The sequence below is a fragment of the Salminus brasiliensis genome, chromosome 10 (genome assembly GCF_030463535.1).
Source record: "Salminus brasiliensis chromosome 10, fSalBra1.hap2, whole genome shotgun sequence".
NCBI classification, from domain to species: Eukaryota; Metazoa; Chordata; class Actinopteri; order Characiformes; family Bryconidae; genus Salminus; species Salminus brasiliensis.
In genome coordinates this window covers 21,313,201-21,434,737 of record NC_132887.1, presented here as the reverse complement: position 1 = coordinate 21,434,737, position 121,537 = coordinate 21,313,201, and the positions used below count along the sequence as shown (strand labels likewise).

At 41.1% G+C, this 121,537-nt stretch overlaps 6 protein-coding genes and 1 long non-coding RNA gene across 10 annotated transcripts; 4 read left to right on the top strand and 3 right to left on the bottom strand.

The window, feature by feature from the left end:
* Positions 1–3,193: 3,193 nt before the first annotated feature.
* Positions 3,194–63,322, top strand: evla (Enah/Vasp-like a). Of its 4 annotated transcripts, XM_072689677.1 has the most exons (14): positions 10,853–11,073; positions 35,360–35,528; positions 37,130–37,310; positions 49,696–49,753; positions 52,155–52,216; positions 54,217–55,062; positions 56,279–56,502; positions 58,410–58,513; positions 59,398–59,434; positions 59,536–59,572; positions 60,662–60,722; positions 61,437–61,497; positions 62,217–62,274; positions 62,380–63,322. In XM_072689677.1, exons 1-14 carry the CDS (start codon positions 11,051–11,053, stop codon positions 62,415–62,417), a joined length of 1,959 nt encoding a protein of 652 aa, XP_072545778.1. In that variant the 5' UTR covers positions 10,853–11,050; the 3' UTR covers positions 62,418–63,322. The 4 variants fall into 4 exon arrangements, with proteins under 4 accessions (XP_072545777.1, XP_072545778.1, XP_072545775.1 ...); XM_072689676.1 differs by lacking the exons at positions 10,853–11,073; positions 54,217–55,062 and adding an exon at positions 3,194–3,642; XM_072689674.1 differs by lacking the exon at positions 54,217–55,062 and having other exon boundaries at positions 10,857–11,073.
* LOC140564824 (uncharacterized) lies at positions 44,324–45,672 on the bottom strand. The gene is made up of 3 exons (XR_011980546.1): positions 45,522–45,672; positions 45,372–45,410; positions 44,324–44,412 (listed from the first exon to the last, which is right to left on the bottom strand). It is a non-coding gene; the product is annotated as an uncharacterized lncRNA (long non-coding RNA).
* Positions 63,323–65,231: 1,909 nt separating the features above from the next.
* On the bottom strand, positions 65,232–73,174 carry degs2 (delta(4)-desaturase, sphingolipid 2). Its single transcript, XM_072690470.1, has 3 exons — positions 72,901–73,174; positions 67,546–68,288; positions 65,232–65,846 (listed from the first exon to the last, which is right to left on the bottom strand). Exons 1-3 carry the CDS (start codon positions 72,980–72,982, stop codon positions 65,703–65,705), a joined length of 969 nt encoding a protein of 322 aa, XP_072546571.1. The 5' UTR covers positions 72,983–73,174; the 3' UTR covers positions 65,232–65,702.
* A 1,034-nt stretch (positions 73,175–74,208) lies between these two features.
* On the top strand, positions 74,209–78,239 carry yy1a (YY1 transcription factor a). Its single transcript, XM_072689672.1, has 5 exons — positions 74,209–74,820; positions 76,337–76,499; positions 76,702–76,762; positions 76,864–77,022; positions 77,406–78,239. The coding sequence occupies exons 1-5, from the start codon at positions 74,310–74,312 to the stop codon at positions 77,586–77,588; spliced, it is 1,077 nt and encodes a 358-aa protein (XP_072545773.1). The 5' UTR covers positions 74,209–74,309; the 3' UTR covers positions 77,589–78,239.
* A 1,152-nt stretch (positions 78,240–79,391) lies between these two features.
* Positions 79,392–88,656, bottom strand: tpp1 (tripeptidyl peptidase I). The gene is made up of 13 exons (XM_072689700.1): positions 88,574–88,656; positions 88,287–88,358; positions 87,978–88,117; positions 87,731–87,881; positions 86,457–86,578; positions 85,724–85,902; positions 84,520–84,718; positions 83,119–83,307; positions 82,862–82,934; positions 82,381–82,501; positions 81,083–81,241; positions 80,827–80,952; positions 79,392–80,550 (listed from the first exon to the last, which is right to left on the bottom strand). Exons 1-13 carry the CDS (start codon positions 88,576–88,578, stop codon positions 80,410–80,412), a joined length of 1,677 nt encoding a protein of 558 aa, XP_072545801.1. The 5' UTR covers positions 88,579–88,656; the 3' UTR covers positions 79,392–80,409.
* A 3,785-nt stretch (positions 88,657–92,441) lies between these two features.
* On the top strand, positions 92,442–98,226 carry LOC140564814 (G-protein coupled receptor family C group 6 member A-like). Its single transcript, XM_072690469.1, has 6 exons — positions 92,442–92,620; positions 93,240–93,537; positions 93,992–94,792; positions 96,813–97,007; positions 97,118–97,238; positions 97,331–98,226. The coding sequence occupies exons 1-6, from the start codon at positions 92,442–92,444 to the stop codon at positions 98,224–98,226; spliced, it is 2,490 nt and encodes an 829-aa protein (XP_072546570.1).
* A 4,907-nt stretch (positions 98,227–103,133) lies between these two features.
* On the top strand, positions 103,134–116,834 carry gdf7 (growth differentiation factor 7). The gene is made up of 2 exons (XM_072689671.1): positions 103,134–103,380; positions 107,872–116,834. Exons 1-2 carry the CDS (start codon positions 103,134–103,136, stop codon positions 108,888–108,890), a joined length of 1,266 nt encoding a protein of 421 aa, XP_072545772.1. The 3' UTR covers positions 108,891–116,834.
* Positions 116,835–121,537: the final 4,703 nt, after the last annotated feature.

The window sequence follows — 121,537 nt, the reverse complement described above, 5'->3', positions numbered from 1 at the left end:
AATAGGTTTACCAGAGATGCTAATTAAGCCAACATGCTAATGCTAGTAATTAGAACTGGGTTTCCCAAAAGCATTTTTGCTCATAGATTATTTGTAAATGGTTGTACGAGCATCAAACTGACCACTCTCTCTAACAAGTAAAATGATTTTAACATGAACCGGCTTTGAGCAAATGAGGCCTAGCGTGACCTCATTTGCGAGATGCTCATTGGCGGCTGTTTTGTTCCGTTTAGCATTAGCAACATTGGATTTCTTGCCTATTTCTAACTATTCCTTTAAATCAAAAAGCCTAAAGCCAACAAGGAATTCCATTTTCCCATAATGCTTTAAGAACTGCAGTAAGGGTCTAAAGGTGATGTTTTGGTGAGCATAAAATCCGATAAGTAACTTCTCAAAATCCAAGCCTGAGTTCCGTCCCCGGCCAATGAACATAACAACTCATCGTCTTCATCTTCTTATCTGCTTAGTCCAGTTCACAGTCAACAGGGCGAGACAAAGAAGCCCAGAAAAGATCCCCAGCCACTTCCACCAGCTCTTCTTGGAGGATCCCAGCCCCTCCTAGGCCAGCCAGGAGATGTTAATGCTTCCAGTGGATCCAGGGTCTTCCTCAGGGTGTCCTCCTTTTAGTTGGACCTTACATTGAAAAACATCAATGCAGGGAAAAAAAAGTAGCAAGAATTTCTTGTTTTCAGAAAAGTAGTTAATTAGGAGAGAAGGGGGTGGTTACAGATTTCTTCTTAAAGCTACCAGCCATAAAAAGGTTGGTTCAAATCCACCGGAAATGGTCCGGAAGTGCTAATTGTATTTATTTATTTTTTGTAAGATTTATTTATAACCTCTGAGGTGAATGTAGCTCTAGAAATAGAAGTCTCTGGGAAACAGTACAACCTCTGTGTTATCTAAAGTTACACTGATCAATCATTACATTAAACCACTGACAGGTGAATGGGGTGGATATATTAGCAAAGGTGTCAAAAGTATTTACATTCATTACTCAGGTAGGAGTGTAGATACTAGGGCTTAAAAAGTATCAACTTCAGCTTTTTACTCAAGTAAAAGTGTGAAAGTACTGGTTTCAAAACTACTTGAAGTATAAAAGTAAAAGTAATGTAGAAATGTAGGCTACATAGGGTGTCAGAATGGTATATGTTTATACTTCTCATCCAGCCACAATCAAATTCACTCTTTCTGGATGGTGCGATTTATCTGGACAGGTTTTTTTTTTTAGAACGATGACAAGCCAGAATAAAAACAACAGGAAATGATACAGGAGTAAGAAGTAGAAAGTACAGATAACTGCATGAAAATGTAAGGAGTAGAAGTAAAAAGACCTTAAGTAAGGTAACAAAGTAATTGTACTTCATTACTTGACACCTCTGTATATCAGGCAGCCAATAAACAGTCAGTTCTTGAAGTTGACGCATTGGACGTATAAGAATCTAAGAAAATTTGCCGAGCCAAATTGTAAAGGCTGGACGACTGAGTCAGAACATCTCCAAAACATCCGGCAAGACTTGTGGGATGTTACCGGAATGCAGTGATCAGTACCAACCAAAAGTGCTCCAAAGCTCTTGGAGGCCCCACCCTCTAAAGTATGCCTCCACAGCTTAGAGCTTGAGTTTTGCACACGATGGGGACCTAGTACACAGCACTGAGTGGATGTTTTTAATGTTATGGCTAACTGATGCATGTCCAAAGATTTGAAGAGACACCTGTTCATTCAATAGCAGACCATATACACTATATGTTGCAACATTGCTGTGAAGATTTGATTGCATCCAGCTAAGACAGCATTAGTGGTTAGGTACTGATGATTGGATGTTGAATGATTAGTTCCGGATTACGAATGCCACCTCAGCTCATGCCACTCTAGACTACAAGAACATACATACATGGACATTAATGGGTAACCCAAGAGAAGATTATGTAGGTTAATAATGTAAATTGTGGCTAGTGTATAATTAATACTTGTACATATTAATTATATTTGAGGGGAAAAGGCATCTACTTTTTCATTGTATTTATTCTGTGTGCCATGTCATTATATTTAACTAGTTTAGTTTAGTTTAACTAGAAGCAGCTTACACGTTTTAGCTCCTATGCTGATAGATACTGGATATAGTCTGTAATTCAGCTGTAAATCCTTCTGCAGAGTCACTATTCAGCTGAAGTGACAACATTTATATTTGAGAATGGTGTTAGCTAGTTGCTGAAATATGAGCACGGTGGGTTAAGAAGAAGGCTGGTGTGGGTCAGGAGAAGTAACTACATTGCCCAGATCAGACTGTCAGAAAAGGGGTACTGGACAGGTACAGTTGTGTTCCCCTGAGTATAAACATCTCCTCAAAAGTATAAACCTCCTATAAGCATATGACATGTGTACACTCATACGTGGATGCCATCCTCTAGTCATCCTCTTCATCAGTGGCCATTTTTTGCTGGATGGAGATTTTTTATTGATGGATCTGTATAAAGCCTGGTTTCTGGTTTTGTGTAGCATCAAAAAAGGGTTCCACCGCTGTTACACGTTGTAGCTATATAATAGGTATATTGGAAAACCTCAGTTTTGATCCAGGTGTGAGGATCTATCTTCTCGCAATCAGCAAAGGTACATTTGGAGAAAAAAAGAGCTGCATTTCAAGAAAAGAACGCCTTTCCAACTGTGATGCATGTGGATGGATCTACCATGTGTTGGGGCTGTGTTGCTGCCAGTGGAGAAACAAATGGATTACTAGCAAATCCTGGACACAATCCATAATCTTAGAGGCTGGCTTCTCCAACAGGATAATCATCCAGAACACGCCTCAAAATCCCTTATGAAGTACATGGCATTCTGCAAAGAGTGAGGAAAAAATATGATCAGTCTTACAAAAAGCAAACTACATAAGTAATGACTCTCTAAGATGCCATACGTTTGCACAGGCCACATTAATGGCCACCCTTTTCATGTTCATGTTGCTGAAAATATTTGTGCTTTAGGCTACATGTTGTGCATAAGCTCTAAGGGGGATGCCAAAACTATTGCATAAGACCCAAGAACATTTCATTCGCCATGGGTGTGCCCAGGACCCCATTCCTAATCCGCTCATTAAAAAGGCCTGCTCCTGCCTCCACTAGTCGTGCAGTTGCAGTACTCGCCGCTGGCCAGCAGAGGGCAGTGTTTCACACACAGTATTTAGATAACGCTCCCTTCACACCGCTCACATCACGAGGGAGGAAAAATGGCATCTCCAGAGCGCGCTCGCCCCTCGCAAAAACCCCGAACGATGTTCGTCTGATCATGGAAGCGATTTTAGCCTCACTTGAGCAGAAATCGCCGCATGTGAACGTCCGTCATCCGGCCGAGCGTCTGAGAGAGCTGCGCTGCCTCCCGTCCGCGGACTGGTACCGCATCGCTTCATGAGTATTATCCTGCCATCGGAACCCTTTTCTCTCCGACCTGAAAGCCTTTATGCTTCTCCACGACTAAAAAAACGGGCTTGGCCGAGAGAGCAGATGCGCCGCTGATTCTCCGGACACAGACAGACACACACAGAGAGAGAGAGAGAGAGAGAGAGAGAGAGAGAGAGAGAGAGAGAGAGAGAGCATCGCCTGGGCTTCGTGAATTCATTCATTCGTGGTGGAAAAAAACGGTGAGATGAGGTAAGCATGAGCCGAAACGTGACATTACAAAACGGGAGGTGAAAACAGTGGCAGCTGGAGGAGGTTTATTAATGAAAATGTGCCCTCTTAGCCTCGGGACTCCTCTCCTCCCGGATTTCACTGCTGTTTAGTGCGCATTACTCTCACTATTACTGCTGCTAATGTAGCCGCGCGCTCCCCCTCTCTCTGTCTCTGGGCCTGTGAACTCGCCCAGTCTGCTCGTCACCTGTCCTCTGTTGTGCTGACGGTAGAGATGCTCAGGGAAATCGGGGTGTGAGCGAGATTCGCGGCACAAAGATGCTAATCTGTGGCTCAGGAGCGTGTCCTCCGTCCTCGCTTTGCTGAAAGCTGGTGTGATGTTTGAACCCGTCTGAGCCGTGTTTTTATCAGTCAGGGGATGGAGTCAGAGAGAGGAGCCGCTCAGCCTGGCCGGCGCAGCACAGCGCAGCGCAGCGCTCCCTGACTGGGATTTGGACACAGGATTGAGCTCAGATGTTATGACTGGAATGGCTGGACCTAAATGACGCAGCCTTCCTGACATAACCCTGACCGAGGCTTCAGATGTTCAACACATGCGGATGGTCCGCTGGTTCAGGCCTGGCCAGGCTCACAGTGGCTGAACACCATTAGACACATTCGGGGTGGGAATCGGTACAGGCCGAACGATTCACGATACTTCAGCCACCAAACGATTCCGTTAGCGGTGATGTGTGATAAGTGCGGTGGCGATAACAGTGTTGGTAATTATGAGTAGTCTTGGTCTTGTATTTTTTTTGGAGATTTATTTTTGAAATTTGTTTTATTTTATTTTGTGCCTTTTCTGTGTGAACTGAAGCATCGGTTCTGAACCGAATGTAAGGTGAATCAGTGTTAATCTGAATAGTGAACACGTCTGATTTTGGAGTCTAAGCATCAAAGCAGAAATCACATTCATTTGATCTCTCCTGGTCTCAGTCTTGACGTTTAGTCTTTGTCTTGGTCTTTGTCTTTTCTCTGTCTGAGACTCTTTTGGTCTTTCTTGGTCTTGTCTCATCTGCTTTTGGTCTTGACTTGGGCATGTCTACTCCTTGTCTTTGTCTTTACTCTGTCTCACCCTCTTTTGTTCTTCTCTTGGTCATCCTCTCCTGGACTGGACTTGACCTGGTCTCATCCACTCCTGGTCTTGGTCTTGACCAGGTCTCATTCACTCCTGGTCTTGGTCTTGACCAGGTCTCATCCGCTCCTGGTCTAGGTCTTGACCTGGTCTCATCCGCTCCTGGTCTTGGTCTTGACCTGGTCTTATTCACTCCTGGCCTTGGTCTTGACCTGGTTTCATCCGCTCCTGGTCTTGGTCTTGACCTGGTCTTATTCACTCCTGGCCTTGGTCTTGACCTGGTTTCATCTTGCTCCTGGTCTTGGTCTTGACTTGCTCTCACTCACTCATGGGCTTACCTGCTCCTGGTCTTACTCTGTCTTACGCACTTTTGGTCTTTCTTGGTCTTAAATCTGCCTCATCCGCTCCTGGTCTTGACTTGGTCTTATCCACTCCTGGTCTTGGTCTTGACTTGGGCTTGTCTGCTCCTGGTCTTTGTCTTACACCCTTTTGGTCTTTCCTGGTCTTGACCTGGTCTCATCCACTCCTGGTCTTGGTCTTGACCAGGTCTCATCCGCTCCTGGTCTAGGTCTTGACCTGGTCTCATCCGCTCCTGGTCTTGGTCTTGACCTGGTCTCATTCACTCCTGGCCTTGGTCTTGACCTGGTTTCATCTTGCTCCTGGTCTTGGTCTTGACTTGCTCTCACTCACTCATGGGCTTACCTGCTCCTGGTCTTACTCTGTCTTACGCACTTTTGGTCTTTCTTGGTCTTAAATCTGCCTCATCCGCTCCTGGTCTTGACTTGGTCTTATCCACTCCTGGTCTTGGTCTTGACTTGGGCTTGTCTGCTCCTGGTCTTTGTCTTACACCCTTTTGGTCTTTCCTGGTCTTGACCTGGTCTCATCCACTCCTGGTCTTGGTCTTGACCAGGTCTCATCCGCTCCTGGTCTAGGTCTTGACCTGGTCTCATCCGCTCCTGGTCTTGGTCTTGACCTGGTCTCATTCACTCCTGGCCTTGGTCTTGACCTGGTTTCATCTTGCTCCTGGTCTTGGTCTTGACTTGCTCTCACTCACTCATGGGCTTACCTGCTCCTGATCTTACTCTGTCTTACGCACTTTTGGTCTTTCTTGGTCTTAAATCTGCCTCATCCACTCCTGGTCTTGGTCTTGACCTGGTCTCATCCGCTCCTGGTCTTGGTCTTGACCAGGTCTCATCCGCTCCTGGTCTTGGTCTTGACCTGGTCTCATCCACTCCTGGTCTTGGTCTTGACTCAGCTCGCCCACTCCTAATTTTGGTTCTACCAGAACATCTTGTGGCTGTCCCCTGGGCTCAATGAACAGGCATTATTCATAGCCCTCCTCACTCATCCTTAAAGTACTCAACACTCGATTGGACATTCCTAGTTGAGATGTAAACACAGCCATCAGGGCTCTCAGCATGTCATGGGAATGAAACATCTTGGCCAGCTGCACTAAATGTTTGGAAATTCAGAAATGACTAAATGCAAGCTACAGCATAAATAGAGGCACACACAGTGTGTTAAGAATCGGTGAAGAGGCTGATATGCCACATCATAATTTAACACGCTGGGCTTATATGTTGAATCAACCGTGTGTGTGTGATCAGATGGCTTTTTAAGATCTTTGATACTGTAAATCCTGAATGAAATAATGAGCTACACACATCAAGCGTGTATGGCCCCACATATTTCCTTCAAACACTCTCGCTTTTCATACAGTAGCTTTGCCTTACGCGTGCTTGGCGTCTTTATAGGCTTCACTCGTGGCCAAGAGGAAGTCTTAAATAGCCGTGCCAGCTGACGTAGCAAGAAGACGTAAGAGCAAGTTGGATGGAATAATTTACAAAACCCAGGGCACTTCCCAGTATGGGGTATGGGTTATTTTTAGCGTCAGCAGTAGAGCGCTCAATCATGTTCAGATGAACCTGTGCATTCGTTGCTTTGTGGGCCATAAGCACTCAGCCAGCCTACGAACGCTCTTCCTTGTGTTGTCTGAGCTTGTGAAGTCAGTGAAGAACACTTCTTGTAATTGTATTTTTGTAATTTGTGTATGTGTGAGTCTGTGTTCTCACATCAGAAGGTGTGTGTGTGTGTGTGTGTCACAGGTGTAGGGAAAGGTCTCCTGAGGTCTGAGCCGGAAACTCCACAAGAGCCTGTAAAGTCACTAAAGGCTTTACCACACGCTCACATGGTAAGCATGTGCAAAGCTGATCAGACTGCTGTCTGGATGTCCAGCAACACCTCGACCTCAAGCAGGCATTAGTCCTGTAACCTGTGTTTCTTAGAAGTCTGATGTTTTCCTGTCCATTCTGAGGGATGAGAGCTGTTCCTGAAGCTTGCACCATGACACGATAATGCACAGACCAGAACCAATAAATATTCACAAGATGTGTGTATTTGCTTGTATGAACACCCTAGATGATTACAATAAATGCAAGTAGCCATCAGTGCAGTGAATAATCACAATATCTTTACTGTGTAGTTGTAGACAGCTTGAGAGCTAGTAAGGAGACCCAGGTTTAGTTCCAGATATCTCTTATGCTAAAAGTATTGAGACACCTGCTCATTTATTGTTTCTTCTGAAATCAAGGCTATTAAATAAGAGTGTATACTGCTTTTGTTGGACTAACTGTCTATTCTGTATCTGTAAAGGCTTTCTATTATTGCTGTAAGGATTTAATTACATTCAGTGACAAGACCATTAATGAGGTCAGGATGTTGAACGAGCACCGCCCCACCTCAGTCCCCAACTCGTCCCAAAAGTAATGAATGGAGCACCCCTCTAGCCCATAGGCATTAGGCATGGTGCCAATAAGTTCATGCATATTTGGTCCAGAGAGTATTGTCTATTCCATTGGCAATACTTCTCTACAGGGACTAGACAAGCTGTGGGTGTGGGTGCATTTGCACATCTTGTGTAGGCAATGGATACTACTTTAACTAAAAGGGTTAACTAAAAGGACCACTGCTATTACAATGCATAGTTAGGTTGAGTAAAGGCCTGTTCACACCAAGTATAATTTTTCATACAGGAAAAAAACCTATGCTATTTATTTAATATAGTGGAACATTCAAAGTGATTTGCATTTGGACTAGAAACTCCATAACTCTTATAGATTTCCACTCGTTCTTTTTCTCAGCTCCCCATCCGCTTCTGTCCTCTTTAATTTCAGACTTTCTTAATAACTGACTAGGATGCACCTAGACTACATAAAGTTCTCACCGTCTTCCCCAGCCTTTCAGCTCTGCTCCTTCATATATTTTCTTTAACCATTTTAACCATCATTAAACATTTTTAGCAAACATGTTCCTGCTGGTCATATAAGCTTTTGTGTTCTGCCACGAACAGGATAAACTATTCTGCTGCCGTCTTGATGCTCATTTGTTTGGTCTGCAACAACGAGAACGGAGCTCTGATTGGTCCCTTGATTTTAATTCATAAAACACAGAAATCAATCAAAATTATGCATTCGTTTTTGAAACCTGACTGTACTTAAGTCCGTACAAATCAGACTCATTGTGAACAGGCCTTAAGCTGAACCGGAGTGTTTCACATCAACCCTTTCTAAATGACTTTGTTTGCATGGGAATCTTTGAATAATATAGAAATGAATGGAATTCTTAGATGTTTACTGTACTATTACTCTACTGTCTAGATGATTCAGTCTCTACGTGAATAACAGTGCAAGCTATTCTTATGTTATTACCTTAACTGCTTGAAAGAGTGTTCAGTGTGATGCCCTCTCAGCCATTGCTAAGACCATTGAACAGTACTGTATATCATTGCTGTCCAATGAAGACCATGTATCACCAAAGTGGTGATGACTTAAACGTCCTTAACTTTGAATGGAAATCAGTGTAAAATAAGAGTTTTTTAGAAGTCATTCAGGGCATTTCTATTGGTCCATTCATCCAGAATTATTTAAACAGTGTACAGAGTAGCTACAAGGTTCCAATCATGGAAAAACTAAACACGGACAAACATGGAGATACATGGTTTTTATTAGACAGCAGTGATATGAACCAGAGAACTGTCAGGTCTATCAAGGCAGCTTTTGGTTTGTTGCAGTGGTCCTGAAATACTGTAACATACCTGATTCAGCTGATCAGCGAAAGAAACTATCCCCTTCTGGGCTGGAGTGCACTCTTGAAATAAAGGTGGCCCAAAGGGTTCTTTGAGAAATGCCATAGAAGAACCACTTTTACATCATGTAGATTGGTGAGTGTGAAAAAACGGTTTGAAGGAATTTCACATAATTAGGGGGTTTAATAAGAGGGTTCTGTAACACGTTAAAGGTTCTTCACACTTACTCCTCTCATTTCCAAAAACGGTTCTCTATGATTCTCTCAGAAGTGGCTCTTTTATGGTATCACACAAAGAAAACCCTTTTTGGCCAATATCTGTTTAAAGTGTGGGTGTGTAACAAAATAAAATACTGCACAGATTGGGAAACACCGCTATAGGTGTAAGTGCTCATTCGTTTGCTTCTGCAGCCTGTGAGTTTAAGAGTAAAGTCATCTACTTCCTGATTGGATCGTCTTTCCGGTTGCCTCATTTGACTGAGCCACACACCTGTCACGGTTCATTCTGCTAGATCTGACTCAACCAGTTGGCTGATTATATAGATCAGGACAGTCCAGCTCTGATCCTGGACGACTGAAGTTTAGCATCGTTCAGTGGCTCTAACACACTTAACCTGGTGTTTATAGGACCCATACCCTCATCAACATATCCTTGCCTTTTAAAATGAAATGATGTGAAAATTAAAGTAACTTTAACATTTCTAAACATCCTTCATCCTAATCCAATCCCAGTCTTTATCTTTCCCAGGCCTGTTTTCAATTCAACATGGTAGTAAAATGTCACTTCTGAATGAAGAGACACTGATATTGATCTTGACTCAGATGCGACTAGTACAAAGTCTTGGTCTTGTCTTGAACTCAGTATGTCCTCGTATTGGTTTAGTCTTGGACTCGACTAGTACAAAACATCTGTCTTGTTTAGGGCCCAATACTACAACACCTTAATCTTAACTTGGGCTCAACTGCAACAAAGTCTTGATCTTGTGTTAGACTCAAAAGATACTAAGTCTTGCTCTTGTCTTAAACTCTTTATTACTACAAAGACTTGGTATTGACTTGTGCTCAAATACAACAAAGTCTTGCTCTTTTCTTCTGCACAGTTACTACAAAGTCTTGGTCTTGTTACAGATTCAGTTACTAAGTCTTGGTCTGATATCCAGTCTTAGATTTAGTTACTACAAAATCTTGGTCTGATATCCAGTCTTAGATTCAGTTACTGGAAAGTCTTGGTCTTGTCTGAGATTCAGTTATCACAAAGTCTTGGTCTTGTCTTGGATTCAGTTCTTAGAAAGTCTTGGTCTTGTCTTGGATTCAGGTATTAGAAAATCTTGGTCTTGTCTTGGATTCAGTTCTTGGAAAGTCTTGGTTTCAGTTACTGCAAAGTCTGGGTCTTGTCTCAGATTTGATTTCTACAAGGTCTTGCTTTTGTGTTAGACTTATCTACTACAAACTCTTGGTCTTGTTATACACTCGATTACTATAAAGTCTTGCTCTTGTCCCTGCTCTTGTCTTGTCTCAAAGTCTCCTGATCTGGGTCTTGACCTGTTCTGGCCTCTAACAGTCTCTACTGAAACACTAGCATGTAGTATTTTTAGAAAGCTATGAGCAGTGATTGATTGTTGATACAGTGCTCTTTGTAAAAAGCCCACAAAGTGGAAAAGCCAGATTTGGAAATTCAGTGTTTTGGACTGTTAAGTCACTTGGTGTGTAAGAGTGCTTACTAGAGCTGCCAGGAACATGACTTTTTCAGCAAAACCTCAGGAATCTTGTCTCTCACATTTTGCTTCAAGCCAGCTGCATTTTGCAAGCTTAAGTGTGTGTGCAGAAGTTAAAAGGATCATGCGGTAGCTCGGCGTAAGCAATATTCCAGCCTCCTCCCAGGCAAAGACCGCCCTCCAATCCTTTGAGTGGATAAGAATGGTTGTGAGAGGGACAAGGTGACTGGGCTGGAGCTGTCACATGCTTATGTCTCTCCCTCTCTCTCTCCCTCTCTCTCTCACTCGCTCTCATTCCCTCCCTCTCTCATATCTCCCTCCTCTCCTCCTTTCTGACACTCCTCTGTAAGCATGAGTGTGCTCCATGTTGTTGCTGGCTGAGTCTGGAAGATGAGGTGTAAAATATGCACTCTCTGCTTTCTCTGTGATCCACCCTCTTGCTCCCGCTCTCCTTCGTTTTTCATCCGCCGCTGAGGGGATCCAGTTTCACCGTCCTGCCTCCCGTGGACCTCCAGCTATGTATTCTTTTGACGACTATGGGTAAGAGTCTCCTGTGCCCTCTAGCTCGCGCTCTTGTTCTCCTGTGGGACGTCTCTTGGCTGATCCCTGTAGCAGCTCCTTGTTTTTAATGGAGAGCTATTGCGACTGCTTCTTCACGGTACCGCTAGCTCACACACTCACACACACACACATATACACACACTCGTTTAGTGAGCGTGTTAGCTGAGCACGCTGATTTGTCCCACCAGCTGTTCTCTCGGAGGAATGAGCTGATTAATCTTCACTCACTGAGCCACAACGCAAACAAGGCTCTCGCCTTCTCAGAAAAGTTCCCACCACTTTATTGGGGTCTTGAGGACGGCATGGAGGACGGCTCTGTGAAGGTTCTGTAGTGGACTGAACCTGTCAGATTGCAAGAGCCTGCATGTAGACCCACACTGAAGTTCATCTATCATACGTACATATACCACTTATTAGTTTCATAGTAGTTATTACTAGTTATTAGTGCTGTACATGAAAATCACACTTTCCAACTTTCATCACTGATATCCAGTGAAAGCAACAGTGGCTGCATGTTCCCACCGATAACTGTAGTTATCGTGTATATCACATTTACAGTCACTGGTTCTGTTCAGTGACTGTGATTATTGCATATTACTGTTTCTCATACAGCTCATGAATTCCTGCTGCAGTGGAGGCTCTCGAAAGCATCCAGAAGTTCCCTTTGCTAACCGCTTACTGATGTCTCCGTAGGCCTCTCAGGAGCACTGTCCAGCTTAGACCCTGAAGGTATCACCTTAAAAGCCATTTCATAAAAGCTGAGCATTTTAGAAAAGCATGAGTGTGCTATTAGCACATTATTGACTATTTCACTTCCAATCCGATCCAGTGACTTGGGATTGGGGGTCAATCCAGGCATTTTAGGGGATTGGGTATCAGCTTTTAAGGTTCTGATCCACTTCCGATCCTTAGGTTTACTGTAGCAGAGTGACATCGGACGTCCTCTGTGTGACATTAATGTACATACTCCTCAACTGCTGCAGACAGACTTTCAGTTTTTTAGAAAACTTTAGACAGAGCTCATTTCTGATGAGATTTTAGATGATAAGTGTTGTGATGTTACCACTTATCAGCCAAAGCTAAAGTTAACTTGTAATTCTAACTCTCCAGTCCACCTTAAATAGTGCCACAGTTACAGTGTGTATATTTCAACTGCAGAACATAACTAATGCATCATTTAAGGTGAAACGGAAAGTTTGGGGAAGAGAAAAAATGTAGGTTACAGTTAGCTTAGAGCGTCACTGTAAAAATGACCCAGCAAATCGATATCGGCCGATAGTCACAAGTAAAAAACTTGATCCCTATTATTAACACATTAATAATCTATTACTTTAACAGTACTGGTATTCAGAGGTAAAGATGTAGGTAAAATGGTTGTCGCTGTTTATTAGCTAGCTATCTCTGTTAGATTAGGCCTAGGTTACAGGTTGGGTTCATGACAAAAATAAAGATAACATGCATATGATGTGGGTTAATGCTACATATTTTTGGACTTTTACGCTACGGGACCATTCACTTCTTTCTCTGCCATGATAAATATATGCACCTTTATTAGGCTCTGTGCCAGTAGGTTGATGTTGATCTGCCCTGGAGAGTCCTATTCTATTGGCAGTGTGTGCACATCTGCACAGTTAATATAGAAGAAATGCACAGCGGCCTTCTATCCAGCAGCAAATATCAGATCAGCCTGTCCTTATTTCTATGGAGATTTCCACACATTCCCAGTGTCTAGTTCTTTTCTTACTCTTTATAAATGCCTTGTGAAGAATTACATGTTCAGAACCCAAACTGTGGTAAAAAAAAAACTTCAGTGCAGTAATAAACTGATGAGTATTAGCAGTGTTATCTGTCAAAATGTTGGAAAGTGAAGAGCCTCAGCACTCAGTCTCAGTTGGGAGACTTTACAGGAAATGGAAATATGTTGTTGGAGCGGGCAGAATTAGGAAAGTCTCCAGGTTATCCGCGCCAGCTGCAGCCATGTGGCAGGAACGGGGTTGAGTCAGGACGGTGCAGCCTCATTTGTTTTCCCAGTCAAGTCTGTAGATCAGCTTTATGGTGTAAGTGTCAGTTGTGCTAAGTAGGCCTTAAATATACTCTGGACATCTCTGAATAAGACTCATCCATTGTGATTCGCTGCTGACAGTAAACTACACTCAAGGTAAATTTTGTCCTGAAAAGCAGTGTTGTCAAAACACTGAGGGTTCAGCTATCCCTGACCTTGGAAAGCTTTGCTGAATCTACACTTTTGATACAGAGCCCCCTCTCCATTCCTGCTGGCCTGTCTCTCAGGACCATTTGGGTTACATACGCTTTCGCTGATGGGGCGGTTGCCTTTAAGGATAAGGATTTGTGACTGTGACCAACACCAGCTATTCTTACTACAGCGTGGGGGGGCATGTGTCCACTTTTCTCCTCGCCATGGAAACTGCTTCCCAACTTAACACCTGGGCTGCATGTGCTCGGTCCTCATTAGGGAGCCACCAAGTGCTTGCTTCTTTAGCCTGTGTAGGGTTTAATGTTCCATGCTGGGAATAACAGGCCTATATTAACCCCTTAAACAGCCTATGGACCGCCGGTTGTAATAGAGACTCCCTATTACAGTCAGTGGAGCATAATGTTATAGTAGTGTTACTTAGGCTTTTTTTTTATTTATTTATTTATTTATTTATTTATTTATTTATTGGATCAATCACAACTAAAGAGGATGCTGACTGTTTAACTGTTGACCATGTACGACTAATATATAGCCTTGTATATGTGTGTGTGTGTGTGTGTGTGTATACATAGCTCAAACTGCTTCTGGCTGCATCTCTCATCAGTCGTCAGTAGTGTGTGTGCTTCTTCATGAGAGTTCTAATTAGGTGGATGACTCCTCCGCTCTCTCTCTCTCTCTCTCTCTCTCTCTCTCTCTCTCCCTCTCTCTCTCACAGAGTAACTCACAGCAGGCCAGAGACAAAAGGAATGATTCACACCAAATCACCCTGTGTTAGGCCTCTATTATAGAGCGCAGTTTTTTATTCCACTGACTTGATATCACTGACTCCACACTGGCCGTCAGCTCTCCTGCTGCTCTGTTTGTAGTGTTTAAGAGGCAAGTAACTGACAGATCAGTCTGAAGGTGGCAGTTCAACTCAATTCATTTTGATGGATCATCATTTCTCTTTGAAATTCTCAGGCTGTTTTCCCTCATAATTTAGTCACTGTGAATCCCCACCTACTAGCTAAGACTTCATCTACTACCATGTGCTTCCTCCGAGTCCATGAAGTCAGCCTTCGCACCGCATCTTTCTGAACTGGCACTAATGCAATGTCAAAAGGAGAGTTGCACATGCTTGGAGGAGTTGGACACTAACTGCCAGTTGTGTTAACAGGTGCTCATACTAGCTAGGATTGCACTGAATAATGGGGGCATCATTGGCATACTCCCCCACCCAGACAGAGCAAGGACAATTGTGCTGTCTTGGCCGTAGGATTAGAGAACCAGTGATCTCCAGATGATGGAGCTACTATGCTGTGCTACTTGGAAGCCCCCACAGGACACATTCAGTGTTTTTTACTGTATTGGAATCCTAATAGGTTCAGATTTCTCCCATTTTTGATGCATTGAATAATTTCCCAAAGAACTGCTGCAAGGTAAAAGATCTCAAATGTTAGTGGCTATATGTCAAAGGCAGGTTTACTTCATGGTAATCCCATTTAGACCACTGACTTGCTGAGAATCACGTCACTAATCAGAATGTTCTGTCCACTCATCGTTCACATTATTAGTGCCACTGACAGGTAGTGTCATAATGTGTCACTGCTGTGGTCCCCCACCGAACAATATCGAGCAAGGAGAGCTTGTGGAGTCAGAAAGTGAGCGCAGACAAGGGTTAGAGGATGTGCACTGTTCATGCACATCCTAGTGCTAGTGCTTTTTCAGATGTGCAATTGCTGTTCACGTTCATGTCAAGTTGTGTGTGATGTTTAATGATTTTTGTGGTAAATATATAATTCAATATTTTTTTTATTGAAATTTCTAAGCAAGCATTTCAGTCCCTTTCATTGCTGTACACACATGTTATGTGTAATCTCTTCATGTAGTAATGTTTTCAAGTATATTTTTCACATTAATATTGTATGTTTAGAATAATTCACCTTAAAACTAGGGCTGTGTGTTAGCAAGAATCTGGCGTGACAGTACATATCACGATACAGGATACAGGAGCACTTCAGGAGCAATTCAGTATTTTGCGATACTGTAAGCAAGGTTGATGGATGGATGATATTTACATTTACATTTACATTTAAGGCATTTAGCAGACGCTCTTATCCAGAGCGACTTACATAAGTGCTTTGCTATTTACTCAAGAAAAACCTCAGCTAGGTTGAATAGACTAAAAATTCAAAGTCAAGTCAAGAAACCTTGGGAGGAACCAAGACTCACTATAACACAAGTCAGTAAGGAGACCCTAATACTCTACTATTCACCCAATTACTCTCGGAAGAGGTGGGTCTTCAGTCTGGGTTTGAAGACAGCCAGCGTTGGAGCTCATTCCACCACTTTGGTGTCAGGACGGAAAAAAGTCTGGACGCTCGTCTTCTGTGGATTTTGAGGGATGGCGGGTCGAGCCGAGCCGTACTTGAAACTCGAAGGTCTCTTGGTGCGGATTGGCTTTTGACCATTGCCATCAAGTACGATATGACCTCAAATAGAAGTAGGTAAGATTGGAGTTTCAAAATGTCGGTTTCGATTGTACAAATGTTACATTTTCTCCCCAAATTTCTTCTAAAAAACAGCAATACTTATATATATATATATATATATATATATATATATAGAGAGAGAGAGAGAGAGAGAGAAAGGTGCCCTCTTGGATTTTATGCAAAGAAACATTAGAAAAACAAGTTGCCTATATAGTCTCCCTATTTACACGTACCCGGATATTTTTTCTAGCGTAGTCTTTTCCTTTTGGCCTCCCGCCTACAAAAACACGGCAGAATAGGTCTGTGACAACTCTCTCCAAGGTTTTTGAACGCTGTCCAGGGTGGACATGTTTGAGAAATATTTCTTAGTCTCTTAATTCTAATTCAGTGATGGGGAACTAAGAGCCACAGTTCAGCACAGTTCGAGGTTGTCCCTGCTCTACATTTATGGCATTCGGTTGACACTCCAGCGCTAGGTATGGTGTTACATGTACAGTCATGTAGGAATGTTGGCGAATATAGCGTTCGTAGTCTTGCCCAAGGACGCTTCCTGGTGGTGTAGCATGGTGTATTTGCCAGGCTAGGGATTCAAACCTTAGACTACAATGGGGAAGGTGATGTTACTCGCTACACTACACCAAACACCCACCACCGTCTTCAGTGTTTTCATGTGGACGGGCAAAACACAGCTTTTTGAGCATGCTTATTGCCGACTAATGACTGCGTGACTTTACTCTTTTATTACAGTGCGCTCAGATAAAAGCTACAAAAACTGCACTTCTCTATTCAAAAACACCAGCGTCACCATGGCAACATAAAAAAGTCATCTTTTTCCAGGTTAACCAGTGTGTGAGATTGAATTATGGAGGCCTGCTGTTTGAACAAATCTTTGTAGTTGTCAGAAAATGTGCTTGAGCTTTGCGCTGTATTTACATGTTTTGCCAGTTACGATGGCTTTTTGAGGGACTTGACGTCAAACTTTGCAAGGTATAGCGCCCCCTCTTGAGCTGGCATCCTCATGTGTGCGGTTAAGTGACGCTTTTTTCATTCTCGTGTGAATGGAGAGATTAGACGTTTGACTTTTAAAAAAATAGCCTTTTAAAAGTTTTCCAGCAAGTCAGGTTGAAGCTCAGCACTGGGTTATGATCCAGCCCAGTTTGAGGGGTTTAATATGGTGTAACCACAACACAGCGTGTTAGATTTCACTGCTATCAGGAGTCTCTTCTTGAATATTCCAGCTCTGATGTTGAATGCCATGGGCGTTCGTGTTACTGTGTTCCTTCTGAATAATTCTGTAATTATGCAAGAATCTTTGGAGCTGGACTTGCTGCTACATCCAAACTACGGCTGGTTCTAAATAGAACAGCTGGAAGTCAGTTCCGTCCCAACCAGTGTAATTTCTCAGTGTATTTTGGGCTATATATCTACATATGTTGGACTTTGTTGATACATATTTTTTAAGCAATTATCTGCTGACATGATTCTCATCTCATTATGTATCCCTATCATTTACATATACAGGACATATCAAATGAAGATGAAAGAAAACCTTGTCTTTGACATCTAAAACTACCTTTTGGTCCAGTGATGACATTTTAGGGTTGTTGGAGAAGCTTTATGCATCTTGTGGTCTAAACTTGGACTAAACTTGCTAGGACAGCTTGACCTGGCCATGTTTACAGTTGTTTTCCTTGTAATTGATTCTGCAAACAGTGGAACAGCTGATTTCTACGTGTTCTGGGATCTTTTTAAAACCCTTCCTCACTCATATGCGTCTCAGGGAGCTCTTTGGATCTTGCCAATGTTGATACCTCGCACTTTAACAGTCAAGAGCAAGCCAAACTAAGGCTTGTGTCCCAGTTAAGTACTACACACTAATCTTACAAGTTGTTGACTATATGCTAATCTTAATAGTGTGGGTTTGGCAGGTTGCACAAAAAGAAATTAACATACCCCATTTGAGGTGATGAAGTGTTGCTATGCCAACATATGTCACTTTGGCTTCTCCTGGCACTGTTGCAAGTAGCTCCTCCAGTTGTGAATAGCTCCTTCCTCTTGGTTTCGTGCTGCATTGTGAGATAATAGTGTCCATCATAACCCCACCTGAAAACTGACCGGTTCCAGAGTGTACATTGTGGATATTTGAGTATACTCAACTTTTATCTGTACTACATAGTCAAAAACTAATTAACATTACTAATTAGTTGACAATTGGGACACACCCTAAATGAAAAAAAACAGCATGGCCAGCTTATGCTGGTTGTCCTACAAGCATATTCAACAAGACCAAGCAAAACAACCAATATGACCAAGCCTGATCATGTTGGTCAGCCAGCAAGATCACGCTAGTTGGCCAGTATGACCAGCAAGACCACGCTGGTCTACCAGCATTACCATCCATGACCAAAATCAGATGCAACATAAACCATGCTGGTCAAGAGCTGGTTAACCAGCTGGCTTACCAGCATAGGGTACGTATAGGTCTAGAGGAGCAGCTTTTTATCCACTGGACCATTAAAGACCAGCGTAGACCACTCGAAACCAGCTACCATTGCTTAAAAACAACATTCAGCCAACATTGCATACCAATATTTGATGATGACAATGTATTTAATTTACCCAGGAAGAGCAGCAGCAAGCTGAACTTGCTGAGTGAGACAAGCCCCTGTTTAGGCTTTACCAGCTTATTGCAAACTGACAAAAACAGCTCAGCTGTTTGAAAAGCGAGGCGTTTGCTGACCATTGTATGTGATGCGTACATCCATAGAGGCTTGACCGTGTCAGTGTGTCAATACATGGTTGGGAGTGGGCTGCCCCCCCCCCCCCCCTTCATTCTCTGTCTCTCTTTATCACAGCTGGGTAGGGGGATGGGCCTGTGATGAGGTAATCCCCCTTAGGGTCGGACACAGGGCATGTCCACTAACAGGCCGTCCCCTCACAGGAGCAACCCGATCTCATGACACCTCTGTGTAATTCAGTAGAGCTGCTCACTCATCACTGACCTGCTCCAAATCGTTCCTCACTGCGTCCCGTAGCACATTCACTGAGCTTGCGGGAATGTATAGCTTGATGTAGGTCTGGGTTTTTGAGTGGAGTAAAGGGATTATGACGTACTGAACGTGAGTGAGTGTGTGTGTGTGTGTGTGTGTGTTATCCTGACATTATTTCTGCCTAGATTATAGAAACATACACAGCTGGTGCTGAGGAGCACAGACCAGCGTTGCGGATGCTATAGGTACGGATGCTGTGAAATGGACGCCCGCTTTCATTCTCTTCAGTTCTACCTGCCACAGAGTTATAGTGACTCTGGACTGAACTTACATGCAGCACTTAAAAGAAGGTCAGTGTGTGCCTGAGTTCCTTTGTAACTTGTCGTATGTTTAATAGTTGGTGTGTTTTAATACAAATCCACCGTTTTTGTAATATAGCTAGCCTTGAATTTAGGCTTCCAGGTCTGGCACTGTCAATTATATTAGTAATCAAATAGTCTTTGATCAAATATTAATGGATAATCCAGGCTTTATTCTGTTCTGGCACCAAAGTGATATTAAAAAGCATACTTTTTAATATGCCAATATACTTTAGAAACTTCAAACACATGTAATTTGACCAAGGGTGCTCAAACTTGTGCATATGACTATACATATATACAGTATATGACTATGTGAATAATGTGACAGTCCTTCTAGGTATGCACCGATGTGGCCAATGTGTGTCAATAGCAGTATTCCACATTTTTCATGTACGTGATGTTGGGCAGTATCGACTTTTTTCATACCTTCATACCATCTCAAAATATTACTGCAGTATACGGTATTAGCGAGGCCGGGAGTAGTAATGTAAGTGTGCAAGGAGGGCAGATGGTTCTAGTTTATGTGGCTTCCGTACCATCTCATTCTGATGTTTTCAACCGTAACACGAATAAATACAAGGTTCAGTTTGTTCACAGGGTCACAGACTAAGTGAACACAGTATAACTGACTATTATAAATGATAAACTGCTCTGAATTAGGAGACAGAAGCTTAGCCTTAGCTTAGTTAGCTTGATAACATTCTGTACACCACAGTACATGTTTGATTCTGGCCGGCAGAAACCTCACTTTAGACGAGAATGACTTCGACCAAGTGGAAAGGACAGTTTCCTGTGGTGTTGGTTTTGTAGCCCACTTGGTTATAACGTCTCACAGCATCATTACTGCTCATAAATGATGGCTATTGAAATGTCATGCATGTTCTTTGTGAGATCTTCAGAAGGCCCATGTTTAATTTAGGCTGTCACAGACGCAGTCACAGAACTGCTCAGGGCGAATGCTCTTGGATCAGTGCTTCTGTTGGAAAAATGAGGAGAGTGGCCCATGTTACCTCCAGCAACAGAACGTAAGACACATGTCTTCTACCAGTACAACAGAGTCATTATGTAATCTCACTTAGAGCAGATGGGTCACCCTTAAGAGCCACAGTTCTGTGTTCAGTTGATGTAAACGCAAAAATGGGTCTCCCAGTGATCTGTTGGAGCATACAATCGTTTTCCAGTAATACCCGTGTTTACACACAGGTTTACAGCCTATGCAGGCTTTTCTGTTTACTACACTTTCACTGAATAATGTATCAGCAATGTATCTGCATCTGATTTTAAGCAGCTGTATTTCCCAAATGAGTAAATCACACTCTCAAGCACTTTATTAGGATCCACTAATACTGGTCAGGTCCTGCTTTTGCTCTCAAAACAGCCTTGGTTCTTAGTGGCATGGATTCCACAAGATGCTGGATACATTCCTTTGAGATTTGGGCCCTTGTTGACATGACTGCATCACGCAGTTCCTGTAGGATTGCTCTGAACTCATTGTCATGTTCATGAAATCAGGTTGAGATTTTGCTCTGTGACATGGTGCATTATCATGCTGGACGTATCCATTGGAAGATGGGTAAATTGTGGTTATGAAGGGATACACATGGTCAGCAACAATACTCATACAATCTGTGGTATTCAAGCACCGATTGGTTGGTATTAACCAATCTGAGTCCAAAGTGTGGCATTTCCCCACCTCCACCAGCCTCCACAAGGCATGTTGGGTCAATGGCTTCAAGCTGTCGGTGCCAATTTCTGACTTTACCATCTGTGGGCCTCAGACATTGAGATTCTTTAGCCCAGGATACATTTTTCCAGTCCAGTTTTGGTGAGCCTGTGTCCACTGCAGCCTCAGCTTTCTGTTCTTGGCTGACAGAAGTGGAATCTGACATAGTTACTGTAGCCTTTCTCTCAGCCTCAACCGGTCTGGCCATTCTGGCCATTGACCCTTACTAATCAGCATAGCATTTCTGTCTTCAGAACTGCCTCAGAACGTCTTGTCATTAGTAAACACAGTCTTGGTGAAACTGCACCTGGAACAGCACTGGAAAGAACCGTTAATTCCACAGGGAACACTTTTAATAAATCTAGTATTAGCAAATGTAGTGAGCCTTTTCCATGGATAAGCACGTAAGCACAGTGATTGTGTGGAAAGCCATTAAGGCAGTGCAGTAGTGATGCTCTTTGGTATTGTGGCATTAGAGTTGTGCTACTAACATTAGTGATGTTGTGTTAGAGGATTTTTATCGGGAGGGGGGGGGGGTTAAGTCACTGCACAATGATGTTAAGTGCTCCTCTGTAGTGGCATGCTGTGTTTTAGTGAGTGGTCACAAAGGGACCGTCTGGAAGAATGAGCTACACACTGGTATGACCCCCAAAGTTTTGTTTTTAAAGAGAGAGACCTGGAATGACATCTTTAAGCTGCTGCTGACTAAGATTTCCGTTGGTTTTATGATATTAATGCACAATCAAGCAGAAACCTGTGAAAAGTCAATCCATCCACACGGTGATGGAAGGACTAAAGCAGCACTAAAGTAACTAAAATAAGAAATTATACACATTTACAGTTAAACAATATAGTATATACACAATACATGGACAAACGTATTAGGACACCTTCTCATTAATTGTTTTTTTCTAAACTCAAGGATATAAAAAAAATAGTTATCCTGCTTTTGGTGGAGTAACTGTCCAGGGAAGGCTTTCTACTAGACTTTTAAGGAGCATTGCTGTGAGGATTTGATTGCATTTAACGCATTAAAAATAGCTTCATGTTTAATTTGTCCTATTGAGTCCTACAATATTGGCAGTAGTAGTAGCTAAATGCATTCATTAGACGGTATGTCCACAAACATTTGGACATATAGTGTATACAGATATAATTATCTGTGATAATCTAATATACACTAAAGATGAGGTAGAGATTAGGCTGTATAACACTGGAGTAGACTGTCCCTTTCAAATGCCCTCTATAGAGAAATGCAGTTAAAGTCAAGTCAAGTCAAATTTATTTGTATAGCGCTTTTTACAACTGTTGTCATCACAAAGCAGCTTTACATAATTAGTACTTAATAAAGAACAGAGACAGAGAAGAAAGAAGGAATAACATGAAGCGTCAAAGACCCCCGTGAGCAAGCCAACGGCGACAGTGGCAAGGAAAAACTCCCTCAGAGCTGGAGGAAGAAACCTTGGGAGGAACCAAGACTCACAAGGGGGACCCATCCTCCTCTGGCCAGACTCTTTTAAACTGTAGTTAAAGGCTTCTTATTCAAAGAAGCTCCTCATTCAGTCCGAGAAAAGAAAAACCAGAGTGGTTGCCATCATTAATACCACACTATAAACTACACGGATTGGATCTTTTATGTCCTCCCTCTCCAATAGATGTTGCTAAAATAGGCCGCAGTGGTATTTTGATTGTTCCTGCAGAGCTATTTGAGTTGGTTAAAGCTTGTTAGCCTGGGGGACTTTTAGCTAATCAATAAATCAATGGACCAATAGCCTTGCATACCGCCATCTCAGTATAATTACTGCAGCCGTATACAGAATACCCTTTTAGCTTGACGTCATCACTGTCATTCCTTGGCCAAGGGGAGCTTCTCGAAGGCAATTAAAATGTTCCCTCATGGCTTGTATTAGCATCAGTTTTCAATTAGGCTCTCTCTGTGTACGTGTGAAGATCTGTTGTGATGCAGGGCTGGATAGGTCCCGGTTATTTTGAAAGTGAAGACTGGAAGAAGTTACCAGTCTTTCAGGAAATCGGCCTGTAATCCACTTCCAGTTCCAGCTCTGAGTCCTCCTCTCACAGCTACCCAAACATTAGCTTAGCTCTTCTCGCCCCAAAATGATTTCTGGCCTACAAGCTACCAGCAGTCTCCTTCTCTACTGCTGTCTAATAACAGGGAATTTACCATACTTTATCTTTTACAGAAATCCAGAGGAGTCTGTTGGCCTTGCTGTTGTCAAGAGGTAAAAATAGCACTGACCATAATTTCAAGCCTGCCTGTGTTTACCCTCTGAGCAGCATATGCCAGAGAGATTATTTTTCTTCAGGATTCCTCAGCATGTATGTTTTGTTGTGAAGTGGGTAAAGGGGTGTGTGCACACATTCAATCCTCCTCAATTAGACTAAGGCCAAATATGTCACATGGATTTGTTGATAGGATGTGAAACAATATATTGGATGAAAGTAGCTCTCTAGAAGTCGTCTTTGGAAGCGGCCTCTAAAATGTCCCAGTGATTGGCAATATGGACAGTACAGCTCAGGGACCCTGTTAATCAAGTCCCATAATTATAATTAGCAGTTAATTTTCTTGCCTTTTGCATCCTAATCACTATGTTAACATGGATGAGGTAATGTATAACTCTTCTTAATCTGAGATACTTAATCTTACTGTATATATCAATAGCTGATGTTTAAGATTTAAGTGATTTTGAGCCTGACATGATTGTTGGTGAGTGTTTTCAGCACTAGATTTTACTAAGAATGGTGGAATAAAGAAAAACATCTAGTGAATGGCAGTTCTGCGGCCTTGTTGATGAGAGAGGTCAACAGAGAATGGCTGGACTGGTTGAAGCTGTCGTAAAGGCTAAGGTAACTGTTGAACTGTGGTGAGCAGAAAAGCAGATTGCACAACACGTCGAAAATGGGCTTTAACAGCAGAAGACCACATTGGGTTTTACTTCTGTCAGCTAAGAACAGAAAGCTGAGGCTGCATTGGGCACAGACCTGGAAAAAAAACATAGCCAGGTCGGAAGAACCGAGTGAAGAGTGGTAGAGTCAGAATTTGCCACCAACAGCATGAGTCCATGGACCCAACATGCCTTGTGTTTGGAGTCCAGGCTGGTGGAGGTGGTGGAATGGTGTGGGGAATGTGTTCTTGGCACACTTTGGGTCTGAAAATACCAAGCAACCATCGCTTGAATGCCACAGACTGGTGCCACAGAACTGTTGCTGACGATGCGCATCCCTTCTTGACCACTTCCTGTACGCTAATGCATCATGTCATCATCAACAGTACAGTGAGTTCAGTGTTCTTCAGGGTCGTTTCCGGTCACTGGCAGTAATTTTGCCACACAATCATGTCAACATGGACCAGAATCTTAACGAAATGTTTTCCACGTCTTGCTGAGAGCAAAATATGACCCTACCCACTATTAGTGTAGTGTCCTTCACAGGCTACACACCTGACATAAATCACATTAGTCACCAGGTTTTCTACTCATAAAGCTGTTTGTCATTACAAAAGACCTGCCCACTCCTATAGCAGATATTTTGCAACGTAGCTGTGTGCAGTGGTCAAACAGTGTAGTAGCCTCAGTCCGGGCTATTCGGGCATGTTCCGCTGACCTGGCCACTCCACACAGTTGGCTTGGCAACAATAGCCACGACTGCGACATTGCCTAGCAACACTGACCTCACCTGCCCCTCCTCTGGCGGTTTCTATGGCAACACTGACACGTTCCTATGGATCTACCAGTTTGGGCCTAATGGAGATTGTATGACTCTTAACTAGGCTTAAAGCAGCACCCCCCTGAGCCAAGAGCATCTCTAGATAAACAGGACAAGACAAAGTCATCCCGGACAAATACACACACACACACACAATCTACACAGCAAAGAGCACTCAACTAATGCAGTAAAAGCTAGAAGGCCTGGGTGGGGAAAGGCCTGGACTACTGTGGAATGAGTGAAAGCATTAGATTAGACTGGACAATAATGGAGTATCCCTTTAAGGTGAGACTGCTTAGAGAGGAAAATGCTGACCCTTTCCCTTTCAGATGCTCTCTATAAACGTGTGCAGTTAAACTCCTTAGTGGGTAATATTGTAGGCCATGGTATGAACTATACAGATTAGAGCTTTTATGCCTTTTATGCCTTTATGTCTTCAGTAGATGTTATTAGAATAGGCTGTAATATTGTGTGGAAGGAGTGAATTAGGATTTATGCACTTGTTGGTCATATCAGACAATTAGTGTTTTATCCTAATAATGAATACCAGGAGCCATCAGAATAGAGAAAAATGGGATCTTGAGTGTGGCGTGATTGTTGGTACCAGACAGGCTGGTTTGTTTGTTTCTAGAACTGCTGATCTCATGAGATTTTCAACACAGTAGTCCTTGAATGGAGCAAAAAAGACACTGTATCCTCTCTGGATGTTTTTCAAAAGAAACAAAAGTTTCATCCAAGACTTCAAAATCTGTATAAAGTAGTTGCCAAATTTATTTTATGAAATATTAATTTTATATTAATAAATGTGGTTAATATATGGATGACAACTGTTTTCTCAACTTACCCTGCCAGCTGGATCAACTTACCCCAATCATGGCAAAATATGGCCTTATCCAGTATTAGTGTCCTTCACAGGGCAACACACCTGACATAAATCATTTAAAATTTTTGTCATTTTTATTTTGTCAAACTTACTGCCAGTCAGCCCACCCGTCCGTAGCCCCCCTAGCACTGGCAATGCTCCTGACACTCGGAGGGTAAGGACTTAACACACACTCTCCTTCGCTCCTCTGCTACAACAGTAAGCTAGCCACCAGTGTGGCATTCCTGGCCAGCCAACAGGCTTGGAGGAAAGCACTGGGTCCATAGCTCCACATCGCTTTAAGAAAGATGAGGGGAGAGAGAGCCCCGCCTACCCACCTGGAGAGAGCCAGTTGTTCTCTGTCAGACTCTCTGTCGGCCACTGGAACCTGCAACCCTTCGGACCATGGTGGTAGCACGCTAGACCGCTGAGACTGTATGAGAGTTTTGGTTTGAGCAAAGGTTCTGATTTTGTAAATAAAAACAGATTCGGTCCAGATTCAGATTCTTAGTGCTGATATAAACAACTAAATATGGGCCTGAGTGGTGGACAGAAGCCTCTATTATTATTCTTCAATGTCTACAAACTGTGAGGAGATATGGATTTCAAATAGTTGCCGTAGTCTCGGCTGGTTATAAAACACCAAAAAACTCTGGGTAAAATGGAAAAGATTCCTTGTATATTAGACTAGCAATGTTCAGCTGGTTCAGATTTGCTCCATCTTCAGAAACTGTATAAATCTCATTTTATAGTAATATTAGTGATGAGGGTCTGTTTTGACCCTGATGGTGGATGTAGCTGGTTGATGTCTTTTGGAAACCCTTCAGTGTGTTTAAGTGCACCTTATTTATCCTCTTAGATGACTGACTTTCTGTATTTGTCTTGGGCATTCGGTGGCGACTGCAAAGCAGCTGAGGTCATGTCTTAAGCTGTGCTTTTCCTGTGCTGCTGGTATTTATAGCCAGCTATAACTAGACATGCTAGTAGTTGTCTTACAGCTCAACAGAGCTCTTGTATCTGTTTATTCCATAAAAACTGCTGTATATGTGTATATGTGCTTTCAGTTATCAGACTTGAAGAGCAGGAGCAGGCAGTGGAAGCAGCCTCAGCTGTAACCATCTGTAAGCGCACAGAGTTTCTGGAAGCAAGGAGCCGTCAGGCTGCGCAATGCGATGATTGAGAGTTGTCAGCGGAGAGGAGGTGGTGTGTAAACACTTTATTTCAGAGCGCCCCGCGGGAGGAATTGAAACCTGAAGGGTTGAGAGGAAGCCCGACACGCTGCCTCCCTTACCTCAGACTGGCTCCACAAATAGGCTTCGTCGTAAGGCGAGGAGATGGATGGCAAAATGAAGAACTGAGAGTTTCGATGGATAGATAATGTTGACATTACCAAACCAAAATCTGTGTTTATGTCACATGATTACCAAAAATGGTACAAATGGTTTCTAATGTAGAGCAAAGTAGTTGAGATCATGTGAGCTGGTTTGAAGAACAAAGCTTGGATCCAGATTTCCTCTGGACAGTCCCTAGTCCCATCTCCAGCTCAACTGATTTAACATCACTAAGCACTGATTTTATACCTGTCAATAATACTAGACTCCTATGAGAAGAGCTTTGGAGATGTCTTAATGAACACAGTGATGTAAAACCATTACTTTTTATATTAATGTTTTTATATGAGTTCCAATATATCTGTTTTACTGAGTAAATGAACACTTACTGCCCAGACTATCAGCTTTTTCATTCCAGTTATTGTGCCTAAAACCTTTGCACAGTACTCTATGTTATATACATGTACATTTTGTGATTGATAGGAAAAGTGCATATATGTACACTACATGCCCATTTATCTACTGTATGTGTGCTGAGTTGCACCCACTGCTGACACAGAGCTTGTCTAGTCCCTGTAAACAAGTTTGGCTCTCTGGAGCAGATAAACATAACCCTATTAGCACCATACCCAATGCCAGGCATGGGTTAGAGGGGTATAAAGCCCCCAGCATTCATCCAGTGGAGCAGTGGAACTATGTTCTCTGGAATGACGGTGCTCCATCTAGTACTTTTGGGATGAGTTATGGAGTTGCAAATGAGGTGTGGTGGGGATTATATACGCCATCCAGCTGAACGCAATCCAATCCTCCCAAATTTTGTAGAATTACTTCCCTGGACGGTAGTGACAGTGACAGTAGTGACAGGAGTAGAATAAACTTTTTTAAATACCCTTGATTTCGAGAGAAACAGTGAATGAGCAGGTGTCCCAATACTTTTGTCCATATAGTAATGTTCCATATTTTAAAAACAACCCAATTCAGTTGTCACATGTGCCACATGTAATATTCCATTTATACTAATATATGTCATATTTTAGACATTCATGTATTGCCATACAGTGTATCAGATGGGTCCGTATGGGTAGACTTTGTAAACCTGTAATTTGCATTCATTGTTTAAAAATAATTTGTCGCACATTCAGTTCATACTTACTGTCTCACTTTCTTGGTTTACAGATTGCAAGTATATATTATGGTAAGAGTATTAATCTTGTCCTTCATAATACAGAGCATCATTTTAAAATGATCACTGTCTCTGGTGGTGTTGTGATGTGATGCTAGTTGCACTATATTGCATAACCCTACTTAAGCTTGATGATTACACTTGTGTACAATGAAGGCAGATGCAGCACCCTAGTGGCATGTCCTGTCACTTGTAATTGTATTCAGCATAGGGGGTGGCGTGGCTGCAGTCCACACAGCACACCCTCCAGCGCTGTACCAGTTAGTTTATACCTCCCATTAACCTGTGTTTCTTGTCCACATCTTATGCAGACACATGTTGGCTGGAGTCAGTTTACACTTTTCACTAAAATGTGTCTCCAGTGTGACCAAATGAGAATTACTTTCTCACACAAAAATCATCAATACATACATCGTTTCCTTACTGGGAATGTTCTGAAGTAGCAGATCTATGGACCACTACAGTAAATATCTAAGTACTCATTGGAATATGCTGTTCAAAGGTGCCATAGATTACATTTATAAAATGTTGGGACTTTCTTTGACGTATAACTAGTAAATATGCAGCTTTGGTTGGGGCAGAAAATGCTTAGATGTTGTTTAACAAGCCTGTTATTTTACCTCATAATGACACACGCCGGTTTTACCTTCTACAGAGGGCTTTGGAAAAGATACTTTAAGCTTTTATTTGCAGGTGTACGCCACCGGTAAAGCTTGCAGTAGCTACATCGTATAGTATAGTTTTAAAACTTAAATAAAAACACTGTAAATATAAAATCTTACAGGATAGTGTTGCTGTCCTCTTGTGGTGTTCTCACAGTGCAGTGTGCTGTTAGCAAGCAAAAGAGATTGTAGGCTAGTGTTTAGCCTTGCCCTAAGGTTTCCCCAGGTTTGGCTTTCCTGAGTCTTACTAGTAAATAAATAAGCCGGTACCTTCCCTCTGTCATATGTGGTGGATTCCTGTTTGGTAGTCAGATCATGTAGCCCAGTTTAGCAGATAGCAGGTAGCAGATAATATGAAGAAGAGATGGTAAATCTGCCATTGCCCAATGGGTTAGCTTTTAGCCTAGTATGGATTTCCATTTGCTTCCCCAACTTTCGCTTTGTCATGTTGCAAGATTGAGCTCATCTTCTGCAGACACTGGCCAAGGAAAAGCTGCTGTTAGAAGGACTGGTTCACATGTCAACCTATATTCCATAACTAGCAGAGTCTGGTGGTGATGTGCTGCTCTCCAGTATCAACAACGTCATATTCTTCTGAAGGCACTTGCACATACCATGTACCAAACTTACCATTATTCAACCATGCCAAGGAATATACACTTGGACATTCCAGGGCCCCTTTTAGATGGCAATCCCTTCCATTTTCTATAATCCACCAAAAAATATATATAAATAGCTCTGGATTGCCCCACAAACTTCATCCATGAAATTATGGATATCTAATCTTCAAAACAGTTTGAATGGAATATCTTACTCTACTGAACCTAAGAACACAAGGTAGTGAACAATTGGGAAAAGGGAGAAATTATATGGCTTGTAAATGATGACATTACCGTCCCCCAAGTCTCTGTTTATATGAATGGCAATAAAAACAATTTGGGCTCATTGTGGTTTAGCAGATGTTCGTGAGTTCGAATCCCGGCTCATGCTGTTTCACAATCAACAGCCGGAACCAGTGTTGCCAAGTCCTCAGTAAGTAACTCCTCATCACTCATATTTGTTATGCTGGCTAGAAGTGTCTGTTGGCTGGTGTATCAGAGCCGGGAGTCCTTCGAGCGCGTACATTGGCTGCTTAGTGATGCTGCATTGGTGCCAGTTTGAAAAAAAGCAGTGGCTGACTTGTATTGGAGGAGGCATGTGCCTGTCCTTACCATCCTAGTATTGAGAGCATTGCAAGTGATATAGACAGTGAAGGAAAATTGGGTAATAAAAATAAAATGCTCAAACTTCCCACATCGAGGCCTGCTAACTGTCGAATCTGCACGCAAGGTGGTATTGCCTAGAATTACATTTCCCTTATGGTGTTCACGTAGAGTTCCTTCTGTCTGGAAACCACGAATCTCCACGAAAACAGGTTTCTCGGAAGAGCACCTCCTGTCTCAGAAGCACTTTTAGATTCTTCTGAAATGTACTCTAAACATATGTGCTCTTCAGTGTGGTTTGCAAACCCACAGGTTAGATCTGATTGGTTGTATATTTGATCAGACTGGTGAGATTTACCTGTAAAAAACAACACTCAAACTCACATATTTGCCCGAAAAACATCATTTATACACCACGTTCTCTAGTGATGTATGTGGCTTTATTGCATTCATTTTTAAAGTGCCAGCCTAACACTTTCACATACTTAACATATTTCCTGTAGACTCCTGTGGGCTTCCTGTTTCTATGTTGGTGGAGTGTTTTTTCTATTGTAGTCCAGCTTCTATTCAACCGCTGGACTGCCAGGGAGTATTGTCTGTGTAGGCCCCCGCGGCGCTGAGGTTTAGAGCTTGCTCATGTTTTTTTGGATACAATGTCACTTAAAGGGTAAGTCTGTCATGTTTATTTCGTGAGTGTCCTTCTGAATTTCCCAACAGTGATGCAGTGTATCAGATTTGTTGCACTCCTGGAAATGGAATGATGCTGGGCGTGATACAGTCTGAATGCTGAAATGACGAGGTTGAGCTCGGGTGGCCCTGTTGGAGACGGGTGTGGTAGTGGGTTTGTGGCGGGAAAAGGCAGGGTGGATGTTTTGCCCTGCTTAACTTAGAACATCATAGCAGCAGCTGTACATCGTGAGAAGTGCTTTCGCTGTTGTCATCTTTCATCTCTTCTTGGACATCTGGATGATAATAATATCCGGACTTCACACACCTTAGAAGTGGGTGCAAGCTGTTGAAAGGACTGAAAACATGAAATTGTAGCTGCCCAAGTGCGAATACAGCTTATGTACGATGAATGTAGCATATTATTACAGTTGTGTCTCTTTTTAACAAGATTGTATTCAAGCGGACCATTTCTACTGGCTGCTTTGCTTTGGAATATTCTCAGAAGGGCAGCTGGTGTTTGCCAGTGGTTTGAAAATGTAAAGTTAAAAGATGATGATATAACAGCAGAGATATGTTTTTATAGAGCCTGAGCGATATATATGATTGGTCAGTTATATTGTCCATTGGATTTGGGGTATCAGTATTGGGGATAGGGATGCACAGATACTGCTTTTTCAGTTCCGATACCATAAACATAAACTTTTCTTATTGGTCGATTAACACATAGATATATACATACTAAATTGCTATTTATTTGTCACAAAAATAAACAATGGATTCAAACTTGTTAAAATATATTAAAATACATAAAATGTATTGGCCAAAACTGAAAATAAGTAGCATCACTTTGTCAAACACACAAACAATATATAATAGTAATAAATAATAATAGTAATAATATCGGGACTGATATCTGATCCTAATATCAGATCAGTGCATCTCTAATTAGGGATATGAACTGACTTTTCAGGGTCTTGTTTGTGTTTAAAGGCCTGGAGTAAAGACTTCCTCACACAGCCTTCACTTTCTATTGTCAGAAACCACCAGCCGATTCAGTTTGTTTTGGGAAAAGAAAAACATCACTGCTATTATAGGGTGGTCGCCTGTTTTTTGAAAGGTTGTAAAAATCTTGCAGACCATGACAGAAAACAGAGAAATAGGGACTTGATATGAACTGATTTGTACAAGGATGTAGCATGGTGGAGCAATATTCATATATTTACTCCTTAACAGCCCTGTTATTTAGAACTGATCCTCTGACATTTATAAGAAAATGAGGGTTGGGCTATGCTTATCACTAATTAGAGAGAGTTCAGACTCACCAGTTTAGCCTGTATAGTCTATTACCATGATATAACAGGGTATAACATATTTTCTTTGTCACTTTGAATCCAATTCAATGATTAAAATATTCAGTCAGGACTAATTGCTATGTGAAATGTATTGCATGTTCTTATTTGTTTAAATGTGACGCTGAAAAAAGGTGTTTCTATTAAATAAGAAGGGTGGGTTAGTTATACCTATCCCTGGATGGACAAAATCAGCTTGTGGATTCTTCTGCCATGTACTGATATAATTAAATTGCCTGTATCGGTTATTTGTTTTGCTTTAGGCTCAGTGTACAGCAATGGCAGTAGCATGGAAATAACTCAATATCAGTGGATCTTGTTTAACGGTTTAAGCTGTATTTAAATGGGAGAGCTGCAGTCAAGGACCCTGCTTCAGTACTGGTTTAAATAAGACCTCGCTAAATTTGGAAGTGTGACATAATTTTAAAATGGTCCACATTCCTGGATTGTATTGTAAAAAATAATGCTTCACTGTTTACTCAGAAATTGTCCTCAGCTAGTTTGCTTCGGCTAGAATCCAAAAGATACCTCTAAGCTTAGACGCTACTAAATACAAAAGTCAGTATGGATACCTAGATACACGTTCGGATACGTTCGGACACCCAGGGGAAGTTCGTTCCACCACTTCAGTGCCAGGACAGAAAAAAAGCCTGGACGCTTGTCTTCCATGGATCTTAAAGGATGGCGGGTCAAGTCAAGCTGTACTTGAAGCTCGAAGGGCTCTTGGAACAGATCGGCTTTTAGTACAGAGGTGTGAAAGGAAGCTAACAAAGTATGCAGAGACTACAGTCTGTAATTACAGAACTACCCAGTGCTCCTATATGTTAAGTGGAGCTGATATAATGGGCTTCATGAGTTCATTCCAGACAGGGGATGTTTGTAATATGCTAAAATGTCTTTGTAGTTGTACAAACAGAGTGCAAGCAGCAGTTTCAGACTGGAACTACTGATCAACATATTCAAAATACTACCAGTAAGCGTGATAGTGTGTTAAAATATTATGGATAATTGAGAACTACACAGTCATACTGCACACAATATTATACGTATATTAACGCCCCCAGTTTGTAAAATACTCTGCCCACTTTATCAGCTCCTCTCATCATATGGAAGCAGTTCTATAATTACAGACTGTAGTTCATCTCTGCATACTTTGTTTGTCTCCTTTCACCCTGTTCTGCAACACTCAGGACCCCATAGGACCACCACAGAGCAGCTATTATTTGGGTGGTGGGTCATTCTCCGCACTGCAGTGACACTGACATGATGGTGGTGTGTCAGTGTCAGAGTGGAGTGTTTAGAGCTATTTAGAAATGACTGAACATTTCCAGTCAAATGGACTAGGTTACTCCTAGGTTGTAAGAGTGTGGAATGCAAGCCTGGTATGCATTTTTAAAAGGCAATTTATATATATAATAATATGATATCATCCAATATTATTGGTTTTCCTAGAAATCAGTTCATATCAAACCCTTATTTTTGAGTTTTCCGTCATGATCTGCGTGATTTACAGCCCTTCAAAACCAGATCTCCACCCTATAATGGCAGTGATGGGTTTTTGTCCCCAAAACAAACTGAATCAGCTGTTGGATTTTAACAATAGAAAGTGAAGGCTGTGTGAGGAAGCCCTCACTCCAGGCCTTTAAAAACAAACAGGATCCTCACCATTAACCCTCAAGTCTAGTCACGTGAAGTTTGTTGACATAGTGCTTTTAAGAACAGGCATCGTCACAGGGCCCAGGTCTCTAGACGACAGGGGCAATAAAAAAACACCAGTCAAAGCCTAGATCGTTCATTATTTGCTTCTGTAGTTCTTTAGCAATCATGTGAAGGACTGTAAGTGAGAAGGTCTCTGCGTTTCAGGCTTCGGACAGCTCTTGCAACACAGCCGGGCCTCACGCTGAAGTGAAAGTTCACTCAGGAGGCTAAGTTTAGTTTGTGTGCTAAAGGCTTTCCTGCTCTCTTTCTGCTAATTGAGCACCCTGTCAACATATGGACAAAACATGACTATTTAAAGAAGTCTACAGACTCATGGCTCTAATTAGTACGTAACTGTGGCCTCTTATCAGACTATCAACACAGCTGCAGTGCTGCTCAGCTCCCTGGCTGCTGCTTCGCATCGTACAGTATAATTAGCATAGATCACTGACACGCCTCTCGCTCAGTGTCTTTCAGTGCTGTAATTACATTACCATTACATTACCATTACATTACCACAGCAGGGGCGGGGGGCTCCTTCTGAAGGCTTTGCTGGACAGTTAGGAACTGTGTGCTTGTATGTTTTGCAGTGTGTGACGGCTCCTCCCTCTGGCTCACTGAATAAGACTGGACCAACTTGGAGGGAGGGCGCGCATATGTGTGTGTAGGTGTGTGTGTATGTTGTGGATCAGTGTTACTGAAACGTCACAGAACAAACATGCAAATAATTCAGATATGACAAAATAAACCATGTATTTGCATATTTAGTAGAAAGCACCTTTCTCGCAAATCCTGTCTACATTACCTTTAACTGTTAGCTATATACCTTCTCACTATTATCTGTAGTCGTTGTGAAGAAATTGCTTTGAATCGGCGGAGAAAAAAATGTATGTTGGTCTTTTCTATGGAGAGCTTTTTTTCTGCAGTTTACCTCTGCTGGATTGAAGTTGGCAGGACAAAATTTGCCCCATCTGACCTCAGATTGGACAAAGAACCACTACGAGATCCTTAATCCTTTCTCTCTCTCTCTCGTTAGTTCTTTCATTTTCTTAAGTTATCCTATCCTTTTCTTTCTGGGTTACCATTTTTTTATAATGTACATCTTCTTTTTTTCTGTCCCATATAAAGCTTTTCATTCATTCATTAGTGTTTTAGTCTTTTCTTTTTTATCACTTGATTCTTTCTTTCTTTCTTTCTTTCTTTCTTTCTTTCTTTCCATATGTCTTTATGTTATGTTTCATTTATTAATTAATTTATTTATTTCATTATATACATAATCTTTCTTTCTTTAATTACTTGAATGTTTTATCAGTTCAATGATTAATTGTTTTTCTTTCTTGATGTTCTTAGTCTTTATTTTTTTCTTTTGTTTTTTTTTCCTTATTTGTATGTCTTTCTTTTTTATTTCTTTTAGTCATTCATTAATTCATCCATTCATCCATTTATTTATCCACCCATCCATCCGACCAACCATCCATTAATTTATCCATCCTTCCATTTATCCATTCATCCATCCATCCATCCATCCATCCATCCATCCATCCATTCTTTCCCTTTTATTTCTTTTCTGTGTTTGTTTCATTTGTTAAGAAGAAAAAAGAAAACAAGATTTTTGGATTCATTCTTTTTTCATTGATTCATTTATTGAGTCTTCAGTTTGTCCATTTATTCGAAGATCCTCAAAAATCATTTTAAATGAATAAATACCATGTTTCTGTCCATCCGTGGGCTTTTTTTTGGTTCTAGGTCGCCACATTGACCACGTCATGACCCTCTGGACTGCCCAGCATAATTAACCTTTCACCTTTGCCCTTTCTCCCTACAGTGAACAGAGTATCTGCCAGGCTCGAGCCTCGGTGATGATCTACGATGACACCAGCAAGAAGTGGGTGCCCATCAAACCGGGCCAGCAGGGCTTCAGCCGCATCAACATCTACCACAACACAGCCAACAACACCTTCCGTGTGGTGGGAGTCAAACTGCAGGACCAGCAGGTGAGACCACCGACATACTTCACACCAGAGCACGACCCAACAGGAAAAGGAACCGTGATAACGCCTTCCCCCACAGAGTACTAGAGTCTATATCTCCAGTCTTTACTTCCTGCATTCAGAGAATTCAGGCTGAGTCAGAATGATCGTTCAGAGCTGCAGGTGAACAACAGCTGGCCTGGTTGCACTTCCCAAATGCAGCTGTTTGATTTTTCATTTCCTCAGATGATGCTGCGATATTTGATGTAGTTGTATACCCAATACCATCACTACCTGTATACACTGTACTGCCGTTCAATGTCTGAGGCATTGTTGAAATTATCAATCATGCGATCAGATGTGCAGCACAGAGGTGTAGCACAACGAAAAAACAGAAAAATTGACGGCTGATGGTTAATTTATGTTTCAACATTAAAATTACACAATTTTTTTTAACACTATTATTGCTGGAACCAGGACAAGCAAAATACAGTAATCAAAATTAATACAAAATCAATATGTGCTGGAACTGTCTCTTTACCTTCTCTCAAAACTCTTCCGTACAGTAAGGTGAACCTTTCTGTGTAGAAAAGTGTATTACAGTATAGTCTGAATGTGAGAGTCAATTACACATGAATAAAACAGGATTCACCAGCACAGTTCTTGCCAAAGCAAGTGAAGGACAAAATTGTGTTGATGTAAAATACATGTTATGGAGAAAAGTATTGGGACACCTGCTCATTTATTGCTTTTTGTAAAAATCAAGGGTATTAAGAGAGTTTATCATGCGTTTATTGGGCTAACTGTTTGTACTGTCCACAGAGGGCTATCTGCTAGATTTTTGATTAGTGCTGTGAGGAGTAAGTTGCATTTTTTGCATCCATCCCCTGACTTCTTAAATAGCCTTTTCTCTAAATTCTGTGGAGTGTTTGCTTGTCTTCATGGTTTATTTGTAGGAATTTAACCAGTGACTGGACCCTCCAGACAGGAGTCTTTATACTACAGTCATTTGAGACACTTTAATTGCACTCAGATTATCAGCATTTCATTAATTGTGATTAATTGTGAGAATACTTGCACCAATTGTCTGGACCTCTTGAATTAGGTCAGTAAGTGGGTGAATATTTATGGTGATACCTTATGCAGGAATCTGTTAGTATAAAAGCAATAAAAAGGGAAAACATGCAAGGGGTAAACACTTTTTATAGGCACTGTACTTTATTGACACCATTGGGCAGCTGCTAAAATCAAGTTAATAAACATATATAAGTAATTTTTTATTAGAATACACTAGGTTTTCATTTAGTTTTCATTTAGAGGAATAGTCTCTTATGGCAAATCACATTTCCTTAAACGTTCCAGATACCAGCATCCAAATACTGACGTCACAAAGTGGATGTTTGTAACGCTCTATTATGGACAGTCAGGGAGAAAAGAAGTCCAACCATGCCAATCGAGTATAAACTTAGGCTACAGTCAAAAAGTGATCTACATACTATTGCATTTATATGACAAGTTGACAGCATTTATGGTTTGACCTTTCCCATTTCTTCAGTATAAAAACTGAAGCTCAGTTCCACACTTCAGTCCAACTGTGTATCCTCATGTCACCTCTTTTTGCACAGGTTGTGATAAACTACTCCATAGTGAAGGGTCTGAAATATAACCAGGCCACACCGACCTTCCACCAGTGGCGCGATGCCAGGCAAGTGTATGGACTTAACTTCGCAAGCAAAGAGGAGGCCAGCACCTTCTCCACTGCCATGCTTTTCGCCCTCAACGTCCTCAGCTCACAAGACGGTGCTGGTAGGTGCTAAGTTTCCTCACACCACACTTCAGATAAATCAGTCGTACAGACTCGTAAAATAGTCATCAGTGATCATCAGTTCAGCTCAGGAGTTTTACTGTATACTTGCTGTAATTATTTCTTGGGTTGAATCTCTCTGTACTTGTACCTGAGTAAAAGTACCTAAAATAAACTAAAGAACTAAAGAAGTTTTTCATATCTGTAGTCACACAGGTCTCAGTATTAGAAAAAAAAATGTTGTACAAGATCTGTAGTTACTTAGAATACTTTGACTTTTGCTATAAAAGTAATTTTACAAGCAAGTAGCTTTGTACTTTACATCAAGTAAAAATACTTTACAGTAATAAACATTTAATAAAATAATAAAAAAAAATAATACCAAAATCACATCTACATTTACTCAAACATGGAAAGTGTTATACTTTGTCCAGCCTTGTTTATGCTGTGGTCCTTTAAGAGCCAAGTTTATTGGCTCTTTGTTGACCAATACCCAACTTTGATTGGTTAGCCTGGAGGGTGTGGCACCCAAACCTGAATGGGTGGGACAATGTTTGCATAAAATTTGCCACTTGATGAAATTAGCGTGGGGTTTTCATTGGTCTTTACTGTGCATAAAACAGTAGCCCAGCTTTTTTCTACTTGTGTATACTTGTGTAGCTAACTGCTGATTTCCTACAGCGCTACTTTCAGTGGGTTTCCCCATATTGACAAAAACACAAAACTGGAGTCAGTTGGAGTAATTAGAGCCATCTGGTAGTTGTTGAATTCAGTTAGTAAACACTTAAACACAAGTGAAGGGTTGTATTCTTTCCATATTTCCAGCTGTTGGCAGAATTCTGCCTCTGCCCATTGGGTTCTACTATAACTATGTTTTAAAGACATCAGTACTATATAGAATAGAATATCTAGAATATTCCCTCAAGACAAATCACATATCCTGATCATGGTGCATCTGCAGTGTATTAGAATGCTTATCTTCCCTACACGAGGATCCCACCTCTGCTTCTGTTTCTGAGTTAAGAGAAGTGCACAGCTACAGCAGACCTTTATTTCAGAAGCTGCCATACAGACTTGCATACTTTGAGCTTGCAGGTGGAGGCTTCTGCCTGAAGTCTGACTCTTACTTAAGAACAGCATGCAGGCTTCTCTGGTTTCAGCTTGCTGCTACTTATAAGCTTATGGGGGGGTCTGGTCACAACTCAGTTTTCCCCAACCTCTCCTCATTGGTGGCTAGTGTGGCTAAAATATCCATGGAGCCGACCAGTCTCAGAGCGCCAATCTTACGCGCTCTTGTGCTTTTTTTGGAGGGAGCTGGAGATGAGGGTGTTGGAAGTCTCAGCTCAGCGCAGCATGCAAAGAAACGAAGAGTTGATGTTTGCCTGGCTGCACTCACCTGGGTCCTGACCGTTATCACCTAACCCTTAGTTCCAGGGTTAGCAGACCTAACCCTGCCTGAACAATAAAAGATCCATTAGAAGCTTCCGACAAGGAGCGCTAGCCGCGGTGCTATGCTTGGACCGCAGTTCTCCCCTGGGCCAGTCCGACGGGTCAGCTCAGCGGTTATAAAACTCAGCAGTAAGTATTATGAGACAGGGTGGGGTGGGGTAGGGTGTTGCTTTCTAAATGAGAGCGAAAGAGAGAGGTTCAGCTGTGTGGTGTTAACAATGTGATGAAATGGCGGTGAGGTGCTATTGTGCCCTCAGTTGCGTGATGACGTTCTGGAAGCTGCTGAATGGATTCTGGCTCCGGGCCTGCTCGAGACTCGTGATGAGGGTGTTTGTCAGGGCTATTTCTGAACAGCTAGCAACACAGCGATGTCCCCTTCCACCTTGATTTGAGACATTCACGTGATGTAAACATGATGGTGGAAGTGATAGATAAGGCCTGCGGATTCTGCATGTTACCAATTTTCTGTGTAATGCGGAATTCCTTCCATTCATCCATTGTTATGAATAGACTGCTGGGTCGAAGCACCTCCAATAGAGCAGGTCTTGTGGGGTGTTCTTGGCATGCAGTGGTCAGGTACCTACCAAAAGTGAGGGAGACAGTAAACCGCTCACAGGGTCATGGGTTCCCAAGGCTCATTGCAGATGGTTATAATGTTATGATCTGTGCTGATCTGTGTAATGCAGTCATAAATGAAGCAGATGCCTAACAATGGTTCTTGTGGTTGATGGAGAAAAGCCATGTTGCAGCCTCAAGATATACAGACCATATTCATAGACTAGGTTCTGGGTCACTACTTTTTAATACACATGCATTGCCCACCACAGGCAGAAGGAACAGAGACTCTCAATCAGTTCTGCAGAGATTTATGAGCACACCCCATCCCCCGGGGATACATCAACTCCTTGCCTTTACCATGGCCCAGATGATTCATTGTGTGTGCCTGGGTCTTAAACCTGCGGTTACAGCTTGCTGGCCATTACCACTCTTTACCCTGTAGCAGCTTATCCCTGTGTTTAAAATACTCTGGCTTGCCTCTGCATCCTCCGACCATGCCAAGTCACATATCTGGCTTTTGTGAGGCATTCAGGGGCTCTTCTACTGTGCCTTGATATTCTCTGTGACACATTAATCTGTGCAAATATGCTTGGCAGAAATATGTTAGTCTGTTAATTTGGTATTTAGGAATGAAATCCGCAACATTACTCAGTTAGGCCTTGTTTATCCATACACTCACTATTTGTCAAATGAGAATAATGCCATGGGAATTAGTCAGCAGAGCTGAGAGTAATACATGGGAAATAGCTCAGTTCTGCTGGAAGGAATGCTAAACAGAATGCAGACTAGTTTGTATATTGGCTGTGTTGTATCCCTGTAAACTGTGTTATATAAATGCCCACATTATTTCTGAAATGCTTCAACAAATATTAACCCTAATAAAACCTAAGCATAAAAGTGTCCATCCAGGCTTATCTTCATTTATTCCCCCCCCAATTTTAGATCTAACCCACTCGATAGCACTCTCCCCATCACATATAATGCTGCCGACACTGGAAGGGTGAGGACTGACACATGCGTCCTTTGACACATGTGCAACCAGACACCACCTCTTTTTCGAACCGCCGCCGATGCAACGTCACCGGGCAGCCAGTGTGCTTGGAGGAACGTGCCGGGTACCCAGCTCTGAAGCAACGCCAGCACACTGAAGTAGTGTGGGGAGAGAGAGAGAGCCGTCTAACCACCCAGAGAGTGCGAGGCCAATTGCATCGAGAGAGCAAGGCCGCAGTTCGAAAAGAGGTGGCCGTGGATGTCATGACTTTACATGTGATGGGGGAGAGTACTAACGAGTGGATTGGGTAATTGGCTAAAATTGGTTCTATAAATACTTTAATACCTTAATTAAACTTATGTTACTAAATTAATAAATGCATTATAATTGGACTGAGGTAAAGACACTTTGGAATTTAGTTGGATGCAAGCATGTTTGGAAGGCTGCTGCTCATACTACTGCTAAATAATAATAACAACAACAATAATACTAATAAAAACAAATGTTATTTATAATAATTGTTATTATTAGCAGTGTTATTCATCATAATTACTATAAAAGCGCACTTTATGTATTTATACATTTTATTTTATTAATTTTTTAGACTTCAGATTAGCAGATTTGCACATTTTTAGGTAGTGATGTTCCACCATTAGGAAAATATTACTGAGCTAAGTTGCCCGTGCGCTCTCTGCTCTTAAAGGGAATGAGTGGAGTTGATTAGATTGGCTTTCGCACACCTAACAAACACCGTCTGATAATGCATTCACTCACCAACTCCAACTCATCCACAGTGGCGCTGCTCTGGGCCAGGTTAATGTTTCAGAGTGCCAGGATTTGGGACAGTCACTAATGCTTACTGCTTTCCATCACCACTGACAAAGAGTGAGCTGTATTTGTTTTGCATGACAGATGCTCTCTCACTTCTTTCGCTCTCGCGTTCCAGTGCCTCCTCCACCCTTCTGAGGATTTTGCAAGAACCAAAGCTTCTACAGTTGCAAGTTTCCAGTTTGTTGGCGTGATTTTATGTCATTTTCAGAAGTATTTCAAGAATTCGGAAAAACAAACGCAGGGAAGTGAAACTACTGATTTGCCACTGACTGAGGTGAAGGAGTGGGAGTAGTCTATTTTGTACATCTGCGGATCCCTGTTCCTCTTTCGGTTGTATTCAGAGTGCCAGAGGACAGGCAAGAGAGCTGCAGGTTGTGCTTTTCAGCCAGATCATCTCTTTCTCTCTCTCTGTCTCTTTCTCTCTCTCTCCAGTGCTTTACACTCACAGACAGACTCGCTGAGTGATTATGAAATCCGAATCTGAATCCAGGTCACAGTCGTCCTGCCCTGTTTGTGACAGATACATATAAAGATGATCTATGGGCTTCTTCTTCCCAGTGTGCCCAACGGAAATAACACCAAGAGGTTTTCTAATCTTACCATGGCCGCTGAAGTTTGGTGGGTGGTATTTTGACGTGTAATAATAACTCTTCTCACTGAAGAACCCCCCCCCCCCCCCATGACCCTCCTCAGAATAGCATTTTTCCAGTAACCAAAGGAACATGTAAAAATCTCCCATTTTCCATTTGTAGAAATCAGGAGGAATGGAATTAGAATGCTCTGGAGCAGCCGTACATGACTCTGAGGTCACCATGCCCAATACCAAGCATCAGCCGCATCGTGGACCAGTGGAACTGTGTTCTCTGTAGTCCATCATCAGTACCTGACCTTATTTATGCAGGTTTTACTGCACAGTAGAACAGGGCACCACCACTCCAGAGCTGCAGACCTCAAATTGACCTTCACTGATCTTCACTGCCATTTCTGAATTATGTCAGAAACTGAGGAAACATCCGCCTGAAAACACTTTGCTATCTTCTTATAGCCTTCTCCTGCTTTGTGAGCATCACTGATTTTAATATTCAGAGTATTGGGCAGCTGCTTAGAGGAAACCATATCTGCTGTTGAGACTGTTGAGACAAGATTGGATGATTCAGAGAATTCATTGGATTTTTCATGACCTATCCTTCCCTAATGAAGATTCTCAAAACTCAAAACCAAAAAATACACTAATTTTGCTTAAAATGTTAAAGAAAAATCTCTAACTTCATACCTCTTGGATATCAGTTCATCTTCCACTCACTTAACTATTCAAAGCCACTGACATTTTAACCAGGCCTGCCCAAACCTTTGCATGCAATTCTATGCTCTTTGTCAGAATGCAATCAGATACTCACAGCAATATTCCTAGACATCTAGAGGGAAGCCTTCCCAGACGAGTAGAGTGGTTACAGTTTCTAATAATACATGTCATGAGCCGGTGTCTACACACTTTTGGCCACATACTGTTAATGGACTCTAAATGCAGCTGATGTCTCTTATCGTGCCACTGTAGTAAGTTATGGTGTTGTTAGTTTGACTCTGCGACCAGATGATGTGAGATCATCTGCTGAATTCAGGAGCTCAGGTGGACAGATGCCTGCCAAGCCACACACACAGCTCACACACTGCCTCAACCCCCACACAAAACACACATCTACACACGTCATCAAGTAATGAGTATTTTTCAGCTGTGAAATATGTGTCTGAATTCTGTAGGCCGCTGACTGCGTCACGTTGGCCGTGACAGCAAAATATTGATGATGTTTTTAGTTAGTGTTGCTAATTTTAGAGAGGAACACTCTTTCGGCTATATTTGCAGCTCTGTAAGGTATTTTGTCTGCACTCTCGCTCATTAACTTGACAGTTACACGAAGAACTCAGTGATGCGGCCAAACTGCCAGAAGGTATTTTTTCACCTCATGAAAGTCGTGCTTGGCTTTTTTCCCCTCTCAGACCGTGAAGTCCTGGTGAACTGGAACAGGTGAAGATAGACATAAGGTCTAATAGCGAGCAGATCCAGCAAAAATAGCTACTGCTAGTGCTTTACAGTGTCTCTGGAATGTATTAGAGCTGCTATATTTACCAAATATTGTTCATTTATAGTTTTTTTTTTTTACAGTATTGGCGTTTGCAGTCCACACGAAAATCTATTCTGCATTAAAGTGGCCACAACTATCAGGATTTTGTCCGTTGTAGTCTGGTTCTGAAGGTTTGGGGTCATAATTGCTGTTAGTGTGAATAGTTGAGTAAGCAGAAGATGAACTGATCTCCATATTTTAAGCAAGACTAATGTATTAGTTTAGCTTTTAAAAAGAGATTTGTTATCAGATAACCTTTACTAAGCTCTCTTTTGGCCTTAATTAGCTTTTAGGGCTATGGCTTGTGCACAGTCCTTATTAAAAACATTTCACTGGTAGAAGGAGGAATGGATTTTATTAAATATCTGCAAACTCTGAAAGCAAACATCACATAGTCTGTAAAAAAAAAAATCACACAGGGTTGTGGGTTCGATACCCGGGCTCGGCAAGCTGCCACTGTTGGGTCCTTGAGCAGGGCCCCTCACCCTTTCTGCTCCCCAGGTGCTGGAGTTGTCTGCCCACCGCTTTCTTCACCTAGTTCACTAGTGTATGTGTGTGTGTGTGTGTGTTCACTACCACAGGTGGGTAGAATTTTGCTGTAAATACTACAGTGACAAATATGTTCACCTTTACCTTAAGCATACCTTAAAATCCACAATAGACTATCTCAAGAGGCACAAGCTGAAGGTGTGGCCTTTGTCCTCAATATTAGAAAAGCTTACATTGCAGTATTATGTTGTTCTGCAATATTTATTGCAATATTAAAAATACAGGAATTTTCCACAGATTTCTCCAGAAGACAAGAAAATAAAGTCCCCGAACACCATCCACTGGCCTTGCACTGACACAGCAAGCCACATGGGGGCACAAGGGAGTTGTGACATCTGTAATACTTGGTTATGTCATCTTGCCTTAATTACAGTTGTGCCAGTCCTGTCAGGTAACGATTACACCATCTTCAGATACTTCCTGCCCACTTTAGTCCACTCTTCCACTGACTTTGTGCTTCATGTCCAGAGAGTAAACAGCATTGGCACTTCCACACTCTGCGATGACAGCTCTAGGATGCAAGGTTTAGAGGTGCGATGAAACACTGGGACACTTTGACTGACCAGCAAAATCCCCAGACCTCAATCTGGAACAGCCGGTTAAAACCTGAAATAGGCACATGCAAACGTTTGAAATGTGCAGCCAGTTTAAGGAGGAGTGAGCTAAAATGGACAGGAGCTCTCAGGAAACTGGTGTGATTCTTACTTGACAGGATTGATGCTGTCACTGAGGCCTGGGAATGTGGAATCAAGCATTAGCGATGAATTGATCCATGCTACTGTTTTACTTCCTGTCCTGGGTGTTTATACCCATGGTATTTTTTTAACAGTTGCCTCCCCACATTCACTGTATTCTGCCGCACCCACCTTTAAGAAAGCAGTGGTTCTTTGTTTGTCTTTTAACATTCTGGTTTTGTTGAAGGCTGTTAGGAAACAGTATGTGTTTCTCAATTCGCATTAGCTTACATACTTACCTGAGCTCTGCTGATGTTGTACATTTTTATAAATTACTATATTCTGGTGCCCCAAATGGGCTTTCTACTGTTTTTCTGTGTACGACAAAGAAAGCATTTTTGAGATATATAACTTTAGTTAGGGTAAAAAATTCTCAACAAGCCCTTTTTACAGCTGTTATTTTTCATCAGAATGACACACACTGATTTTCCCTTTATGATGAAAAAAAAGCTCTGCTTATACTGACTGATTTACAACACCAAGCCGGTCCACAGATGCATAGCCTAGCCTAGTCTGTATATTTATATACTATATAGTGTTGCTGTCCTCTCTGGGCGTGTTCCAGTTGGCCTTGCGTTAGCTTGTAGCTTTATCAACCACTCCAGAGGCATCCTTGCATCGGATAACCACAGCATTGCTTTCTCTGTTGGGCCTTGTGTTAGCTTATAGCCTTTCTAGCCTTGCTTCCGTATTCTCCCCAAGTAGCTGTTACGTATAGTTGAGGCTGTCATTGGTGGGCTGAGTCTATGTGCATTTTGAAGGCTTAAATAAAATGAGTCAAAACTGTTATGAAATAGTTTGGGGGTTTTAGAATCGGCCGGTTTTACTTACATGGGTTGTGCTTTTGAAGGGGGATGATTTCCGCTTGTTCTAAAACACACACACACACACACATGCCTTCAAGCCAGTCTGCTGATCTGGAAGCTTTAATTTCTGTATTGATTTAGTAGACAGGAGAGGGAAAGGCAGTGGGTCACTAACCTTGACATTTCGTTCCGCAGGCACTGGAATCAGATCCCTTTTTTTTCTAAATCCTTTTTGCAGCATTTCTAATATCAGACAGGGCACAGTGCTCAAGGAGGGGCTTGTTGTGTTTTATTTACGGCAGCTTGCAGCGCTGTAGCCCCTTGTTTCGCAGTGGTTTCCTGTTTAAATGCCTGTGGTTTAGATCATACTGTGTTCATTACAGTATAGCGTGGCTGCTGCAGGGCTTTGGCTGGACTGCCTCGATGTGTCAAGTATGTTAAAGAGACAGATCATGCACACAAATGCAGTAGTGCTTGATGTATGTGTTATTCCGAAACTATGAGCAGTACTATTGTGTTTGTCCCCCTTTTGCTGCAGTAAGAGCATCCTCTTGGCTTTTTCCACTAGATTTTGGAACCTGGCTTCAGGGATTTAGTTCTGTTCAGTCACAGTCAGGCCTTTATATTGCTCTCCTAAACATCAGGGTGCATCAGATGGTTATTTGAGCGATGCCATAGTAAAATCCTTAAGGAAAATTGGTTCCTTAAGGAACCAGTGAGTTAGTGTGAGGAACCTTTAAATCGGTAGAGAATCTTTACATCAAATGAAGGATCTTCACACTCACACATCTCTATTAAGACATGGTTCTTAAAAAAAACAAAAGTGATTATTTTATGGCATTTCTAATAGAACCACTGTAGACCTGGTTTACAGTTCGTGTTACATACTGAAAGGTGTTCAGTGGGGTTGAAGACAGGACTGTCTTAACGAGTCAAGTTCTTCTGCATCAAATCTGCCTATTTCTTGATGAACCTTGCTTTTTTCACCACTCCAGCCGACACCTCGCATTGCTTATGGTGCTCTTATGGTGGCTGGAGTGGTCGTAATGAAAAGACAATCCATGACACATCTGACAAACAGCTGCTGTTTCTTCCAGGGGCTGTTTCTTTGGAACTTAGTGGAGAGTGTTTCAGTTGATAACAGCAGATTTATTATGAACCTCACACTTCAGCTTTTAGTGGAATCGTCCCGTGAGCTTATGCGGCCTACTGCTTTGTGGCGGAGCTGCTGTTGCTCCTAGATATTTCCAGCTCAGAATAACAGCACTTGACCGGGAGATCTAAGATCTGATCTGACCTGGACCTGACCTGTTTGCAATGGAAATCCTGTGACTGTATTCTTGATCTTATGCTCTTGTTACTGTTAGTTGAATGTTTTTCAGCAATTAGTTGCAGTGTCCACATACCTTTGTTAGTTTTTCTGTTAGTTTGTTGGAAAAGGGCACATTGCTGCTGTTAGTGTAGTCAGTTGCATAGCGTCAGATGGTTCAAAGTTTTGCTAAGATAGTCAACAAGCAATTGACGCCTATTCCCCACCAGTTAACATTATGAAAACTGCATGGTTACATCATCACATGTTGAGTTGAGCAAAGAACATCAGCACTGCAAAGTGCCGTAAAAACAGTAGTAGAAACCATACAGAAGCTTTAGCATGTAAACATTAGCTACATTAGATTTGTAGCTCCAGTGTAAAGCCTAAAGGCCTGTTCACACCAAGTATTAATTTTTTCAGATGAAAAAAAAGGATGCGAACTTTCACACCAGGTCAGACACGCTTTTTGCTTTCTGTGCTCTGTAAACAGGGTTAGAAACATCAGTAGCTCTCAAATTTCCACTCTTTCTTTTTCTCAGATCCCTGTCCGCTTTTGCTCTCTTAAATGTCCCTCCTCCACATGAGTGTTCATTAGCGAGGGAAGCTCTAGTTTGCAGTTTTTTATAGACCTGGACTGACGGATGCATCTAGATAAGCCTGTTACTACTAAAACGGCTGCATAAACATCTGTAAAGTACAGACTGTCATTCCCCAGCCTCAGACATAGATTTTCTTTAACCTCTTACTTTCTTTAACGCATATTTATAGGTAGCGTGTTGCTGCTTGTCTTATAAACTTGCGTGGAAGAACATGGCTCTGATTGTTCAGCCTGATTTTAACATATCCCACTATGCAGAAAACATATGCATACAATGCAGAAAAATGTGTGTAGCATTGCAGTCCATCAGTTAATATACAGTACGTGTTCGTTTTCAAAACTCGGTGTGAGCAGGAAACACCAAAACTATCTTGACTGTACATTTCAGGTAAAGAGGAAACCTGTACAAAAACTTTAGCTGATAGTTATTTCTTCTGTATCTGACATACAATCTCACCCACTGTGCAGCCAAACACACACACCAGCTTCACTAACCATAAATACCTATTTTACTATCATGCCCCAGCCTCATAGATATCTACCCAGAGACAGCAACAGCACTCTCCACCTTAATGTGAGGCCATGGCACATGCCCGGCGCCTAGACGTCACTGAGACCTCGCTCGTGGAACCTGATAGGCATGTTCACAGTTCAAAGTATTACTTACTCAGTCCATCTATCCAGTAACAGTAGGTTGGGATATGGGATGGGAAGTAATTATGGTAGAGCACTAGGAGGAGTCTGCCAGCCATCATTTATGGCATACTTAATGGTTGTGAGAGACTTTAGTCTGTTCATCATAAAGGGCATTTCTTTAGTGGGATACTGAAATATTTATTGAAGAGCCATGATGGAGACATTATTATAGAGTATGATTAACATGGACCAATCACGTTATTTGGAAGACTGTACTGGGCTGGGTCTTCCTCTGCTCTCTACGCAGCTTTTATTCTTCATGGCATGGATTCCATATGATGTTAAAAACATTCCTTGGAGATTCTGGTCCATTTTGACTTACTGCAGATTTTTCAGGAGCACTTTTATGCCCCGAATCTCCCATTCTACCACATCCCAAAAGTGTTCTGGTGGATTCAGATCCAGTGAATGGGAAGGTTGCTGAAAAAACACTGATCATTGATCTTGTAGATGTGGCAGCAGATTTCTGCTCGTCCCTTAATCTGCCCTGCTTGCTGTTCAAGGCCATGGCGCCAGCACTTCGCAGCTCCTCGGATGGTAGCAGGGACGTGACTAGGTCCAGGCTGTTGGGCTTTAGCACTGAATGTCTTTGGAATAGCCTTGCGTCTCAGCTTAGTGGTTAGAGAGCTGGGTTATCGATTACAGGGTTGTGGGTTTGGTAGTCGGGTCCACTAAAGCTGCCACTGCGCTCTGACTCCAGCTTTCCGAGCTGAGATTTGCAGAGAGAAGAATTTCATTGTACTGTATTTAGGTATATATATGACAATAATGGTACATTATTAAAGTCTTTGAGGGGGATAGAAACATGTATATGTAGTGTTTCCCTATAAAGATGCCTAAATAGTGTTCAATAGCTTTCACATATGGACGGCTGCTGCAGAAAATGAAACTAATAACTAACTAACTATTTAAAACACGTTTTTGATTCAAGCTGAACTGAAGTTTAACTCAAAGCCGCCATGTCACCTCCTTCCCTTCGTATTTCGAGTTTTTTAGCAGGTGAATCTGAAGGTAAGGCTTCAGTGACAGTGTGCAAACATGGATGAGAATAGAGTAGCTATGTGCAAATTTACTATGAAGAATCCAGCTAACAGGTATACCTAGCTGTGACAAACACCATTGATCAGCTGTGTTTTTAACACCCTAATCTCCAGCATTGTTTTACAGCAGGGAGCAGCAGCCAAAACATACAGTGTGTACTAGTACTAAAAACGGGAGTACATTTATTATATGCTACAATATCAGGGTTACCCAGACATTTTTGTCTCTATTCCTTTAATGCTGACTGCATATATTCATCATCACAAAATCACTTATTGTATTCCCACTGTTATACTGTTTACATATACAGTACTAAGGTTTTTGGCACCTGTGAATGTATTGAAATTTAAAAGCTCATTATTTGGGTATTTGGGTGGTAAGTGCTAATTTACTCACACTGATATTACAATAAATACATATAAAAGTAATAATACATAACAATGTGTTCCTTTAATTGTATACCTTCTAAGGGTAGCCTAGTGTAAATTATAGGAACCATCAACATCAGCACTTGGTTTGGTAAATCTGTATGTATGATTTTAAATCAGGTGAGCTGGTGGGGCTGGAGGCCTGTTCATTTTTTACTGGAGATTTCAGGAGATATTCAGGAGAATGACATAATGCAATTTGTTTAGACAAAAAGGTTAAAGTGCCTAAACGTTCTGACAAAATTGATCTAGAACCTCTCATCTTCTCCTCCAGGTCCTGCTGGTCATCGACAGAATGGACCAGTGACAGATGACACAGATGCCCAGAGGAGGTGAGCAGAAACACTCCCACCATTTATCAAGAATCTTCAGTTTCAGCTCAGATGTGGACTGAACGCATTACAGCATTAAAGAGTAGCCCTAGAAAGTGTAGCCCTACAGCACAGTGTGTTAAGCTGGGTTCATCACTGAAGCTTAGGCCACCACCCTCCTTATAGATCTCCTTTTAATTACATCAGATTAGCATGGAGCCTGCAGACACCTCCAGCTGATTGCGAAATGTCTGAGCTTGGATCAGACTTCTTTTGCTTTGTGTAAAAAGAAAAACACTGTCATTCAGAAGCTCCAACAACACTGATTATTTGGGGCTTCTCATTTAGAGGTCATATGTTTTAAAGCCTTTACTGCAGTGGTGACAAGACCAGTAACATGACTGGTCAAGGTTTCTCTATGGTGTGAACCAGAGAAGAATGAGAAGCATAGGAGTCATAGCTTCTCAGCAACTCTTAGGGAGTTATTTCCTGCTTTTGTTACCCTTGACTTGCTCACTAGAGGGTCTGGACCTGGATTTCAGTAAAGCTGCTTTGTGACGGTATCTGTTGTACAAATCAGTGGAATTGAAGTGAATTGAATCCTGTACACCAGACACTGTGATGATTCCATTCATCTCCTGTAAGTGAATGCACTTATCATCATTTGTTGGCCTGTGATGAGCCTCAGGAACGCAGGCCTCCTCCCACGGCTTTTCAGGACTGGGCCTGCATAATCACCATTTGCCCTCTAGTGGTTAAAAAACGTACAGCACCAGAACAGAGCCACTGAGGCTTGAAACTTAAACTCAGCTAAACATTTTGCAGTCTACTGAGCACAACTGTAGCACACACACACACACATGAACACATGCCCACACCCACCCACATTTTCACACGCACAAATCTGTGAACTCTGTTACTGATTATTGCCTGGAGGAACACTTCTTACAGAGACGGCAATATTAGTCAAATGTTTCTCAACCTATTTTCACTGTTTATTTGGGAACCCTTACACATACAATACATGGTCACATGACACAGTTTATGTGGGATCACCAGTCAGATAACAGGCTAGACAACATACAAGCAATGTAGGAATAAATTGTCTAATATGTAGAAATGTAGATATGTAGTCTAATACATATTCATTTAACATGTTACAGGGACTGGACAAGCTGTGTGTGTTTGTGTCTGCATTTGCACATCTGTGCACCTTAAAGTAGCTAAATGCATTCATTTGACATATGGTGTATGTTATCAGACCCAATTATGCTGTTACACATTCTGCGACCACAGTCCAATCTTCAGCCAGGTCAAATTGTCCTGTAGCATCACATATCATGTGCAAGCCATACGTCACTTTGTGCCAGTCCAAGTCCAGTCTTAAGTCCCATCTTTAGTCAAATTATTATTAGCAATTAAGCCAAGCCTGCTGTGTTATTTGTACTCAACCATCTGAATAGCCCTCTTGCTTGTCAGTCTTGCTTGGTTTTAGTGCTGTAAAATGCTGAATTTGTGTGGACAAGAGGCCAGAGATTTTAAGACTTGTATAGGGATGTAAGAAAATATTGATATATGGAAGTATCGCAATATTTTGTTTTGCAATAATGTATCGATTCACATCACAGTATTGCATTTCAATTACTAGTAATTTAACATGTAAAGATTGGTGGCAGTGGTTTATTTTGTGTTGTGTGGAAACCCCGACCCCTGGATAGCAGTGTTGTACTCATTGTTCTTTTTTACTCAGATTCGATTTAAAAAAATCTCAATATATGGCAATATATTAAATCGTAACCCCTGTATTGTGATAGGTATCGTATTGCCAGGTTCTTGCTTATACATACCCCTGATACTCTATAATATTCATATTAATATTCTATATAATATAATATATATATACATCCCTTGTTGCACCACAGCTTGTCTAGTCCCTGTAGAGATTTACTACCAATAGAATAGGACTCTCTGGAGCACATAAACATGAACCTATTGGTGCTCCATCCATTTTTTGGGATGAGTTGGGGCGTTGTGGATTGGGTGGTTCTGTGATTATCCAACATCCTGACCTCACTAATGCTCTTGTTGCTGAATACAAGCAAATCCTCACAGCAATGCCCCAAAATGTAGTAAAAAGCCTTCACTGGACAGACTTAATCACAGGCAGAAATAAGTACCTCGTAAACCAGCTCCTCTCACCTCATACTCAGTTGAAATTAATAGCTGCCTTGAGCAACCTTTCTGGCACTGTGTCATATCAGGACTTTCCCGAAGAGAATTCCATAGATTTCAGAGTACAGTGTCTGTCTAACAGAGATGTCATTACGGACATTATTTGGATTAGAAGCACATGAAACAACAAGTAAATGGTCTCTGTGGGTTCAACTCTCCTTTAACGTTCCTTATTGTTTACTGTCTGTAGGCAGATGATGGAGCAGCATCAGATGCAGTTGGAAAGGGAGCGACGGACATCAGGTTCAGCAGGTAAAGATTCTGTAAACACACACACAAACACACACACACACACACACACAGTCACATAGCCATTTTCCAACAGCAAGAACACCCCATTCTACCAGGTGTGAACTCTGCAGATATCTCTGAGAAGACCTGAAACGCAGCACCATAGCAAACGCATGGACATGGACATGGAGTTCAGCCCCCTGGCCCAAAGGTCTTCAGACCATCTATCATTCAGCCACTCACTTACACTCTGCTCTCTCTCTCTCTCTCTCTCTCTCTCTCTCTCTCTTTCTCTATCTATCTATTTCTGCACTTTCTCTCTGCTCATGTTTACTCATGTATCAGTCCAGCTCAGACAGACCTATCCCATAATACCATACACATTCTCGTGCGAGTTCAGTCTGCCAGCTGGGACGTAATACATGCCACATCCACACCTGTTTGGAGTTCATTTCGTACCAAAGGTTTTATACCAAAAAAAATGTTGCAAATGTGCAATTTAAGAAATAAACGTTAAGGCATGCTTAATTGTAGCATGACGTGATTCGTCTGGAGTCGTTTCTAAGTGAACTGCTAGGAATTTACACGATTTGTACTTGCTATGGCAAGTCCACTGCATTGTTTAGAAATTGAGATCAGGGATTTTTTATTATGAGTGACTAGGATGGTAACAGAGATCCATGTTTTCATGCAGGATTTCAGACTATATGGTTAATTTGCTTACTGCTTATCGACTCCTCCTCCCAGCCAAACAAGTGTTGTTTTATTATTCAAGGTAGGTCACCATTGTAGGGAAATATGGCTGTACAAGTTACACAAGTTACACAAGCCTGTACACACCGTTGCAGCAGGTACAGTTTATTACCTCATTTATACTGAGTACAGCAGTGAATACAAGTGCTAGTGTTTGTTAGCGCAGTTAGCCTCATAGCTCCAGTTTAAAATAAAAGTCAATGTGAAATTTGGCTGATGGAAATAAAGTGATTTCACAAAGCCATTAAAATATTTAGTTCTCATAAAAGTTTTTCCCCCATCATTCTGCACTAAATACCCCATAATTACAAAGTGAAAACAGAACTTGTGAAAATTTGACACTTGAAATTAAGCTTAGGGGACCTCCCTTTTCTCTTGATCATCTTTGAGATTTTTTTACATGTTGAGTCCATCTGTGGTTAATTCAGTTGATTGGACATAAGTTGGAAAGACACACACCTTTCCATATAAGGCCTCACAGCTGACAGTGCAGGTCAAACCAAAAAACAATCCATGAATAGGAAAGAACTGCCTGTAGAACTGAGAGGCAGGATCGTGTGGAGGCACATGAGTCTGGAGAAGGCTCTGCAGCCCTGAAAGTTTCCAAGAGCACAGTGGCCTCCATATTTATCTTTATTGGAAGAAGTTTGGAACAACCAGGACTCTACCTAGAGCTGGCCGCCCCATCCAACTAAGTAATCGGGGGAGAAGGGTCTTGGACAATGGTCCTTCTGGCTGAGCTCCAAAGATTCTGTGTGCAGATGGAAAAAAAAAACATCCAAAAGATCAACCATCAGACCAGCGGATGTGAAAGCAGGGAAAGGCTAGAATGAGACAACTAAACGTTTTCCACCTGTGGTTTCTACAGTGCGGAATGTTAGGGGAACTGTGGAGGACAAGATGAGATCTGGAAGACCAAGAAAACCTGCAGAAAGAATCGCTTGTATCTTGATTAAAAAGGCAAATCAAAATCTTATATAGCAATAATGATTTATTGAATTCTTATTATTTATTCTTAGTTAATTCTTAGTATTCTGCAGTATTTGCAACATCTGTTTGCATTTTTATATTTAATGTTTTGTTGTCTTTTGGCACAAAATGAACCCCATTCACGTGGCACATCTTTGCTTGCATTTCACATCTTTTTTTCATGACAAAATTTTCAGTTTTCTTTTTTTTTTTTTTGATTTTCATCACTGTCACTTTTCTCTTTTTTGTTTGTTGCTTGTTTCCATCCCTTTCTCTCTGTCTCTCTTACCGTGTGTCAGTCTCCACCCTTCAGTTTAAAGTGTCTGCCTCTGCATCTCAGCCTGACACCCCACCGGCAGACTACAGGCAGTATCGTGCCAACACTCTCCCCCCTTCCTATGCCCGCCTCAACCCCTCCCCTCCTTCCTCCTGCTCCTCCTCTCCCTCTCAGGAGCGCGAGAGTGGCTATCGCACAGTGGACTCCTCCGCTCAGAAAAAGGCTCAGCAGCTTTCACAGCTCTCCACCTCCCTGGCCTCGGCCTTCTCCCCCGTTCAGCCGGGTGCCGTTCCTGCGCCATCCCGCAATGTGCGGCAGATCCCCCTCTCTCCCCCCACCGCCTCCCGTCAGCTGGATCCCAAACACGGCACATGGTCCTCTGCCCACATGTACGCCCCACTTCCCACCTCGTCACCCCCTGTGGTCATGCCGGTGCCCGTCAAGCAGCCTGGGCTGCCCGTGGCCCTCCCTCTGCCCCCTCTCAACAACGGCCGGCCCAAAGCGCCCGCCCATCAGCAGCCTTCCAACCAGCCAGAGGACTGCTACCCCTTCCAGACCTCACCTCCCCAGGCCCCACCTCCACAGGCTCCACCTCACCAAGCCCCACCTCCGCAGACTGGGCCTCCCCTCCCTCACCCCCACTTCCACCACCCAGATCCCCCCTACCTTGCCTATTATGAGGCCGTTCCCCTGCCTCCGCTCATTGGTCAGCCTCAAGTTCAAGGCCATGCCCACCAGCAGCAGTTCACCACCTCCTTCCACCAACAGCCACAGTATCAGACCACGCCCCCCACTGACACCACGCCTCCCTCTTATACCTCTGTGTCTGAGGGGCTCTCGACACCCCCTCCTGTCTCTCAAGCTGCCAGTAAGTATCTCTACCCAACTGGTAGTAGCAAGCGATGCAAGTTTATGTATCGGCATAATCAAATGTGTATATGAAAAATATCAGATAGCAGCATTGGCCCATATTTCCCATATTGATGCATTCCTGAAAATTATTAGTCATTATTCATTTTTACATTTTCCAACCTCTCTTTATTCCATCAGATTTTACAGGCAGTTTTTATTTATTGTTCTTTCGTCTGCAGAGAAATTTAATTTGTCCACATATTTTTGGACACGCTTTTTAATAAATACTTTGAGCTACTTTACATTGCACCCATTGCTGACACAGCAATGCAAACACACACACACTAGTCTCTGTAGAGAACCACCAATAGAATAGGACTCTTTGGAGCAGATAAACATAAACCTACTGCCTAATGCCAGACGTGGACTAAAAGGGTATAAAGCCCCCCAGCATTGAGCTGTAGAGCAGTGAATCTGTGTTTTCTGGAACAATGGTGCTCCTTCAGATACATTTGGAAGAAGTTGGGGATGAGGTGGGGTGGTGATCATCCAACATCCTGTCCTTGATAGTGCACTTGTTGCTGAATGCAATCAAATTCTCACAGCACTGAACAGTAGAGACACTTGTACCTTTCATTTCAGAAGAAGCAATGAATGAGCAGGTGTCCCAATACTTTTGTCCATATAGTGTATGTTTAAGATCATAAAACCAGCTGTCTTGATTTAGTGCTTACTGCACTACCAATATCATGAGCCTCAGCAGTTGTCACGCACTCTCACCCACTGAACGCAGCTGTATCACCAAGCAGGACTGATGACACACACAGATTTCACACGGCACTTGTAGAATGTCTTTGAAACAGTCCAGTCATACTGGTGCCCAGTTGGAAGAACCAGTTCATCCGCATTACAGGCTAATAATGAAGCCAGTGGGTCTTCAGTGTGTTCTCATCCGGCCACTGTCACAGTATTTACCTTCTTTTCAGAAAGAACTGTAGGCGTACTGCCCAAATTTGTCTTTGTCATGAATAACTGCTGACCTACTCCCAAACCTTTTGATTAGATGGTGTGATTATACATGATGTTCTTCAAGATTTTGAAGTTGCTTTTTTATATATATATCATATATATATATTTTTATGTCTTTTAAGGTCATCATATATTAAGTGTTTTGACATTTCACCTAAAATCTAAAAAAAAAAAAAAAAACCTGACCTTTTTTCCTTCAACAGGTCCCCCCCTTCCTCCAGGACATCCCTCCATGCTCTCCTCCACTCCCCCCCTTCATCCCCCTGCTGCACCTATGGGTCCTCCTGCTCCTCCTCCTCCACCTGGACCGCCTCCCCCAGCTGCCGCGCCTCCACCTACCCCACCTCCTCTCCCAGCAGGTGGTGGTCCTGCACCTTCGGGACTGGCTGCAGCCCTGGCTGGGGCCAAGCTCCGCAAAGTTCAACGGGTGAGTGGCCCCCACTTGCTAGGTCGTAGGCTTGGCCGTGGTTTATCAGACGCAAGGTATGAAGTTCAGTTCCAGAGGCTTGAGAAGCTGAAAACAGGTTACTAATATTTTCTAAGATAAGCACTGTTCATAGATTCTGATGTTATTAATAGAAAACTATCATGGACTATTTTTAAATTGGACATTTTCTTTTCATCATATGAAAGAATGGGTGGTATATATAACTATATATGTACACCAATCAGCCATAACATTAGTACCACAGGTGAACATCTACAGTGGCATCTGTCAATGGGTGGAATATATTAGGCAAAAGTTTAACCTGTCTGTTCACTGAAAGGAAGAAAATCTCAACAAATGGTGGATCTTCCAATGAGGCAGTGTAAGATGCCACATTGTGAATTTCTGTGAACTTCAGGCATGATATAAACTAACATCTAACAATCTTGTAGGACCTGGGAGTGCCCAATCCTGGTCCACCCTGCAGCGCTTAGCTCAAAAACTAACCTCTAACACATCTTATCCAGGCAATGAAGGCTTTCAGGGGCGTCCATATATTAGAGCCAAGTGTGGGAGATGTCCAGGACCTTTTATTATCCAGTGGATGGTCTGTAACCTAGGCCAGATATTATGGAATATTGCAGTAATTCAAGTTCTGTTATTATGCATGTGATCACTTTGTCATTTTAATTCAATCATTTTTAGTTTGAACTTTATTAGTTTAAAATGCATAGGTCAAACAAACCGAACGTCACCAACTAATTCACTTCACACGTAAATAGTTGCATACACTGGAAATAAGACAAAAGACAAAAATTCCCAGCCAAACAGAAACCTAACCTGAGTGTTAACAACATCACATACTACCTGTGCAAAATGAAGTTATGATAATGAATGATTCAGTAATATTAGAAACTAGAATAGATCTTATGTATTGGGTGAAATTAATTAACAGTACACCTTTACAAATGAAGGTGCTACAAAAGGTGTTTTGAGCAATGCCATAGAAGAACCACTTTTGGGTCCATAAAGCGTAATTATTGTGATAAAGATGTAAGCTATAGATTTAGTAACACTCTGTAAAGTGATGCTTCAGCTCTGAATGCAGGAAAACTGTGATACACTGTATTGCCAAAAGTATTTGAACTTGAGTTGAAAACAACCCCACACCATAATCCCCCCTCCACCAAACTTTATATTTGGCACAATGTTTATATTTAGTAGTGAGGATATTTTCACGACTGGAATTCACCAAGCTCCTGAGAGCAACCCATTCTTTCACAAATGTTTGTAGAAGCTGTCTGCATGCCTAGAAGCTTAGTTTCATACACCTGTGGCCATGGAATTGATATAAGTTTGCAACCAACCATGGTTTTTAATGGAGCTACGCACACCAGCGATGCCACCGAACGCCGACACTGTACGCTGACAGTGTCTTGTTGGTTTCCTCCTTTAAGTGAACAGTCAGGTTTAACACATAACATCAGTGTATGACGTGCATGTGAGCAGTTCTGTCTGACTGCCAGTGTACAGTAGATAGATAGATATAGGTTTCTTGAACTATTTTTACTATGTTTACTATAATGTCGGTGAAGAGAGGGAGTAGCCTTTATTCAGTTCAGGTCAGTTTAGTTAAATATAGGTTATTTCTTGTTCACACGGACAGACAGAGTTGATGTTTACTACAGATATTCAATATTAGTTTATTTAGTTAGTCAAGCTGTTCCGCGTATGAAGCATAAACATGCAGTATGATTAGAAGCTTTAGCACTGTTTGCACTGTTATAGGGAGTGTGCACTGGAACATGCTGCAGAAATGGCTCGGTTCTGTCAACATCACAGATGGGTAATGTTATATTGATCTGCGGTGGTGTTGAAAGCTGACACCATGTCTTTGAACCCTGCAGCCTGAGGAGAGCAGTGCCAAGAACGATGCCAACCGCTCCAGCGGAGGCAGTGGAGGGGGTGGAGAGGGTCTCATGCAGGAGATGAACGCCCTTCTTGCACGGAGGTCAGATTGAGTCATAACCTGTAACCTGTAGTTCCTTTGATTTTCAATAGTATTACTAATTCAGATACCACACTGTTGTTCAAAGGTTTGGAATCAACTTTGTTGTCGTCATACAAAAACCTTGTATTTCCATTTTTGCTGTTTTTCACTTTTTGCCATAATGTGAATCAGTAGTCCAAATTCTATAATGAAATGTACCAATAGAAAGATAAGATAAGATAAGATAAGATAGTCCTTTATTAGTCCCGCAGTGGGGAAATTCCCAAAAGAAAGGACTTGACATTGACACTGATTAGTCTACGGCAGTGGTGGCTATATAGTATTTTTTGTTAATTGTTTTGCTCATCACTTTTGAAATATGAGACATTATAGATATTCTTTTTTTTCCGTTTTTATCCAATGACCAAGATAGCCAATTACCCAGTCCACTCACTAGTACCGTCCACCATCACATGTAATGCTCCTTACACTGGGAGGGTAAGAATTGACATTGGCAGAGAGAGCAAGGCCAGTTGTGCTCTCTCTGGCTGTGACTGCTGTTGGCAGGCTGCATGACCCGAAGAATCTACAATGGTCTTATACTTAAAACATTAATTCTAAACTTTTAAGCAATGATTTTTAACAGTATGACATATACAGTTGTCTGCAAAAGTGTGAGCACACCTGTGCAAATGATGCGTTTGTAAAAATAAGTTATTTAATGTTTTTTGTTCCAGTATGTTCTCTGTAGATGATATTTGTGCTTATTTTCACTTAGAAAATCCAAACAAATGATGTGTACTAATGAATGGTATTCATATTAATTCATTGTGCGGTCAGTAAATACCTGATGCATAGGATCATGTTTCAGTCACAGAGATTTTATCATTATATCTTGCCTCTAGGAGGAAAGCTTCAGAAAAGCCAGAAGAAGGTCAAAACGTACGTACATTCTTAAAACAGCTTCCTCACATCCTCACACTTCTGTCTTTGACTGTACCGCTGAGTTTATGCAGGATGTTTTCTGTGTGCCCTTATTGCAGGAAGAGTCCAACGGATCTCCTGCCTCACGTGGTTCAGGTCAGCCGAGCTCACTATCCACTTTGCCTACCATCAGCCAAGCTGTCTGACACGTTTGGGATGAGTGGACCGATTTTGAGAAACTCTTCCTTGAGTGTCGCTAAAGAGGTTTTGTTTGCATAATGGCATGCGGCTCAACCCTTATCTTGTTTCGGCATTTCCTGGTTAATATAAAAGGTCACTGTCAGAGCCGGGGATTGTAGAGAGTTCCCATCAGGTCATCTTAACCAGGAAAGCTTGAGAATAGGTGCATTCTCGTGCTGAAAAAAAATCAAAATATATAAATATCTAGAATTTGAAGAGAAAGTGGTGGCAAATATTCTTGAACTGGATTCTAATGTATTTTGTTTGTCTCAAATACTCTTGAACTGGATTCTAATGTATTTTGTTTGTCTCAAATACTCTTGAACTGGATTGCATTAGTAGAAGTATTATTATTATTATTATTATTGTAGTTGAGATCATCTATATTATAGATATTTCTTTCCATATTAATAGATTACTTTTGGCTGGATAGTACCTAAATGTCTAATACTAGACAGCCATGCTCGGACAAAGTTTTGTGGTATGACGACCAAGTATAAAATATTTTGTGTCTATATTAAGTGCCTACAAAAACAGTATTGTTAGAAAACAGGATATTCTAAGAACCGAGGGAATAATAAAAATGACTATAAAACTACAGAAACGTGACATAAAATTATTCCTGGGCAGGATATTTAAAGTCAAATTCTCAGTAACAGCCTAAAACATCAGTTTAAGTTTAAACTCAAGCTGCACATGATTAACTTCACATAGGAAACTGTTTATACCCAAAGATTTAGTTGGAGGAAGGTCATTTAGGCTGGTGATTAGTTATCTTTAAGCTTTGAAATATTGTGTGCCTATGTTTAAGCTTACTGATTGAGTTCTTCCAGGAGAGGAACTGTTTGAGTTTCCAGCTTTGTATCGTTTAGAAAAGCAGCCCAGCGCCTTATTACTGATATATGTTGGTTCATCCGTCAGTCTTTTCCATCTGTACCTTACTTCCTAAGTCCACTGCAGATGCACTGCTGAAAGGTTTGCAACTCACTGAGGTTTTATTCACAGATGCTCTAAAGAAGCCGTGGGAACGAGCGAACTCTTCAGACAAATCCTCCGCTGGTTCAAGGTCAGTTTGACAGTTCTGTCAAGGTTACAGTATGGATGGAAATCATACTATTCCCTTTTCTGTCTCAAACCATAGCCTTCTTCCTATGGCTGCATCTCAGTTTGGCTAAATACATCTATACCTGTTGCTCAGTCTTATCTTTGGTCTGCTTAAGAAATGAAAGCCTAACAACTGAACAAAGCTCGTCCTTATCTCTCTCTGCCAACAATAAAATGTAGGCTGTGGGTTTGTGCCGAAGCTGTACAATGGAGGACTCTGATAGTGTGTGCAAATATTGATGAACTGTCACTGCATGCTCCAAAGCCCAGCTGCAAATCAAATAAAAAGACAGAGCTAGGGGAGATTTAAAGATTTAATACCACTCATGACCAAAATCACAATAACCTCATTCTGCATAGTTGATCTTAGCATTTCACTACCTCTGAGCTGATGCTGTACCATTATTTGTGTACTGTGAGTGTTTATCATTGATTTTCCAGAACTCTGGGCTTCTGAACCCAGGGTTACACCTGTCTTTTCAAATGAGACTTCAGTAATTGTAACTGCCATATCCAATCTCCTCTCAGGTCACATTCATGTTTCCCAACTCTAACTGTGGTTAAATAGACGTAGAATTATAGGTGAAACCCTAGTGAAACCCTAGTCTGTGAGCTCTACAGAATCAGATTTATTTTCATTTGTTGTTTTAAAATGATTCTGCTGTTGATCACACAGGGTGAGACCTATCGGCAGCACCAGTGATGCAGAGTCAGGAGATTTTGACAGAATGAAACAGGTACAAGTTGGTGCTACTTTATCATTTGTAATTGCAATATTTTTTGTCAAATGAATGTACATTAAAGGTTTTTTCTGTTTCTGAGATTTTGTTACAATAGCAATAGAAACTAATAAAGGGAGTGGTAGAGAAAGAGTTCAGTATGATGCTCGCTCAACCATTTAACTCTTTAAACCCTTAAGGTCCATAAAGGACCATGCTTTCCTTCCAAACCACAGGTTACTGATTCATTTCTAGCAGTTACTGGATCATTTGTAGTAGATACTAAATCATTTAGAGTAGAGAATAAATCATTTATGGCAGATAATGATTTAATTAAAATAGAATTAAATAAAACTCTAAATTAATTATCAGTTAATCATATTATCACTGAACCATTTAGAGTAGATTCTATATAATTTGTTACTGTATCATCTATAGTAGATACTGCATCATTTATAGTGGATATGGAATCATTTACTGTAGATACTGAATAATTTATAGTAGAAACGGAATCATTTATAGCAGTTACAGAATCATTTACAGTAAATACTGAATCATTTATAGTAGATACTGAATAAATATTGAATAGAAGCTCTTAAAGTTAAAATAGAGTTCAGTGTGTCACTCTTGGACCCTTCAAGAATCACCCTGGCATCAAGCTGCTTTCTGGAAACCGAACCCAGCAAACCAGTACCAGAATCTGACATGCGCTATTCTTCTCTTCCTTTACTGAACAGGAGATCTTGGAGGAGGTTGTGCGTGAATTGCATAAAGTCAAAGACGAGATCATTGATGGTGAGAATGAGCAAATGCAAACGTTATACCTGAATCCTTGAGTTCATTGGTATTAGTGCAGTTTCAACACCCCAGTGATGCTGCTGTCTTTTTTCTTCCCTTCAGCCATTAGAAGAGAACTCACTAGGATGGGCACTACATAGTGTTTACAAGCATCACGACACTGACGGAAGGTTCTTGGGGAAGTTCAGAAAGGATCCTGTGGCGCGCTTTGAAGGAATGTTCTCGCAACATAGCTGCAATGGCGAGGAAAACGTTGCTGTCAGGTTGCAGAGATGTTGCGTCAACTGGGAGCATTACAGAACGGAACAAGAGAAAGCAGAGAAATGGGAGCGAGTGAGCGTGAGTGGTTGTATGCATGGATGGATGGATGAAAGGATGGATGAAAGGATGGATGGATGGGTGGCTAGACCTTCACACTGAATTTTTCTATTTTCTCCTGTATGAACATTAAAAGACTCAGCCCACTGTGCAGTTTGCTGCTCTCAGTCTTTCAAGTCTTAAAAGAGAACGTTGACTAGTCGGAACTTGATGAAGATATTTTTTGTTTTATACTGTTTTATTGTGTCATTGATCATTACTATTAATGTTCAGATCATTTTATTATCGGTGGTACAGAGAGAGAGAAAGAGATACAGAGATGCTCACCATCTGTGTCAGCCTTTTATATTTTATTACTTTCTGCATTCTTTGGTTTTTGATAAGCACACTGAGCACACTCTCGTGCTGAACTGTCAACATCGACATCAACGTTTTCTGGAGTTTCTTTCTTTCTTCTTTGCCGAAACAGACGTATACGTTCTGGGTTTTGTTAGCTTGGATTTGACTTGATGGTGTGAGGTACTTGATGATGGTTGCCATTTGAATGATCCCCGAGAGATGTAATTGTAGCTATAGCCCTACGAAATGGCAGTTTTTGGAAACTCTTTTGCTCAAAGAATTGGTTGAAATGTTGGGTCCTACAGTATATCCTATTAGGTTACTCATTTTAAAAGATGACATTGAAAAATGACCTTTGAATAAAACTAAGAACACTGAATCTATTCCATGTGAATTTGTCCTTTTCATCTGTCCAAAAAGTGACATTTCAGAAAATCCTCTCATGTTATTAAATGTATTAACCCATGTTTTTCAACTCAATCATCCAGATCTGCTGCTGACATGAGCTGACCATGGGTGAATCTCATAGCTCCAGTTGTTCTCTCCTCCTTCGTTGATTCCATCTTGCCTTTGAATTTAATTCTTTGTGTGACTTTGGTTGGATGCAAAATGCCCACATGTGGACTTGCATGCCCATTTAAAACCCTATAATAATGGCCCTCTGCTCTGATTGGCTGGTTTATAATGAGGTGCTGCAATAGCTCATACAGATGCCACATACAATAGCATAACATAGGCTAGCAAAGCTTGTTTTTTAGCACTGTTCGAGAACATTGGGCCTCATTTATCAACCATTCTTAAGAAATTTCTCCTTAAAACCCACTTACACATCAGTCAGGCAGATTCTGACATTCACCATTGGTTTCTTATTCTTGTTAAATTCATTAGGACTGTGGTATTCATCATATTAAGAGCAGAGCTGTGAGTAGTTCTGGGGTTTAAAAATACATTGTGAATATGACATCTTTTCAAAGAGCAAATGAAAAATTTCTGAAGGAGATATTGGTGAATGAGGCCCATTGTGTATTTATTTCTGAGTCTCACTGGATAGTGTTGACATCCTGTTCTGCGGTGTGTGATGAGATGGCTGAAGAGATGGTAAAGTCGATCGGCTAGGGTTAGCTTTTAGCATAGGACCTCCTCAAATCCCAAAGTGCAGTTTGCATTTTACCACTTTGCCAGATCTGACTAGGATAGGGTAAATGTACATTTTAAGGGGATAAATACCTAAATTTAAGGTTTGTCATTGTAAAATCAGAAAGTCGGGACTTTAAATGCAAGAAAACGATGAAAGCAGAGTACAATTAAAATGAATTAAAGATATGAGGTGCAGACCAAGGGCTGAATTCACAAAACAGTCTTTTTTAGAATTTTCGGAGATTCTGCATAAGAAAAATAATAGCTTTCTGGCATCACAACAAAGTTACCTTATTTTCCAAGCATGATTTGTTGTTTCCTTCACAGTCACTGCTAGCACTTGTTAACTGAAATGTTTCAAACACCTAGTAAGATCCTGTTCATCAGAAAATTAAAAAAATGTGTCTCCCAGTGTTTATGGAGTGTTTAAGTTACAAATGACCTACAAACAAAGACTGTCTATGATTCTTTAAGAAAATATTTAAGACTGTCTAAAGAGAATACTTTTGTTGTTTTTGATACTTTCATTTAAGGACGTTCTTATGAACATCATCTAAGTGTTCATTTTTAAGTTTCCAGGTGTGCCCCAAGTGTGTTGGGGCAGAGAACTGCAAGAAGATATTTGAAGATATGTGCTTCTGTTCTAGTTGAGAGGATTGACTTGGTTAAAACTTGAAAATCAGTTAATAAACACAGGCATCCACCAGTACCAGTGATAACACAACCTTCAGAAGTTCACAACCATTTGCACCTTGCATTGTGTGCCCCTCCGAAGTTGTAAATGGTTGTGTGATTAGCAGCTACTAAATTCTTCACTGGGCCATACCTGACTAGTTTCATCAGGTTGACATTTGCATTTAACAGATACCAGCTTTATTACTGGACCATGCCTCACAGGTTTCAATGGGTTAAATTTGTTTTGCCACAAAGCAAAGAAAATACAAGTCATGACGAGTCTGCATTCAGGTTTTTGTTTTGTAACCAACCCGACATTCAGGTCACAAAGCTGAAATGTTGTACTTCTACATCTACTCAGCTGTAGAAGCAACATTCTAAAATAACCCTCTCCTGCACTTTTAAATCTATCCATGCAGGAGTTTCATGGTGAGTCAGGACACGTTTGGCCGAGTTGGTCAATAAAAACACATTTGCTTCACCCCTTCATAAAGCACTTATTTTAATTTAGCCATTAATTTGTAAAGATTGAGGATCAGTGCACATTTTCACCCACATCTGGTGACTCCATTTATTATTCCAAACTGTGAACAGTCCCAGACCACAAAAGCTTCAGCCCTGTAGAAAAAAAACACTAGGTCTGTAAAAACTATTCTACATGTGAAAACTGAAGGAGAGGGCATCACTGATGAAAAGGCTTTTTAGAGTTTTGGTAAGCATAAATGTGCATTTTCATCTCATCCCTTGAATATAGGGCCATATCTCTGGCCTAGTTGTAAAGCATGTCAGTTGAACTGACCATTAGCATTAAGTCCATGTGCATTCTTAACTTCTTCCTCGGGTTGTCAGCTGAACGGTTTCAACACGCATTGCTACCAGTTCAGCAGGCTCGTCCACATTTCCCTCCGTTCCGTTTAAATAGCGGCTCTGAAAGGATAATGCTTCTTAAGTACAGTTCATTCCTGTTTGGCCAGTTTGTATTCTCGCTTGATCCTGGCATAGGGGCCAATGCTGTCATCAAACACAAAGTCCCACAGCACTCGTATCCAGGAGGTGTGCTGCGGTAGGGAGTCATAATACTCTGCTGCGATTCTTTTCACCTGTCAAAGAAAAGATGAAGATTAGTCATCTTACGGTTAGAGCCATTGCGTTTAGATAACAGCCACATAACCCAGAGAAGCAACAAGAGCAATGCCATAGAAGTACCACTTTTGGTTCCTTGAAAGATGTATGTGTGAAAAGGGGAGTGTAAAGTACCTTCTGAATGCCCTAACGAACTTATCCTTCTCATATTGTGAAGGAAAGGTATGAAGTGAAGACTCCTAGATTTCCTAGAGCCTTTACATAATGTAGAGGTTCGCATGACTTGTTCTTCAGGCTCACAAATCTCACATTAACAAAAGCGTTTTTTCTCCGAAAAACATTTGATATGTTGAAATACCTTAGAGAACAAAACAAAGTGGTACTTTTGTGGCATTAGATCTGAAACTGACACTCAGGAACCCTCAAACAGCCATTTTTCTCTTTGCAGTTCTTTAATTCGGTTCTAAATGTATTATATAACGTGCTATATAGAACCATGACTCCTAAAACAACCATCTATAAGAGATTTTCTTTGCATATGCATCCAAATGTTTCTATGTATCCATCCACTGTCTTTACTTGGAAACAACAACCCTTTTTTAATTATGTGTTGTGAGCTGAAAATGAAACTTTGGACTATCTGGGCATGCCTGAGGACAGTTTCTTGAATCAACTGCACTTGTCTCCAATAGAGTCCCCATAGAAATCCATGATATTAGGGTTTAACGATGAAAGGGTTAAAGAAAAGCATCTTAAGGAAGTATTTTAGCTTCAGGTATTCATAACTGCTTAAATATTGACAGAAATTATACAGAGACCCAGCTATCACTGTTCAAATATGTGACCTGAAAGCTTCGTTCTGCAAGACTTTTTTATCTGTGGCAGCAAAATCGATGGAACTGCAGTTTAAGCAGAGCTTGTTGAACTAGGCGAATATTTGTCGTGCTGTGCAGACAATGTGTCGTGTCAAATCATTCATGGAGCTGGTGGCTGCTTTTGCTTTTAACAACAGCACATTCTATTGAGAATATAAGCTCCACGGACAAAAAAATTGTCACCTTGCATGTTGAAGGTGGTAGTAACTTGAGTTCGAGAAATTCTGGTCAGAATTTGTGTTTTACTTGGAATCACTTCGCTTCCAAGCAAGAATTGTTTTAGATGTCAACAAAGGTCTTTTCTGAACATATTTTCTGTAGACTGTAGATACCAGCCACTGCTGTTAGACCTGTATGACCGTAAGCTTCAATACACCTGCAAATTCAGCTACTTCCTTCACACAATGGCCTTTGGCAAGCCAAATGCCATCACTTCTTTTTGCCAAACATTAACATCTGCTTTGTGACTCCACACGTCGGATGAGATGTTCACTGCACTGTACCACCCCTCCTCAATCTATGAATCCCACGGCACACCCTGAAGGTATTTAGATCTCGATTACTCAATATTGAGCAGCACTTTCCCAATTGGCACATCCTGCTTTGAATTTCTCAAGTACATTTATTTCTCAAGAACAGGGCACTGTTTCACCACTTACTTACTAAACACCTTTGTGTGTCTTGCAAAGCTCTAGAATGACCCTCTCCTCTTACTTCCAAAAGCCAGTAGAAATAGTAGAACACCCGTCTATACTGCCCTGACATACTCTATCTAGGAAACGATCAAGCACCAAGACGAACCACTGAAAAGTATTCCAAAAGTGCAAGGGGATACATTTACCTCAGGTAATTTACTCCCAGGAATGCTGGGGAAATCATGGTGCTCCATGTGGTATCCCACATTGAAGGTGATCAAGTTCAGAGGGCCATAGTAGGAGTAGGTCTCGTGGCCCTTCATAAACATGTAGTGCTCGGCAATAAAGTGTCCAGAAATGGGATGCAGGCCCATACACAGTATTGACCCGGAAATGAGGTACACGATGGGCTTGAGTCCCCAGAGGTAGTAGATGAGAATGTCTGCTGCAAACTGTACGACCGCGTTCATCATCTCCAGTCTGGTCACAGGTTTTGGGTTCACCACCAGGGGCCGCAGCGCGTAGAAGAAGGGCTGGAGGAAGAGCCAGAGTACTTTCCTCATCGGGGTGCAGAAGAACCAGCCCTCGAGATCCGTAGGGATGTCCACGTCCAGCCCGTCTCCTCCCAGGTAGCGATGGTGGTCAATGTGGTACTTCTTGAAGGAGGCGGAGTAAGGCAGGCCAATGGGCAGGTTGGCAAACATGGCAAACCAGCGGTTCCAACGAGCCAGCTTGTTCCCAAAAGCCACATTGTGCGAGATGTCGTGAATGGCCAAGGTCAAGGAGTGGTTGATGCAGCCACCAAAGGCGTATGCCCAGAAGAACACCCACTTCCAAGACAGGTCACGGAGCAGGTAACAAGCCAACAGCTGTGTGAGTACCATTCCTGTCACAACCCACTTGAGCTGGGGGTCAGGACCCATAAGTGTTTTGATCTGTGGGTACTTCGCTGTTGAGAGAAACACACAATACACAGCACATTTAATATCTGCAAATACATACACACAGCTTATCTAGTCCATGTAAATAAGTACTGCCAATAGAATAGGACTCTCTGGAGCAGATCTGGGGCATTCCTGGAACAGAGGGATGTATAACCTCCAGCATTGTTTCACTGATCCACAGCTCAATGTTATTTGGAATGATGGTGCTCCATCAAATACTTTTGGGATGAGTTAGAGAATTGGAGATGAGGTGGCATGGTGACACTAACCTCACTAATGCTCTTGTCACTGAATGCAGCCAAACCCTTACAGAAATACTCCAAAATCTGAAAGCCAGTAACAGTTAGCCCAACAAAAGCAGGATAAACTCTTTTTAATACCCGTTATTTCAGAAGAAACAATGAATGAGCAGGTGTCCTAATAGTTTTGTCCAGATTTAACATAAATGGACAGGGCTATACTGCTAAAAGCTAAACAGGAAATTGTATAATAAATAAATTAATAAATAAAACACTGTCCAAGTCAACATCTAGAAATAATATCTTACAACAATATCATATTCAGAAATATTAGCTACTTCAACCAGATTTGATACCACCAACCAGCCATGAGCCAGATTTTTTTTTTTTTTTTTTTTTGGTAATTTCTTGTAATTTCATGAACATGGATTAGGTCAACTAAATGGATTAGGTGAAATAATAAGATTAGCAAAAATCAGTGGCCAGTGTAAATGTGTACTGTAACCAAGCAACAACATAGAAATGAACAATAAACATCAGGCTAAAACATGGAACACAGGCAGTCAAGCAGCGTCTAATGCTCTTCCCACGGGACAGGAAGGCCTACAGATAGTCAGCTTTTTTTAATTAGCACACTTGTTGTTCCAGTAACTACTCCTTAAAAAAAAAGAAGACACTCATGGTAAATGCCTTACAGACACACTCTTGGTCTATAGTATGAAATGCATCTATTAGACCTCTCTGATTTGCATGCAGTCTCTATGCAAACTGACCACCAACCAGGCCTGGCTGCAGTTCAGTGAAGTTACACCCACACTCATTTCCCATTCAGACGTCCACATGACAAGTCCAGATTACGGGGTGAACAAGGGTCTTTTAAAAGAACTGTTGTCCTGCAAATGCTAATATTTTTGAGAGAACAACTAGAATTAGCGCATATTGAGAGGTCTAATTTTAATACATGCTGAATGGCCCCTAATAGCAATTTTTAATGATGCTAGCTCAAACAATGCTAATCACTAGCATTATTCCATGACCCTCTTCTATGGATGCAGTATGCATATATATTGTGCTGAAATTATAAAATGACAATCCTTTTGCAGTTAACTCGTGAGATAAAATATGACATCCAGTTTTAATTCTGATAAAACATTAGTTTAGGCCTTAATTCATCCTCTTTACAAGTAAAAGAGCCAGTTACTGATTTAGCATCTTTACAGCTAAATAAATTCTTTATATATTTTATTATATCAATGTAGCTTCTTTACAGCTAAATTCTTTCACATTTAGCTGTAAAGTAGCTACTGATTCAGCTTCTTTACAGCTAAATTAATTCCTCTTATTTCAGCTTTAAAGAAGACACTAATGTAGCTTCTTTACAGCTAAATTCTTTTACATTTAGCTGTAAAGTAGCTACTGATTTAGCTTCTTTACAGCTAAAATAAATCCTTATATTTCAGCTTGAAAGAAGACACAGATGTAGCTTCTTTACAGCTAAATTCTTTCACATTTAGCTGTAAAGTAGCTACTGATTCAGCTTCTTTACAGCTAAAACAATTCCTTATATTTCAGCTTTAATGAAGACACTGATGTAGCTTCTTTACAGCTCTTTGATGCTTTACATACTAGCTTAATGATCCTTTACATTTCAGCTTTAAAGAAGAAACTAATTTAGCTTCTTTACAGCTAAAATCCCAGAGTTTCAAGTGTAAAGAAGCTTCTGAATGGCCGATGAGCCAGGTTTTGTGAACGCTAGTCAAACCCAGCTCTAGCAATGAGTAATGAAATGCCATGGAGCTTCATAAAAGGCACCACTGACCAGCCTACTGCAAATACAATACAATGGCTGTGACGTCCACATTGATGGCTTGTAGCTAAGAAACACGGCAAAGAAGAAACAAATTTATCTTGGAAACGCACAGACACCATTCCCAGAGCAGATATCCAACCTGTCATACATTTTCATTGAGCAAGTTAATGATTCACACGACTACTTTAGTCACATGTTAAAGCGTACTTTTTTTTTTTACAATATCATTCAGCATGATTCCTAAAGCATGATACAACTATCTTGTGATCAGCCTCTGACAAAAGAAGAGGAACCTCCCACAGTTTCTTCAACATTGAAACATTAGACAAAGGTTTCTCCAAAAAAAATCACTCCAACAATTGCAGTGAAAAACTGCAGTTCATTAATGACCTTCAAGCACCATGAAGCAGCTGAAGGTGCACTACAGTCATCCTGGGTGCAAAATGATTGTGGTGGAAACTGCCTCCACACCCTTTAGTGTCATTTAGAAACAATAGACCTTTTTGACTCCTTGGTTCTTCTGCAACGCTTGATGGATTATAAAAGAAAATGCTATAAATATTTGAAAAGCTTGAAAAGCTTCATGTGTCCATTTACAAAAGAGGCTTATTCTTCTACATGACTGGAAAATTAGTGCTAGAAACCCTGGGAACTGAACCGGATCATATACAGACACAGTTCAGATGAGGTTGTAATGTAACGGAATCTTCCTTTAGCCCAAAAAGCCCAAATTTTACACACAAAAAAGAAGCTTAAAAGACTTTTTGTTTTCAGCTGATCCAAAGGCCATTCCACTCCGCCTCACCAATATTGTGGTGTGGACTGTTTACCGTCATAGTTCTGTTTCCAGGCAAAACCCATTAGGCCTGTCAGGTGCACCTGGGCCACTCAGCAATTATTCCACATGTCAAAGTACAATTTGCCTGGAATCAGTTTACACAAAATGACCAGGGTGGAAAACTGCTGTCCACTGACATTACATTCATCTGTTTAAATGAGACTATGCAAAGCCAGGAGTACATTGGGGAGACCATTGAAAAGACTTGAAAAGATATGCCAGCAGATACTACAGTTCCTAAAAGATTTTGATTAGGCTCACTTAAACCACATTCTCAGTGCATACCACTTTTATTGTAAACATCACCTAAAATATCAACTTTACAAGTGGAGTCAGTGGATACATACATACACACACACACACACACACACGCACACACACACATTTTCTTTTTCTTTTTGGTCCAGTCAATATGACATTCTGACACACCTGCCAGATTCACAATATATTAAAAAGCAAAAAGATTTTTTTTCCATGACAGAAACAACATACAAGTCTACAAATGTTACATAATATTCTTGAAGTTCTTCCATATTGAAAACTACAATAACCAGAACATATAGTAAGCAGATATTAAGGTAGCTAAAAGGTTTTGATTAGGCTCACTTGAACCATATTCTCATCTCAGTGCATATTTCAATGCAATTTATATTGTCAATATCACATAAAAAAAACACCTACTTCAAATATATATCCAAATGCCAACTTTACAAGAGGAGATATAGATATATATTTGGTCCAGTCATCATGAAATTCTGACACGACTGCCAGGTTCCCATTGTATCAAAAAGTGAGAAGAGAGAATTCAATATGCATAAATGTTATTAAACACTTAATATAATATAATATATAAGTTCCTTCATGTAGAAAACAATAACATTGAGAAGATATAGTAAGATTAGTATTACTATAGTATGAATCCTGTACTTTTAGCTCAATTCAAAGCCATAAATAAACGTGTATGATGCTGACAAGTGCACTTCCTGAATTAAGAAGGCTTGTTCACTTTTAAGTGCACTAAAATGAGCCAGTAGAAACATTCATAACCTGAAGGATGAATAAGTGAACTTTAGGAATGATTGAAACTGTGACTACTGAGGATTATGATTTTAATCAGTTATTAACGCCAGTATATCATAAAATATACCGTAGTTGGCAGAACAGTGGGCTGCTCTGTCGTGCTGAGGGAACGCCAGCAGAGTTGTCCCGGCATCACACCGGGCACACACTCCCACTGCCACTCCCACTGCCACCGCCACCGCCACCGCCACCGCCATGCTCGAGCGCTGTGGGATCACTACTCTGAGGGAACCTCTGTCACAGTCTGTCCTGCACCTCTTCACTTACAGTAAACACGCGACACACAGTCTGCCTCTCGTCTCTCGGGTTTCTAAAGTGAACATTTAGGTAAAAGTCGTTGAGTCCGAGAGAGAGAGAGAGAGAGAGAGAGAGAGAGAGAGCTGCTGACAGCTCGGCTCAGGTCTGATCTGATGAGGCACCTCAGCACTTCAGGAAAAGCGCCTTCAGCAAAGTCTCGAGAGAGAGAGAGACTCAACTTTCACATTCAATTACGGCCAAAAGACGAGACCTGATTGGTCTAAAACGACGAGTACAATATATTCAAGTAACTCCAGTCTTTTTTTTTTTTATTATTAGAATAATCTGAAACACCTCTCGGGGTTTATCTCTTCGGTTCTAGGCAATGGCTTCTCCCGGACGGTTTTACTCACCTAGTATTTCCTTTCTTCTCCATGTGTGCGGTTGCTCGTCGTAGACCCATTCAAAGTCCCCACGTCCACCTGCCTTCCCCATTTTCCACCTGCAGCAGTGGCGTAATGATCTCAGGTGAGCTCCTCGCACTCGGCTCGTTTCGGGCACGCCCTCGTTGATAAGGTGTAAAAAGGTGTGCCTGAATGTAATGGCAACAGAAACAGCCTATGGGCCTTTTGGCCGAACAGGCAAGGCTAGTTATAGTCAACCCTGAAAAGAGAGCCGTTGAAACTCACTGCAGCGTTTTACACAGGGGGGCTGTGATCAGTTAAGTAAAGGGAGAGGGGTAGGCGGGTAGTTTTGTAAGGGGTTTGTGTTAGATTGCCAAATACTGCAGCTGATCGCTGCTGAGCCACACTGGAATAACCCATCCTCTCCTTTAGCTTGTGATTTACCTCTAAGCTCATGTCATTACTACAGTGACCACAGTCGTCTTCTACTTTTCTGTGTAGATCCTGATCGGAAGAGCGCGCCAGGTTTGCGTTACAACCACTAGGCGCCGCTGTTTCTCACACCGCACAGCAAGTACATGGGATTCCCCAGGCTCTCAGTGAACGCTAGTCTGCTTTACCGTCTAATTTCTACTCCAAGGTTATATATTAAAAAATAAATTAATTAAAAATATATGTATTTGTATATTTATATTTGACTATGATTTAGATTTTTTATCCTTTATTATTGGTCCATGGTTTTTGGTCTTTACATTTCACTGCTAGTTGTACTGTTTTCACGATGTAAGTGACAAATACATTTTATTTTATTTTATTAAATGCCTATAAGCCGTTTTAACAACAACTAATTTAACTATTTTAACAACAAATTGTGCTTAAATCAAACAGCTATTCAACAGCTACTTATAAACTGCTGGGCTAAATATATGAAACGGTGATAATACTGGTATGTGTAACATTAAAAGAACAATGTATTTATAATATTAGACTGTTTTTTGCAACTTAGTTTCCATCCTTATGGCCTGGAGAGTGGACAGCATTCAATCCATTTGTAATAATATACTATTATATAATTTCATAATATAATATATTTCTCATAATATGGCCCAACGTGGAAATATGTATTAAACCAAATGCACAGTCCAGCTGAGGGTGTTTTCGGGACTATTGAAGATTTGGTATTTTTTTTAAGTAACAGTAAAGATAACTATGGTTAGAAGAAGACCGCTTTCTTGCTGATCACTGGGAGAAACCATCGCAAAAGTGGGTCGAGGAGAAAGTCTCGCGAGGTTTCGTCTCGGCAGCAGCGCTGCCCGTGTTGTTTAGCGGAGGGGGGAGGCGACGGAGAGCCGAAGTGGAAGTGGCTTCATCGACTCGACGAGCCGGAGTTGGAACAGCTTTCACGAAAACAATCCGGAATGGCGTCTGGCGAGACACTGTACATAGAAACCGACGGCTCGGAGATGCCGGCCGAGATCGTCGAGCTGCACGAAATCGAGGTGGAGACCATCGAGACCACGGTGGTCGGCGGAGACGACGACGAGCACCAGCCCATGATCGCTCTGCAGCCGCTGGTCACAGACGACCCAAACCATCTTCACCACCAAGAGGTGATTCTGGTGCAGACCCGCGAAGAGGTGGTGGGCTGCGACGACTCGGACCTGCACGCCAGCGATGGCTTCGAGGACCAGATTCTCATCCCTGTGCCGGTCCCGGCCGCGGAGGAGGAGTACATAGAGCAGACGCTGGTGACCGTGGCCGGCGGTGGGAAGAGCACGGGTCGCCTGAAGAAAGGAGGCGGGAGCGGGAAGAAAGTGGTGAAAAAGAGCTTTTTAGGCGCCGCGGAGGCCAGCGGGCGGAAATGGGAGCAGAAGCAAGTGCAGATCAAAACGCTAGAAGGGGAGTTCTCGGTGACTATGTGGGCTTCGGGTGAGTTTTAGATGTCTAAAGTTGCTCTGCTCTTGTCTGAGGCTCGTCTTAGTTAGGCATTGTTCTCGGCTGAAAAGAAGGGCCTCGATTGAGGCCCTGTGTTGCACAGCACAGGGCGCAGACAGGCCTGTTAGACCGGCCGTTCGCAGCACCAAATAAAACACTTTTGAACATCTCAGCGGTGGAAAATGTTTTTTGTTTTGATGGGAAGCCATGTTTTAAGTGTTGATGGGCGCCGCCATGTTCCCCCGGACCATTATGGCCGCCCGAAAAATGGCGTTTCTGTAGCCGGGAAAGATGGCGGCGGGTTGGGGTGAAGCTGCGGGCTGCAGCGCGAACAGGCCGCGATGGCGCAGTCCGCTCCGGGAGGAAGGGGAGGGACCGACTCAGAGAGACAGGCAGACCGAGAGAGGAGAGCCCGTGGTCGACGGCGCAGCACTGAGCGGATTTTCTGGCTTATATCGGACTTATAACAGCGACAAACAGCTTGATTTTTTTTTTATTTGTTTGTAAACAGAATCGCTTCTGCGCTGCCTGCTTCTTCACACGCGCTGCTGTTAGCTTGCAGCTTGTGGTCGACTGCTATCTAGCTAACTAACTTAGCTGCGTTGCTAATGCGCTACGTTAACGTTAGCTGGCGTTAATGTCGTTCTTTGGGAACACCAGAGATTTACAGCTGTTATTTTATTCACAACCATTTATTAATGTGCGAGGATAACACATCTGGGTCATAGGTTGGATTTCATTTGGGACATGAATCTGTTAGTTATCTTATTTATCAGCTAATTTCTTACGTTGCCTTAAACGTAAGAAACGAACCCCTAAAAGATGAAAGGGTAGCAAGGAAAAATGACGTAAATCGTTTCCTCGATTTGATAAATTGTTTCTCAAATTTATATACCATTTAATTATTATTATTGATTACATGTTTTATTATTTATTAAATTAAGAACTATGTACTTAAGAAATCATTTTAAGAGATTTGTTTTAATTGAGGGAACGATTTATTAAATTGAGTGACTGGTTTAGTGCAGTTTTTTAATGGAAGTTTGTCTCTAAATATTGTTTTTCTACCTTGATATTTTTGGGGGGCTCAGTACCCTTAGGTAATGGGATATTACTGACTGTATTCATTTTTGTTGACATTGGCTTGTTGTATTTATGATGTGTATTTGAGGAAATTCACTAACGTTATTCATGCTTTTATATATATATATATATATATATATATATATATATATATATATATATATAAATAATATATTAGTTTTTTATGAATTGAGCTCAATAGTTTTTGAGCATTATAGAGATGTGGTTACGCTGCCCTTTTATTGAACCTATTGCTTATCTCCTGAAAGGTGCAACTGCTCTTGAGAGTGAACTAAGACCAGACTTTGACCCCCCGGCTAGACGGTGGTTATGTCAGTCTGCAGCATGCTTGCAGACTTTTTTTTTTTTTTTTTTTTTTTTTTTTTTTTGTGGTCCCCTCTAACCATGCCCCTTGTCTTTGGTACAGATGATAAAAAGGACATTGATCATGAGACTGTGGTGGAGGAGCAGATCATTGGGGAAAACTCCCCTCCAGACTACTCTGAATACATGACAGGCAAGAAGCTTCCACCTGGTGGAATCCCTGGCATTGACCTGTCGGATCCCAAACAGCTAGCAGAGTTTGCAAGGTAACCTTGTGCTTTTTTTTTTTTTCACTGTAGTGTTTTATTGAAAGGCATTCTGGATAAATTTGGTGGCATAAATAAATGAGTAAGAAACATTCATGTCCTATACATGCAGATCATCATACATTAGATCATCTGTTTTAATCACATATTACTGTACTAATTACTATAGCATAAGCTCAATATGTGTATGTATTGTAAATAGGATGAAACCACGGAAAATGAAGGAAGACGACTCTCCAAGAACGATAGCATGCCCCCACAAAGTGAGTAAATTATTAGTTAAATGGTTTTTTTTCCTGTTCTTGCTTAAAAAGGTTGAATGGATGAAATGTTTCTTTTGGACTTACCGTGTCTCATCTTTCAGGGTTGTACGAAAATGTTCAGAGACAACTCTGCTATGAGGAAGCACTTGCACACTCATGGCCCACGTGTTCATGTGTGCGCAGAGTGTGGGAAAGCGTTTGTGGAAAGCTCCAAACTAAAAAGACACCAGTTGGTTCATACTGGTGAAAAGCCTTTCCAGGTAGGTTAATGGTTTGCTTGTTTTAATTGTAGCCATATCCTACAGATCTTGCAGAGTTTCTCCACTAATCACAGTTCAGTAGTGCAATAGTATGGATGGGAGATAATTAATTATATATTTAATTTGATTTTTATATATATATATATATATATATATATATATATATATATATATATATATATATATATATATATATATATATGCTCAGTATATATATATGCTCAGTATATATATATTATTGCACTACTGAACTGTGATGATATATATATGCTTTGCACAGACTGAAGAGAATCTTCCACATTGGACTAAACAGTAGTCTGTGTTTATTCCCCCTAGGGTAACCTAAACAATTCAGATCTAATAATTCTCCTTTTCCTCTTTAGTGCACGTTTGAGGGCTGCGGCAAGCGCTTCTCACTGGACTTCAACTTGCGCACACATGTGCGTATTCACACTGGAGATAGACCCTATGTTTGCCCGTTTGATGGCTGTAATAAGAAATTTGCTCAGTCGACCAACCTGAAATCTCACATTTTGACACACGCTAAAGCTAAGAACAACCAGTGACTGGACTAGATGGAGGAACATTTCAAAAAGGACCCTGGACTGCACCACCCAATGCTTTAAAACACCCGTTGTGTGTTGTTTGTAGATTTTTTTTCCCCCTTTTTTTTCCATTTTGTTTTTTGCGCAAGAGAGTATCTACTGATGTTTTATCAAAGTATGTATTTGAATGATGAACTGACGCCCAACTAGCCCTTATGACACTTCTTATGGTACAAACTGAACTGATTTGCATTACTTCCAGAAAATGTCTTATTTTGAAGATGTGCATTTCTGGATGTTCATCCACTGACAAGACATTCAATCTCCAGAGCCCAAAGAATCTAATTATTATTATATTATTATTATTTGTTTCCATCTGTGTATCTGTTACGAGTCCACAAAAGAAATAATTGCTTTTTTAGTTGTCTTATAAGTGTGCATATTGTACACTTTTAGACATTTACCTTTGTCTTGAAATGTTTTTCCCTGAGATTTGATATATGTGAATGCTCTTCTTCAAGGAGAAGGAGATACTATTAAACCTTTTTCCAGTTGTGAGAGGTATCCTCCACAGGTATCTCATTTTGTATAACTGTTCTGTACAAATATTTTGAGATCATGTAGATAGAAATGTTAGATTTGTGTTTAACCTATTAAACCAATTTTATCCAAGTTGAAGTTGCACCACTCTCTGCACAAAAATAGTTTTTTTGTTTTTACATGTCATACACACCAACACTTTCTATATCTAAGCCATGGCCTAGAAATTAGAGAAGTGGGCTTGGGACAGTAAGGTTGCTGGGCCAGTATCCACAGCTGAGATATCCTGGAGCACATCACCCAACCTAATATTTAACTATGACTTCCCTGCACAATATTGCCATTGCAACGAAGGGTGTGATTAATTTTGATTACAACAAAAAAATAAAATGAAGTGTTTAAACATTAAAAGCCTACGTTGAATAACAAGGCATGATAACTTATTACTCTTCAGCTTATGTGATATCAAAGCTAGTGTGCCTTTGCAAGCTTTTTTTCCCCATATGGATTCTTTCTGAAAGCCTGGGTAGCAAAGGTGGGACATCATGGCTAGACCTTATGCATGACTGGTAGCTTCTGATTGGTCATCAGCAGGAAGTTCACCTGTTTGTTTGTATTGGGTTTTTGTGTCTTGTAAAACTTGCAGCTCCTGCGATTAGAAAATTGCATCCATTCAAATTGTGATTTCCATAAAGAAATGCTTCCCAGGTGATAAGGTCGCTGCCCACTCAGGTGTCAGTGTTTGTTTACAGACATTGATGGGTTACATTTAGACATGGATTTCTGTGCTGTTCAATAGCAGTAAACTGTGCTTAAGCTTAGTAATTTTATAGTTAAAAGCTTATAGTAATTTTTCCAAAGGTCTGTAACTTGTACAGAATAGTGCAAAATCCATGATGTAAGTAGAGAGCACATGCACTGTACTCTGTTCATATTTAAAATATTTTCTACTGAATATGTTTATATTATTACACACTGTACATGCGAAGTTCAAATTAAACTTATATACACACACCTTTCCAGCTACTTCAACAATGTAAGCATTCAAAATCTCGATATTTGATTTGTTCCATGTGGATACATCAGATATTCTTAAGATGATCAAAAGTATTAAAAACTTACATACGTTTACTCATCCAGAAGATAGCCAGGCACATCTATGAAAATGCTTTGAAAAGGCCGCCCTAAAGTAGGTGAACCTAACCCATATATATGATGCACAGGTTTCTGGCCAATAGTGACCTTGATTTGTGCAGCAAATTAAAATATAAAAATAGGCAAGAACATTTTTATCAAAATTTTATTAGTTTACACTTCATTTACATCCCCTGAGAAAATCCATTAAAAAACATTCTGGCCTTCTGAAAGCATCAATTATCCAATACTGTTTTATTAAAAATGCCAATTACTGTAACTTCACACCAAATGTCCTTAGCTTTAGCACATTCATGGCCCTCTAGTAATGTAACTGGAAAACTCAACATTACACAGTTCTTAAAAACAAAACCACTTCTATCTGCATCCAAGTTTCCTTTTCCCCCCTACAGAGCAAAAGTAAAGCATGTAAATGTAAGAAGTGGGTTGTGATAGGATCTAGTACAAACTAGAAGTGAAAATGGAGTGAGTTTCAATAATGTAATTTAACTTTAGGTCCTGGTAAACCATTAGCTCTGAGAAACAAGTCAGGTAGCACGGTATTCTTGTATAAGAATTGTGGTGAATGTTACAGTACAGCATGATTACTCAAAGCATACAAGTAATCAATGAAACACCAGGTCATCTAGTCTAGATAGGCTCTATTACTAAATGAACTGAGCAGCACGATACAATATTGCAGTGCATCACAGTTTAGTGCAATATACTCGAAGACCAATCTCATCACAATCAAACAGCCTGAGAAGATAAAAAAAAAAAAAAATACATGATCACATTCCCCTACCTCAGTGTGTGTGTGTGTGTGTGGGGGGGTTCATGAAAAATAAAAGGTGATTCTGTGTTGCAGCCATTAAAAAAAAATGCCCTTAAAGCAGATTGACAGGCTAAGGCCTACAAAGCACACCAGAATGAAGCTTAATCTTTTATTACCAACAGTACCCTAAAACTTCCTTCAAATAGATGGTTAACTAATAAAATGGCATTAAAACAATCATTCAAATGTAGTAAAACCTAAATGGCCGACAATCTCTAACTAAAACCCTAAAACATCTGTATCTGAGACATGATTGTAACGTATGAAGCGAAAACCTTGGAAAAATCTTTTGAAAAACTGCTGGATGTGTACTGGAACTACGCTACCAGTGGCCTAGCCTTTTACCAGTGCAGCAAGTAGGACAGGGTAATTAGGTGTTCCCCATCCAGTCACTGGATCCCATGCTGGGGCGGCGCAGAAGCCTTGTCCTTCGACCTTGTCATCCAGACAACTCAGGTGGCATCCCTCGGTTACCTAAGAACATGAGAAGCTGCATTACTCTGATTTGCCCTGTGCTTCACACTCCCCTAACCAACTATGTAAAATCACTGTTGAATAAATAATTGAATAAAAAAAATCCAAATGAACAATTCTTCTGCCAAGCAACATAGCTAATCATCAGTAGAGCTGGTTAAGTAACAGTGTTTGGCAGGCAGCATGTTGGTTAACAATTATTCCATGATGGTGCAATGCTTTTTAAAAACTTGCCACAAGTAGTTCCACCACTTTGCATAATAAGTCGTCTCTTACATCGAAAAGTCCGGTGCCTCGGAGTTTGTACAGTCGAGGGTTGAGGAAACCGAGGGAAGGAAGGCCTTTCAGGAACCGATGGTCATTAATAAGGGAGAGAATTCCACCCACCACTGGAGTGGAAGCCTAAAAACGACACACAGACTTAAATTACTACCTGAATTCCTAAGGGAAAAAAAAAAACGATGAAATCAGCTCTTAGGCAAACAAACACGCCTGCACACATGCAATCTTTTCTAACACATTCTTCACTAACCGAGGTTCCAGATACCCATGGGATGGGCACCAGGTTGGTGACCACCCAGTAATTGTCCGACAGAGCTGCCATGTCTGGGTAGGCTCTTCCGCTAGTGTTGAAGTAGGACTGTGGAGGAAGTGACTGCTTGCCTTTCAAAAATGCGTTCACTGCGCTAACCTTCAGAAAACAAACACAAAACCAGATCATCAAATTTTTAATCTGAATGTAAACAGTGTTATGTTTGATAATACAGCTTATTCTGTTTATTTTGTTTATAGCCATGGGTTGTAATTTCTTATTCTTGACCTAAAGCTAACACGATAATTAAACATTAGAATGAGAACTGAAAAAAAGGCAACAGTCCACCTTCAAGAAAACCATGCAGATAAATTATATTCCCAGATATCCATCTTTCTTTATATACACTCACTGAGCACTAATACTGGGTAGGGCCTCCTTTAGTCTTCATGGCACCAATCAGATGCTTAAAACATTCCTTCTGGTTTATGTTGACATAATTGGGTCACACAATTCCTACAGATTTTTTCATGCTCTGAAACTCCCTTTCTACCACATCCTAAACGGATTCAGATCTAGTGACTGGGGATGGCTTTTGCTTTGTGACGTAGTGCATCATCATCGTCGTCATCATCATCATGCTGTGGAAGTAGCCATTAGAAGATGGGTAAATTATGGCCATGAAGGGATGCACATGGTCAGCACCAGTACTCAAATAGGCTACAATGCTCTAATGATTCTCTAATGATTGCAAGGTATTATCCGGGCTCAAAGTGTGCCCCGAAAACATTCCCTACACCATTTCACCACCCCCACCAACCTGGACGGTAGATTCAAGTTCTGACCCCACCATCTGTGTAACTCAACAGAAATTCAGATCCATCGGACCAAACTAGTCTTCAACTGTCCAGTTTTTGCTTCCGTTTTTTTGGCTTCTGCTGTATGTAGCCCATCTGTCTTAGGGTTCAGCTCATCACAATTGTACAGAGTGGTGATCTGAGTTAGCGTACCCTCTCAGTCATCCTGTCTGCAGAACTGACACGTTTTTTTTTCCTTATTTCACCATTCTATAGACTGTTGTTGTGCTGAAAATCCCCAAAGACCAGCCTATCTGGCACAAACTGTGGTTGGTTGATGTGAACACTACCTGTAGCTGCTGACCTGTATCTGCAGGATTTTGTGCTTTTCACTTCTGCCACATGATTGGCTGATAACTGCATAAATGAGTTGATGTACAAGTCTTCTTAAAAAGTGCTTGGTGGTCCTCATTGCCCAACTTGGTGTCTGTGAAGGTTTACCTGATAGTCTGGCATTGCAAACACATTACTGAAGCCACCCCCACTGATGTAGTCTGTGACCTCATAGCTGACTTTGAAGGGGTTCTTGAAGGAAGTCCCACCCACTGTGGTCACGTATGGACTGTAAACATGAAGTTTGACAACACAGGTTGATATTGTATTACAGTTATAAAACATTGTTCAAGCATAACCAGGAACCCAGCTGACACAGTTATGTAAAAGGTATTGCTCTACTACAGCTTTCAGTATCAGTTCTTGTTTTTAGTGCAGTGAAAAGATGAATGCCACCTATGTATGCTACTAAAGTAGTAGGAGTTTCATGCAAAACCTCTGCAGCGTAAAAGCTTGCTGTTTTCCTTGATCAAACCACCCTGATTAAACTACTTGCCCCTGGTTTAACCCAGCCCTCTGAGAGTTCCATAAGGTGTGTTTGCAAACAAACAAACAAAGAAAAGGTGAGGTGTTATCTGTAATACGGTACCTGGAAGCAGGAAAGCTTGGCCTGAACACATTTTCTTCCTTGGTCTTGTGCCAGCAACCAGCTCCACTGTCGCCTGTATTAAAACAACGCATGGAGAATGACACACTTAACATTGGAATATGTGCCAATGGAGCTTGTTAACAGACCACAAACACAGCCTTCATAAAAACACAAATAGGATTTAGTAATGAGCAAACATTTAAAAGCCATAAAATGCCATTTCTAATAAAGCCATCACATATGCTTAATTGTGTTACCAGAGGCAAAAAGCATGGAGATGCCTCGAACACCAGCCTTCATGAACTCATTATTGATGCGGTTCATGTAAGCAGCGGAGAGGCTGTCCTCGTCATCGCCGTAGCTGATAGTGTGCACCCAGGGTATGGCTGACATGTTGCTGAGGAGAAGCATCCACTGAAGGAACGGCTCCTGCGACTCGTGACGCCCTAAAAAAAATAAAATAAAATATAAAACAAAACAAAAAAATCTGCCCACTGAAGATCAGCTCTTCATTTTACATTAATACAGCTGGTATGTCAGCAACAGCTTATTATTACTAGTAGTAGTAGTATGGAAGAATGGCTATAGAAGTGAGGCCAACAGCTAACTCTAGGCTAACTCAAGAAGAGAGTAGAGCTGACTAGAGGAAGCAGCCACTGCAAGAATCAGTGATGGGAAGCAGGGGGACTGTGTCATGGGCAAGCCAGTGAAGAGAAGGTGCTAGGCTAAAAGCTAACCCAGCTGACCGACTATAATCTTGTCAAAAAGCTAATTGCATACTGCAACGAGAGGACACTGAGAGGACAGCAACACTATCCAGTAAGACTTGGAAACCGTTACAAAAATAAATTGTTCTTGTTATGGTTCAAAACTAAATTATACTAAACTAGGTTGCTCCCGTTAGCCGATGCACTGTGGTAAACCAGCTAATAAAAGCAGAGCTCGCAGAGAAGTTGAAAAATAGTTTAAGTATTCTGGGTAGGCTTAGACCCTGACCAGGAAGAAGAGGATAAGAAGATGAATGAATGTTTCTGGTAAATCAAATCCCACAAATGTCATTAGTGGAACTCTAGGAAGAAAAATATGGGCCATTTAACAGCATTATTATTTTATAGCAACTTACATATATAACAATGCCTCAGGTGTTTTCTAATGTGTGCAAATAACAGCAAAACTTCAAGAATACATAATGATCAAAACAATAAATAATGACAAATTAGGAGATAAAAAAGTAAAAGAGAACTAATAAGCATTTTTATGTGATGAAATACACATTAAAACAGCAGGTAATCCAGCTAAACATTAACAAAATGCTCCCTTAATATCAGTAAAGCACAATGGTGGTATTTGTTAAGTGGTACTGGTTCAGCGGAACTGTAAAGCACAATGAGCACATCAAAAATTAAATAATGTCTCCATATTCTAATGCCATTTAAAGCTTCTGTTCATACAACGAATTCTAATCAGGTTTCCTTTCAGAGTAAGTTAGCCAGAGTTAAGAAGAAGCTGATATGTTCACAGGAGGGAATTGATTTAAACATGGAAAGAGCATTCTATTAAATAATCCATCAGAGCCAGCTTTAAAAAGCAGTAAATTAGATCATCTGCCTTCAAATGCACAAGGCTTCTGCAGCGATTCGGATTTAATGGCTTCCTACCTGGGTTGGTGAAGACCCAGGTGGATATGTTGGCTCCAGTGCTCATGATGTACTCCACATCCAAACTGGCTTCCAGGCCAGCTTTCCCTCCCCCCTGGGTGCCCACCACTCGCTCCACTTCCGTCAGATGTTTGAACCCTCTGGCAAATAAACTCATGAACTCAGCCAGGTCCGCGGGGTGGTAGAACTGCTCCAAGAACTATCACGATACGAGGGGAAAGGTCACAGCAGGGTTTAGTGCACAGCTTAGAACAGCGTTTTACTGATGTGATGTTTAAATATAATAAAACAACACTGACATAGTAAGCATCTTAACACTGAGACACTGGGTCTAAACATGATGATGCACAGGGTCATGTTTTAAACTGAAAAAGGTTACCCCATTAATTTGCAATTTTGGAATACAATTTTCACAATACATGCCATGTCCGAATATGTATTCTGACACTGGACAGTTGGGCATTGAAAAATACTATCAAAAACTATGGCTGTGAACAAATGAATCCCTACTCCCTCATTAGCATTGGTGTATATAGGGAGGGACCATTTAGTTTAGAAGCACAAATGAATTCAGACACTTCCTTATAATAAAAAAGCCAGTAAATAAACAGGCGAGTGGCTGAGCAGCGTTTAAAGCTCTGTACACACATGAACCGAATTCTGAATCAGTATAAATATTGTGCTGTTTATGCAATAACCAGACTGTGTTGTTGCCTCGAAATATAAGCCTCCAATTAACAAATGATGTTGGCTCTTTTTTGTTCCACTGTCAGGTGCTTAGTAACAAGACACTCAAAATGCATTTTGGTCTACATTCAGCTGATGTAGTGAGCTATGTTTTTCACTAAAATTATGAGTGCATTGTGGGAGATTGTGGTGCCCTCTAAATCAAGTTTAAATTCCACTTTACGATTCAGACATAGCAGATGTAATCAATAGTGCCCCAAAACGTAAATAGGGTTCCATTTTGGTCACAGCCTGCGAGTACAATTTTTATTGACACATAGTGCATTAAAATCCAATTAACCAGCACTACCTGTGCTCTCTTTGTAATGAAACAGTGTGGTGAATCTGATATTTCTAAATACAATGAAACACTTTGTGAGGAAGTATTAATAAAAAAATTAAATAAAAAATAAAAAACATGGAATAATTAGGTTTCCATTAATGTATACAATCTGTTTTCATGCACAACCCTTGATACCTGTGCCACAGCCTGGCTGTTGTTAGCAGCAGTCCCAACATCTGTCGCAGTCAGGTTGTAGCGAGTCCTGAGGGTTGCCGGGGTCACACCCAAGTGAATTCCCTTTGCTGATTGTTTTGATCCCACCCAGCTCTTACTGATCTCTTTTCCTTTAGGTGGAAAACGCAGCACACCACCAACTGTGGGGGGAAAGCAAAAAAGCTTTTATTTACCAAATGACAAGAAATATGTCAGTACACTTGGTGACACTGACAACACCAGCACATATACAACATACACCATTCAGCCATAACACCAAAACCACCGGCATAATATTGTATAGGTCTCCCTTGTGCTGCCAAACCAGCACTGACCCATCTAGGCATGAACTCCGCAAGACACGGTCAGCATTAACTTTGTTAATGCTGTGGGATCAGACCAGGCAGACTAGCATTCACCCCCCATGCACATCAACCAGTCAGACTGCATACGAGGAACACCCCACAAGACCTGTCAGATGTTTTTGTAGATGTTCTGACCCAGTCATCTAGCCATTGCTTGCCCATTTTTCCTGCTTCCAACATCAGCTAAATTATCCCACACCTTGACAGTTGCCACTGAATTGAGATAATCTTCTAATGTACCTTAAGTCAGTGGTGTTAATGTTATCTTTGATTGTGTTTAACAGTTTTAATGGAACAACTGGGTAAAAGTCTGTACAAAACAGATCACTCAGTACTCGATATTCCCTCACCGAAATCCAGATGCTGGGACACGTCATCATGAACGGAGTACTGCGAAGAAGACCTCACAAGGATCTGACCATCTCTCCTGTAGCGGTGAAATTCAGTACCAGGAAGCAGCGCCTCAGCCACCCTGAGTGCAAAATCACATTCAGACCATCTCAACAATAATAACATAACATAGGCTGAAGATTTATGCACATTTTAAATATCACATATACTTTTGAACAAAGTTACTTTAAAACAGCCAAAATTTCCTTCAAATGATTGAGATTTACTTACATGACTACATGTGGGGAAAATTGTAGCTTTAGGAGTTGTGCAAGTTGTGCAATGGTTTTGAGCAGTCAAAACCATTGTAACAGCCTATCTCCTCAGTAAGCAGAGCAAACCAAATCAAACTGTTTACAGAAAGGCTTGCTTTCCACTACACCCAGAGGATGACCAATCGGAAGTAATCTCTCAGCAAAGTAAGGAGGGAACATCCACTAATCTGATGTTGTGATCGACTGGCCTAGTCAGAGGACAAGAATATCTGGAAATGCTTTCCACCTCTGACCAACAGTGGTAGACCAATACGACCGAAAGGCAGAACACAGATTTTTTTCACAGGTTTTCAAAGCTGACCCAAAGACCTAATTATGTGAAAGATATTAAAGCTATTGTTAACATAACATGTAAACTTGCACTGCTTCATTTTCTTTAATGAGGCACTGATTAGACGTACTACGTACTTGATAGGGACTGTTAATGCTGGCTTTTTTTTTTCAAGGAGAACCTTGAGGGGACACTGACAGTTAGGATTTTGGGGGAATTGTGAGCCATTGTCAGCCATCTGATGTGCTGATGTCAAAACGATAAAGCAATATTTACTAAAAAAAACTAATATGCATCTTTATTATATAATATTTACTTTTGCTTTACAAATGCAGTAAAATTAATAAAACATGGCATCAATTAAACTCTGATCTTCTAGAAAACAAATAACACAAATAACTGTTTCTACTGTTTCTAATATAAATATTATTTGATTGTTATTGTTTTTTTTTAAGCAATTATCTGCAGATATCAATATGATCCTGTTATAATTGTGCAGCTCTACTCTCAATGTATTGCTTATCTGTATTTATTCATGTATTTGTCAGACATTTTGGTTTTGGCCCAGACAAACATCACCTAAAAATAAAACTGAATGCAGCCTGATTCAACAATTTCCAGTATCGAATCCCTCCATCCATCTGTCCGATGACTAAAGTGTCATCAAAGTTCAACAAAAAGCGCTTACTGGACAGTCATAGAGCACTGCAGGAAGTCCCGAGTGAGGACTGTGTGACACAGCGTGACTCCATGACTCTGGAGCCAGGTCTTCACCACTTTCTCTGTCAGCTGAGACGGCCGCACCAGGGACGAGACTTCCTCCAAGGTAAGGAACTTCCCTAAACAGCACGAGGGAAGAGAGTAAGTATGGGAGCCAAGAGATTTCTCAGTTCAGGCCATTTAGTGAGGTCATGTGAGGTTACAAACTCCAGTACCATACTGCTGCGAGTCTGGATCTGACACGAGCTCCAGCCGCTCCTTCAGTCTGTCCACATTCTGCTGCTTCAGGGCAAAGGTGAGCTCCACCTCTTCCAGGGGGGCGACCCGGCCATCGTGGAGCCAGCCTTCTGGCACACTGACACACATAAGGACAATCAATGACACGGATACGAGGTAAACAAATGTGGGGTTACAAAATTAGACACTTTTTTAGAATAGGTGTTAAAGCTTCAGGGTTTTAAACTGAAGGTAGACTGAAGGTAGCTAGTGATGCAGAGGGACAAACAATAATAAAATAAACTTACGACACAACTTGATCGCTTTCGAGATGCTCTCCATGGACAAGCCATACAGAAAGCCAGAGGAAAGCAACGACCCTGTAAAAGACAACTGCACATTTCAACCCTACCACTGCCTCACCCGCAGAGCAGGTCGTTTCAGATCTGCCCTGCGACCTGCGAGCAGGCAAACTGCCCTAACTAACCAACCAACGTTTAAACCCAAATATAGCCTTTCCGAATAGTGTTCAGCGCTGAATTATTAGAGATTTATCTGTGGGAAAAGCTCGAAACGTGAAGACTAAGAGACTTACCGCATTGTCTTATCGTGGACGAACTTTACCAGCAGCGGCACAAAAACAACACCGCAGCAGCAGCAGCCGCAATGTGACGAAGCCCCGCCTCCTCTGAGCGGATCATGTGACAGTCACACTCCAGTCAGCTGATCATCGCTCACGAGGAGGAGGGGCGGAGTGACGTAGAGAGGCACACTAATAGAATTAAAAATTAATAATAATAATAATAATAATTAATAAACATAGATCGATATTAATATCTATCTATCTATCTATCTAACTTCTCCCTTCTGATAAATGCTTTCAGGTTCTTGTGCCAATAGAATAGGACTCTCTGGAGCAGATTAACATGACCCTATTGGCACTATGTCTAACACCGTGCTAGAGGATGTATAAAGACCCCCAGCATGGAACTGTGTTCTCTGGAATGATGCTACTCAGCCCAATACTTTTTGGGTGAGTTGGGGAGTTAGGGGTGAGGTTGACTACTTATCGTTGAATGCAATCAATCCAAAATCTAGTAGCAAACCTTCACTGGACGGTAGAGACAGTTACTCCATCAAAAGCATGATAATCTATTTCAATACCCTTGATTTCAGAGGAGGCAATGAATTAGCAGGTGTTCCAATACTTTTGTCCATACAGTGTCTCTCCCTGCTGAGAAAAAGAAAAACAACAGTCGGGACAGCTCAAGCTAGCCAAGCTGGTTAAGCTGGTGGACCAGCTTAGCTCTTGAACAGCATAGGATACATGTTTGAGTTTGATGGTTTAGTTGGTCTGCCTCACGACCACAGCCTCTCCAAAATCAACCACTAAGTCACTATGTGCAATATCCCACCCCCATGTGCAATTAAGAGTCTTTTGCTGTAAATAATATTGTTTATTGCTTTTTTTAATTCTTATTTATATTGTGTACATAGTGTAAATTATTTATCTAAATTTTTGTAACTGAGTGTCCTGCTATCCCTTTCTGCTGTTACACTGTGAATTTCCCCACTGCGGGACTAATAAAGGACTATCTTATCTTATCTTATATGAAAATACACACTATGCTGGTCAACTGCTAGACTGGTAGACTGGTTAACCAGCCTGCTTACCAGCATAGGGCATTTTTGCCTGGATTTCCAGCTTTTCAGCCACCCAGACCATTAGAGGCCAAGTTAGACCACCTGAAACCAGCCACCTGCAAAAGTGGGTCTTGAGCTGAATTTTTCAGGGCTGTTTAAGGTCAGATTAATCATGTGTTTGTCAGGATTTTTTCTAAAAAACAAACAAACAAACAAAAACAATCAACTGTAAACTGATTACAAATGTTGAGTCTTTAGGGTGATTTAATGTTGCATTGCTTTAAGACTAAACCACATGTTCCTAAATGACCAAGATAAAGATCTGGATTTCAATCCCAACACACCACTGAGACATCCTGTAGCAGAACACAGTAGATGTATAGTTCTTTAACCACCAGGTGTCATTAATATACGCCAGTTTTAAACACTGTGACTCTTGTGTGGTGGTGTTGCTTTTAAGAACAACAATACAGCCATAACAACTTATGTAAAAATACATCAAATATGTTTACTTTATTGTAATTCTTTACTTATAAGCAGTAAATACAGCATATATGGTTAACATTTACCCTTTGTCTCTGTAGGATCATATTTTTAAACAATAGTGCAATCTCTATTTTGTGATAACCTGTGAAAAAGGAACACAAATGTCAACATATGGGAGGAAAAACATGAAGGAACTTAAATGAAACAATGTTTAGACACATAATGTTTAGACACATCTAAAAAACACCAGCCCCATTGGATAGATACAGTATCTATATCAGTCTACACAACACATCAGTCCCATTGAACACAGTGTATCCCTGCCAGCCTATGCAACCCATGAGGGGCAGGGTTTTACTGTATGTGTCCTGCAAATGTATTTTTTGCACTTGATGCATGAATACTGTGTCTTTCTGTCCATCCTGGGTCCACACATCTTGCAGCCGTTTTTATTTTTTTTAGGCCGCAACCTAAAATAATGAAAATGCTTAGAGCAGGAGTTTGGAAATGTGCTGGAAATGCAACAAGGCTGCAACCTTGTGCGTGAATAGTAGGAGCAGAACTTGCAAACATATGCACACATATGCAAACACACACACTAGGCCACAAGACTGAGAAAACACATGAAGTAACACAGCACCTCCATGCTTTTATTACTCACGGGTCCAGTGACCTGATCACCACACGTGTAATATAAATGTGTAGGGGGGGTGAAATCATTGAAAACAGAGTCTGAGGTGGAAAGAATAATAGTATATCGCATCATTTTGTCTTCTGGTAAACAAGAAACCAGTTCCCACAGAGCTGAACACCACACAAGGGTTAAATAATGAACTGCACTCTTAAAAAGAAGAACCGATTTCGTAATAGAGATGTTTGTAATTGATGTTATTTAGTGTGTAAGCTCCAATAATGACACACTAAATCCATTGATATATATCCATACACTGGCAAAATGTGCCAACAGGACAATGTTAAATTGCAAAGTGGAAGTTCTGGTGAAGTCTCATTGGTGAATTACACACCACAGAGACCTTGTGGGACTGTGTTGAGAAATGTCTGTTATTTTAAGTCTATTTTTAAAAGTTTGGGAAGTTTTTGGAGTTTTAGTAGTTGAATATTTTAGTTTGACATGTTTCTACATTTCTACATATGTTTATATATGTTTCTGTGTGAGGCTCAAATTGCCGATAGCCAATTACCCTACCCACCTGTCAGTACTCTCCCCTATATGACATGACTGACACATGCACAACCAACCACTGCCTCTTTTCTTGCCACCGATTCAACGTCACCAGGGGCTAGCAGGTGCCTGTGCTGGCCATCATTACACTGAGCTAATATAGGGAGAGAGAGAGTAAGCCATCTACCCACCCGGAAAGAGCAAGGCCAGCAAGGCCACTCTCAGGCGCCGGTTGCTGATGGCAAACAGCATCATTTAAGATTTGATCCCGCCATCCCAAACCAAGTAATATGGTAAAAGGTTAGCATCCCAACACCAATTACTCACTGCATAGATACGTTATACATTTTACTTTACTTGTATGTATAATTGCCCTACTGTCTAGGGCAGGCTTTCTACTAAATTTTGGACCATTGCTATAAGGATTTGTTTGCACTCGGTGACAAGAGCATTAGTGAGGTCAGAATGTTGGATGATCACCAACTCACCTCATTCCTAACTCCCCAGCTTAGCCCAAAAGCATTAAATGGAGCACCATCCATCATTCCAGAGAACACAGTTCCACTGCTCCACAGCTCCGTGCTGAGGGGCTTTATACCCCTCAAGCCCATGCCTGGCATTAGGCATGGTGTCAATATGTTCACACAAGAGTGTTTGTTGCACTGGTATGAGTGGATCAGATACAGCAGTGCTGCTGGAGTATTTAAACACTGTCTGTCCATGCACTGTCCACTCTATTACCTAGCTAGTCCACCATATAGAAGAGGACTGTAATTATAGAACTACCGAGTGCTCCTATGTGGTGAGAGGAGCTGATGAAATAGACAATGAGTGTTGAAACAATGAGGTGGTGTAAAGGTTATGGCTGGTTGGTGTATACTGTCAGGACAATAAATATTTGGACATTAGCAAAGTAATTGATATTTTACTGTCTACAACAGCATAATAGAGTTGCTGGTATTAATGTTATGTTGAAGTAGCATGAAGAAGAAGACATGCAAATGGATTCATATGCAAAGTTATTCCACAGAGGCATATCTCTGTTATGTTGAAAATATCAGCTTTCATCTAAGCAAATGAACAAAGCCTTTCCTTTTAGAAGGCCATTTGGGATTCTACATATGAGTGTGCGGGAGTCCACATTATAAAAATGTTCAGTTTAATGCTGGTCAAACTTCTTGTCTTCCTACTTAGGCATGCATCTTGCTTGGTAGGAGGGGATCTACAAAGAGTGTTCAGTTCTGGAGATATCATTATTGGTGGACTTTTTCCAATACACAGCCAAGTCATCATTAACAAGACCGGGCCCCCTACAAAGATGTGTGATCCGTAAGTATCGTATGTAGCTTAGTTTGTGCTTTGACTTTTATGGAGCTAAACCTGTAGCTATTCAGAAAATGCCACCATCTATTCAGATGCTTGCTGTTGTATGTTATCGATGCCCGTTCAGAATTAACCCAGCCAACATGCTCATGTGGGGCTCACATGGGTGGAACGCAGGCTAGGTGGGTTCACGAATGGGCATGGGCACTGAGTGGGCTTGTACATATGTTTTTACTGGGACCCAGTTTGGCTTCCCAAATGGATCCCATGGTTACAGCCCCCATGGGTCCCATCTAGGCCCATTTGCAACGTATAACCCAGGTGGAGCCTATGTTTAACCCATCCTGGTCCCATCACTGACCCTGGTGGGCATCCATATGTGGGTCCAATGCGGAACCTCGGGACAAAACGTTCTGCGTTCTCACCTTTACATCTGTTTAATGTGATGTGACGATAAACTTTGATTTGATTTGATTGGATTTGGGATACCCATACAGGCCCCACATGGACATGCTAGCTGAGAATTACTTTATAGCTTTGCAAACAGATTTACATTTCTGAGAGCAACATTTCTGCACCATCAACAGCCCTCTACTTGCTTACAAAACTGTGATTCCCTCTACAGAAAGAGCCTGGACATACAAATGCTGATTTGCAGTCAGGCAATGATCTATGCCATTGAGCAGATAAATCAGGACTCGCTCTTACCTAATGTGAAAATTGGATATGAAATCTATGACACCTGCTCAAGTGTCTCCATGGCGCTACATGGCACTCTTAAACTGATGAAGAAAAAAACTTTTGTGGAGGACCAGTGTGTTGTCATGGCACCCAGTAATAATGTTAAGGCTGTTATTGGTGAGCGCAGTTCCGAGGTCTCAGTCGCTGTGGCTCGTCTGCTCGCTCTGCCCTTGATGACTCAGGTGAGAGAAAGTGAAAATATGGCCCAGAGCAAGAATCCAATCTATTAATAGCTGCGGTTGATTGACAATAATACAGCTCTGGGCAAAAGTTTACATACTGTACACTCATCACAAACGTCATGAATGCCGTGAAAGTCTAAAGGTCAGAATTATACATACAGCACACCTAATACTTGGTTAAATGTCTCCTAGTGAGTTGCACCTTGACCTTGACTCTTTTGGTAGCAATCAGGCAGAATTCTGGTAGGACATTTGATCACTCTTCTTGGCAGAATTAGTAGAGTACTATTAAACTTGTTGGTTTCTTAGCATGGGTCCACATATTTGAGGTAAGGAATTTGAGGTGAGAAGGCCTTTCCAAAAGCTTAATGGGTTTATCGGACATTATTTCTTGATGACAGATGACTGCTAATGTTTGACATTAACCTCAGCTTTCTTTTGCTCCTTATTTTAGATCAGTTTTGCATCGTCAAGCGAGCTGCTGAGTAGTAGATCCAAGTTTCCATCTTTTTTCCGCACAGTTCCAAGTGATAAACACCAGACCGACGCTATTGTCCAGCTAGTGCAATGGTTCAACTTTGTGCCAGTGGGAATCATTGGTAGTGATGATGAATATGGAAAGTATGGCGCTGAGAGTCTTTCAGATTCTTTTAAAAAAAACAACATATGCATTGAGTTCAAAGAAATCCTACCTGCAGATTTCTCAAAGAATCACTTAGTGTTCACTGAGCTTCAGAAGAAGTTATCCTCATGGCGTGCAGAAGCCATTGTGCTCTTTACCAAAGCCAGTAATGCAAAGATCATCCTGGAGGAAGCGAGCAGTGTCAATGCAAGTAGGACATGGATAGCAAGCGATGCATGGTCCACCGCAAAGGACATCATTAACTTGGACAAGCTCTCAAATTCTGTCAGGATCCTCGGTATCACTTGTAAAAGACATAAGGTGCCAGGCTTTTCCGACTATATGACTCATTTCCTAAACCAAGAGAACATGAATGGCAGTTTTTTCTGCAATCTTTTATCTCTGTGTCCTTTCTGCACCACCCAACCCAACAACCAAACCTGTCCATTGTTTGCATCAGAGGCAGAAAACATGCCTTATAAACAGCATTTTAATAGGACTTCATTAATTGACTTCATTCATCAAGATGAGTCTTATGAGGCTTACAGTGTATATATGGCAGTGAATGTAATTGCACATGGCCTTAAAAGCTTGCTGGAGAACAACAATGTCACACATTTCCCCCCACGTATGGTAAGTGCACAGTTATTTATTAGAATTTACTATGATGGGGGCAGTGGTCATTAATGACGGTTGTGGGTCTGATATCTGGGTTTGCTAAGCTGCTATTGCTGAGCCCTTGAGCAAGGGCCTTAACCCTCACTGCTCCTTGGCTGCTCACCACTCTGGACACACATGCACACTGTATCACTAGTGTGTGTGTGTGTTCACTGCATGAATGAGTTAAGGGCCTTGTCTTAAAATGCATTTTAATGTTTAAGATATGCTGCAGTCACCAGTGTTATATATATTTATATATTAATGCAGTTTAAATTAGTTAAATGCTTATAAAATTGGGAGCTGCAGCCTGCTCAGGACCATGAGGGCGTGACACTTCATGATTTTGATTGATGGATTCACTGGATATAAAATGTTTTCAATAAAAAGCATTAAGCTTATATTCCATCTATAATAGTGCCACGGTTAAATTCAGCCTCCTGCAAATTCTGAACCATTCAAGGTGGAACATAAAGGTTAGGTTGAGCATGGAGCTTAAACGAGCACACAGAGTTTAAACGAGCAAGTGTATGGCTTTTATAACTGGCAAACTTACATTGATTGTTTAAGTTACATGCTGTGTGCTGGAGGAAGCAGGTTAGATAAAGTAGAGGAATTAACGCTGATTGTCGCTGTATGGGGTCAGGGTCTGTCGCCGCCGACCAGCAGAGGCGACGGCAGCGAGGCACTGTTACCCAAGGAAACGCCAATCCCCAGTACTAGAAGTGAAAGAAAGAAAATCAAAAAAAAAAAAAAAACTTTAAGGAGGAAAGTAAGAGTTTTGAGAGAAAAGAGCTGAAGAGTTCACAGCTCAAAACATAAGCGGCTCAATAGTGAAGAGTCAGAAGCCAAACTAACAGTAGGCTAAGGTTATATTGAGGGAAGTATTGATCCTCAGTTCCTTTGTTTAAAGAGCTGTATCCAACAGCTCCCTCTCCAGAGAGAGGTGTGTTTATTTGACTTCCTTTAGGTGTTTTATAACTAACTGTCCCTAGTCTGAGCTATGCCATCTTGGCATCTCATTTGTTTGGTTTTTGTCCCGCCTTTTTATTTCATTGTTTTAAGGGGTGCAACTCCACCAATTGCCTGTGCTTGCTGGTGGTGCAGTGGTGAGGTGTTGGACATCTATTGCCAGGGTAGCTGGGAGCAACTGTTCTCCCACAGTACACAAAAAAAGCACCCACACTCACCTTAATCACATCCTTTCATCACACATTAAGGTCTGTCCTTACAGGCTTTCTTCTCTGCACTTGGGTCTGCTCCCTGACCGTCCTGTAACAGTGGCATCATTTTCAAAGCTTAGCAGAGAGTCTGAATGCAGGTAAATGCATTAGCTGTGTCCCGAAACTGTGCCCTATTCACTTTACAGGTATATATGCACTCTAGTGGTGACTTTTCAAAAATTTCTCTTTTCTGCCAGTTTATAGTAAATTTATCACAGCAACTATATATAATACGTAGAAGAGTATCAGAAAAATGAGCAGAAAGGGGCCCTAAAGGCAGTGGTCAAACCGCATATGTGTCCAACACAAATGCTGATGTTGTCTTTGTCTAGTTTACAAGGCTACAGTCCTCCCTGGACCATGGGAGGAAAACCTTGTCCTTTATCAGCCAGTTGTATTAAAGAACTGCCTACAACTTCTCTTACAGTCCCTGCCCAAATGATCATATGCTGATGGCATGGTCTGAACTCACAAATGATTCTTTGAGCAATGCCATAGAAGAACCTTTTAAATGTCTAAAGAACCATCACTTGGTGGGGGTTGTGGGGGTGAATCCACTGATAGAATCCACCAAAATGTGCAGAGCAGGGTGCCACCAGGACTGAAATGACATGACATTTTTGCTCAGTCACTTGGACTTCCTATACTTACAACACTTCTATACAATACCTACTACAACCATCACTAGCACTTCATATTGTCTTCCTATTTGTAGCAGAGTGAAGAGATCCTGCTGTCCCTAATTTTGTTCTGTACTTTGTCTGTCTTTTTAGCTCACAGAAGCGATCCAGCAGGTCAGGTTTACTTTGTCTAATTTTTCAAACATCTCTCTGAATAAACATGGAGAAGTGGATCTTGGATATGACATTCTAGAATGGAAAACTGAAGGAAAAATTAATATCTACACTATTGGGACCTATGAAAACAGCAGCATCCTTCTTCACAAAGTTTTCCCGGAGAATAAAACTGTAGGCTTATATGGACTTTGTACTTAAAACAATAATTGACAGCTATCTGATAAAACACCATGAATGCATTAGCATTAAACTGCTTTGTTTCTGTGACTGTTTTGTCACAGGTCACCCAGTTCAACTGCTCTAAATCTTGCCTGCAAGGGCAGGAATTATATGTTATGCATCCAGACAATCCATGCTGCAAAGGCTGTATTTCCTGCAAAAAGAATTATTTCTCCACTGACGGTGAGTCAATGACCTCTGCAGTTGATTTTGTATGTATGCACTTCTTATTTATTGCTCTGAAACTAACTTGACTTAACTTGACAAATTCACAGGCAACAAATGTGAACCTTGCCAAGAGTCAAACCATTCACAGTGCTTTCGAGAAAAGTTCCTGCCATGGACCAATGGCTTCAGCATTACCCTGGCTGTATTCACCAGCATTAACTTGGTTATCACCTTATTGGTCACTGTTTTATTCTCATTAAACATTCACACTCCTATTGTTAGGGCTGCTGGTGGTTACATGTGTTTCCCTGCTCTTCTATCTCTCATGGGCTGCTTCAGTAGTGTTTTCCTCTTCCTGGGAGAGCCTACGGAAGCCAACTGCAGGGCAGGCCTACCCTTCTTTAGCTTGTCTTTCACCGTGTGTGTCTCATGCGTCCTAGCAAACCTGCTGCAGATCTTTGTGGGATTCGCTTTTACACTTAAGTTAGGTTACTGGCTGAAGCGTGTCAACAAGCCCGTCGTAGTGGTGATGGTGTGCGCTAGTGTGCAGGTGTTCTTGTGTGCGCTTTGGCTAGTGTTGGGGCCACCTTCCCAGAAAATGTTCGAAGACGGATACATTCTTGAATGTGATGAGGGATCTGTCGTGTTTTTCGTGCTTTCCCAGGTGTACATTGCACTTCTTTGCATTGTCTGCTTCACCTTTGCTTACAAAGGAAGGACACTGCCAGGTCTGTACAAGAATGCCAGGTTTGTTGCCATTGGCATGCTAATCTACTTAGTGATGTGGGTCATTTTTATTCCCGTCTACACACAAGAACACGGGATGCACGAGAGAGCCATCAAAGCCTCGGCCATATTGGTCTCTGGCTTTAGCATCCTAGGTTGTCACTTTGCTCCCAAATGTTTCATTCTGCTTTGGAAAAAAGAGCTGAACGACGAGAACGCAATTGCGGAGCACATCCGGAAGCATTTGGAAAAGAAGGATATAAAGGTTCTGTCGTAAAAAGGCCTCACACGTATGCAAGAGCAGAACAGTCATTAGAAAACTCTGAAGGTGTTGACTTCCCATTCTCAATCAAATTCAGTAACCTACAAATGATTTGCTTCCATGTATGCTGGTGATGGTTTCCCCCCTTACCTCCAGCGCTAGTTTTTCCTATACAATCTGTGCAAGTTGCTGAGGGCCCCCCTCTTGTAGAGTGGGCACACATTTTATATATAAAAAAACATTTGCATAAAACTATTATACATTCTATTGTCTATACACAGCATTTGGCTGGGGACTTACTTTTGAAAATAGGCTAATGTAGCATTTGGAGTTTTACCCAAGTCTTATCCCTTAACATGGATCAGTCGTCCTGTCCCCTTTGCAGAAAAACAGCCCCAAAGCATGATGCTTGCACCCCCATGCTTCACAGTAGGTACGGTGTTCTTGGGATGCAACTTAGCATTCTTCTTCCTCCAAACACGACAAGTTGAGTTTTTACCAAAAAGTTCTATCTTGGTTCCATCTGACCACATGATATTCTCCCAATCCTGTCCCATTCGGAGTCTTACCCAAGGACTCTTCTTGGTGTGTAGTGGTGTGTTTGCCCAGCTAATCAAAGCCTGCCATCTGGGGAAGGCAGTGTTGTTGTCCACTACGCTGCACCAAGCGCCATTTCTGTTGAAGCACTATTGAGCTGTTGTCACACTGAACACGAAACACTGTTGACTGTTGTCACACTGAACACTGCTTCACTTTCAAATTCGTATTTTTTTAATGGGATGCATGGCGCAGATGCGGATTTAGCTGTGCAGCGGAGCGCTAAACAGAGTTAATCGAGGCAAATGCCCAAACTTTTCTTCCCACTCACACCACATTTGAGTTTACATCTTAGCCAATGACTATATGTAAATAGTAAAGTAAACATCTCTATATTTCATAGACCTGTACATTTTAAAGCGAATATATCATGAATATACTGTATATGTCTATATTAATATATACGTGTGTGTGTGTGTGTATATATATATATATATATATATAATTTGTATATATCGCTGCTGTCCAAAAATAGTGACTTTTACAGAAGAAGGCAAAAACATGAAGACAGAAGCCAGTGTAAAATACTTAATTATTCCACTAATGGAATAAATTCCATTATTCCATTAATCCATAATTATTCACACAGTGTTCAGAAGCAGGATCAAGCCAAACCATGAAGAAAATTGAAACCAGACAAGAATGAAGATACATGGCTTTTGGACAGCAGCGACTTATTGTGTATGTTACTACTGTGAGGGGTAAAATATCAAATGTAATACACCTGGGTTAAGGGGAATTGTGTAAATTGGATTTTTTTGGCAAACTATTGCCTTTTAAGCTATTCACCAATTGTAGATCCCATCTGGCGTAATACAGTTGTCTTCTTGACTTGTCTTGTCTTTACGTGATTTAATGCCTGTAAACTGTGTAACAATAACAAATTAAATCCAATATAACAAATAGAAGTGGTAGTGTTACCTGTGAGGGTCTGACAATTCATGGTACAGTTTGTATTAAAGTATATAGACACCACAATATATTGTAACATTCAGTAAAGTCTGAAGGTTCCTTAGTGATGGTACCAAGAAAAAAAACACTGTCTGTTCAGCTGGTTGCTGGGACATATTGCACTGGGAGATGCAAGTGGGGTTAAGAGAATGGAGCAAAACTTACGCAGACAAGAACTGGGACACTTTTCATCCCATCAAGGAGTATCTGGAACTATTGAGTAGAATAGGTATGGGCCATCTTGACGTGCCTTATCGTTGTAGGTAATAGAGCATAGAGTTGAACAGTGGGGTTCTGGTGTTCTGTCGATTTTGTTCTGCTACCTTGTCAAAATGCCCTACCATAGTGTATACAGATGCCAGTTCCTTTGTGGTTTGTATGTTCTACTTTGACTTTAACATAGTGGGATTTTTTTGTATTAGTATTCATTTTCTGTAGGTTGCCTCTACCGTCGACTTTCCTTCTTCTGTTCATATGCTGCCTGCAAATCGTCCTCAGAAGTTTCTACTTAGGATTTTGGAGGTAACGTTTCAAGTGGTTTTGCTCGTAACACTCTTGAAAAAAGTTTGTTTTAAAAGCAGCACTATGTCAGGCCAACGTTACCACGCTCTCCCCCAGGACAATCCCAGGACTCTGCCTCCGGGTCCAAATAAGGACTTCCCCTCGTCTGCTCAGGATTCACGGCACCTGGGACTGTGGCTTTTTAAGGCCAGTCCACAGACTAGAAGGACCTATGAAATAGCTCTGTTCAAACCATGGTTGTCAGTACACTCCATGGTCTGCTCAAGAGAAATGGTCAGGTTTGCTCTGCTCTCACCTTGTCTGCCTTGTTCCTGGTTTCCTCCTTGTCTGTTCTGGTACCTCTCCTGCTGTGGTGTGGTACCTCTCCTGCTAATCTCACAGAAGCACTGCTTCTAGTTTTCATTTGTCCCTTTTGCCATGTCCCGCTTTGCGCCCAAGCACTGCTTGTGTTTTTGTTTACCTTCTCTCCTTGACCCCTCCTGAGCGTTGCTCCATGGTTTTTGGTGTTGCCTATGTTTCCAGGCTCAATTTCCTCCCAGCCCTTGTTTTATTTTGCCTAGTCCTGCTTGGTTTTTCTTGTGTTGTTTAAGGTTCTGTACCCCTTAGATTGATGTACCCCTGTGTTACCCTTTCTTGTTTATACTCCCTGTGTTTTGCATTGTTCCATCCCTGCAAGTGTTTCTAGTTCCCTGTCTATTAAATTCACTTTAATTTTCCCTATGGTAAAAAATGATACACCTCGCCCCTCTTAATGTCTCAGTTGTGTGCTCACGTAACAACATGGAACAGTCCACTACAGCCACTGTGCTGGGGCTCACTTACTCAAACAATCAATACAGTGAGAAATACCATTTTAACATAAATAACACAATTACATCTCTACTGTATAATTATATTTCCAGAACAGGTTATTTAACATCAACAGATGAACTATATCTAATTTGTACTTTCATGGGCCCTGTTGTCTGGAACGCTGCCTACTTTCACCTATAGTGCCATGATCAGGCCTGGCCTCCTCTATGCTAAGTGCTTAATTCATGTTCTACTTTTGTTTGTTTGTTTTTAATTGAAAAGTTTCCTGTAATGATTTTTGATTTATGGAAATAGGAAAAATGCTGGATTGAATCGACTCCAGCTGCTTCCTACGAATGATATATAATGATATATAAACAAAACTTGAGACGTTCAGTGTCAGGACATCGTCTACAGCCAATGTCAACTTGACGTAGAACAGTGACTGCTGACGTTGATATTTTGTGGATTTTAGGTTAGGATGTTAAGTAACCAAAATCCAACGTCTTCCTAAAGTCACATGCTAACAACATAACTTTGTTCGGTATAGTTATGTTAACAATTACACAATGCGAAATTATAGCCAACTGGTGGCTCAGCGGTTAGAGCGATCGATAACAGGGTTGTGGGTTCGATTCCCGGGCTCGGCAAGCTGCCACTGTTGGGCCCTTGAGCAAGGCCCTTTACCCTCTCTGCTCCCCGGGCGCTGGAGTTGGCTGCCCACCGCTCTGGGTGTGTGTACTCACTGCCCCTAGTGCACTAGTGTGTGTGTGTGTGTGTGTTCACTACCACAGATGGGTAAAATGTGGAGGACACATTTTGCTGTACAGTGACAAATACGTGCACCTTTACCTTTTACCTTTATTATAGAGTGATTGGAGCTTGGTGTCAATCCAGTGTTGTTTTTTGATGGATATTTATTTCTTTTTAAACTTTTCAGTCTAGTTCGATGTGACTTATTGACTTATACTTACAACTTTATTGACTGGTTCTCTTGAGATAACAAAAAAAAAAAAAGTTTTGATCACGAGATAACATTATGAAATTATATACTATTACAGCTCTGAAAAAATTACACAAAAATACAAAATTATTATTATTATTTTAAATTAAATTTGCATCTCTGTGTATGGCAGGCATTTTATTACAGGCAAAGAAAGCTGAGTTACCTGAATTTTCAAACTAAGAATGGCATTAAGTCCCGACAGCAATGTGAAAGACTAGTGGAGAAGCTGCCAAGACATGAAAGCTGGGATTGGCAGTCAAGGTTATTTCACCATGATGATTTTTGAATGCTCTGAAAGTTCAAATATTAGTACTGTGTTTAAATTTGTATTTAACTTTTTTTTTTTTTTTATTATTATAAGAATTTCTTTGCATTGTTTTGAGCAGTTGACATGTCTGCAAATAAATGCTCTAAATAGCAATATTTGTATTTGGAATTTAGGGGAATTTGTTGTTCATGGTTTATAAAATACAACGCTAGTGTTCATTTTCCTAAACACACTGTCTAGAGTAAACCAGAGAAAGTGATAATGTAGGGTGGTCTCTTATTTTTTTCTGGAGCTGTATATAAAGTAATGGTCACCTTCAGGCTAACTCGCCGCTGGAAGGTGTAATACCCCTCGTCGACGGTAGATGGCGACTCGCGAATATTAAACCTGCGCCGCCGGAGCACAGACGAGCTAAAGCAAATACGATCCAGCATTTACAGAAACTGGCCAAATAAAAAATAAAGTAACAGAAAAGTGATAAACTTCTACTCTGGGATTTTATCCAGCCTGGAAAGAAAGCGCCTCACCACTTAGATGAAATGGTTTCACCGGTCTGAGAGAGAAACGGCTAGATTGTCAGAGATTGAAAGCGGTGAAGTGTCAGTCAGGAGTTTTGGCAGTTCCCGCACTTGCCCTGTGGGGGCGCTGGTGGCGCTGAGGCGCAACAGGCGTATTGAGTCACTTTCAACATATTAACACTATCTAAAGAGCGAAAAAGGGGGAGTTTCCAAAGTCATCAGCGCACGTCCAACTTTTCCCCAGCCTTTCTCCCAGAGAGCAGTGAAAATGAATCGCTGGAAGAGTGGCGCTCCCTTCTTCCTCTGCTTCGCCCTGTGCTTCGCGACGGTTTGTGAGGCTGCGGCGCTGCTGGATGCGCAGCCTCCGCGGAACGGAACCTCCGTCCATATCCCATCCTACATGATGGCCCTGTACAGGACTTTATCCGTGCTGGACCGACGAGGGACCAACGGCAGCCTGGCCCGCTCCAGAAGACACGCCAACACAGTGACCAGCTTCATAGACCAGGGGGAAGGTGGGTGTGAGAGACCGGAGAGGTTCAGGGACTTCTTCATTTTACAGGGATTTTAAAAGAAGCCTGTAGATACTGATTACTGACCCTAACTTGAGGAGGGACCCTTATGGGGTTGAGTTGATTCTTATAGTGTCCAATTAGAACCTAGAACCTTCTTCAAGGTTCTTTAGCAAAGGTGTGAGTGGTTCCTTATAGCACCCTAACAGGTCCAGTGCTTCAGAGGGTGCCTGCCTGCCTAATGACCCTTTTGGAGGACCTGCTGTGTTTGAAGAACCTTCAAAAATGATGTACAAGTCCTAGAGCCTGAGAGTTTTGGTGCACTCTGTGCACAAGGTTTCCATATAGTATACATTTCTAGCCCAAAAGTTGTGTATATAAATAAGACAGTGCTGTGTAGTGACTTTTAGCAAGAATAGGGTTCTACGTAGTAGATGTTTAGCAAGAATAGGGTTCTATGTAGTACACTTTTAGCAAAAAATAGTGCTGTGTAGTGTACTTTTGGCAAGAATAGGGTTCTTTATAGACGTTTAGCAAAAAAAAGGGTTCTAAGTAGTACACTTAGGAAAAAAAGTGCTGTGTAGTGACTTTTAGCAAGAATAGGGTTCTAAGTAGTAGATGTTTAGCAAGAAAAGGGTTCTACATAGTACACATTTAGCAAAAAATAGTTCTATGTAGTGTACTTTTGGCAAGAAAAGGGTTCTACATAGTAGATGTTTAGCAAGAATAGGGTTCTACGTAGTACACTTAGCAAAAAATAGTGTTATGTAGTGTACTTTTAGAAAGAATAGGGTTCTGCATGGACGTTTAGCCAAAAAAGGGTTCTAAGTAGTGCACTTTGCAAACAAAAGTGCTGTGTAGTGTACTTTTAGCAAGAATAGGGTTCTACGTAGTACACTTTTAGCAAAAAAAGTGCTGTGTAGTGACTTTTAGCAAGAATAGGGTTCTACGTAGTAGATGTTTAGCAGGAAAAGGGTTTCAAGTAGTACACCTTTAGCAAAAATCAACATCATTCAGATCAGTCTTTGAGTAGTGATGCTTCTATATCAAACCGTTGGAAGAACCCTTGGAGAACCCCCACCCCCCCCTTTTTTTTTTGTTGCTAAGAGTGTGCAATGACAATTGAACACCCACAGTCCAGACTTGATGCCTAAAGAGCTGATGTTATACTTAAGTAAAGGAATTCAATAAATATCATATCATTTAATGAATAATTATTTATGTATTTAGGTATGGCATTATCGTTCTTGTCCAGGTGGATTTGAAGGGGTCATGTAGTCTAGATTCACACTGTAAGAGTGAGTTCAGATTCAGCAAAAAAAAAAAACCTGCTTCTGTAGACAGAAGCATTATGTAGACATTATGGACAGCATTGCATTAAGATGCGCAGCTGTACGAGACTGCAGACCCTTTGCAGGCCTGTATGGCATCAACACGTTGGGCCGATGAGCCAGACTCTTCAGTAGGGTGGTGAATACATGTCTTCGGGGGAGATAGTGTTATAACGTCTCTGCGCCGGTCTGACATTTTTATGAGTAAAAATGGGTGCCCGTTTCATCGGGATGTTCGCTTCCAGATGGGAATGCTTTTAAAACGACTTTCTTCAAATAACACATCAGGAACATGAAGTCCAATGTGTCGAATTTGCACCATGTGTGATAAATAAAGCTCTTCTGGCATCTTGGCTAAATGCTTGGAAAGAGCTTCCCTTCTCCAGGTGCTGCTGATCAAAAGGGAACCGGCTGATTCCAAACTCATGTTCGAGAAGAAGTGCTGCTTTTTATGAAGCGCAGTCTGGAGCTCTAGCGTGTCAGCGAATAAAGTGGAGGGTCGCTGAGCATTGTCCTTCGCCTAATGAGGGAATGGAGATGGACAGCTTAAGTCATTGCACCGCAGAGCCCATACACTCTCAAACACACGCATGGGCCAGCTGTGTTTAAAGCGTTTAATAATAATTGCTGTTTAATTGATTAAGTGTGAAATGAAAAACGGCGAAGCAAATCAATAGGAAGGCCGGCGCTAATGTCATAATAAAAGCAGCAGGGCCTAAACATTTGAAGATTTATTAAGAAGAGATTTTCAGAGAATTTAATAGATTGATAGAACCTTCAGAAATCATCATCTGACATAACTCTTCAGCTCGTCTTTCTCTGCGAAGGAAGCAAAAAAAAAAAATCCTAAAACTTGGCCTCAAATTGTAGACCTGCATAAAGAGTGTGGGGGAGACTGGAATGAAAGCTAATTCCCAGACTGCCTTTTCAGGTCATTTTTTCTAGGTTATTTCATTGTTTTGTCTGGCAAACGGATATTAGCTCTAGAAGAGGACACTTTGCCCCCTCCTTCTGTTCACCTTTCATTTCAGCAGCAGATCCCTGTCCAGGCGTAAGAGCGAGAGAGAGAGAGAGAGAGAGAGAGAGAGAGAGGAGTCTAAGAGGCAGCTCCCATCGGACTCCCAACGGTCCCTGTCCCGGCCTGTGTGGCCAGCCCCAGCAGCAGATGCTTAACTGTTTGCAATTACCCGTTATTCTTAGTTCCCGTCTAGCGATACACAGTCGACTTGATACAGCCAGATTTGGCACAGGGTCGTCTCGTGCTTACCACTCGTATTAGAAGAATCCCCTTCATCTTCAAACCATGAAACCGCGCTCTGTGTCTCAGGTTGCGTGGTAAGTCCTCCAGTCCGGCTTCCATATTTGAGCTGGATGTCAAGACGTCAACACCGAAGCTTGGTTTTCTCTGACTCCTGGATCTGGTCCCTCTTAGCAAAGTTCTCTCCTGCATCGCTTCAGTCACGGATGGCACAGCTTGACGTGGGCTTGGGAAGGATCTTCTGCTTGGCATACAAAGTCCCTGAAACTGCTGCTTAGCAGTCTGTTCTGTTTTTTATGTGTATCAGTGCAGAAATGTCTGGAACTGACTGGTAAGAGGAAGGAAAAGGGAGCGGCGAGGTTTTCCCAAAAATGTAAAGGTTCAAAGATCGGTTTAGGTTGTGTATGAAGATAAGATGCACTGCATATATGAGGGAAAATGGTGCAGCATTTATTACTGCAGTCGTGCAAGCAATAATGATCGTCATGTGATAAATAAGAATACGTGAATATGTAAATGAGCTCTGGCGGTTGGATAAGATAAGCCTCAGTGATAAAGGGTTGAGTTGTTGCTTTGTTAAGTGCAGCTCAAGTTGAAGAACGTGCTAAAGAAACGGTTCTTTGAGCAATGCAACGGAAGAACCATTTTCGGTTCCTTGAAGAACTTTTGAGTGCTGCCCTGTCGTGAGATGGTCAAGCAGGTATCCGCTTGGCCGTTCTCCTGCGGTTAAAACGATCTTAACGCCTTGATGGTTTGGGGAAATAGAGCCAGAGTCAATTTTAGGACTCATGGCAGTTTGAAGCACTTGACAATTGGAAAGCGCTAAAACCTAATTGCGTCCCCAGGCCACCTACCACTCCTCTTAAATTTACAACCTCGCTCTGGTGGAGCGCAGCAGAAAGGGGAGGAAAGGGCGTGCTGGAGGCCATGTGCTTTTGGAACGTCCCGCCAAGGCCTATTCTCACTCAATCAGCATAATTAGCAGATGCTGCCAAGGGCCCAGGCAGGCCGACAGGTCGGCCAAACACTCTCCACCTGGCCTGGCCTGGACCGCCGCTGCATGCTTCACGTTTGGAGAAACCATTTCAGGCCCCCAAATGTTATTCTCATCGAGGAGAGGAGCTGACAGTGTCTGTATGGCATTTTCAACCAAAAAAAAAAAAAGAAAGAAAAAAGGGCCATGCGGTAGACTGCTCACAACAGCGAGAGGAATGTAAGATTCTCTACCCCCGGACAGCTGGCTCTTGTAAACGCAGAGGAAATCAAATTAATACTGACTGATTATTTAGATCCCATCCAGCCGTGCATACATGAAATGTTTGGAATCTTTGATTGTTGGTGCAAAAATTGGAATCAATATTTTCAATGGACTATTTTAATTACTTTCGTTACTATTTAGTTTATAAAATGAGTAGAATGATGATGTCCAGTTCAATGCCATGGGTTTTACAGAATATCTGTATATCATCACTGTCATGCAAAAACCTTTATCTTTAATGTTTAATCTTAATCCTTAATCTTTGTAAAATTTGTGGAGCATTTCTATTCATCATGTCCATGTCCAAAATACTGTCATCATGGCTTTTTGACACAATGTAAAGAACAGCTTTCAGATTGTAATTTCGCCAAAATGTGAATATCAGCAAAACTGATGATACAAGGTTTTTGGGTGATAGTATGGGTGATAGTATGCTCACAGTAATAAACGGAGCTGTAGAATGACCGAGAAATCTGTAAAACAGGTAACAAGTATTAAGCTGTACGATTTTTTTTTCCTGAATGCCTCATATTGATCAGTAACACTGACGATGAGAAATGACGGTACATTAAAAGTATGCTATATTAAAATATGACATTTTTAATATTTAAATTGGGGTTTGTTATTCTTTTCCTACATTTTTGCAGATCAGCCATCAGACGGGTCTCATCAACGCTACGTGTTCGATCTCTCTGGCCTCTCAAGGACGGAGGAGCTGGTGGAGGCGGAACTGCGGGTGTTTCGGAAGCCCCCGTCTGACATTGGGAGATTGCTGTCTCTAGGAGGCAGCATGTACCGCCTCCTTCTCTACAGCTGCCCCTGTCCTGGCTCCTCAGACAGGCCTCTACTGCTGTCTTCCAGGACCATTGACATTCTGGACACCATTTCAGCCACATGGGATGTGTTTGACATCCTGGCTAGCGTGAAGGCCAGCCGCAGAATGCACAGGACAGCTCGAGGCAGCCGCTTGGTGTGTTTTAGCGTAGCTGTTGTTTGTGACTCAACTAATGAAAAGGTTTACCCTCCATTGTTGGGCTTCGGAGGCGAACCCCAGGGGGGCCAAGAGAGGGCCTTGCTGGTGGCCTTTTCCCGCACCCGTAGGAAAGAGAATCTGTTCAGGGAGATCCGGGAGAAGATGAAGGCTGTTCAGAATGGGGGCTTGCCGGTCCCCACAGTGGATCGCAGCTTCGAGGGGAGCGGGCGGTCCAGGAGGCGACGGAAGAGGAGGACGGCTTTAGCAGGACGTTCCAGTGGTGCAGGGGGCGGAGGTGGTGGGGCCGGTGGAGGCGGGACGGGGGGAGGGACAAAAGGAGGAGGAGTAGGAGGTGGAGGTGGAGGTGGCAGGAGGAGGACACGGTGTAGCCGGAAGCCGCTGCACGTGAACTTCAAGGAGCTGGGCTGGGACGACTGGATCATTGCACCGTTGGACTACGAGGCGTACCACTGCGAGGGAGCCTGCGACTTCCCCCTGCGCTCGCACCTTGAGCCCACCAACCACGCCATCATCCAGACCCTCATGAACTCCATGGACCCGGAGTCGACGCCGCCTAGCTGTTGCGTGCCCTCCAAGCTCAGTCCCATAAGCATCCTCTACATCGACTCGGGCAACAACGTGGTTTACAAGCAGTACGAGGACATGGTGGTGGAGCAGTGCGGCTGTAGGTAGCAGCGTGAGAATGGGGCTGGACCCTGCGGCCCCTCAGGACTCAGAACCCGAAGCCGCCTCTCTTGAGGGCTAACGCAAGCACTGCCAGGCTCACAGATGGGAGTCAAACGCACTATTGGACCTGGATTGGTTTTATCAAGGGAGGTTCTGAAATTTAGTTTTTAACTGATTTAAGATTTAACTGGTTGATAAGCATTGCATGACAAGCGTGACACAAATGTTACAAACTGGTAACACAGTGACAACATAGTCTACTGCTGTAACTACTGTACACACTACACTGAGATTGATTTGCAAAGGAATACTGTTAATAAGGGGGGGGTTCATATTCAGCAAATACAGAAGGTCACTCTGGAAGACTTCTAAATTCTACCTGTATTGGAGACAAATATACAGACCTAACTTAAATTTCAGTACCTCCCCAGGTGAATCCAATCCAGCTTAAATAGGGCTTAATACTGCAATCACATTACAAGGTTGAAGTCTATTGTTCTGCCTAAATGTGACTAATCTGATCTTTTCAGAGCTGTGTGAACACCATGAATCAGATTTTTTCCAATCAGGTTCGAGCCACTTTCATATGCGGTCCTAGATCGGACCCTTATCCCGAAAGTGGCCTTGCATCCATAATGAGAACGGTCAGATCGGATCAGAGCGGTCAGATCTGAGCAATAATGCTTGTAATGTGGGCATAACGCAAGTGCCTAAACTGCCGTGGATAAGTGTGTATGTGTGCATGATTAAAAGGGCATTTGGACAGCGCTTGAGCAATGGACATTCGTTGGTAAAAATCTTCACAAGAGACTTAAATTCCCCAATACTGAATAAACAACTGCTTGATCGGAAAGGAGTAAAGGCCAGGAATTCCAGCAATGACACTGCATCCCGATAATGTAAACGGAGAAATAGAGCGTTGAAGTGTTCTTGCAGCAGCTGAGAAAAAGTCTTAACAGTTTTCAGCACAGGCGTCTGTTAACGATCACATGCGACTGGTGTTAGAAATTCCGCTTACAGGAATCAGGAGATTGGATCTTCAGCATTGGAGTTTATTTACACGTACAGAGAGTTATGTATGGGTGCATCGGCATTGACCGACAGTCTAAAATATGGCATATTTAGGGGAGGCTTTATCTACCCTAAGAGGGGAGAAAGTAGGAGGATAAGGATGAGGTTAAGAAGGGGGGATGAAGAGGAGACAGGACACCGATAGTGGAGTGAGATGGCTATTACATAACACAGCTAGCCAACTAAACTCTACACACAGAGAGTTTTAAGCAAATACCATATGTTCTAAATATTTCTCTCACTGGGAGAGGTAAGGGAGGAGAGTTGCTTTGCGTGACAGTGGGCTTAAGGTTGGGATGGGGGGAAAAATATGGGTCTATCTAGTTGCAGCGCTGAAAAATATAAGTGTGAGAAAAAGAGAGAGAGAGAGAGAAAAGCCAGCAACCTTAATCAGAAACGGCACTGCTTGACTGAAAATTGGCCTTTTTGACTCTTTTCTGAAATTTCGCCTTACACAACGTGCTCTTTTCCATTTGGAGCTCGAGTTGTTTTTATAATCAAGAGGCTCGTTTGAGGATTTATTGAGAACGGCAGTTTCTGAATTTCAGATCAAGATAACCCACACACATCTGATGCTCCCCAGAGCTGACATCTCGCTTCCTTTTCTCAGCATAGGGGACAGTGTTTGACTGGCCTACGAGGGGAAGCTCACAAACCATACGTTGTTACGATTCTGTGGATAGCTGCACAGGCTAGTCGTTTCACATCTCATTCAAAAGGCTGCGCACGCTAAGGCCTTTAAAGGTTTTAAGGCTTGTGAAAGTGGGAAACTCGGCCCGTTTCAGCAAAAATGAGCGTTGTTGACACCACATTTGGCATCTGTAGGAGGACAGAATGGCTGAGCTACACATAACTTCCAAAAGTGTAAGAGATAGATGACTTCACTGCACTCGGTGACCTCAGACCTTACTCTGTGAAAGAGGTTAGAGAGCCAAAATCAAAATGATTCTTGGCATTCAGAGATTTTCTGTGTGACACCCCTCACGCCAGGGCTAACTGCATGTGGAGGTCTGCTTGCTTTCTGCTTTTAGCTGCTGAAACTGCTCTTTTCCCCCTGTTGTACTAAATCTCTATTAAGAACATTGTACACCTGTTAAGTGGCAGGGGAGAGTGTGGCACATCCTAACACATTTGTTCACACAGTTCTTTTTTAATTATTTATACAAGCATCTACTGTTTATAATCAGAACTGGTGCAACTTACCTCATGTTTAAGGTTCATTAGACAGAGCGGGCGATTAGAGGTCTAGAAAATCCAAAGAAGCACAGCTAATTCAAAAATGTTCTATGTTGCTTTGTATCTTCGATATTGTCAGAACTGTGTAAATACATAATTCAGTTCTTTTCAAATCTGATTTGAGCCACTTTCATATGCGACCCTGGATTGGATACTTATGAGCAAAGTTAACTAGACCGAGGACCTAACAGGGGGTAATAGTTGCTAAAAACTCTTGGAAATCAGACAATCTAAACACAGTTAATCCAAAACCTTTCCATATTTTGTAACTAGATGAGCTTTCCAACATAAATACAAATAAATATCTGCAATATGATTCATTTAATTTACCATCTACTGTATATTTTCGTTTACTTCTGGAGGGTCGGCTGAAACATTATGCGTTAAAACTAACCCCGCTGTGTGGAGGCCGTACTTTAGCTCTGTGTGTGATTTAGATGTCACTGTGATTAGCTCCCTGATATGCTTTAAAACAGTCCTATATTTCAGCAACTATGAGAGTGACATAAGAGTGATTTCTGTGACATCCAATTAAATAATAATTAAAAAAACATTAGTAAGTACACTTACAATGAGACAAATGGTGCACAAATGTTCTTTAGAGTGAATCTCAAGAAGTGTTTATCCAATTAAGGTCAGATTCTGCAGACACTCGGACCCAGTGGGATACGTACCCCATTAAAATGTAGCTGAGCCCCACTAAAATCACAATGGTAAAAAAAATGGATGGTTAAATTTATCCTCAATTGCTGAGCAGAACTACAGGACACACCACGCAAACTCACTACAGCCACTACATTTCCCACAATGCCCGCCACTAACATTTTCAGACAGTTTTTTGTAGTAATGGATAATAATAAATTGTATTGGAGCCAATCAGCCACACAACAAACAGGATATTATTATTATTATTATTATTATTATTATTATTAGTAGTAGTAGTAGTAGTAATAACAACTAGTAATATTATTAGGCAAGCTAAGGGGTACAACAGTGCCCCACTGAATTCTGTGTCTGCCCCAGTACAACAAGCAGTCTAGAAACGCCCCTGCTTGAACCTGTTTAACTTAAAGTCAAGGTTACATTTTATCTCGCATTAGGCTGTGCCCTGCTCTTCCCTGTTACATGGTGACAAGGAACTGAAACCAACAAGCAACCAAACAAATCATGGTAACCTAGCATATTTGCTGTGTTAGTCAAGGCTAATTCCCATGATGTATGCCTTATATAATTATAGATGTTAAAGATTTTACCAACATACATGAATAGTTTCAAATAATTTCAGTCGTACTGTTTATGCTTTTAACCCAAATGTCATTGATCAGTGAAAACAAGTGTGGTATTGAAGGTTTGCTTACTTAGTTATGGACTTGGGCTACGAGGCCGATATAGCTAAAAACAACTGAACCATGCTGAGTTGCTAAGCAATCTCAGATTTACTTGCTTATGTGGTTTCTAAGACTGTATTTGTTTGTGGCCAGTACATGATATAGTTTGTGTGAATGTACCTGGCCTTTATTACTCGTTAGCTATGTTAGCCTAGTAACTCCAGTACAAAACTAAAGAAGTATGTAAACTTTATACACTGAAGCTGTGTTGGTGGATCGACTCCACTTGTGGTGACAGCTCTGTAAATTCGTTCTATAATCACCTAAGCAAAGCAGTGTCTTAGGAATCTATACACAGCTTGTTTATTTAGGCCTGCTGGTAGACAGTGTGGTTACGTTTATTGATAAAAGGTGACCAGTGGATCTCATTTCAGAGTGCGGCGGCGCCGAATTCTGCGGTGTTCTCTGTTTGGATGTTCATGTTATCTGTGCGTCAGAGGCAGGGATATTTTTACTACTTGCTGTTTATTCAACATCCTTGACTTTTTGCCTCTGTAAGAAAATACAAAGCACATTTCTAATCAATTCCAGAGAGTTCATAAATTGCTTTCCCTTCACAATTCCGCTAAACTTGACTGGCTGTCTGTGAATTAGAAACGAAGTGGGGCCATGTTGCCCATGGTGGCAATTGTAGGCTGCGATTTGCATTCCTGAACAAACAGGATGGGAAATCCACATGATGGCCATGGTTTATTTGCCTAAAATGCAGTTGAAAATTTTTTCGTCCGGAAAATATATTCTCTTAGTTTTATGGAACACTCATAAACATAAAGGTGTTATGAAGCGTTCTTTAGAAGAACTATTTTTGTATCCATAAAAACAACACTTTTTAAAGAGATCATGCGTGAATCAGCTTTACATCCACTTGTTGAAACCTTTTGAAAGGTTCTTCACACATATATTTTATTTATTAAAATTGGTCCTGCATAGAACCAAAATAGTTCTTCTATGACATTGTTCAAGAACCCTTTGCAGCACCTTTATTATTAAGAGTGAAGGTTATGAACAGAGGTGGACAATGTAGTGCTGTGTTTCCTGTTTTATTGAGCGACCCAGGCATGGAGATTGTACCCCATAACACTGACTGTAAGAGTTACAGTCGTATCTACAAAGCTTCCATAGCCATCAAACATGGCCTTAATAGACTAGGTTCTTTTTATCCACAGAGTGCCAGTTTGGGTCGTTACCCTGAACCTTGTCCTATCTTATATCTAGAAAGATAAGATATGAGCAGGATAAGAAAAGACTGACTCTTCTTCATCATTTTCCTAAAGCCTAACACACACTACCTGCTCACTCAAGGTTAGCTCTACCTTGGTACACTGTGTACTATGCATTAGTGCACACCTTGTCTTATGCAGTTTGGAGTCTAGTTTTTACCATTACTTAAGGATACCATACCTGTGACATATGACATAGCTCTTTATTATATGCTGGTAGTATATTATGCAATGCTCAGCTTTAGGTTCATCAAAGCATCTTCCTTATTGTAGAGAACAGGTTGGGTATATGTGCATGGTTTTGGGATCTTCTCCTAGCCAGTGTTGTCAAGAAAATTTTTGGTTGACTGTATTTTGCTGTTGTTTAGTTAAGCCCACCTTTCATTTTGGCATTTTTTGGCCAAATTCTGAATATCCCAATTAATTCTCGAAAGGGAATGACTTTATTAAGAATATAATTGAAGATGACAGCCATAGTCATATACTGTTTATTATTAAAATAAACCTAGACAATCTGTAACTGAAGTAAAAACATAACTATTACTGCTATTATATTGTTTTCACTTAACAACCTGACCTCTCAGCTCTGTTGTTCAAATTATTTTAATATGTGACAAACATGGTCTATGAGAAAAAAATCTGCAGTTCTTACAAATTATCGTCGTTATTAAATGAAAAAAATATATCTCTAAAATGGTGACTTTACACAAAAAAGCAAAAATGTTCTGAGCTTTGAATGGAGGTCAAAGCAAAATAAGAGATTATTCCATCTAATTTAGAGCATTTCTATTCTATTTTTTACTCATTTATTGACACAGTGTACAGAGCAGCTACAGGGTTCAAACAATGGAGAAAGCAAAAAAACTGACAAAAATGAGGATACATGTTTTCCATTGGAGAGCAGCAATACAAACAGTAGCTTGCTTAAAATGCCAGTCTCATAGTATCATTATTTAGATAAAAAAAAGGACAGTAGTAAGTGCTTACCAGCCAACCTGTCAGCAACCCTTCTGTGTGTTATGTAGCCACAGAAAACACAGCACTGAACTGAATCTGGAGGGTCGACATGTTCCTTCGTTCCTCCCTCATTTAATCAATAAATTGTGGATTTATTATAGATTTTTACATATGCGCCGCACCACCTTGTGGCAGAATTAAGCAAGCGTCTTTCTCTTTCACTCCAAATTCTAATATGGTTTCCAGCAACTTAACATATTTAAAACAAACCATCAAACAAGCCCATACAATTTTTAACCATTATAAGACCTTGTCCTTATAGACATTGTCCCCAGACATTTTGTGGGCAGTAGCGTATTTAAGGGCTTTTTATTTTATTAGGCTGTCCTGTAAATGAAAGATGGCTAATTGGCACTGGACTAACAGAGGCTGCATTTACAACCCAAGTCATGCTAAAGTCACTGCTGTGGGTAGGATCTTCATAGCATGCAGTATTTTCTTTTCCCAGAAGCCCAGGATAAGTTGTTGCCTTTAAATGGTCTTAATGGCTGTTGTTGAGCTTTGGAGTTTGCTCTTTTTGCCTCCTGGTGCTTGACTTAAAAAAGCTGTTGGGGACTTTTAGAGGTGCTTTAGATAGTATGTAAATCCTGCAGGGGTTTGGCATATTTTTTGTACCTGTCTGATAAGAAACAAACAGCTTTTATGTGATGTTAGTAGTCCAGTGTTTCGGCACCCCTGGTCAAAAATGTATTGCCAAGAATGGATTTTTAAGTGATAATAAGCATACCTCCTTGACAGAGAGCCCATACGAATGCACAATTGCTGTTAATTTGCATCATTTAACATATTAGAGCAAATGACATAAACCCTAATGTGTTATGTTTTATATATTTCCAATATTTAAAATTAATTAAAGCAAATTGTTACCAGACAGGTTTGTATTCTGTATAAAACGTATTTACAACCAACAAAATACCAAATTCTATTAAACAGGGGTGCTCAGCGTTTTGCATATAGGCGGGGGTCGGCAGCATGAGATAGAAGGCTAAACCAGAGAATTTTTTTTTTATGTGTGACAAGGAAACCTAAAATCTTTGAATGGTGAATTTTAAGAAGAAGAGAAAAAATGACATTAAGTTTAATGCAAGTCGATGCAGGATGAGTTTATTTTGGATGATTCCTGTTGTTTCAATAGCAATTAAATGTTTACACGGTGGAAAAAGAAAGGGCATGCGGCTTTTCCAATTGATGTAAAAAAAAAAGGCAGTGATATTTTATTATTGAGGTTTTAATATTTGATTATTGACGATTAGTTTTTTATAAGAAAGACTGAACACAAATGTGTGTATGTATCTGTACTCTTTTAAAGTGCAGGCCTTAATTTAATACAGTTAATGATCAAGTGCCTGCCTATTTCTGATGTGTTTTTTTTCAATATGTATTGAAAATGAAGGGATCATATAACCTAAATCAGGCACTAGTACATTCTTATGAAAACGTTTGGGTACCCCTGGTTAAATGACAAATTTAGTTGAATGTCTCCTAAAAATTGCCTAATGAGTTTTATTTATTTTCTGAATTAAACATTTACAGTGCTGTTACTTTTTTTTATCTGTTAAATTAAGCAAATAAACAGTAATTATGTTTTACAGTGTGCAGAGGTGTGTCGCTGTAGATGATTTACAAACACATAATATAACCAGGAGTGTCTAAACTTTTGCATAAGACTGTGAAGTGTGAAATATCCTGAGGAATGACTGTCTGCAACTTTCTTAATTACAGGAAACATTTTGGAACATTGACCTTGCACTGTGTGCATGTGTGTATGTCTGTGTATGTATGTGTGTGTGCCTGTGTGTGTAAGATAGAAAAGACTGTACATAATTCAATTGTAAATTATCTGTAAACAGCTATGTATTTTTTTTCTCTTTTGGAAATATTATTTAGTAGTATATATGTGTACAAAATCTGTATCTATATCAATTTCCAAGCCAAAATTAAGCACACATTGTATCATCATTTTTGTTTATTTCACCCTTTTTTATTTATCATTTTTGTACAGATGATTTTATTAAATAAAAAAAACTTTTATTGATTAAAAAAAAACTGCCTGCTGTGGCTAACCTTCTTTCCCAGACATCCATATGAAAGACAACCCTTAGTGACTGTCTGTCTCAGTCACCCACGGTTCCGGAATCATTATGGGGTTTGTGTTTTGTCTCGTTTTTCCGCCAGCAAAGTATTCAGGAAGTTTCCAGGTGATTGTGAATTCCAGCTAGCAGAAGGGGAAGAGAGAGGGAGGGTAATGTGTAGCACTGGCAACCAAGTCATACTGCATTATGGGCTCCTTAATCTATCAGCTCAGCGCTAGCCAGAAACAGTTCTTTGGAGCAATGCCATACAAGAACCACTCCGGGTTCACTGAAGAATCTTTAAATGGTTGGTTCTTTAAAGCAGTGGTCTTCAATTAAGTATGTTGTTTATATAAGTGCCTAATTTCACTGTGCAAAAATGAACAAACTACCCAACCGAGAACACAAGACACATGTATCTGATATTTTCTACTTAAACTTGCTGTTATGTTCAACTTTAAGTAACAGCAATAATGTTCCTGCTTAACCATCTGAAAGTAGCTAAAAAACATATTTTTCTTTCACTTAAATAATTTGATTTCAATTAATATTAGTGTTGTTTTTTTTGTTGTTTTTGTTTTAATCAGAGCATGGCTTTACAGAGCATGGCTAGGGTTCACAAAAAAATCCTGTACATTCACACTGACATTTGTTTTGTTCATAAATGTATGTTTTATTTGTAACTTTTTAAAAATGTATTTATATTTTATTTGCCCTTGCAGGCTTTGCCCATTACCCCCCTTTTTCCACCCTTTTTTGCTATAAATGTCTCTTTCCAAACACATAAATAAATTATTTATTTCCATTTATGTACATGTTCATTACACTAATTGAGTATTAAATATTTTTTTAATACTTCAAATTTAAATTACTTTTAATTAAAAATATTTTAAAGGGTTTTCCCTCGTACTTTTAAACTTTGAAACAGGTCAGTTTGACCCGCATAACAGAAAGGTTAAAGTTGTTATTCTTAAACAGGTGTTCAATTAAATATGTTTTATATATGTGCACAATCTCACTAAACAACAACAAAAAAATACCCAAAGTTTTTCTTCTCTTTAAAGTTTTGGTTCTCGAACCTGTCCTTAATTAAACATGTGGTTATATATGTGCATACCAACAGAAGTAAACACCCATGTCAATTTTGTTTCTTCTTTAACCCTTTCAGAAGTACGGTTCCATCTTTGGGATCCAGGCATTTAGCCTCAAACGTGACGCAACATTCATGTTTAATTCTCCCGATTTATTTAGGTTTACATCTGTCTACTCAGAATTAGTGTTCCCACAACATACAGCGCATCCCTAAAACACAGGAATTAAATGGCATAGAAGTTACAGAAAAAGAACTCACTGTGGGTGGACCTTTAGAGGTAGCCAGAACTTACTTTCGAAAAGTAGTGGTTCTCAAACCAGTCCTTAATTTAATTTGTTTATATATGTGCATGTTTTCACTGAACAAACACATAGCTAGCCAACCCACCAACCAAACAACCAACCAAATAAACAAACAAGCAAAACAAACATGTATTTCCATTTTTTCCCCTCTGTGTGGCTCTCAAACCAGCCCTCCAGTTTTTTATACATGTAAATGTGTTTGTCATGTATGTGTATGTGTGTATCTTCACTGAACAAAAAAACAGCCAAACATAACGAAACCAAACAAACAAGTATCCCCATTGTTATCTATTTTTATTTTCCTGCATCATTTAAACCCAGCAGCTGTTCTGAGTTGGGCTGGAGCAAAACTCTGGACCGTCAAGTCATCCCTAAGGACCACTAACAGAATCAGTGCTTTAAAGAACCAAGTCCTCATAACACAAAGGTTCTATTCCAGCTAAAGGCGTTTTCCTAGAATTGTACGTTCAAGTCAAGAACTGTTTAGGAGGCTTTAACTTGGAAGTGTATATCCACAGTACTCGAATGTACTCGTGTCCTTGTGGGTGTGTGTGTCTGTGTGTGGCGTCCCTCTGGAAGTTTTTAAAAATCATTGACTTCATTCTCGCTCATGAAGTGCATGTCCACAGAGGGCTGTGATGCAAGAGCGAGTAAAGCCATGCAGCCTAAGTCATTTTTATTGCGATTCAGACAGAGTTTCTCAAGGAGGGAAAGAGATGTCTCACTCAAGGTTTACACTGCCTAATAAATCACACTGTTTACTGTTACAGTGACTGATAACTGCCCACAGTGTGCAGCAGCCATCTGTCTGGACGGCCTCTTCCTCACTGGCTCTGCATGGTTTAAGAAAACACATGACCACACTAATATCTGTAATGTACAGTCTGATCATATAGCCAGTCAAATCAGTTCATTTATGTCAAACCTTCTTTGTTAATAACTAATTATGTCTAAATCGACCCTGAAGTGCTAATATGTGTTATGAATTTCATGTGAATGGAATCTATAATCTGGAATATATTTAGTACCGATATAGAGTTTACACACATTTGAACAGGTAATTAATTAGACCATTTTTGAGAGTATGTCAAAAGGGAAAATATTATGGGATGTTTTAGGTTAAGTATGTTATAGGAATTATGTAATAATTAGATAGAGAGGGGCATTTTGCCAAGTTCAATCAGTGCAGTAAATGAACAACTGCACAAGGCTGTGTTTTATGACTGTTTTCAATACTATAAATATCATAACATATCAACACACACACACACACACACACACACACACACATATAAATTCCAAATAAAAATATTGCTATTTAGAGCATTTATTTACACAAATGACAACTTATTAAATGCAAAGAAATTATTATTATAATTATTATAATGCAAATAAGTTTTTATTCAAATTTAAACAACATAGTACTTATATTTGAACTTTGAGAGCATTCAAAAATCATCATGGTGAATTAACCTTGACTGCCAGTCACAGCTTTCATGTCTTGGCAGGCTCTTCTCTAGTCTTTCACATTGCTGTTGAGACTTTATGCCATTCATAGTCTGCAAATTTAGGTAACTCAGCTTGTTTGATGAAATTAATTAACTTTTTTCCAGAGCTGTTTAGATGTGTGTGTGTGTGTGTGAACATTTGTACATATACAAATTTGTACATAAGAACAAAGTGTTGGGAAACCTGTTTATTTTTTTTCCTAAACTGAGTTTAGCCTGCTTTTGTTGGAGTAACTGTCTCTGAAGGACTTTCTACTACATTTTAAAGCAATGCTGCGACAATTAGACTGCATTACTGAGTGTTAGTGAGGTCAAGATTTTGGGTGACCACCACCCAACCTCATTCCCAACTCCTTCCAAAGGTACTGGATGGAGCACTATTATTCCAGAGAGCACAGCTCCACTGCTTCACAGCTAATTGCTGGGGGGCTTTATACCCCTCTAGGCCACACCTGTGGCGTTTCAGTTAATACCCAGTCGTGTGTTGAAGTGGTGGTTCAGTGGTGAGAGGCTATTAGGCTATCTGAGAGTTGTGGGTCCTATACGTGGGTTGGCTAAGCTGTCGCTGTTGAACCCCTGACCTGCCGCTGTTGAGGCCCTTAACCGTCTCTGCTCCAGGGGTTTCACGCATGGCTTACCCAGGACTCTTTGTTGTAACATATAAGGTACTTAACATATTTTTTTTATGAATACTTAAAGCCAATAATTTGGGTAACAGGGTTGTTCGAAGTGACCACAAGAATGAGATGTTAAATTCAAACAAAAATTGGTATGATATAAGATGTTTAAAGAATTGTAACGATCACATTTCAAGATAAAGTGTAGCTACAGTGGGTTGGCCCATGCAACAACTGATTTCTGCTGTGCTCTAGATACGTTTTATTAATGTTTGACATTCTTTATTGGATACACATGCACATCGGTAAAGGGTCCTTCACAACAATTCATATTTTGAATATTTTATTCAACACTTTATATACACATAGTTCTTAAATAAAACCATCATTATTATTATTGTCGTAAGAGATTCCAGACCTTTGAATGATGATGTGTATATGTGTGTGTGTGTGTGTGTGTGTGTGTGTGTGTGTGTATAGGTACAGTAGCAACCGTTGGAATACACAAGACCTCTCAAAAATCCCTTCAAAACAACATTTCAGGGCATTGTTGAGACCGGATTCCCTTGACAACGTATGAATTGATGCATGCACTCCATCCTGGTCAAAACCTGCTGTCTGTGGCCCAGTGCATTACGAATTTGTGAAAAGATAAGGCCGCACAAAGCTATTACCAGAACATGGAGGATCAAGCCTTTAAATTCTCAGAAAGAGACTCTCTTATTCCACTGCGGTCTCCTCCAGATCAGTGCATATCAGACAATGCAATGTCGGTATAAGAACTGAAAGGGGAGGGTGAACAAAGAGTAACTATTACAATGTCAAAACAAAACATAACGAAGAGCAGCGGAACAAATATGATCCGTTGCAGATGATATTTGGCAGGAAAAAGCCTGTATATATCTGGAACGATTCTCCATCACCACAAAAAACCCAAACCACTTTGGAAATGTAAAACAGTAAAGCTTGTTTGCTTTGCCACAATTCAATCCACCCGGGCGGGATTACTACATTTCCTTCGATGAACTGGCCCTGCCTCCTGGTTTAAATCAAGGATAAGCAAATTAAGGGGCTTTGTCATTCTTTTCTGAAGAGGCAGAAGAGGGAGATTAAAGAGGCCTTGGTTTAC

Bases quoted from the DNA above. Each gene is read 5' to 3' on its own strand.
- evla (XM_072689677.1), top strand. From the start codon at position 11,051: ATGTATTCTTTTGACGACTATGG. The intron at 56,503-58,409 runs GTGAGTGGCCCC...TGAACCCTGCAG, and splicing joins AGCTCCGCAAAGTTCAACGG to CCTGAGGAGAGCAGTGCCAA. The intron at 60,723-61,436 runs GTCAGTTTGACA...TTGATCACACAG, and splicing joins AAATCCTCCGCTGGTTCAAG to GGTGAGACCTATCGGCAGCA.
- degs2 (XM_072690470.1), bottom strand. From the start codon at position 72,982: ATGGGGAAGGCAGGTGGACGTGGGGACTTTGAATGGGTCTACGACGAG. The intron at 68,289-72,900 runs GTGAGTAAAACC...TTCTCTCAACAG, and splicing joins GAGAAGAAAGGAAATACTAG to CGAAGTACCCACAGATCAAA. The intron at 65,847-67,545 runs GTAAATGTATCC...TTTCTTTGACAG, and splicing joins CTGGGAGTAAATTACCTGAG to GTGAAAAGAATCGCAGCAGA.
- yy1a (XM_072689672.1), top strand. From the start codon at position 74,310: ATGGCGTCTGGCGAGACACTGTACATAGAAACCGACGGCTCGGAGATG. The intron at 76,763-76,863 runs GTGAGTAAATTA...CTCATCTTTCAG, and splicing joins CGATAGCATGCCCCCACAAA to GGTTGTACGAAAATGTTCAG. The intron at 77,023-77,405 runs GTAGGTTAATGG...TTTCCTCTTTAG, and splicing joins CTGGTGAAAAGCCTTTCCAG to TGCACGTTTGAGGGCTGCGG.
- tpp1 (XM_072689700.1), bottom strand. The intron at 86,579-87,730 runs GTAAGCGCTTTT...TTTTGCACTCAG, and splicing joins CAGTGCTCTATGACTGTCCA to GGTGGCTGAGGCGCTGCTTC. The intron at 80,551-80,826 runs GTAAGAGACGAC...TCATGTTCTTAG, and splicing joins GAGGCACCGGACTTTTCGAT to GTAACCGAGGGATGCCACCT.
- LOC140564814 (XM_072690469.1), top strand. From the start codon at position 92,442: ATGTTCAGTTTAATGCTGGTCAAACTTCTTGTCTTCCTACTTAGGCAT. The intron at 92,621-93,239 runs GTAAGTATCGTA...TTCCCTCTACAG, and splicing joins CCTACAAAGATGTGTGATCC to AAAGAGCCTGGACATACAAA. The intron at 93,538-93,991 runs GTGAGAGAAAGT...TCCTTATTTTAG, and splicing joins CTCTGCCCTTGATGACTCAG to ATCAGTTTTGCATCGTCAAG.
- gdf7 (XM_072689671.1), top strand. From the start codon at position 103,134: ATGAATCGCTGGAAGAGTGGCGCTCCCTTCTTCCTCTGCTTCGCCCTG. The intron at 103,381-107,871 runs GTGGGTGTGAGA...ACATTTTTGCAG, and splicing joins CTTCATAGACCAGGGGGAAG to ATCAGCCATCAGACGGGTCT.